The 144,179-nt window shown below is 43.8% G+C and overlaps 1 protein-coding gene across 1 annotated transcript; it reads right to left on the minus strand.

Moving 5' to 3' along the window:
• Nucleotides 1-19,969: 19,969 nt before the first annotated feature.
• Nucleotides 19,970-93,113, minus strand: SLC7A13 (solute carrier family 7 member 13). Its single transcript, XM_077270747.1, has 4 exons — nt 92,240-93,113; nt 52,104-52,235; nt 21,744-22,108; nt 19,970-20,818 (listed from the first exon to the last, which is right to left on the minus strand). Exons 1-4 carry the CDS (start codon nt 92,985-92,987, stop codon nt 20,573-20,575), a joined length of 1,491 nt encoding a protein of 496 aa, XP_077126862.1. The 5' UTR covers nt 92,988-93,113; the 3' UTR covers nt 19,970-20,572.
• Between the last annotated feature and the right edge of the window lie 51,066 nt (nt 93,114-144,179).

Below are 144,179 nucleotides of genomic sequence, written 5' to 3' on the forward strand. Positions count from 1 at the left end.
GCCTTGTATAGATTATCGCCTTCTGAATAAGATTACAGTCAAATATCAGTATCCACTGCCATTATTGACTGATTTGTTTGCTCGCATTAAGGGGGCTAGGTGGTTCACTAAGATAGATCTTCGCGGTGCGTATAATCTGGTGCGGATAAAACAGGGTGACAAGTGGAAAACCGCATTTAATACGCCTGAGGGCCATTTTGAGTATTTGGTAATGCCTTTTGGACTCTCCAATGCTCCGTCAGTCTTTCAGTCCTTTATGCACAATATTTTCCGTGAATATCTGGATAAGTTTATGATTGTGTATTTGGATGATATTTTGGTGTTTTCTGATGACTGGGAGTCTCATGTTTTACAGGTCAGGAAGGTGTTTCAGGTTCTGCAGGCCAATTCTCTGTTTGTGAAGGGCTCAAACTGTCTCTTCGGAGTCCAGAAGATTTCTTTTTTGGGGTACATTTTTTCTCCTTCTACTATTGAGATGGATCCCGTCAAGGTTCAGGCGATTTGTGACTGGACACAACCTACATCTGTTAAGAGCCTTCAGAAGTTCTTGGGGTTTGCTAATTTTTATCGTCGGTTCATTGCTAATTTTTCCAGTATTGTTAAACCTTTGACTGATTTGACTAAAAAGGGTGCTGATGTTGCTGATTGGTCTCCTGCGGCCGTGGAGGCCTTTCGGGAACTTAAGCGCCGGTTTTCTTCTGCTCCTGTGTTGTGTCAACCAGATGTTTCACTTCCTTTTCAGGTTGAGGTTGATGCTTCCGAGATTGGAGCGGGGGCGGTTTTGTCACAGAGAAGTTCTAATGGCTCGGTGATGAAGCCATGTGCATTCTTCTCTAGAAAATTCTCGCCCGCCGAGCGCAATTATGATGTGGGTAATCGGGAGCTTTTGGCCATGAAGTGGGCATTTGAGGAGTGGCGTCATTGGCTTGAGGGTGCTAAACATCGTGTGGTGGTCTTGACTGATCACAAGAATCTAATTTACCTTGAGTCTGCCAGGCGTTTGAATCCTAGACAGGCTCGTTGGTCGTTGTTTTTTTCTCGTTTCAATTTCGTGGTTTCATACCTGCCAGGTTCTAAGAATGTGAAGGCAGATGCTCTTTCCAGGAGTTTTGTGCCTGACTCTCCTGGAGACTCTGGGCCTACTGGTATCCTTAGGGATGGGGTAATATTGTCCGCCGTATCCCCAGACTTGCGACGTGCATTGCAGGAGTTTCAGGTGGATAAACCGGATCGTTGTCCGCCAGAAAGACTGTTTGTTCCGGATGATTGGACCAGTAGAGTCATCTCCGAGGTCCATTCTTCTGTGTTGGCTGGTCATCCTGGAATATTTGGTACTAGAGACTTGGTGGCCAGGTCTTTTTGGTGGCCTTCCTTGTCTAGGGATGTGCGTACCTTTGTGCAGTCTTGTGAAGTGTGTGCTCGAGCTAAGCCTTGCTGTTCTCGGGCCAGTGGGTTGTTGTTATCCTTGCCCATCCCGAAGAGGCCTTGGACGCACATTTCCATGGATTTTATTTCTGATCTCCCGGTTTCACAGAAAATGTCCGTTATCTGGGTTGTGTGTGACCGCTTTTCTAAGATGGTTCATTTGGTGCCCTTGCCTAAGTTGCCTTCCTCCTCTGAGTTGGTCCCTTTATTTTTTCAGAACGTGGTTCGTTTGCATGGGATTCCGGAGAATATCGTTTCTGACAGGGGATCCCAGTTTGTGTCTAGATTTTGGCGGACGTTTTGTGCCAAGATGGGCATTGATTTGTCTTTCTCGTCTGCATTCCATCCTCAGACGAATGGCCAGACGGAGCGAACTAATCAGACCTTGGAAACTTATTTGAGGTGTTTTGTTTCTGCTGATCAAGATGACTGGGTTGCTTTTTTGCCACTGGCCGAATTTGCTCTTAATAATCGGGCTAGTTCTGCCACGTTGGTCTCTCCTTTTTTTTGTAATTCGGGGTTTCATCCTCGTTTTTCCTCTGGTCGGGTGGAGTCTTCGGATTGTCCTGGAGTGGACGTGGTGGTGGACAGGCTACATCAGATTTGGAATCAGGTGGTGGACAATTTGAAGTTATCTCAGGAGAAGACTCAGCAGTTTGCTAATCGCCGTCGCCGCGTGGGTCCCCGACTTCTTGTTGGGGATTTGGTGTGGTTGTCTTCTCGTTTTGTCCCTATGAAGGTCTCTTCTCCTAAGTTCAAGCCTCGGTTCATCGGTCCTTATAGGATCTCGGAGATTCTTAACCCTGTATCTTTTCGTTTGGATCTCCCAGCATCGGTTGCTATTCATAATGTGTTCCATCGGTCGTTGTTGCGGAGGTATGAGGTGCCCGTTGTTCCTTCGGTTGAGCCTCCTGCTCCGGTGCTGGTGGAGGGAGAATTGGAGTATGTTGTTGAGAAGATCTTGGATTCTCGTGTTTCCAGACGCAAACTCCAGTATTTGGTTAAGTGGAAGGGTTATGGTCAGGAGGATAATTCCTGGGTGGTCGCCTCCGATGTTCATGCGACTGATTTGGTCCGCGCCTTCCATAGAGCTCACCCTGATCGCCCTGGGGGTTCTCGTGAGGGTTCGGTGACCCCTCCTCAAGGGGGGGGTACTGTTGTGGATTCTGTTTGTGGGCTCCCTCTGGTGGTTACTGCTGGTACTGGGTGACTTTGGTGGGTTGCGGCCTTTGGTTTCCACCTGTCCATCAGAGGCTGGGTGGTTCCTATTTTACCTGGCCTTTCTGTCATTCCCTTGCCGGCTATCAATGTATTCAGATGTGCTCTGTTTGGTTCCTGCCTACCTGCTCCCAGATCTTTCAGGATAAGCTAAGTGCTGATTTTCAGTTGTTGGTTTTTTTGTCCAGCTTGCTTATTATGTCTCTATGCTAGCTGGTAGCTCTAGTGGACTGAGGTTCTCCCCATGTGCCATGAGTTGGCACATGGGTTCTTGTAATCTCAGGATGGTTTTTTTGATTAGGGTTTTTTGCTGACCGCTCAGACCCCTTTTGTATCGTTCTGCTTTCTAGTTTACAGCGGGCCTCAATTTGCTGAACCTATATATATCATCTCTATGTGTGTGCCTTCCTCTCATTTCACTGTCAATACATGTGGGGGGCAACTATACCTTTTGGGGTTCATTTCTCTGGAGGCAAGTGAGGTCTTTATTTTCTCTGCAGTACTAGTTAGCTCTTAGGCTGGTGCGTGGCGTCTAGAACCAACGTAGGCACGCTCCCTGGCTATCTCTAGTTGCGTTTGTCAGGCGTAGGGCAGCGGTCAGCCCAGGTTCCATCACCCTAGAGCTCGTCCGATATTTTGTATTACTTTGCTTGTCCCTTGCTATCCCTAGCCATTGGGATTCATGACAGTGTTCTATAGAAAAGCCGGTAATTCAATTGCCGGCTTTTTCTTTCTCCTTCACAAACCCGACAGGATATGAGACATGGTTTACATACATTAAACCATCTCATATCCCTTTTTTTTTGCATATTCCACACTACTAATGTTAGTAGTATGTATGTGCAAAATTTGGGCGCTGTAGCTTGTAAAAAAAAGGGTTAAATCACGGAAAAAATTGGCGTGGGCTCCCGCGCAATTTTCTCCGCCAGAGTGGTAAAGCCAGTGACTGAGGGCAGATATTAATAGCCTAGAGAGGGTCCATGGTTATTGGCCCCCCCCCTGGCTAAAACATCTGCCCCCAGCCTCCCCAGAAAAGGCACATCTGGAAGATGCGCCTATTCTGGCACTTGGCCACTCTCTTCCCACTCCCGTGTAGCTGTGGGATATGGGATAATGAAGGGTTAATGTCACCTTGCTATTGTAAGGTGACATTAAGCCAGATAAATAATGGAGCGGCGTCAATTATGACACATATCCATTATTAATACAATAGTACGAAATGGTTAAGAAAACACACGCACATTATTACAAAGTCCTTTAATGAAATAAAGACACAGCGTGTTTTAATATTTTATTAGACTCTTAATCCACCTGAAGACCCTCGTTCTGTAAAAAAGGAAAAATAAAAAATCAACAATATCTCATACCTTCCGTCGCTCAGCTCAAGTCCCACGAAGTAAATCCATCTGAAGGGGTTAAATCATTTTACACCCAGGAGCTTTGCTAATGCAATTGTGTTCCTGTGTGTAAAACCCCGGGGAATGAATGAAATGCAGGGGAATGTCCTGTAGTTACCTTGAGTTGCGGTGAGGCGCCATCTGCTGGATGTCCTCATATGAACTCGAGCGTGGGAACTTTTCCCAGGCTCCAGTTCATGAGGACATCCAGCAGAGGGCGCATCACCGCAACTCAAGGTAACTACAGGTCACCCTGCTTTCCATTCATTCCCCGGGGTTTTACAGGCAGGGGCGGCTGCATTAACAGGCTTCTGCTTGTAAAATTAGTTAATCCTTTCAGATGGATTTACAACGTGGGACAGAACGACCGAAGGTATGGAATATTGTTGTTTGGTTTTTTTAACTTTGTTACAGGTGACAAGGGTCTTCAGGTGGATTAAGAGTCTAATAAAATATTACAACAACATGTGTCTTTATTTCATTAAAGGACTTTGTAATAATGTGTGTGTGTTTTCTTAACCATTTTGTACTATTGTATTAATAATGGATAGGTGTCATAATTGACGCCTCTCCATTATTAATCTGGCTTAATATCACCTTACAATAGCAAGGTGACATTAACCCTTCATTACCCCATATCCCACCGCTACACGGGAGTGGGAAGAGAGTGGCCAAGTTCCAGAATAGGCGCATCTTCCAGATGTGCCTTTTCTGGGGTGGCTGGGGGCAGATGTTTTTAGCCAAGGGGGGCCAATAACCATGGACCCTCTCTAGGCTATTAATATCTGCCCTCAGTCACTGGCTTTACCACTCTGGCGGAGAAAATTGCACGGGAGCCCACGCCAATTTTTTCCGCGATTTAATCCTTTAATTTAATAGCTAGAGGGCCCAAGTTTTGCACATACACACTACTAACATTAGTAGTGTGGAATATGCAAAAAAAAGGCATATGAGATGGTTTACTGTATGTAAACCATGTCTCATATCCTGTCGGGTTTGTGAAGGAGAAATGAAAAGCTGGCAATTGAATTACCGGCTTTTCTGCTATATCGCGCTGAATTAAATATATATATATATATGTGTCTCAATGACATATATATATATATATATATATACTGTATATATGTTTTACTGAACATTTGAGCCCATAAATCCATTAGAGAAAATATCGCAGTACGGATGCCATACGGATTACATATGGAGGATGCCATGCACAAAATACGCTGCCACACCCTGGCTACGGATGACATACGGATCACTATTTTGGGAACATTTCTGCGTATTACGGCCGTACTACGGCCGTAAAAAACGGACCGTATTGTCTTACGCCTAGTGTGACGCCGGCCTAAATTTTCTGTGGCATTTTATTTTTGTTCTGTTGTAATTACTAGAGAGTCGTAATTTTTTTTCCAGTGAAATCCAAATTGTGGAGAAATTCTTCTTTGTCTAATGTTCCTTATCTGTCCAGTCACTGCGGCTTTTCTATCCAGACCCCAGAGCATAATAGATGTTATATGTTAAAAAACTACTAAGGGTACGTGTCCATGTTCAGGATGGCCGTCGCTTTGGATGGAGCGGAAAACTCGCTCCGCCCAAAGCTCCGCCCCTTCTGTAGACGCGATGATGCCGGATGTGTTCATTGCACACATCCGGAATTATCGCACCTCACACATAGGACCCTGTGTTTTACCTTGCGGCGGCGCAGCGTCGCCGCAAGGTAAACGGACATGCTGCGATCTAAAAAGATGCGCCGCATGTCCGGATCCGCAGGGCCGCCAGATGCGTGTTACCACGCATAGTGGAGACGGAATTTCATAAAATCCCCTCCACTATGCTGTAACATCTGGACTCTGCGGATTGAACGCTGCGGCTCCATGCAGCGTTCAATCCGCAGCTATTCCGGATGTAATACGGCACGTGGAAACATACCCTAATACTCACTCTACCACCCACCTCTCCAGCCTTTCTGCTCTTTACCACCATCCATCCGGTCCTCGTCACATCTTAGGATAGCTGTCAGTCGAGTTGACACCCTCAATCCTCTCTATCCTCGAGGCTTAGCAAACCTGGAAGCCTTGACCCAATGAGCGATGCACAGGGATTTCAGCAAGGCCGATGTAACACCCCAGGTTCCTGGTTGTTACAGTGGCATTGCTTTCCTCACGGGGAGAGTGATGTCATGTTTGGAAGTGAGGAAGGATTCCCTTTAGCAGGTAATCACAAACATGTAACATATTCTTACTCCAGGCCAGAAGGGGGATCTCTGATCCAGTTTGTGGGTGGCTCCCCTATATATATTCTGGCTGGAGGAAAAGTAGTCAGTCAGTGACAGGAAAATGGCCGTTAGCAGCCTCTATTTTACTGAATCTGCGTGGAAGCAAATGACAAAAAAATCCACATTTGGGCAACTGCAGTATTTTGTAAAATTTGATTATAATTCAATTCCACTAGAACATATTCGCTCATCTATAGTAATTATCTACAAAAAATGACCTAAGCAGCAGAGTTACATGATTAAATATGTGCTAGAAATGTAGTCATCAAAACTGAATATATAAACCTATGAAAATGATTACCACAAACAACATGTAAAACAAATAATCTTTATTGTAGCATTAGTTACATGATTAAAACCAATTAAAACTTTGGAGAATCATCACGTTAACAAAAATCAAAGAGTACATATGATTATTGTTCATACACATTAATAAAGATCATATGTCAAATACTCCAGTGGTGATAAATATGAGATAGAATTATAGAATGTTAGATTTTGAAGTGATCTCCAGGGTAATTGTTTCCAATCCCCTGCTCAATGTAGGATTCACTAACCCATATTAGACAGATGTCTGTCCAGCCTCTGGTTGAAGACTTCCATTGAAGGAGAACTCACCACCTCTTGTGACAGTCTGTTACACTCATTGATCACCCTCAGTGTCAAAAGTTTTTTCTCATATGTAATCTGTGTCTTCTCCCTTTCAGTTTCATCCTATTGCTTTTCGTTTTTCCATGTACAAAAGAGAATAATGATGATCCCTCTATACCGTGACACCCCTTCAGATATTTGTAGACAGCTATTAAGTCTCCTCTTAGCCTTCTTTTTTGCAAGCTAAACATTCCCAGATCCTTTAACTGTTCCTCGTAGGACATAGTTTGCAGTCCACTCACCATCCTGGTAGCTCTTCTCTGAACTTGCTCCAGTTTTTCAATGATTGTGCTCATTGAGGAAGCAACAGCAGAACGTGATCCAGGTGCACACATGGGGGAGTATGATCCTTATGTAGCCCATGTAACTATTATATACTCTGTCCACCTTACCCTTGAGTCTTCTGTGCCTGTCTTGATGTTGAACATGATCTATCTTATCAAGATACTGTTGTGACACATATATCCCTGTACATCTTCCATTTTTTTTCCATGGGGCTCTATAAATGTAAACACTTAGCGCCTATGGTTTGTTGTATGTTTCCTCAGGCACTATATGTTAGGACTGGCGGAACGCACCAAATAATGATATTAGAGAATATGAGGTGCATTTGCAGTCCAGGGTCCACCGTGTAGAGATGACACCTGCAGCTGAGTAATGGCAGATGTACTCAGTGTGAAAGGAAGCGAACTCTGTTGCTTCACAGAGTCTCCGTAAATAAGCTGCGCCCTGTTAGCAGTCACAGGATGCAGCTGAAAGACACTAGTGGGATCCCTATGAATCACCCACACTAAACTGGTGATTGGACTCATTCTGACCCTCGGTAGCTTTTGGGCCTGCGCCTGAGGATGCCCTGAGTCAGATGCAGAGTCCAAGGGGGAGTTCCCACCCTACACTGACCGGCTGTCAGGAAAGCGCACTGATTGTGCACAGTGCCGTACAGGCGGGCAATGCGAATAGACGCAGAAACGTGTGCTAAGTGTGCAGGTAGCACTGTCGGGCGCTAGATAGCTTCCACCATTCGCGAGCAGTCATCATCACTAGGAATGGGAATGATTAAGGAGCTTTCATCCATCGACAGACATTCATCTACACACACACGTTATCAAGTTTATACTAGCGCATGGCCGTGCGGCAATGTGAACCTTTTATAGCTGTTGCTCTCAAGGTGAAGCGCCCCAGGGTCCTGGTCGTCGCAGTGGTATTGCTTTCCTCTCGGGGAGAGTGATGCTATGTTTGGAGGCAAAGAAGGATAACTGCATCCAGGTATCAAACATGCAACACATTTCACACTCCAGGCCACCAGGGGGAGCTTCTGCTCCTATTTATTAGGACACTCCCCATAGATATATATAACTGCTAGTCTGTAGGGAAAGTTAGTCGGTTCCAGACAGGAGTTAGTTCCTGCCAGAATCATAGATGTACCCTACCTAAAAACACTGTTTATTATTAAAACCAAGGCAAACCAAAAAGTGACAAAAAACTCAAAAAACCGGTGCTCAAAAAACATAACCATAACCTAATGGGGAATACTAGAAAGCCCTAGCTCCGATACCTACAATTGCCCCTTCCTGTCTGCGGAGGTTGGCACCCTAGGGGGGAGCGTTGTGGCGCCCCCGCTCCACGATGGCTGACCCTAGGGACCCTGAAACCCCCTACCGCCACTAGTGAAAACCTCTACCCACCAGCTAAAGGGTCCTCTATCACTAGACAGGGAAACAACTGTGCTAGGGAAGAACTAGATCCCCATAACATATAAAAGCAATGTGTGAGCACATGGCAAATAATTGGTGATAGGGAAGGGTGTTACCGCTCTTGTGGTGGTCCGGATTGCTATGATACATTCATTAATTCCTGACCATCATATGGCAAACATACCCATATCATCTATCCAAACCACAAATGTGCATGTGTAATTTCCTAGGGGATTGCTCTTTCCTTCAGTCTTGATACACAGAAGCCCTCATGCAAATCCCCAATAGGTAAATCTGATACTGATAACACAGACACCATATACGTCAGATCACAGTGTGTGGTATATATGGATACTCATCTCTAGATGTAACAGCGGTACTGCAACAATCGCCATTGCTACTTAGCGCCTCAACGCGTTTCGCCCATGTAGGCTCATCAGGAGGCCCGATAACAAGATGTCAAATGTCACATTTAGTGATAGATAGCTCAGGAGTTAGTTCCTGACAGAGCTCCAGACAGGAGTTTTGTAGGAGTTCAGTTCCAGACAGTAGTCTGAGGAGGACAGAAGGTTAAAGGAGCTGTGCATGCCCTCAGAGCTGCAGCTCCCAGAAAGAGACATTGAAAGGCAGAATTGTATTGCAGCAAGCGTGGAGGAAGTCGAAGCAAAGGAGAGAATACCAGAAGGGGACCAGGTTGCCTCCTTCTGAGGCGCAAAATGCCGGTAGCCGGAACACCGAGGGAGCAAGGACCTCTACGCCTTATTTCAGAGATCGGCAGGACAGCTAATTGCAGGTTACCTGTCCGCACCTACACCCAGGAGGCACGGTAGGTGACACCTACAGAGCCGGGTTATCTAAGAGACCCCATAAACAGGCTCAAGTCACCAGTCATACGGTTTTGTCCTATCCTATACGAGGGACAGAGAGAGCGAAACATCGCATCTGTGAGACCCTTATGTGAAGCCATAGGCAGTAAGGGACTACACCACTGCAGCGCAAGGGAAGGCTACTGATTTCCACCAGGACAAGGGAACTCTGGACTTGCCTCCAAACAGGTTGGACTCTGCCTGCCCTGTGATCTGGTGCTCTGGACTGTGGATGCTGAAGTCTTCAGTAAAGGTAAAGAGACTGCAACCTTGTGTCCTCGTTCTTCACTGCGCCATTCACCATACCACCATCTACATACCACCACCCCAGCGGACCCCTTAAAGCAGTGTCGGTCACCATGACCGAATACCACAGGTGGCGTCATGAACAAAAACTTTATCCCTTCAAAGACCTTTCCCTTTTATATGGACGTCCCAGGGCCACGGACCGGGTCAGCCACCATGACATCTCCCTGTGAACCGAAGGACCCGGTACCGAGTACCCCACGGCCATTGGGGGGTGATCCAAAGGACATTCCTAATGGTCCAATAGGAGCTGCTACAGGACTTGAGCTTGTGACCCCCCGACCTCCAATGGGAGGTCGTCCCGTGGGCATGCTCAGTATGGGAAAAGCAGGACTAAGTCCCTGAAATGCCTGCTCACTGCTGATCAGCACTGGCTACAAAGGCAGAGCCTGGAAAGGCAGCAGTAACCAAGCGCACAGTATCAGCTTGAGCCAGACGCTGGGACCAATGTCTCCGCTAAGCAGGCTCCACTGCAGCTGGATGAGAATGAGAGACTGCAGCGGACATGGCTCGAGAATCCCCCTGTGCAGCGGCGGGAACTCAACTCCTAACACTATATTATTTATTAATAATTTGCATCTATACTTTGTTTAAAAATACTTATGGACCATTGAGGAAGCTCTGAACTATATAATCATCTTCAGCATATGAGCTTTTTTATCATGTGCAAACAATAATTATGTATACCTAGGGGCATTACGAACGAGGTTGCAAAGGTCACGACCTGGCCTGTGGGGATCCATGCAGGGGCGGGCCCATGTGGGTGAATGGCCTGCCAACGACAGCAGAAACTTTCATTGGATATGCGTCCTTGGATGTACATACAGTTAAAGTGTATTGCCATGCACAGACCCATTGGGTCCGTGTGCGGAAATACATGCTACAGGAAAATCAGTGGACAGCAGCTGTCATCAGTGTGGACGTATTAAATTGGCGCGTGCACAGCGACAAAAGGGTGCTCAGGTAGGTTCCCAAACTGTAATCAAGTATAAAACAGAACCCGGCACTCAACTTTGCGATAAGGTGAAGATGATTTTATTCAATCCAAATATGTATTAAACGTTTCGGTCCCAACAGGAGACCTTCATCAGTTACATACAAAGGGAAATGGAAAGTTATATCGAGGATGTAGGGTTAAGTGGCAGAAAATGCCAATAGTCTGAATAGCAGTCAGATAGATGCCATCTGTGTGGGGTGGATGCTGGTGTCCACCGTTGTACTCTGAACCGCTGTTCTCTGAACCGCTTCAGCAGCAACTCTACAGGCTGCATCCACCCCACACAGATGGCATCTATCTGACTGCTATACAGACTATTGGCATTTTCCACCACTTAACCCTACATCCTCGATATAAATCTCCATTTCCCTTTGTACGTAACTGATGAAGGTCTCCTGTTGGGACCGAAACATTTAATACATATTGGGATTGAATAAAATCATCTTCACTTTATCGCAAAGTTGAGTGCCGGGTTCTGTTTTATCAGTGTGCACGTGACTGGGGGGCATGGCAGTGATGTCATGCATTCCCGTGCTCGCACGTTGAAGTCAGCTGCCAACTTCAGACAAGGACGCTGTGCGGCGGCGGAGCAAAGGAAAGGTGAGTATAATGGTTTATTTTTTTCTATGCAATAAAGAACAGCAGCAGAAAGGGGAGCAGATACCAGGATGGAGGATATATACCAGCATGGGGCCCAGAATAAATGACAGATACTAGGATAAGGGATATAATAATTGAATATCTACTTAGGATCACTTACCGCTAGTTGCTTATGAGACTACTATTTTTTTTGCAAGTTGTATGTATAGGTTATTATGGTCATAATATGTCTGACTATCTAAATACAATTACTGTAGTCTTTTGATAATATAATTATTACATTCCCACTCAACATATTGTATCGTCCCTAGTCTACTTTGCACCTTTTTCTGAACTTATAACTGTTTTGTTTTTGTTTTAATAAATGAATAAAACATTTATTTTATTCTTATGATTGATACATTCACTTCTTGTGATCCAAGACTAGGTTGATATAATTGAATTTTTGTAATGTCTCAATGTGTACAGTATTTATTTGGTTATCTCTGATATTTAATATTATGAGTGTGCCCATGGATGACAGTCCCTCACACATGATTGGTTTCAGGATGCTTGACTGTTGGCATGACACAGGAGTCATGGTAGTGCTCACCTTTTCTTCTCTGGACAATCATTTTTCCAAAAGTCCCAAACAGTCTGAAGGAGGCTTCCTGAGAGAAAATAACTTTGCCCCAATTATCTGGAGTACAATCACTGCACATCCTTAAAAGTGATTTAATTACACAGGTCTGCGACTAAAAAGCTGTTTGATTATTTTCATATAATTTCCATGTATTTTGGTGTTTTGATAACAAAAAATATATTGAAAAAAACTCCTAAACATCAGGACTTGCCACAAATCTATAGGTTCTTCTATAAACTCTGGTGTGAATCATCGGCAGGCAGCTTAGTTTCTTTCCCCACTAACATCAATAGGAACTGTTTGATTCGCTGGCGGCAGTCAGGTGGTTAGTGACATAATGAGAGGTCCTACTCCTTATGCTTTCAAGAAATTTGCATTGGAATTTCATTCATCCACCGTGTTTCCCCAAGTTAGCTTTATGGCTTTGTGGAAGTGTATTAATTCACCTGACCGTTTCTGTTTCATTTGTGGTGAATATACAGTGTTGAATCAACAGCTGAATATTATAGACTTTGTGAAAAAAGTATACTTTGCATACTTCAGACTAAAACTTGGAGATCAAGATAAAGTTTGGGAGCCTCGTAAAGTGTGCAAATGGTGTGTTGAGGACCTCCGAAATTGGATTAAGATTAAGAAAAAAGATTTCCGTTATGGGATTTCTATGGTATGGTGAGAGCAAAAGAACCATAGTGATGACTGTTACTTTTGTTCATGCAATGTGAATGGGTATAATTCCTAATAGAAGCATTCCATTTCATACCCCAATCTTCACTCAGCAGTTCGTCCCATCCTCCATGGCACAGATATACCAGTACCTAAGGCCCCTGCTACCTTGGAAGAGATACGTAGCTCCGATGAAGGTGAAATCATACCTGAACCAGATGACGAATCAAGTTCTGACTTTGAAGATGATACAAGACCAAAATTTTGTTCCTAGGAGGAGATTGAGGATTTAGTAAGAGACTTGAATCTTCCCAAAGATGCCACTAAGTTACTCTGATCAAGGCTGAAAAGCAGGAATTTAATGTTACCAGGATTGTCTTTTTCATGGTTCAGACATCGTGAAAAGGAGTTCATTCCTTACTTTGCCCAGGAAGGCAAGTTGATTTATTGCATCAATGTCGAAGGTTTGATGGGTCAATTCAAAATCCAATATGATTCAACGCAATGGCGTCTTTTTATAGATTCTTCAAAATGAAGTTCTAAAGCAGTCTTACTCCACAATGGCGGTTTTTACGATTCCTTCCCTGTATGTCATTCTTTATACTTGAAGAAAACCTGCGAGAACTTGGAATTGGTTCTACGTAAACTTAAATATGAAGACCACGATTGGCAAGTGTGTGGGGATTTGAATGTCTTGTGCATGCTGCTCAGGCAACAAGCTGGGTATACCAAATACCCTTGTTTTCTGTATTTGTGGGACAATTGAAGCCAACAAAATAACTGGACCAAGAAGAGTTGGCAGATGAGGGTGCTCACAGTCAGTAAAAAAAAGTCCTCCGAGAAACTTTGGTACCTCCCTATAAAGTTCTTCTACCACCTCTCCACATAAAATTTGGCTTGATGAAGCAATTTGTAAAATTGCTTCTAAGACATGGGGAAGGCTTCATAGAGAAATTTTTAGGCAATAAAAAAGACCCTGACTACAAAAAGATTGCTGGACGAATGCTGAAAGCATTTCAAGCTTTAGGTTGCCTGATGAGTTTGAAAGTGCATTTCCTCTATTCCCACCTTGACTGCTTTCCTGAAAATTTGGGAGCTGTAAGTAAAGAGCAAGAGCAAGGTGAATGATTCCACCAGGATATTAAAGAGATGCCAGGGAAAATGGAGCATTACAATGATGGCAGACTACTGATGGATGCTTCAGAGAGACATTCCAGATGCTACTCACAAAAGTAAATGTACCAAGAGGAGCCTCATAGGAAAAAAAAATTGATTTTGGTGAGCGTTAGTGAGGTAACTTCAGTTAAAAAATGATATTCATGAAAAATAAAAAATTAATTTTATAAGTCTATTTTTATTTATTTTGCTGTATTGCCTTATTTAACATAGTTACCTAAACTGTCAGGAAACGTGATGTCCTATGACAAAACAGAGGTCATTTTTGGATTTAGCGCACCAAAAAAAATATAAAGGTCATGTGAAAAAATCAAAGCAGTTCTTGACATTTTATTTTTTGCAGACCTGTGTTATTAAATGTTTGTAATTGTTCTTCAGTAACCATAGAAACCTTTTTATTAAAGATCTAAAAACACTAAAGCAGAAAAATGTGTGAAAACCAAACCAGCCCTTAGTCATCATTTTGACGTCTGTTTGTATACAAATAATTTTTTGCAATATTTCTACACAGTCAACATGAGCGGACATAAAGTAGATCTCTTGGTGAATCATTTGACAGATCTACTTTACTCAGCTTCCACAGGAGAAATGTTTATTTTATGAATATTGTTGCTCTGAGATGTAAGTCAAGGCAATATTGTATATCAATCATACAGAAGATGAAGGTCTATACGAGAATCCAATTTAACTTGAACAAATGCCAACACATATATCGTAACCGCTTTCAATGTAATTGCTGCTGGCTGAAAGATATTGTGCCACTTAAAAATGCCTTTTATGTGGCCCTGTGTTCTAAAAAGTTGAACCATATAGAAAATCACCCAATCTCACTTTCTTTCAATTCTATTTTGGACTGTTCATTTAGAATCCCATTATGTTGGAGATCAAAATTATATTTTTCTTTTATAAGAGTAGTCGACATTGTTGAACCTCTTTCCTCTGCACATATCCTGAGGAGACTGGTACAAAAGAAAAAAAACTATATTCTATTTTTAGAGGGTATTAAAACCTGTGTTCTGCCAATACTTGCCTACTGAACAGATATACAGGTGCTTCTCACAAAATTAGAATATCATCAAAAAGTTAATTTATTTCAGTTCTTCAATACAAAAAGTGAAAATCATATATTATATAGAGTCATTACAAGCAGAGTGATCTATTTCAAATGTTTATTTCTGTTAATGTTGATGATTATGGCTTAAAGCCAATGAAACCCAAAAGTCATTATCTCAGTAAATTAGAATAATTAACAAGAAACACCTGCAAAGGCTTTTTAAGCTTTTTAAAGGTCCCTTAGTCTGTTTCAATAGGCTCCACAATCATGGGGAAGACTGCTGACTTGACAGATGTCCAGAAGGCAGTCATTGAAACACTCCACAAGGAGAGTAAGCCACAAATGGTCATTGCTAAAGAAGCTGGCTGCTCACAGAGTGCTGTATCCAAGTATATTAATGGAAAGTGGAGTGGAAGTAAAAAAGTGTGGTAGAAAAAGCTAAACAAGCAACCGGGATAACTGCAGACTTGAAAGGATTGTTAAGAAAAGGCCATTCAAAATTTTGGGTGAGATACACAAGGAGTGGACTGCTGCTGGAGTTATTGCTTCAAGAGCCACCGTGCACACATATCCAGGACATGGGCTACAGGTGTTGCATTCCTTGTGTCAAGCCACTCATGACCAATAAAAACAAATCACAAACATTGAGCTTGGTTTAAGTTGGTATGCTTATGACGAATAGACAATGCCAGAAGCGTCTTACCTGGGTCAAGGAGAAAAAGAACTGGACTGTTGGTCAGTGGTCCAAGGTTTTTTTCAGATGAAAGTTAATTTTGCATATCATTTGGAAATCAAAGTCCCAAAGTCTGGAGTAAGAGTGAAGAGGCCACAATCCATGCTGCTTGAGGTCCAGTGTGAAGTTTCCACAATAAGCGATGGTTTGGGGAGCCATATCATCTGCTGGTGTAGGTCCACTGTGTTTTATCAAGACCAAAGTCAGCGCAGCCGTCTACTAGGAAATTTTAGAACACTTCATGCTTCCCTCTGCTGACAAGCTTTTTGGAGATGGAAATGTCATTCTCCAGCAGGACTTGGCACCTGTCCACACTGCCAAAAGTACAAATGCCTAGTTTAAAAACAACAGTATCACTGTGCTTGATTGCCCAGCAAACTCTCCTGACCTTAACTCCATAGAGAATCTATGGGGTATTGTCAAGAGGAAGATGAGAGACACCAGACCCAACAATGCAGATGAGCTGAAAGCTGCTATCAAAGCAACCAGGGCTTCCATAACACCTCAGCCGTGCCACAGGCTGATGGCCTCCTTGCCATGCCATATTGATGCAGTAATTGATGCAAAAGGTGCCCCAACCAAATATTGAGTGGATTTACTGAATATACATTTCGGTAGGTCGACACTTTGGATTTTAAAATCATTTTTCAAGTTGGTGTTAAAGTATTCTAATTTACTGAGATAATTACTTTCAGGTTTTCATTGGCTGTAAGCCATAATCATCAACATTAGCACAAATAAACACTTGAAGTAGATCACTCTGTAATGACTATAAAATATATGAGTTTCATTTTTTGTATTGAAGAAATGAAATTAACCTTTTGATGATATTCTAATTTTGTGAGAAGCACCTGTATGTGTATATATATATATATATATATATATATATATATATATATATATATATACACACACACAGTATATCTTTATATATAAATGTCTACACCTCTGACAAAAAAAAGTGAATACACTTCTAAGTGAAATGGCAAAATTGTGCCCAAAGTGTGAACATTTTGTATGATTTCCATTATTTTCAAGCACTGCCTTAAAGAGACACTGTCACCTGAATTTGGAGGAAACAATTTTCAGCCATAGAGGCGGGGTTTTCGGGTGTTTGATTCACCCTTTCCTTACCCGCTGGCTGCATGCTGGCTGCAATATTGGATTGAAGTTCATTCTCTGTCCTCCGTAGTACACGCCTGCGCAAGGCAATCTTGGCTTGCGCAGGCGTGTACTATGGAGGACAGAGAATGAACTTCAATTCAATATGGCAGCCAGCATACAGCCAGCGGGTAAGGAAAGGGTGAATCAAACACCTGAAAACCCCGCCTCTATGGCTGAAAATTGTTCCCTCCAAATTCAGGTGACAGTGTCTCTTTAACTTTATTGGGTATGGAGTACACTAATGTTTCATGGGTTGCCACTGGAATCCTGTTCCATCCTCTATGATGACATCACAGATCTGGTGCAGGTTGGAGACCTTTGCTCCTCCACTTCCATTTGAGGATGTCCCTCAGATACTCAATAGAGTTTAGAGACATAGAGACATGCTTGGCCAGTCCAGCACCTTTATCTTTAGTTTCTTTTGCAAGGTAGAGATAATCTTGGAGGTGTGTTTCGGGCCATTATCCTGTTTGATTCCTGCCTTGCAGCCCAGTTTCTGAAGGGAGGGAATCATGCTCTGCTTCAGCATGTCACAATACATGTTGGTATTCATGGTTCCCTCAATGGGCAACCAACAGCCGGCAACACTCATGCAGCCTCAAACATGACACTCCCACCACCATACCTGACTGTAGGCAAGATACACTTGTCATTGTACTCTTCACCTAGTTGCTGCCACACACGCTTGACACCACCTGAACCAAATAAGTTTTTCTTGGTTTCATCAGACCAAGGGATATGGTTACAGTAAGCCATGTCCTTAGCCTGTTTGTCTTCAGCAAACTGTTTGCAGGCTGTCTTGTGCATCATCTTTAGAAGAGGCTTCTTTCTAGGATTACAGCAGTGCAGACCAATTAGATGCAGTATATGACGTATTGTCTGAGCACTGGCAGGCTGACCCACCACCCCTTTAACCTCAGTAGCAATGATGGCAGCATTCATATGTCTATTTTGAAAAGCCAACCTCTGGATATGAGTGGCTGAGCAAACGGTCTGAATACTTATGACCATGTGATATTTCAGTGTCTCTTTTTTAAAAAATGTGCAAAAATTTCTACATTTCTGTTTTTTTTTCAAGATGGGGTGCAGAGTGTACATTAATGAAAAAAAATAAACTTTTTTAAATTTACCAAATGGCTGCAATGAAACAAAGAGTGAAAAATGTAAAGGGGTCTGAATACTTTCCGTACCCACTGTACTCCTGGCCAGTGGGTGTGGCCTCACTTTACTATACATTTGTATTCAGGGCCAGGACAAAGTATTTTTGTGCCCTAGGCAGATGAAAACAATGATCCACCCCCACCACAGAGCAAAAAAATGGCTGAGAGACTAAGGACCCCTAATGCACATCTCCCTTCCCCTCCGATGGGTTAGATAGCAAACTCTGATGAACACTTCCACTAGAATTGTTACCTTTTTCACAAAAAAAGTCATCAAAAGTAAAAAAACAAGTGGTGTACTTTGGGGATGTGACTTAATGGGGAGTGCAATATCAAAGCTAGATGCAGATTTATCATTTTTTGCTGACCATTTGCACAAAACATTGGAAAAAATAACGAGAGTCATCCCTGATGTCCTATATTTTAAATGTCAAACCCAAGGATAATTATGGAAACTAATATGGCGCAATAATAATCGGAGCCATTTGGTTTCAATTAAGATGTCCAGCATAGGACAAATACCCTAATGAAAACTAGACAGACCCTCATTATAAATTACTGGACACATCTGATGGTTTTTGCATCTGTCATGAGACAAATATAGCTTGCACAAAACTGATGGTGACTCTGCTGATATATTCCGGGTTCTGGTGACATTCATGTAGTGATGGTTATTCTGGTGCTGTATTCACTTAGCGATGATGATTTTGGTGATTTATTCATCACCAGAATCATCATCAGTGCATGAATATGAAGCCAAAATCATCATCAGTACATAATTAGAGCAACAGAGCCATCAATAGTACATGAAAATGGCACATAAGCATCATTAGTAAATAAATACGTCACTAGAACAATCATCAGTACATGCATATGTCACTAGAATCACCATCAGTACTTGACAACGTCACCAGAATCACCATATTAATCACCAAGTTAATATGTCAGCAGAACCTACATAAGTACATGAATACATGACCAGAACCAAGAGTACTTGAATACAAGAACCAAGCTTAGTATAATGATCTATTGGAATATCAAGTCTGCCCCATAAACAATTGTATCGCATGAACCTACAACCCTATAACTCCCAGTATGTCCTTAACAATGGTAAGGAGATACTGGGAGTTGTTAACAGCCATCATCAGAATGGGGACCATACAGGAACCACAGTATGGGGAGAATTAGTCAGAATCACAAATAAACATTTACATCCAGGCACCTTATAGGTTACATCTTCTCTGCAGTTGTCTCTTTCTTTTCATCTCCATCTTGTCTAGATGACTTTTTCACATCCACAGCTGTTCTCCGAAGACCTCCCTCTTCTCCTGTCTTTTGCACAAGTAGGATAACCAAATCCGTCAGCTGCAATGTACAAATACTCGCATAGGTGTATTCAAGGACTTATTTATTGAGTAAAGAATTTCCAGAAATAAATGAGACGTTTCGGTCAATACCTGACCTTCATCAGTCATCTGGATAGAGGAGATCTGTGTGGCAGCGCGCTGTGTGGGAGCCTGCAGTGCCCAATGTCTTAGCAGAAGCAGCCGCCGTGGAGCAGGGGCGCCAATTATCAGGTCTAGGGTACCAACCTCCGCTGGTAGGCAGGGATGTTTTAGTGGACACGTAGGGCGTCCTAGGCCATGTGTGGTGGCACCTGGGACTTCTTCAATACAGCTTATCCAGCCCACCTGTCACTCTCTGCCTCTTTACCATTTCACCTTTATCTTGGTACGTGCAAGGGGAGACAAGGATAGTGGCGCTCTGTTGGAGCACTTGTGACTGTACTTTTACTGAACTTATCAAAATAGTCATTTATGAAATATAGTTTGATATTATCTGTATGTGCATCACTATTTGTGCACTAAGGATTCTTTTTGTGTGATTTTAGAGTTTTCAATTAAATGTATATTTTAAGGGTTATATGTTTGCACCTTTTCCAGACACTTATAGCATTTTCAGAGTATAAACCAAAAATGTCTGTTACCAGAAGAAAGTCTTCTGAATGCAAGAAGATAAAGAATGCAGAGTTGGCTGCACACCCCTCTTGATTTATTGATAATGAAGGTCACCTTATTAAGTGATAAGGAAAATATCTGCAATGGGAGTACCTCATTACAATGGATGACTTGATGCAGCTTCTGGAGCTCACTTCCAGCTTTGCCGATGGCGGTGCGCTCCTGAAGATTGACATCTCGAGCCATTGTATGTAAATATCATTAAATTTATTATCAAATTCAGTAGAACATACGTAATATTTAATACTTAACTTTTGAAACTTATTTCTAAAAATTGCTGACCACAATATACTTTGCTATTAGATTTTTCTTTTTAGTTGCATTTTTTTTCCTGTACAATAGAACTGTGTCTCCAGATAAGACATATGCTATAAAGCAGAGCAAAACGACTTCTAACCTGTAGGTCACAAGATAGATTTATTTCATTTTTTCACTGGATATTACTTGACATTGAGTCCTGGCCTTTATCTACAGAAAGCACTTTAAAAGCTTTTATTTTTCTGCAAGTGTCCTTGATACAAATGGCTGATTTCATAGGATGGAAAATACAGGGCTACTCGGTTTTATAATCCTCAAAAATATCAGTTGGCGAAACGTTCAGCAGAAGTTGCAGAAAACAGGTGACTTTATCAAAGTATGGAATCTTTAACTTGAAATATACAAAGGGGATATAGATAATCACACTGCTGAACATGAACAGCAAAGCATAAAAATACTGGACTTTAGGGGACTGGATAATGGGTGCAAGAACCAGGAAGATTGAAACCGCAATAACTCCAAAGGCGATGGGAAGAAAGACCTAAAATATAAAAAAAATGAAGCTGATTATCATGCAAATACAATGCAGACATATTCTGTGTATGTATAAGTATATCCAGTCTAATGATACAATAATAAAACTTCATAAAACAATAGTCTGCTGTTGTCTGCTAATTTGCTGCTGCAGAGTGTCTGTAAGTCCTTCCTCTAGCTTTTGAAAAAACGTTACTAGTCTGTCAGAACTACTCATTCTGACAGCTCCCTCTGCTCATCATCTTCCTTCTCGGTGTTAGAGATAGCAGCAGGGAGGTGGAGATACTCACACTGTGGTCAGAGGAGAGAGCATGTGCAGATTCATGGAGGGGAGAAAAAAATAGGCTATAGAAAAGGAGGAAAACACATGAAATGATAAAAAAGGTTAGGACAGAAGCTGTGTTGATGTATGAACTAATAAAGACAGCAGCCTTCTGTATATACATAGGATGCACAACCAGCCTATATTACTGGGAGGGACACTCCAAGAGAAAAATCTGAAAATGGGATCAGGCCGTAAACTGCATATCATGAGATTTGAAGATGAATTAAAGTTAGAATTACACAGTACCCACTTTCTAAGTCTCAACTCTGGCCGAGAGATGAGGATTAATTACAAGAAACAGCTCTGATAATTGTACTATAACTGTGACAAGCCATGCACCTGTGCGTCTGTCATACAATCAGGATGAGACACACTTTTATCTATTGAAAATAAAGAATTTTTACAAATAGCAGTTTGTAATATTATATAACCTTTCTGAAGATTTCGTAATAATAGCCATGAACCGGAAAGCATGGTGCCATTGGACTTCCAAATAGAGGTAGAAGAACGAAAAATATTAAACAAATAATCATCTATAGTTGTTGTGCTTTTGTCCTCCCTGCAATAGCACTAATTATTACAATTGTGGTTTTGATGTTCACCTCACCTTGTAAGGACGTTCAAGATTGGGTTCTCGATAACGCAGTACAACCAGGCTAACACAAGTTAGTCCAACCAGAAGCCACGAGGAAAAACTAAAATAGTTTGTTAATGAAATAAGGTCAGAAGGAATAACAAAAATTGATGCAATTATTGTGGAAATGATCATAGCTGGAGCTGGAGTCAAGTAATGAACATGGAGCATTGATATGATCGATGGCAAATGTCCCTCCTTACTTCCAGCGTAGTTTAGTCGACCCAGCATAAACATCCCGCCATTTAGGGAACCAAATATTGAGACAGCCACTGAAACGGGGATGATCCAAGCAACAGATGGAATTGTTCTATCGGCCCACGTCACCGACACTGCAGCTGGAATAATAGAGAAATAGCATTCAACCTAAAGTGTAAAACAGATCTAGATAATTTATCAACAAAAATGTACATTTCATTATGTACCTTGTTCTTACAGAAGTACTCCAGCAAATGTTCTGCATATTTTATGCTTAAAAGGGTTGTCCAGGCATGAGGCTTAAGTGTGCAGTCACTTTATATGATTGGTATACTTCCGGGTACATCCTGAAAAGACATGTAAGGCCTTGTTCAATTCACTTGAATGAGGCATCGCATGTCTAGTTGGCACGTGACTGCATGCATGCAAATAGCCAGCGGACAATGCTGACAGCATACACACTGCACACTGTGAGGATTCACCAGTCTGCACCTAGAGAGTCTGCAGACTTGAGACCCAAGCCTTAACAACCCCTTTAAGAATCAATATTCTCAGTTTATATAATCCCACCTCTGTTACATTTATACATTTCCCCCCTTTGTAAAAGGAAATTGGGTCATGAAATCTCGATTCTGACTTCCTGTGAACTACACGATGACATTATCACTTATAAAACCCCTCCTGTCAGCTTTCAGACTCCTCCACCTCCTACCCAGCTCCACCCTATCCTTCTGTAAGTCCTCCCATGCAGCTATGGATGAAAACTTGTGAAACTATCTAGAACAACTGTCGATGTTGTCCAATGCAACAAATCAGCGCCCATACATCACATAGCATGTACTGAGACTGCAGAATACATTACATAGGACCCATTAAAACTGCTGTATACATCACATAGGATACATGGAGACTACAGTATACATCACATAAGTTACACTGAGACTCTGCTGTATATACATCACCTTGCATACACTGAAACTGCTATATACATCACATAGGATACACTGAGATTTCTGTACACATCACATAGCATACACTAAGACTGATGTATACATCACAAAGGGTACATTGAGAATGCTGTATACATGACGTAGGATACACTGATATTGCTGTGTACATCACACAAGATTCATGGACACTGTGCTGTATACAGAGTACAACTATATATGAAAAGTGACTGAGTAAATGCAAAATACATTTTTAATAAGACTATTTCATTTATTGAAAGGATAAAGTAATTTGTGTAACCATCCTGTGCAAAAATTTAATTTTGCAACTGCTGCAACCAAACTCTTCTGAAAACTGGAGATTTATTTAGCTTCTCTGTGAAATATTTTTGGCCAACTCTTCTTAACAGCATTAAATATATCTCATTTATTGTCAGTTTTCCTTAGATCATTAATACAAGCAAAGATAAGAAACTTATGATATTTCATCCGATTACCAAAAAATTCCATACTAATGAAACTACGCTCTTCCTCCCCTCTGTCTCCAACACTGATCACAGCAGGCAGTGTGCAGGAGCGCGGGATTCACTCCTCTTCACAAGGCAACACCCACTACTTCTCTCCATCAGGGGCCTAAAAGACATACTACCTCTAAGGACAAAACTTCAAAGAGCGATTGTACGAATAAGACCCGGGATTGGGTCAACACTCAACACGTAACTTTTGTTGCCTTAATATCCTGCCCAGAATAATTGTCTCTGTAAACATATCTGCCTGATTACACGTTTGAAATCCCGTTTGAAGTAGCTTCCTCTGTGTCTTCTGGACATTGCACACAGAAAGAAGAGGAGCTCCTGCTCCCCTATCACTATTTGTGCATAGAAACAGCAGCATGAAGGACAGATAAAGAAAAGAGACTGTAGACTTAACAAAGGTATCATTCTTTACAGTTACAGTAGTCAAGCCATAGAATAGAATATTCTAATTCTAGAAATAGTAATGGCTGACAATGAGTCAGAATTAAAGATGAGTGAATCTTTTGAAATTTGAATTTGCTAACCTAGCCGAATTTTCCCCCGCAAAAATACATTTGCAGCAAATATTCACAAACTTTGACAAATTTCCACCAAAACATGTGTGTGACTCTTTGTACTGGAAAGCTTGTAATTACATATGTGGGGGAGGAAGAGAGACAGAGGGTGACCCTGCTGACCATAAGAGCTTACACTCTACAAGAGGCAGTGAGAGAGAGGACCTCACTCACTATGAGAGCTTACACTCTACAAGAGAGAAAGAGAGAACACTGCTGATCTTAGCAGCTAACACTCTACAGGAGAGAGAGAGAGGACCCCACTGACCATAAGAGCTTACACTCTACAGGAAAGAGAGAGAACACCGCTGAACATAGCAGCTTACACTCTACACGAGAAAGAGAGAGGACCCCACTGACCATAAGAGCTTATGGTGCACCCACTAGTGCCGTGGGGTACCCGGGCCGGGTCTGGTGGTCATTAAAGAGATAGTCATGGTGGCAGTGACCTGGTTCAAGGGGTTGTTTTGGAAGAGAATAAAGAATGTTCGTGACACCACCTGTGGTATTCGGTCAGGGGTGACCGACGCTGCTTAAAGGGGTCCACTTGGTAAGGTGGTATTGCAGCAGGGATTGTATGATTTCCCACAGGTGAAGCTTAGTCCACAGGGCTCCCGGTGTAGTGGGCAAAGATGATAGATGGTATAGTGCCAGAAAGTGTCAAGACTCTGAACATTTTTATTACCTTTTGTGCATTACTGCCCTTTTCCAAGATGGCATCTTTGGTCTCATGTGCACTGTGTCTTCCTGCTATAAAACTCCACCCCAGCCTTCAGTCTGTGCTAGAGTATTCTGCCTTGCATCCAGCTCCTGACCCTGTTGACTCCCTGGCTGTATACCTGCTCCTGTGAACCTGTGTGGTGATCCTGCTACTCTGCTCTGAGTTCCTGCTGCATACACCAGTTTCCAGTAATCCTCCTTCATCTGCTGCTTGTGTTTACTTCCATCTGCATTTGCTGGACATGTAAGCTGTTGCTGCTCTGCTTAAGCCTGAGATTATCAGCCAGGCCTTCCTGGTTGTGCTAAGATATTATTTGAACTGCCTTATAAGCATAGCTATCTGTGTTTGGACTAAAACAAGGACTTATTCGTGTCAAGTATCCTCAAGAATAATTGTGCTTCATAGACTTTCTGCGTGATTGCATTTTCCTCTGAAGTTCCCTATAGACTGTTTAAGCTGCTTTTAATATTTACACCAAGTGTTGTGGACTTGAGTTTCTCTCTGCACCTGTTTGAATCACCGTGTGATAATATAGACTTTACCACTTATAAAACTGTGTCCTGTAGTTGTCTTGTTCCATGCAAAGAGTCTCCTGAGTTATCCCCTATAATTATTACAGGATACTCTAGCCAGAAAAGAGGAGACTGCTTGAACAATGACTGCAGAGAGCAGATTAGAGCAGGTTTTTTCCATAATTAGATCACTGCAGAAAGATGTGAAAGGTCTGCAAAAGAAGTTTGGAAGCTTTGAACACAATCAACAAGTGTTTGGACAAACTTTGCAAGACTTAAGCACCCGCATGGCAGCCCAGGAAAACAAACTTGCTGGCATAGAGTCCCAGTATGGATGGGCTTTTCAGGACATAAGCACGCAAATAGCTGCACAAGCGACTTTACCCTCTGGGCAACCGCCACCAGCTAACCCACATAAGTTGACCCCATTCAGATTTAATGGTGATCGCGACAAATTTCGTGGCTTTGTGAATCAATGTATGCTATATTTTGATGTGCATGCTGACCGTTTTCCTACTGATAGATCCAAAGTATTGTGTGTAATAATGCTGCTGACCTCACGAGCGCTCGCCTGGGCAAATCCAATGATTGAGTCTCGTGACCCACGGTTAAATAACTTGGATGATTTTTTGGCCGCTATGGCATTAATGTTTGATGATCCTAATCGCCGTGCAACCGCTAAATCTGCTTTATTGCCTTTACGCCAGGCTAAACGTTCTGTTATTGAGTATGCTACTGAATTCAGGAGATTAGTGGTAGACACCAATTGAGACAGTTATGCACAATTGCCTATTTTTAAAAGGGGTCTGTCTAGTATTGTAAAAGATGAATTAGCTCGCTCTGAGTCACCACAAGAGCTAGAAACATTTATGCAGCATTGTGTGCGCATAGACATTCGCCTTACTGAGCATAAGCAGGATAAGTTTGCTGCATATAACCGTATTTCTAACTTTTCCCTTCCTTCCAAAGAGCCTGCAGGTAAAACCTCTCGGGAGGTGGAGGAGGTGCCCATGCAAATTGATTCCGTTCAGAGGCGTGAGATTAATGAGCGCCGGGAGCATTGCCTTCTTGACTTGAAAGTCTATGTTTCTACTGCGGTCAGTCTGACCACTTTTTAATCAACTGTCCCAAGTGTCCCAAGCGGCCTAACAAGGTGCTAGCAGCGGTAGGAGAATATGACAACTGTGATGATGAATCTGACATCTCTGAATGTAGCCTGCCTTTAAACGCTGTATTCCATTCACTTTCTATGACTTCACCCCCCAAGGAGCTTAAGGAAAAGAACTCTCACTGTTCTCTGCCTATTAAGATCCTGTGTTCAGGACAGTGGATTTCCAGTGCAGCTATGATTGACTCTGGTGCAGGTGGCAATTTCATGGATATCGCATTTGCCAAGGAACATGGTATTGAAATTCAGCAAAGAGCCTCTCCAATTACCATGGAAACAGTGGATGGGTCACCTTTAATCTCTGGGCCCGTGGATCAGGAGACCATACCCCTTGAAATTTTGTTGGAGCCTAATCATCAGGAGCAACTTTCTTTCTTGCTAATTTCTTCTCCTCATTTTCCTGTGATTTTAGGCATTCCTTGGTTGCGTTCTCAGAACCCAATTATCAACTGGGAGACCAAGGAGATTATCTTTCCAACAAGGAGCAACTCAGCATTAACTGAAGCTGTCCCCGAGTCCACAGCTACGGAACCAACTGTACAGGTATTTACTTTACCTTCAGCATATAAAGAGTTCTCTGACATCTGTGACAAGAAGAATGCAGATCAGCTTCCTCCACACAGGCATTATGACTGTCCTATTGAGATGCTTCCTGGGGCAGCTATTCCTTTTGGTAACGTATACCCTTTGGCGGCACCTGAGCTCCAAGCCTTAAAGGAGTATATTGATGAAAATCTGGCCAAGGGCTACATACATCCTTCTTCCTCACCAGCAGGGGCACCTATATTTTTTGTAAAAAAGAAGGATGGGACCTTGAGACCCTGTGTTGACTATCGGGAACTCAATAAGGTAACCATACAAAACCGTTACCCTTTGCCTCTGATTCCCCAATTACTGGAAAGAGTCTGCCATGCTAAGGTGTTCTCTAAACTGGATCTTCGTGGGGCTTATAATTTGGTGCGTATTCGTCCAGGGGATGAGTGGAAGACAGCATTCAGATGCCGGTATGGACACTTTGAATATCTTGTGATGCCCTTCGGGCTTTGTAACGCCCCTGCAACGTTTCAACACCTTGCTAATGACATTTTCAGAGATTTGTTGGACCAGTTTGTGGTGATCTATTTTGACGATATTCTAATCTTTTCTGACTCTCTACAGGAACATGAAGAACATGTCAAAGCTGTTTTAAGATGTCTGAAAGAGAACCATCTGTATATCAAGCCGGAGAAATGCGAGTTCCATCGTTCTGAGATACAGTTCTTAGGTTATATCATCTCTCCCCAGGGGCTGAACATGAAATCTGGTAAGATTCAGGCTATCCTTGACTGACCGGTACCCAAGAACGTTAAGGAGGTGCAACGTTTTATTGGTTTTGCAAATTTCTACAGATGTTTTATTTGAAATTTTTCTGATATTGTCCGTCCCATTACTTCCTTGACAAAGAAGGAAAAGCCCTTTAAGTGGTCATCACAGGCTCAAGAAGCTTTTGATCGGCTTAAGATCTGTTTCACCTCAGCACCGCTGTTGATACACCCAGATCCAACACTTTCTTTCATTGTGGAGGTGGATGCTTCTGATAATGCTTTGGGGGTTATTCTCTCCCAAAGAACTGGAGAGAAGGGTCTGCTACATCCTTGTGCTTTCTTTTCCCACAGACTAACCTCAGCAGAGAAGAATTACGACGTGGGAGACAAGGAATTGCTGGCTATTATTTCAGCTTTCAAAGAATGGAGGCATCATCTGCAAGGAGCTGCACAACAGATTATAGTGCTAACTGACCATCGCAATTTACAGTTCCTTAGATCCGCTAGATGTCTTTCTCCACGTCATGCTCGTTGGAACTTTTTTTTAAATCAATTTTACTTTGTTATCTCGTACCGTGCAGGTTCTCGTAATGGGAAGGCTGGTGCTTTATCCCGAATCCATGCTGCGGATTCCGTACCTGGAGCCCCGTCCAAGACCATTCTATCTGATGCCAATTTCATTGGAGTTATCCACGATCAGGACTTGTGGAAGGCGTGCAGGGAGACTTATGATGGTGATGTATTTCTGGAAACAAAAAACAACACGGTAATTATATAAATTCCTGTTGTTCACACTTATCTGTATACACATCACCTCAACGCGTTTCCCTCCCACGATACAGTTCCTCAGGAGGCCTGTGGGAATATCAGTGTCCTACCGACATCAGATCAAAAAATAGCGCCTGGTTGCAGGTGATGTATTTCTGGCCAACCCACCTGTGAATATTAATCTTGTCTTTTAGGGTGGCATGTGGTTCAGAGATCGACGTATCTATGTCCCTGAGGTCATCCGTCTGCAGATCCTCAAGTTGGTACATGACTCCAAGTTGGTTGGTCACAGGGGGGTACAGAAGACACAAGAGTTCCTGAGCCGATTCTTCTGGTGGCTAACTTCCCTCAAGGATACCAAGGACTATGTTCTCTCTTGCGAGGTATGTGCTTGCTACAAGACTCCCCATGTGGCACCTACGGGTCTTCTGCAAACATTAACTGTTCCATCCCGCCCTTGGGGGTCTATATCAATGGACTTTATTGTGGAGTTGCCTACATCAGGGGGCATGAATACAATCATGGTGGTAGTTGATCGCCTGACTAAAGCTGCTCATTTTGTTCCGTGCAGCGGCCTCCCTTCAGCTAAAGATACAGTGAACTTGGTTATACAGAATGTCTTTCGGTTGCATGGGGTCCCGGATGAGATCATCTCTGACCATGGAGTACAGTTCACTTAAAGATTCTGGAAGGGGTTTTGCTCTGCACTCAATATTAATGTCTGTCTCTCTTCCACTTACCATCCCCAGACAAATGGTCAGATTGAGCGGACCAACCAGACGCTGGAACAATATCTAAGATGTTATGTCAGCCATCTCCAGGATGATTGGTTGGAGTTGCTGCCGTTAGCCGAATTTTCATATAACAATTTTCAGAGCGCCTCCACTAAATTTACACCTTTCTTTGCCAATCTGGGTTATCATCCGTGTATCCAATTAATTCTCCGGTTCCGGCAGTGGAGGAAAGGCTGACTGCGATGAGGCAAAATCTGGAGGTTCTGACGGAATCCCTGACCACAGCTCAAGAACGTTATAAGAGATCGGCTGATAGATTCCGTAAACCTGCACCCATGTTCAAGGTAGGTGATTCCGTGTGGTTAGCAACTAAGAATCTGAAGTTAAACGTTCCTTCACAAAAACGTGAACAGAAATTCATTGGCCCTTTCAAGATCAACGGTATTGTGAGCTCTGTGGCCTGCCGGCTGAAGCTGCCTAGGACTATAAAGGTACACCCAGTTTTTCATGTATCTTTACTAAAGCCTGTATCTCCTAATACCTTCCAGGGACGTGTTGTGCCACCTCCGCAGCCTGTAGTGATTGATGGGCAAGAACAATTTGTGGTGGAGGAAATTATTGATTCCAGGATTCGCAGGAATCGGCTCCAATATCTGATAAGATGGCACGGATATCCCCCTGAGGAAGACTCTTGGGAACCTGTGGAAAACATCAATGCCCAACAGAAGATTTCTCGTTTTCATCAGAGATTCCCTGAGAAACCAGGTCCAGGATCATCCTGAGGCCGCTTCTAAGGAGGGAGTAATGTCAGGACTCTGAACATTTTTATTACCTTTTGTGCATTACTGCCCTTTTCCAAGATGGCGTCTTTGGTCTCATGTGCACTGTGTCTTCCTGCTATAAAACTCCACCCCAGCCTTCAGTCTGTGCTAGAGTATTCTGCCTTGCATCTAGCTCCTGACCCTGTTGACTCCCTGGCTGTATACCTGCTCCCGTGAACCTGTGTGGTGATCCTGCTACTCTGCTCTGAGTTCCTGCTGCATACACCAGTTTCCAGTAATCCTCCTTCATCTGCTGCTCGTGTTTACTTCCATCTGCATTTGCTGGACATGTAAGCTGTTGCTGCTCTGCAAAGACCTGAGACTATTACCCAGGCCTCCCTGGTTGTGCTAAGATATTATTTGAACTGCCTTATAAGCATAGCTATCTGTGTTTGGACTAAAACAAGGACTTATTCGTGTCAAGTATCCTCAAGAATAATTGTGCTTCATAGACTTTCTGCGTGATTGCATTTTCCTCTGAAGTTCCCTATAGACTGTTTAAGCTGCATTTAATATTTACACCAGGTATTGTGGACTTGAGTTTCTCTCTGCACCTGTTTGAATCACCGTGTGATAATATAGACTTTACCACTTATAAAACTGTGTCCTGTAGTTGTCTTGTTCCATGCATAGAGTCTCCTGAGTTATGCCCTATAATTATTACAGAAAGAATTGTAGGACATGATTCTATGGACAAGATTGCAGTCTCTTTACCTTTTACTGATGAATTTCCAGTACACAGGTTACAGGCGGTCTTTGGAATTCAGGCAGCCTGGAAGCGACTTGAAATCCCTTTAGCCAGATGGGGTTGGAAGCCTTCCTTACTGCACTGTAATGTGCATCCCTTGCTGCCTGAGGCTTCTCACAAGGTCCTCTCTCTCTCTGTCCTAGGACAGTACCCGCATTGCAGGCAACACGAGCCCTTTTTACAAGTGTCCTACTTGCGGCGACTCCGGGCTCTATATGCTGCTGTGCCTTCAGGTGCAGTTGTGGACAGGTGACTTGAAATCTCCTGCCCTCCAGTTTCTGCTGTGGGTCATACATTCCCACACAGCCTCGGACTCCTGGTGTCCGGTTCTTGCGCTTCAGCATGGAGGGAGCTTAGTTGAAGCTCCCCTCCAGCTCCTCACTTCTCCTGTGCTCCTCCCCTCACACTCTCCTACAGACTGCACTGTCGGGAGATGCAGAACCACGTGTCTGCCCAGCTCAAGCTCTCTTCTTGACTGACTGCTAACTCCTCCTCCAGCCAGAATATATAGGGAAGCTCCCCTGAAACCAGGTCTAGAGCTCCTCCTACTGGCCTGGAGTCAGAACAGTGTTGTATGTACAGTACAGACCAAAAGTTTGGACACACCTTCTCATTTAAAGATTTTTCTGTATTTTCATGACTATGAAAATTGTAACTTCACACTGAAGGCATCAAAACTATGAATTAACACATGTGGAATTATATACTTAACAAAAAAGTGTGAAACAACTGAAAATATGTCTTATATTCTAGGTTCTTCAAAGTAGCCACCTTTTGCTTTGATGACTGCTTTGCACACTCTTAGCATTCTCTTGATGAGCTTCAAGAGGTAGTCACCGGAAATGGTTTTCACTTCACAGGTGTGCCCTGTCAGGTTTAATAAGTGGGATTTCTTGCCTTATAAATGGTGTTGGGAGCATCAGTTGTGTTGTGCAGAAGTCTGGTGGATACACAGCTGATAGTCCTACTGAATAGACTGTTAGCTGTTTTTTTCTTGCCATAATACAAATTCTAAGTAAAGAAAAATGAGTGGCCATCATTACTTTAAGAAATGGAGGTCAGTCAGTCCGAAAAATTGGGAAAACTTTGAAAGTGTTCCCAAGTGCAGTAGCAAAAACCATCAAGCACTACAAAGAAACTGGCTCACATGAGGACCGCCCCAGGAAAGGAAGACCAAGAGTCACCTCTGCTTCTGAGGATAAGTTTATCCAAGTCACCAGCCTCAGAAATCGCAGGTTAACAGCAGCTCAGATTAGAAACCAGGTCAATGCCACACAGAGTTCTAGCAGCAGATACATCTCTACAACAACTGTTAAGAGGAGACTTTGTGCAGCAGGCCTTCATGGTAAAATAGCTGCTAGGAAACCACTGCTAAGGACAGGCAACAAGCAGAAGAGACTTGTTTGGGCTAAAGAACACAAGGAATGGACATTAGACCAGTGGAAATCTGTGCTTTGGTCTGATGAGTCCAAATTTGAGATCTTTGGTTCCAACCACTGTGTCTTTGTGCGACGCGGAAAAGGTGAACAGATGGACTCTACATGCCTGGTTTCCACCGTGAAGCATGGAGGAGGAGGTGTGATGGTGTGGGGGTGCTTTGCTGGTGACACTGTTGGGGATTTATTCAAAATTGAAGGCATACTGAACCAGCATGGCTACCACAGCATCTTGCAGCGGCATGCTATTCCATTTGGTTTGCGTTTAGTTGGACAATCATTTATTTTTCAACAGGACAGTGACCCCAAACACACCTCCAGGCTGTGTAAGGGCTATTTGACCAAGAAGGAGAGTGATGGGGTGCTACGCCAGATGACCTGGCCTCCACAGTCACCAGACCTGAACCCAATCGAGATGGTTTGGGGTGAGCTGGACCGCAGAGTGAAGGCAAAAGAGCCAACAAGTGCTAAGCATCTCTGGGAACTCCTTCAAGATTGTTGTAAGACTATTTTTGGTGACTACCTCTTGAAGCTCATCAAGAGAATGCCAAGAGTGTGCAAAGCAGTCATCAAAGCAAAAGGTGGCTACTTTGAAGAACCTAGAATATAAGACATGTTTTCAGTTGCTTCACACTTTCTTGTTAAGTATATAATTCCACATGTGTTAATTTATAGTTTTGATGCCTTCAGTGTGAATATACAATTTTCAAAGTTATGAAAATACAGAAAATATTTAAATGAGAAGGTGTGTCCAAACTTTTGGTCTGTACTGTATGTGTGGTGCCCCAGGGTCCTGGTCATCACAGTAGCATTGCTTCCCTCACGGGGGAGGTGATGTTACGCTTGGAGGCAAGAAAGGATAACTGTCACCAGGTAAACACAAACATGCAACATGTTCACTCTCCAGGCCAATAGGGGGAGCTTTTGATCCTATTTACTAGGTGAATTCCCGTATATATAGGGTAGTTTGGATGGAAAGTTAGACAGTTGTTGCCAGGGAACGGACTGGAGCAGTCTGTGGCAGAAGAAGGTGTACGGAGCTGTGTAGCCACAGTGCTGCAGCTCCTGGGAAGAGATTATACAAAAGCTGAATATATTGCGAGCATGTAGGAGAGAGAAGCACAGGAGAGGATACCAGTGGGAGACCAGCCACGAACAGGCTGCCTCCTTCTGAGGCGCAGACACCGGTAGCTGGACCACCGAGGTTGTAAGGGACTCCACGACTTTACATCAGAGACCGGCAGGACAGCTGAACTGCAAGTTACCTGTCCGCCCTAATACCCAGGAGGCACGGTGACACCTATAGAGCCCGTTTCTGCTAGAGTCCCTGTAAAAATGCTCAAGTCACCAGTCATACGGGTTATGTCCTATCCTATAAGGGAAACTTAGCAATCAACTTAGGATGCTGGAACAGAAGAATTTATTTTGCAGTATACTCAAAATGTTTCGTTTCAACATGAACCTTCTTCAGTTACGTATACGGAATTCATGTGATGAATGGGGCCGGAAGTCAGTGGGCCACAAAATTCTATGCTGAGGAACGAGAGCCGAGGTATGCAGAGAGAAGTGCGGTGGACTCCGCATCTGGCGGCATGCACGCCTACACCTCGCTCTCCTAAAGTATACATAACTGAAGAAGGTTCATGTTGAACCGAAACGTTTTGAGTATACTGCAAAATAAATTCTTCTGTTCCAGCATTCTAAGTTGAGTGCTAAGTTTTATGTTGATTAAGTATATGTCGTTGGAGCCTAACTATAGCACCACTTCAAAGCTGTGCTCACGGTGTTGTTTCACACTATCCTATAAGGGAGACAGAGAGAACATCTGTGAGGACCTTATATGAAGCCATAGGCAGTAAAGAACAGCACCACCACACTAGAGGAAGGCTTTGATTTCCACCTGGATAAGGAGACTCCCAACTTGCCTCTACACCGGCCAGACCCTGCCTGCCCTGTGATCTGGTGCCCTGGACTGTGCCTGCCTGAAGTCATCAGAAAACAAGGTAAAGAGACTGCAAACCTGTGTCCTCGGTCTTTACTGCGCCATTTACCATCTTCCATCTACACCCCGGGAGCCCTGGGGATACACTTCACCTGTGGGAAGTTATACCATCTAGCTGCCATAACATCACCCCAGAGGACCCCTTAAAGCAGCGTCATTCCCACTGACCGAATACCACAGGTGGCGTCATGAACATAAACTGTATTCCCTTTAAAGACCTTCCCCTTTTACATGGGCGCCCAGGGCCACGGACCGGGTCACCACCGTGACACCCCCCTGTGAACACCAGACCCGGTACCGGGTACCCCACGGCCCTGGTGGGCGACTCATCTGTGTTACCTGTTAAAGGGATCCTTGTTGCTTCCAGGTACGGCCTCACCCTCCCCCGAGAGGAAGGCAATACCTCTGTGGTACCCGAACTCCTGGGATGTCACACTTACACTGTACAAGACAGAGAGAGAGAACACCACTGATCATAGCAGCTTACACTCTACAGGTGAGAGGACCCTGCTAACCATAAGAGCTTACACTCTACAGGAGAGAGAGAGGACTCTGCTGACCATAAGAGCTTACACTCTACAGGAGAGAGCGGACCCTGCTGACCATAAGAGCTTACACTCAAGGAGAGAGAGAGAGAACCCTGCTGACCATAAGAGCTTACACTCTACAGGAGAAAATGGATGAGCTTACACTCTACAGGAGAGAGAGGGGACCCTGCTGATCATAAGAGCTTACACTCTACAGGAAAGAGAGAGGACCCTGCTGACTATAAGACCTTACATTCTATTACATTCTACAAAAAAGAGAGGCTTATCCAGTGACTCTGGAGCTGGAAAACAACTCTTTTGTACAAATTGTGTTCCACTAGGAACCGGTGATCTCTGATGACTCATGTACTCATCACCACTGTACAAGGTATAATAATCTAATATATAATTGCCTAGAATACTACTTCCTGCAATTTGTGCCAACTTCCGTGGCTTTGTCCGGAGCTAATGTCCGGAGATAATGTTCGGAGCTAATGTCTGGAGCTAATGTCCGGAGCTAATGTCCGGAGATTAATTGCCTAGAATACTACTTCCTGCAATTTATGACAACTTCCGTGGCTTTGTCCGGAGCTAATGTCCCGAGATAATGTCCGGAGCTAATGTCCGGAGCTAATGTCCGGAGATAAGTGACGTCACCAGTGTCCTACACCCAGGCTGAGCACAGGGGCCCCAGGCAGCATATGGGGCCCCAGGCAGAGCACAGTGGCCCCAGGCAGAGCACAGGGGCCCCAGGCAGCATATGGGGCCCCAGGCAGAGCACAGTGGTCCCAGGTAGAGCACAGGGGCCCCAGGCAGCCTATGGGGCCCCAGGCAGAGCACAGGGGCCCCAGGCAGCATATGGGGCCCCAGGCAGAGCACAGGGGCCCCAGGCAGCATATGGGGCCCCAGGCAGAGCACAGTGGCCCCAGGCAGAGCACAGGGGCCCCAGGCAGAACATGGGGCCCCAGGCAGAGCACAGGGGCCCCAGGCAGAGCACAGGGGCCCCAGGCAGCATATGGGGCCCCAGGCAGAGCACAGGGGCCCCAGGCAGCATATGGGGCCCCAGGCAGAGCACAGTGGCCCCAGGCAGAGCACAGGGGCCCCAGGCAGCATATGGGGCCCCAGGCAGAGCACAGTGGTCCCAGGCAGAGCACAGGGGCCCCAGGCAGCATATGGGGCCCCAGGCAGAGCACAGGGGCCCCAGGCAGCATATGGGGCCCCAGGCAGAGCACAGTGGCCCCAGGCAGAGCACAGGGGCCCCAGGCAGCATATGGGGCCCCAGGCAGAGCACAGTGGTTCCAGGCAGAGCACAGGGGCCCCAGGCAGCCTATGGGGCCCCAGGCAGAGCACAGTGGCCCCAGGCAGAACATGGGGCCCCAGGCAGAGCACAGGGGCCCCAGGCAGAGCACAGGGGCCCCAGGCAGCATATCGGGCCCCAGGCAGAGAACAGGGGCCCCAGGCAGCATATGGGGCCCCAGGCAGAGCACAGGGGCCCCAGGCAGAACATGGGGCCCCAGGCAGAGCACAGGGGCCCCAGGCAGAGCACAGGGGCCCCAGGCAGCATATGGGGCCCCAGGCAGAGCACAGGGGCCCCAGGCAGCATATGGGGCCCCAGGCAGAGCACAGTGGCCACAGGCAGAGCACAGGGGCCCCAGGCAGCATATGGGGCCCCAGGCAGAGCACAGTGGTCCCAGGCAGAGCACAGGGGCCCCAGGCAGCATATGGGGCCCCAGGCAGAGCACAGGGGCCCCAGGCAGCATATGGGGCCCCAGGCAGAGCACAGTGGCCCCAGGCAGAGCACAGGGGTCCCAGGCAGAATATGGGGCCCCAGGCAGAGCACAGTGGTCCCAGGCAGAGCACAGGGGCCCCAGGCAGCCTATGGGGCCCCAGGCAGAGCACAGTGACCCCAGGCAGAACATGGGGCCCTAGTCAGAGCACAGGGGCCCCAGGCAGAGCACAGGGGCCCCAGGCAGCATATGGGGTCCCAGGCAGAGCACAGGGGCCCCAGGCAGCATATGGGGCCCCAGGCAGAGCACAGTGGCCCCAGGCAGAGCACAGGGGCCCCAGGCAGAACATGGGGCCCCAGGCAGAGCACAGGGGCCCCAGGCAGAGCACAGGGGCTCCAGGCAGCACATGGGGCCCCAGGCACAGCACAGGGGCCCCAGGCAGCATATGGGGCCCCAGGCAGAGCACAGTGGCCCCAGGCAGAGCACAGGGGCCCCAGGCAGCTTATGGGGCCCCAGGCAGAGCACAGTGGCCCCAGGCAGAACATGGGGCCCCAGGCAGAGCACAGGGGCCCCAGGCAGAGCACAGGGGCCCCAGGCAGAGCACAGGGGCCCCAGGCAGCATATGGGGCCCCAGGCAGAGCACAGTGGCCCCAGGCAGAGCACAGGGGTGCCAGGCAGAACATGGGGCCCCAGGCAGAGCACAGGGGCCCCAGGCAGAGCACAGGGGCCCCAGGCAGCATATGGGGCCCCAGGCAGAGCACAGTGGCCCCAGGCAGAGCACAGGGGCCCCAGGCAGCATATGGGGCCCCAGGCAGAGCACAGTGGTCCCAGGCAGAGCACAGGGGCCCCAGGCAGCCTATGGGGCCCCAGGCAGAGCACAGTGGCCCCAGGCAGAACATGGGGCCCCAGGCAGAGCACAGGGGCCCCAGGCAGAGCACAGGGGCCCCAGGCAGCATATGGGGCCCCAGGCAGAGCACAGTGGTCCCAGGTAGAGCACAGGGGCCCCAGGCAGCCTATGGGGCCCCAGGCAGAGCACAGGGGCCCCAGGCAGCATATGGGGCCCCAGGCAGAGCACAGGGGCCCCAGGCAGCATATGGGGCCCCAGTCAGAGCACAGTGGCCCCAGGCAGAGCACAGGGGCCCCAGGCAGAACATGGGGCCCCAGGCAGAGCACAGGGGCCCCAGGCAGAGCACAGGGGCCCCAGGCAGCATATGGGGCCCCAGGCAGAGCACAGGGGCCCCAGGCAGCATATGGGGCCCCAGGCAGAGCACAGCGATATTTTGGACCACTGTGCGGTGTTTCAGACCCCCTGTGTGATGTCTGGGGCCCTGTTCTTAAGTATATTAAAGATTAAAGTAACGTATATTAAAGTATATTATAGATCAAATTTGACACGTTTATGAGCACCATTGAGTGATATACTCAAGAATGACATAATTTTTCAACATTTTATGGTTTCAAACTGTAAATACTCAGAGTTTTTTTTACTTCAACCAGAAAACCTTAACGGTTCATAAAAAACTTGACTGTTCAGGATATGATAAAAGTCATAGTATTCTGAATCTTTAACTTATAAAGATACCTTTACATGGGGTGATTATTGGTTCCAGAGAGGCTTTCGGCCGATAATCGTACACATGGCTGGTGATCTAATATATAATTGCCTAGAATACTACTTCCGGCAATTTGTGCCAACTTCCGTGGCTTTGTCCGGAGATAAGTGACGTCACCAGCGTCCTACGCCCGCTCAGGGTGGACAAAGATATATGCCTTCGTGGTGCGCGGCACTTTTCTGATTGGTTGCCGCCTGCCGCGAGCGACCAATCAGAAATATGCCGTACTGTGACACACTCCGCCCGCCATTTTGGTGTGATTTTTGAATTTTTACCTCACAGCAAGTTTCTACTGCATGGAGGCGGTCCCAGTGACGTCGCTCTTCAAGCTCCTGCCGAATTTCGTCAAAAAAATGATAATACCATTTACCAAAACTATATATATTTAGTTGTGAAGTGGTTCAGTGACATTTTCACACCAATTTTGAACTTTTGTTTGGTGTTTTCTCCATATACTGCCTATTATTCACTGACTGTTATACTGAGAGACTGCCGTTTATTAACCTCTTCTTTGCCACACTGGGTATATTGCTCTATTATTTGCCACATAAGGACATTGTCCATTATTGCCCAGCAATTTCTCTGCAATATAAACTGCCTATTTATTAATATCTGTATTCCTGCAAAGAACTATTGCCTATTATTAACTGGCTATTTTCCTACTACCTGACACTGCCTCTTATTAACCTGTTGTTTGCCACCACCACGCTTAAAGCTGTTTAGCTTAGCCAACATGAGCTCTAATAGTAAGGATACTAATAACACAGAGCCCGAAGCTGCTGATGGCGCACGTAAGATTAGGTCTGATATAAAGTATACTAATAATGCAGAGCAAAAAGACGCCGATGCCGCACGTAAGCGTAAACAGCGTGCTAACAAGAGTACAGAGGATAGATGCAAGCGCCTGGACACTGTTAAGTATAGTAATGACACAGAGTCCAAAGCTGCTGATGGCGCACGTAAGATCAGGTCTGATATAAAGTATGGTAATGATGCAGAGCGAAAAGCCGCCGATGCCGCACGTAAGCGCAAACAGCGTGTTAACAAGAGTACAGAGGATAGATGCAAGCGCCTGGACACTGTTAAGTATACTAATGACACAGAGTCCAAAGCTGCTGATGGCGCACGTAAGATCAGGTCTGATATAAAGTATGGTAATGATGCAGAGCGAAAAGCCGCCGATGCTGCACGTAAGCGCAAACAGCGTGCTAACAAGAGTACAGAGGAGAGATGCAAGCGCCTGGACACTGTTAAGTATACTAATGACACAGAGCCCAAAGCTGCTGATGGCGCACGTAACATCAGGTCTGATAATAAGTATACCAATGACGCACAGCGAAAAGACACCGATGCTGCACGTAAGCGCAAACAGCGTGCTAACAAGAGTACAGAGGATAGATGCAAGCGCCTGGACACTGTTAAGTATACTAATGACACAGAGCCCAAAGCTGCTGATGGCGCACGTAACATCAGGTCTGATAATAAGTATACCAATGACGCAGAGCGAAAAGCCGCCGATGCCGCACGTAAGCGCAAACAGCGTGCTAACGAGACTACAGAGGACAGACAGAAGCGCCTGGACACTGTTAATGCTGCTTGCAATAAACGCATTACTAATGAGTCTTTTGAGGACAAAACTAATCGATTAAGTAATAAAGCTGCTGCTGCACGCTCTCAACGTTGCAAACATAATATTTCCACGTCCTCAGTCATAGATTCTGCCCACAATACAGCTTCTTTGTCTCCATTCATAGAATGTGTGCAGCCTCAAGCTCCTTTAACCGTTGGTAAATCTGCACGTAAGCGCAAACACTGTCCTACTTACACTCCAAATGATAAACGCCGTCGCCTGTACACCGTTAAGTCTGCTTATAAGACATGCTTCACACCTGACTCTTCTAAGGCAACAAACAAACCATTACCAAATGCAGCTGGTGCACGCCGTGAACGGCGCAAAAAAAACGCTTGCACCTCCATATTAATAAACCCTGACCACGATACACCTTCCAACTCCTCAGTGATTGAATCTGTGGACAGTGAAGATCCTCTACCAGGTCCACGCTTTATATATGTTGGCTTAAAGAAACATTCCAATGCTCCGTTACCACAACCTGTACCTCAACATCCTACAGGTTTTACTAATGATGACAGTACCATAGTAGAACACTCCTGTGGTCCTATGAACTATTTATGTGAACATTGTCAAGCATTACATTTTAATGCTGAGATACCAGCAGATAAAAATTTTACTCTGTGTTGTCACAAGAGTAAAGTGCATATACCTATACCCCAATATCCCGAGGTCTTTAAACGATTGCTGACAGGGGAGAGTGAGTTCAGTAAGAATCTCATGGAAAATATTCATAGTATTAACAGCTCATTTGCTTTCGCCTCCATGGGTGCCAATATATCCCCTCCACCTGGACATGGCCCTTACTGTTTCCGTATACATGGACAAATATATCATCGTACTGGAACCCTACATCCCAGTGATGATCAAGTTCCAGCTTATGCCCAACTGTATATTTTGGATACCGCTACCGCGAATGAACAACGTTTAAACTGTGAACAAAATCAAAAATGTCATCCCACTTTGATGAGTATAATTGCTCTTCAGTTAGACAATGTGAATCCCTTTGTTGCTGCCTACAAAATGTTACGAGATGTGGAACATGAAGAACATCTTAAAGCTGAAGCTAATGGCACTCTCATGCCAAATATCATCATGGCCCTTAAACAAGATCGGAATCAAGACCCTCGCCGATATAATAATCCAACTGTCAATGAAGTTGCTATCGTATTTGAAAATGACAATGGAGAGCCACCATTTAATCGTGATATTTTAATACATTTACAACCGGACCCAAAAAATCCTTTGGCGCCAAGAACACAACAGGTCAGCATTCTACACAGTAATTTAGATGCTTTACTCTATCCTTTATTTTTCCCTTACGGAGACCAGGGCTGGCATGATGGCCTCAAGCAACAAGGGCAAAGTCCACGCAGAGTTACACAACTGCAATATTACTGCTATGTGCTGTCTGTCCGTAATCAGTTTAATCCACTCCTGAATGGTGGCAAACTCACTCAGCAGTACTTAGTGGATGCTTATGTGAAAATCGAGGCAAATCGCCTAAATTATATCCGTCAACACCAAAAGGATTTGAAAGTAGAGGATTATTGTGTACTCCAGGAACATCTCCAGAAAAAATCCATTGAGAAGGGCATCCCCATTGGAAAAACGGTCATTTTACCATCTTCGTTTGAAGGCAGTCCCAGGAATATGCAGCAGCGGTACCAGGATGCCATGGCTATTGTGACTAAATATGGTCGTCCTGATCTATTCATCACCATGACCTGTAATCCGAAATGGAATGAGATTACTGAGAATTTGGAACCTTGGCAGCGTGTGGAACATAGACCTGATTTGGTGGCACGTGTTTTCAAAATAAAACTGGAAGCACTCTTAAAAGACATTAACAACGGATTATTTGGGAAAGTTTGCGCTATGGTTCATGTAATTGAATTTCAAAAACGTGGCCTTCCACACGCTCACATTTTGATTATTCTGGACAGCAACTCCAAATTAAGGACTGAGGAGGACATAGACAATACAGTGTGGGCTGAAATTCCCAATCCTACCCACTACCCTCAGCTCCATAAAATTGTTCTCCAACATATGATTCATGGTCCGTGTGGAGAACACAACCCAAATTCTCCCTGTATGGATCTGGGGAAGTGTACAAAAGGTTTCCCTAAAGATTTGCAACCAAGAACCATCATAGCTAAGGACGCCTATCCTACTTATCGCAGACACTTTGGCCCATCTTTTCAACACCATTCTAACATGATTGACAATTCGTGGGTGGTTCCATATAATCCGTTCCTGCTATTAAAATACAAGTGCCATATAAATGTCGAAGTTTGTGGTTCCATTCAGGCTGTGAAATATTTATTTAAATACGTCTACAAAGGACATGATAAAGCCAATCTTGAAATCTGCCAGACTAACATCCAACATGATGAAACACACCAATTCATGGATTCAAGATATGTCAGTGCACCAGAGGCAGCTTGGCGAATATTCTCATATCCAATGCATAAACAATCTCATAGCATCATTCGCCTTGCTGTACATCTACCGCATTCTCAGCCACTCTATTTTCATGAGGATGACTCTATTGGAAACATCAAACAAAAGCTCCATCAAAATTCTACACTTATGGCCTACTTCAAGCTTAATCAGAACGACCATCATGCTCATATTTATTTATACCGTGAAATTCCCGAAAACTATGTTTGGAAAGAAGGTTCTTGGGAAGTTAGAAAGCGAGCAGGTGGTTCTGTGATTGGACGAATGTATACTGTCAGTGTGAAAGACCAAGAACGCTACTATTTAAGATTGTTATTGTTACATGTCAAAGGTGCAACCAGTTTTGACAGCATAAAAACTGTACACGGAGTCACACATGAAACCTTCAAAGATGCGGCATTAGCTCTTGGCTTACTATTTGATGATAGTCTGTGGAGAAATACATTACTTGATGCCAGTATTCTCAACATGCCAGCACAGCTACGTGACATGTTTGCCTACATTTGTATTTTTGGTCCTCCAGCTAAACCTCGGGACTTATGGGATGAATTTAAGGAACACTTTGTAGAAGACTACTGCTATGCATACCACTCCGACACTCTGGAGTGTGTCAATTGTGAAGGCTATGCTATGACAGATGTCCAACATGTTCTTAAAGCTCATGGCAAAACTTATACTGATTTTAATTTGCCACGTCCAGTCAAGAAACAACACCTCCTCCCACAGTATGATAAAGATTATGAGTTATCAGCAGCTGCTGAAATGAAAGCTACTCTAAATGAGGACCAACTTTTTGCTTTTGATGCTATCACTCAAGCTTTAGAAGACACTAATTCTACAGCAAAGTGTTTTTTCCTTGATGGTCCTGGTGGCAGCGGAAAAACGTACCTATATCATCTACTCCTACATCAGCTAAGAGGACAAGGAGACATTGTGTCACCTGCTGCCACTACTGGAATTGCCGCCAACTTGCTACAAGGTAGACGAACCATTCATTCTCTTTATGGGATTCCAATTCCTGTGAATGAAACATCTGTTTCCAGGATTAAGAATGATACCGATGCAGCAAAAGATTTGCACAGCACTAAACTTTTTATTATTGATGAGTGCACAATGCTATCCAAATATGCATTGCATGTCATTGATAGAGTTTTACGTGATGTCATGACAACAAATGTAGCTCACAAAGAAAAAACACCGTTTGGAGGTAAAGTGATTGTTTTTGGAGGCGACTTTAGACAATGTCTTCCTGTCATCCCTCATGGGACAAGAACTGACGTTGTAGAGAGCTGTATAAAATATTCACAACACTGGCAACATTTTACTCGCCTGCCACTTATTAACAACATGCGCTCCATTGATCCTCACTACAGCAGTTGGTTGCTTCAACTGGGAAATGGTGAACTATCTAATGAACATAACCTTGGAGATGATGTAATTGAAATTCCTCCAGACATGGTATGCACTGGCTCTTTAATAATTGAAATTTTTGGAGATAATCTTTGTATTGATGTGAATGACACCGAAAGCATAAATACAGCTGCATCTCATGCAATTTTATGTCCAAAAAATGAGGACGTTGAGAAAGTCAATTCCCAAGTCATGGATTTATTGATAGGTGACTATACTGAATATATCAGTGATGATTCCATCGATCCTGATGAAGCTGATGACCTCGATCAATACCCACTTGAGTTTTTGAATTCACTAACACCAACTGGAATGCCTTCACATCGGCTGAAACTTAAAATTGGCACCATTGTCATGTTATTACGTAATCTGAACACGAACAAAGGTCTCTGCAATGGTACGCGGCTCATTGTCACTGCCTTACATGCCAATATCATACTGGCTAAAGTAATTAGTGGGTCAGCAGCAGGAAATGTGGTATTCATTCCACGAATTGATTTGTGTCCATCAGAGACTGGATTACCTTTTAAATTAAGACGGAGACAATTTCCCATCAAGCCCGCATTTGCAATGACCATAAATAAATCTCAAGGCCAGACCCTCCATCGAGTTGGCATTTATCTACCAGAACCTGCTTTTGCCCATGGTCAATTGTATGTTGCTTTTTCCAGGGTGAAGCAATGTTGCAATGTGAGGGTTAAAGTGGTTAATACACCACTTCAAGGACAATTATTGGCTGATAGTACTAAAGTCTTCACACGTAATATTATCTACAAAAATATTTTAGTTTAAAGTTACTTTTCTTTTTTTTCATTATTCAGTTTTTCTAATAACATAGACAGCAATAGGCAAATTCTATGTATAGAGATAAGGAAAAAAAACAAAAACAAAAAAAAATTAGTGTAGCCATAGACATATAGATTTTAAGTACTTATGTAGGAAATACGTATATAACATACGTACTCATTAGCATATAGGGTTAATAACTCTATATCATATCTACATAAATTTAGAAATATGATATATCAATACATATTTTTATAGGTAAGTAGAACACACATTAAGTACAAGATGTAAGATGTGTATCATCCAAATGCCTGTATTTGGTGATAGGAACCTGTATTTGAAGCTCCAGCAGTATAGCTGCTGAGAGATTTCATTTTGTTTTTAAAAAGGGTGAGGTTTTTGTGAAGAGGTAAGAGACGGGTGGGATGGCTGTTCACACACATCTCTATCTCCAGGTGTGTTCTGTACATAGAAATAGATATATAGATAGGTACATATTTAGATAGATAGGGAAAGAATAGAGATTTTGCTTTCACATCAACATTTTTCTGCTATTTGGAGAATTTATGGTGGAAAAAAGGCTATTTCTGCACTTCCTGCCTAAGGGCTGACCCACGCCACTCTTGCTGTAAGTTGCATGCAATGTATACGGAATTTGTACTTCACTTGCGGCAGGTGCGGCACATGTGGTTTCTGCAGTTTTCGCCACAAAATCTCCACTTACCAGTGTTTTTGTTGTGGCTGCATTTAATGCAATTGTCGAAGCCGCGTTTGCCGCATTTACTGCAAGTTAACTCCAAGCTTCATCTACATTGCATGGCACTTGCTGAAAGTGTGTTGTAGGTCAGTTCTTTGGTGCCAAGTGTGGAAGTTGTATTGTTTTTAACATTACTTCTGCAAATATCAGAAACATGCAGATGTGAAAGAGGTTTGAGTATTAAGAAATAGGAATCAGTTAGTTAGGACCCATCAGTTCAAAGGCTACCGTGACGTGGTTGATGGGCATGCTTATATTAGCCCATCGGTGTACTATGAACGTTGATTTCTTAAATTTTACACTTCTGTAAAAATAAACACAAAAAATTTGGATACACAAAAAGGCTTTTATATCTGTTGTACTTATTAAAATTATTTAAAATGAAGGCTTAGCTAAGCCCAAGAAATGATTAAAAACGTTTCATACCAACCCATCAGATGTAAAATTACTGTGAAAATACCTGATGGGCACACAAGTATGCGCCAGTATGGGTACTAAGAGCTTTTCCACATAATAATGAAATATTTTAAAATGTCATAGAACATACCAATATACATAGTTATTGATACATATTATTTATTATTTACATTATTGTTCTTAAGCAAAGAACCGTTGTTGTGGCATTTGCCACAACATGCAAAGTTGTTGTCTGATGTCTTTCATTCCTCCCCTCATAAGCATGTTCATGGATCCTGTGTAACTGTACCTTAAATAACAAGAATTGTCAAGAGCTGGTGAGTGCAGCCATTTTTTGTTCTTTCTTACTATTATTTATTAATTGTATTATTCTTACATTTGAATAAATAAAGTATATATGGATTCTAGACTCCCGATTCTTTAGAATCGGGCTGCCATCTAGTGTATAATAATCCATAAGATGTCATAAATGCAGGGCATTACAGGGAGGCCCGAGCAGCAACGCAAAATAATGTTAGTCCACTCTCTGATACTTCAGCAGCATGGGAAATGGTGGCAGGAAAGTTTTTTTTGCGAATCAAAGTTCAAAATATTTGAAATCGCATGAAACCACAAACTTTAGGGAATTTGACTAAAACAAAATTTTCCACGGATCCATCCACTCATCTCTAGCCAGAATTTTACAAAAAAGGGTAAATGTTTATCTAAAGCCAAATGGTATTGTGGGTTATATCGAGGAATGAATGGATTATAACTGAGGAAAGCTGAACTTGATGGATTGACTTTATTATGTCTTTTTTGAACCCTTGTAAATAATGCTCAGACCACATTGACTTTAACATCACTTTTTATGAAAAAATTCCACAGCAGTTATTAGCGCCTATGAATTTGGAGTGCTGCTTTTCATTATATTTGGCTGTTTATATATTTAGGAGGAGAACTGCAGTGTGTTTTTGTCCAATGGAGCGTTCTGGAACTCCTGCGGATTTCCTCCTATCACTATGCCACGTTGGCAGGAGGCGACAGTATGAAGAGTTATCAACATGATAAAATGTTACTAATCTAATCTCCCCAAATAAAGCAGAAAACCCGTTGTTATGTCTTTCTCAGGGGGCGGTTTATTTTTTTCTATATGATGATGTCAATTGGTCAATGTCATACAGGGGAAAAAGTAAATGCCCCATAGAAGAATCTCTGCGACTCCCTTGAGTTAAGGGAAAAAGTGGCATCGAAACTTCAGTAGCCCATAACTCTGCAATGCTGTAGAGAAAAAAAAACACAAAATCTGTCCACAAGCAAACTTGTGATATTGATAAGCACTGATGTCTTGCTGTAGTCATAAACGTGTTCACAACCTTTAAACTGATAGGATATAAATAAGGTTTCGCTTTAATTTGGACAGAGACTTTGATTCCTATTTAATTTATTTGATGTGAATCGAATGTTCCTTATTATGCTTTTAGGTCTCTCCAGATCCCAGAAAGTAATAAATGTTTGGTTTGAAAATGAAAATTAAATCTCGCCCCTCACCAGTTTCACTGCTACAGCCTCTTGCCTGGTCCTCCCTCCAGCTTCCTCCTTCTCATCCTTTCTTTTGTATTGCATGTTATGATCTATTCCTGTACTTTTACTCTGTGCTTCTGGTGCGGAGTGTGCCCTGATATCGTAAGGGGGTATTTATTTTCACCCTTTTCCCAGAACACTACAAATCAGCAAAATGGAGGTGGGCCGGCCATGATTTTGCTGAGTTGAAAATTCCCATTAAGTGAATCACTAAAATATTGAATTAAGGAGCATCTAAAGTTTTAGAAATATTCAAAGCAAATTCAACTTGCCTCAAAGTAATTAGCTCAGCTCTAATTCACTGTGTTGTAGTAATTTATTATATTTATTAATTTGCTACACACTACTTCGATTTGGATGCTTTACGTAAAAAGTGATGGTTGAATCCCAAAAGGACAAGTTGTTGTTTTTTCAGTCTAATATATATATATATATATATATATATATATACATACATATATATATATATATATATATATATATATATATATATATATACATACATACATACATATATATATATATATATATACATGTGAAGTCCAAGAAAGTGAAGTTATTCCAACCAGCACTGTGTCTGGGCTCTCCATGCTGATCTTCAATCAACATATAAGACATTAGTATTAACATAATTCTCCAGGTATTGTAAGATTCTGCAAAGTTAAAAAGAAGCAAGATGCTGCATCAGATCACAGCGGCACAGTCTCACCAGGGAATCTAAAATCATTCAGCTCTCAAATAACTCTACAACAAAATCGTACATACATTTATATCTAACAGTGGACATCATCTCATTTTAGGTCCATATATTCTAGAATATATCTCTGTAAGAGTTACAACTCTGGTTCTCAGATTGTAATTTTAGAATACAATGCTTGATTTCACTCAGCAAGAGTAAAAAGATGAAAATAAATCTGTGTGCTGCCACTATTAGGTGGAACTCAGTCACTACATCTGAATGCTTACAGCTCTCATTTATATCACTAAGTCTGCCTGCAGGAGTGTCCTTGGTATTAATCGGTATACACATTAGATAGCTGTCAAACAAGCATTGGCCAGTGGCATAACTAGAGTCTGATGAGCCCCAGTGCAAGATTTGAACGGCCCCCAATCCTGATTATATACCGTATATATATATATATACACTCACCGGCCACTTTATTAGGTACACCTGTCCAACTTCTTGTTAACACTTAATTTCTAATCAGCCAATCACATGGCGGCAACTCAGTGCATTTAGGCATGTAGACATGGTCAAGACAATCTCCTGCAGTTCAAACCGAGCATCAGTATGGGGAAGAAAGGTGATTTGAGTGCCTTTGAACGTGGCATGGTTGTTGGTGCCAGAAGGGCTGGTCTGAGTATTTCAGAAACTGCTGATCTACTGGGACTTTCACGCACAACCATCTCTAGGGTTTACAGAGAATGGTCCGAAAAAGAAAAAAAATCCAGTGAGCGGCAGTTCTGTGGGCGGAAATGCCTTGTTGATGCCAGAGGTCAGAGGAGAATGGGCAGACTGGTTCGAGCTGATAGAAAGGCAACAGTGACTCAAATCGCCACCCGTTACAACCAAGGTAGGCCTAAGAGCATCTCTGAACGCACAGTGCGTCGAACTTTGAGGCAGATGGGCTACAGCAGCAGAAGACCACACCGGGTACCACTCCTTTCAGCTAAGAACAGGAAACTGAGGCTACAATTTGTACAAGCTCATCGAAATTGGACAGTAGAAGATTGGAAAAACGTTGCTTGGTCTGATGAGTCTCGATTTCTGCTGCGACATTCGGATGGTAGGGTCAGAATTTGGCGTAAACAACATGAAAGCATGGATCCATCCTGCCTTGTATGGAGCATCTTTGGGATGTGCAGCCGACAAATCTGCGGCAACTGTGTGATGCCATCATGTCAATATGGACCAAAATTTCTGAGGAATGCTTCCAGCACCTTGTTGAATCTATGCCACGAAGAATTGAGGCAGTTCTGAAGGCAAAAGGGGGTCCAACCCGTTACTAGCATGGTGTACCTAATAAAGTGGCCGGTGAGTGTATATATATATATATATATATATATATATATATATATATATATATATATATATCCCATCCTGGCATATGCCCCCATCCTGCTGCTGTTCTTTAACGTATAGAAAAAAATAAACCGTTGTACTCACCAGGGGCATACACTGAAGTCATGGAGCCCAATACCAGAAGTATAATGCACTCCCCATAGTCCTCAATATAGTATAATGCACCCCCATAGGCCTCCATACAGTATAATGCACCTTCATAGTCCTTCATATAGTATAATACGCTCCCATATTCCTCCAGATATAATTCACCCCCCATTTTCCTCCGTATAATGCACCACCATATATAATGCACAGCCTATAGTCCTCCATATTAGTATAATACACAGCTCGTATCCTTGATATAATATAATACACAGCCCATAGTCATCCATGTAGTATAATGCATAGCCCATAGTAATTCATGTAGTATAATGCACATGTTCTGTATGAGAGAGCCACTGCCAGCTGAGCATTCTAGTGTTTTGTATGAGAAAGCCATCGCCAGCTGAGCATTCTAGTGTTCTGTATAAGAAAGCCACTTCCAGCTGAGCATTCTAGTTATCTAAATGAGAGAGCCTCTACAGGTTGAGCATTCTAGTGTTCTGTATGAGAGCCACTGCCAGCTCAACAATCAGCCTTGTGTTCCATATGAGAGTGTCAATGCTGGCTGAGCATTCTAGTGTTTTGTATGAGAAAGCCACATCTGACTAAGCATTCTAGTGTTCTATGTGAGAGAACCACTGCTGGCTGAGGATTGTAGGGTTCTGTATGAGAAAGCCACTGCCAGCTCAGAGAGCCATCTTGTGTTCTATATCAAAAGAGTGCCAATGCCGGCTGAGCATTCTAGTGTTTTGTACAAGAGAGCCACTGCTGGCTAAGCATTCTAGTGCTCTGTATGAGAGAGCCCATGAGGGCCAGGCAATGTCGAATCCGCTATGAGAGACCCTGTATCAGACTCTTCTAGCAGAGGCTTATCACCAAGAACAAACATGTATCAGCCATTGAAATTCTAAGGCCATGTGCACACGTTCAGTATTTTTCGCGTTTTTTTCGTGTTTTTTCGCTATAAAAACGTGATAAAAACGCAAAAAAAACGCTTACATATGCCTCCCATTATTTTCAGTGTATTCCGCATTTTTTGTGCAAATGTAGCCTTTTTTTCTGCGAAAAAATCGCATCGCGGAAAAAAAAGCAACATGTTCATTAAAATGTGGAATTGCAGGGGATTCCGCACACCTAGGAGTGCATTGATCTGCTTACTTCCCGCACGGGGCTGTGCACACCATGCGGGAAGTAAGCAGATTATGTGCGGTTGGTACCCAGGGTGGAGGAGAGGAGACTCTCCTCCACGGACTGGGCACCGTATAATTGGTCAAAAAAAAAGAATTAAAATAAAAAATAGTCATATACTCACCTTCGATGTCTTCCCGCCTCTCTGCTGCATGCTGCTGCTTCGGTTTCTATAGCTGGTGTGCGGTGAAGGACCTGCGATGACGTCGCGGTCTTGTGATTGGTCGAGACCGGTCATGTGACCACTCACGTGACCACTCACGTGACCGCGACGTCATGGAAGGTCCTGAACCACACCGGCATCTATAGGAACGGACGCCTGCAGGTGAGTATAACCATTTTTTTTTTATTATTATTATTTTTAAACATTCTATCTTTTACTATAGATGCTGCATAGACTGCATCTATAGTAAAAAGATGGTCACACTTGTCAAACGCTATGTTTGACAAGTGTGACCAACCTGTCAGTCAGTTTTCCAAGGGATGCTACAGATCGCTTGGAAAACTTTAGCATTTTGCAAGCTAATTACGCTTGCAGAATGCTAAAAAAACGCGAAAAAAATGGAAAAAAAACGCAAAAAAAAAATGCGGATTTCTTGCAGAAAATTTCCGGTTTTCTTCAGGAAATTTCTGCAAGAAATCCGGACGTGTGCACATACCCTAACAGTCAAATCATTCTCTCCCCTGACATCATCTGAAAGGGGAGAGTTGGGAGGCCCCAATACATATTAGAACTCTAGGCTGAAAGACGTTGATCATTTAACACTATGGCTGTCTGAACGTTCAAGGGAAGATATTTTATTAAATGAATGAGCAGAGAATTTTGAACCCAAAAACAATGTGCTTTTCCAGCTGGACAGAAAAACCTAAAAGTGATACTTAATGAGGTTCCCAGCAAAGAGGATCGCCTTGACGTTGGATGCTGGGCAGTCATGAATTGGCCAATTTATGTGCCAAGTATCCTCATTTTAATCTATTTTCTAGTGCAGTAATGCATTTCTAATTTTAAATATTTCATGTTTGCATGTTATAGCATTACGGAGTGCAGCTTTATATGTTGGTTATACATGGAGGTGGCTACTCTTAGCTTGCACCTCTTCACACCAGTTTTCTGTTGGGAAGTGATGGTCAGTCCTTACTATTTTAATGAATTCAAAATACAGCATTTTTGCTTTTAATTCATTTTGCTGGATTGAAAAATCTCTTTTCATCCCTAGGATGGGGGACATGTACAGTGGCATGTAAAAGTGTGCGCATCCCTGGTGAAATTTACTGTTATTGTAAACAGTTAAGCAAGTTGAAGATGAAATGATCTAAAAAAAACGGTCTAAAATTAAAGAGCAAACAGATCGAACCAACTTGCAGGAAGGGGGAGGGCCCAGGTCCAACTTTTGCACTACGGCCCATCGGACTCTAGTTACCCCACTATATATGGATCCTCATTGTATCCACAAATTCTCACCTGAATAAAGTGTAAGAAGTTGGAAATCTGAAATTATAAAAACTTTGAGATGATAGAGTGGGTTTCAGATCTCATTTTGTAAGTTCTTCAGTCTTCTCTCATATGTGACAAATCACATCAACTGTTGATGTTCTGTAGCTTCTGGCTTCATTAACAAAATGGAAATCACCTTACCTGAAGATACAATCTCCTTGGGTGTCAGAACAGTGAGGTATGAGATGTTCACCAGCAGATAGAAGACAATCACTGCACACATGGCTGTTAATATACTGCGAGGGATGTTTTTACTTGGGTTCTTTATCTCCTCTGAAGAATAAAAAAGAAAATTAATCACTAAATGTAGCGAAAATCTTGGTATAGAAAACTTTTCAAGAAATGACTTTTTTTCAGAACTAAAATGAGAATCATCATTCATCATTGTTGTGGAAGAAATTGTTAAAGGCAGATAGAATAACAATGCCAACTCGAATATCATACATAGCCCTTTATTTTGTCTCAGCCATTCCTAGAGAAAGTTCTGTGTAGGAGTAATACAATTTAATCAGCAGAATTGGTTTCAGTATTTTGCAAACAATTTTTGGAATGATAAAACCTTTAGTTGACCAGTGTTAGTTATCAATGAATAAGCCATGTGCACATACCCTCTCCATTCTATAGACCTGGATACTTTCTGTGAGACACTATATCTTTCCCTAAAATTAATAAAATATATCTAAATTATAATTAGGTCAGCAATATTGGATGAGATTTTACTATATAGGTCTTTATCAGGCAAAGGGTGTCCCATTATGGATCTGTACACCATGAATCCAAAAATGCCATGTGCACAAGCAGTAACATACACAGTATGGAGGTGGTCTGAGGATTGTCCTTGACTGATCTCACCATTCTTCTTCTCTGCCTTTCTGATGTTTTTCTTGGCCTGCCACTTCTGGCCTTAACAAGAACTGTACCTGTGTTCTTCTATTTCCTTACTATGTTCCTCACAGTGGAAATTGACAGGTTAAATCTCTGAGACAGCTTTTTGTATCCTTCCCCTGAACAACTATGTTGAATAACCTTTGTTTTCAGATCATTTGACAGTTGTTTTGAGGAGCCCATGATGCCACTCTTCAGAGGAGATTCAAACAGTAGAACAATTTGCAAGTGGCCACTTTAAGTAGCTTTTCTCATGATTGCATACACCTGGCTATGAAGTTCAAAGCTCAATGAGGTTACAAAACCAAAAAAAGTGCTTTAGTAAGTCAGTACAAAGTAGGTAGGAGTATTTAAAACAAGAAAATGATAAGGGTGCCCATACTTATGCACTTGTCAAATTTTGTTTGAATGCAGATTGCACATTTTCTGTTAGTACAATAAACCTCATTTCAAGGCAGAAACGTTACTGTGTTCAACAGTTATTAGATATATGAAACTGAAATAGCTGTTGCAAAAAAAACAATTTTTATAAAACATTAAGCTTAAGATTAATAGGGTTGCCCAAACTTTTTCATATAACTGTATCGAGAAGCATAGTGAGCACTTTAAACCCCCAGGTGCTTCACAAATTGATCCGTAAAAATGAAAAAGTACTTTTTTTCACAAAAAAATTATTTTAGCCTCAATTTTTTCATTTTCACATGGGCAACAGGATAAAATGGATCCTACAATTTGTTGGGCAATTTCCCCTGAGTACAGCGATACCTCACATGTGGGGGTAAACCACTGTTTGGGCACATGGTAAGGCTCGGAAGGGAAGGAGCGCCATTTGACTTTTTGAATGAAAAATTATCTCCATTGTTAGCGGACACCATGTTGCGTTTGGAAAGCCCCTGTGTGCCTAAACATTGAAGCTTCCCCACAAGTGACCCCATTTTGGAAACTAGACCCCCCAATGAACCTATCTAGATGCATAGTGAGCACTTTAAACCCTCAGGTGCTTCACAAATTGATCCATAAAAATGAAAAAGTACTTTTTTTCACACAAAATGTATTTTAGCCTCAATTTTTTTCATTTTCACATGGGCAACAGGATAAAATGGATGCTAAAATTTGTTGGGCAATTTCTCCTGAGTACGCCGATACCTCATATGTGGGGGTAAACCACTGTTTGGGTGCACGGCAAGGCTCGGAAGGGAAGGCGCGCCATTTGACTTTTTGAATGGAAAATTAGCTCCAATCGTTAGCGGACACCATGTCGCGTTTGGAGAGCCCCTGTGTGCCTAAACATTGGAGCTCCCCTACAAGTGACCCCATTTTGGAAACTAGACCCCCCCAAGGAACTTATCTAGATACATAGTGAGCACTTTAACCCCCCAGGTGCTTCACAGAAGTTTATAACGCAGAGCAGTGAAAATAAAAAATAATTTTTCTGTCTTCAAAAATGAATTTTAGCCAGGAATTTTTTATTTTCCCAAGGGGAATAGGAAAAATTGGACCCCAAATGTTGTTGTCCAGTTTGTCCTGAGTATGATGATACCCCATATGTGGGGGTAAACCACTGTTTGGGCGCACGGCAGGCCTCGGAAGGGAAGGCACGCCATTTGGCTTTTTGAATGGAAAATTAGCTCCAATCATTAGCGGACACCATGTCGCGTTTGGAGAGCCCCTGTGTGCCTAAACATTGGAGCTCCCACACAAGTGACCCCATTTTGGAAACTAGACCTCCCAAGGAACTAATCTAGATGTGTGGTGAGCACTTTGAACCCCCAAGTGCTTCACAGAAGTTTATAACGCAGAGCCATGAAAATAAAAAATAATTTTTCTTTTCTCAAAAATATTTTAGCCCACAATTTTTTATTTTCCTAAGGGTAACAGGAGAAATTGGACCCCAAAAGTTGTTGTCCAGTTTCTCCTGAGTATGCTGATACCCCATATGTGGGGGTAAACCACTGTTTGGGCACACGTCGGGGTTCGGAAGGGAAGTAGTGACATTTTGAAATGCAGACTTTGATGGAATACTCTGCGGGCGTCATGTTGAGTTTGCAGAACCCCTGATGGATGAGCCTAAACAGTAGAAACTCCCCACAAGTGACCCCATTTTGGAAACTAGACCCCCAAGGGAACTTATCTAGATGTGTGGTGAGCACTTTGAACCCCCAAGTGCTTCACAGAAGTTTATAACGCAGAGCTGTGAAAATAATAAATGTGTTTTCTTTCCTCAAAAATGTTTTTTTAGCCCAGAATTTTTTCATTTTCCCAAGGGTAACAGGAGAAATTTGACCTCAAGAGTTGTTGATCAGTTTCTCCTGAGTACGCTGATACCCCATATGTGGGGGTAAACCACTGTTTGAGCACATGCCAGGGCTCGGAAGGGAAGTAGTGACGTTTTGGAATGCAGACTTTGATGGAATGGTCTGCGGGCATCATGTTACGTTTGCAGAGCCCCTGATGTGCCTAAAGAGTAGAACCCTCCCAAGTGACCCCATTTTGGAAACTAGACCCCCCAAGGAACTTATCTAGATATGTGGTGAGCACTTTGAACCCCCAAGTGCTTCACAGAAGTTTACAACGCAGAGCCGTGAAAATAAAAAATCATTTTTCTTTCCTCAAAAATAATGTTTTAGCAAGCAATTTTTTATTTTCACAAGGGTAACAGGAGAAATTGGACCCCAAAAGTTGTTGTTCAGTTTGTCCTGAGTACGCTGGTACCCCAAATGTGGGGGTAAGCCACTGTTTGGGCACACGTCGGGGCTCAGAAGGGAAGCAGTGACTTTTTGAAATGCAGATTTTGATGGAATGGTCTGCGGGTATCACGTTGCATTTGCAGAGCCCCTGATGTGCCTAAAGAGTAGAAACCCCCCATAAGTGACCCTATTTTGGAAACTAGACCCCCCCAAGGAACTTAGCTAGATGTGTGGTGAGCACTTTGAACCCCCAAGTGCTTCACAGAAGTTTATAACGCAGAGCCGTGAAAATAAAAAATAATTTTTCATTCCTCTAAAATTATGTTTTAGCAAGCAATTTTTTATTTTCGCAAGTGTAACAGGAGAAATTGGACCCCAATAATTGTTGCCCAGTTTGTCCTGAGTATGCTGATACCCCATATGTGGGGGTAAACCACTGTTTGGGCGCACGTCGGGGCTCGGAAGGGAGGGAGCACCATTTGACTTTTTGAACGCAAGATTGGCTGGAATCAATGGAGGCGCCATGTTGCGTTTGGAGACCCCTGATGTGCCTAAACAGTGGAAACCCCTCAATACTAACTCCAGCACTAACCCCAACACACCCCAAACCCTAATCCCAACTCTAGATATAACCCTAACCCCAACACACCCCTAACCCAACACACCCCTAATCCCAACCCTAACCACAACCCTAACCCCAACACACCCCTAACCCTAACCGTAACCCTAACCACAAGCCTAATCTTAACCCATTTTCCAACCCTAGCCCTAATTCCAACCCTAACTCTAATTCCAACCCTAACCCTAAGGCTATGTGCCCACATTGCGGATTCGTGTGAGATTTTTCCGCACCATTTTTGAAAAATCCGCAGGTAAAAGGCACTGTGTTTTACCTGCGCATTTACCGCAGATTTCCAGTGTTTTTTGTGCGGATTTCACCTGCGGATTCCTATTGAGCAGCAGGTGTAAAACAGAATCCGCACAAAGAATTGACATGCTACGGAAAATACAACACAGCGTTTCCGCGCTGTATTTTCCGCACCATGGGCACAGCGGATTTGGTTTTCAATAGGTTTGCATGGTACTGTAAACCTGATGGAAAACTGCTACGAATCTGCAGCGGCCAATCCGCTGCGGATCCGCATCCAAATCCGCACCATGTGTGCACATAGCCTAATCTAACCCTAACTCTAGTTCTAACCCTAATTCTAACCCTAGCCCTAACCCTAACCCTAGCCCTAACCCTAACCCTAACCCTAGTGGGGGAAGAAAAAATATATATATATTTTCTTTATTTGTATTATTGTCCCTACCTATGGGGGTGATAAAGGGGGGTTCATTTACTATTTTTTTATTTTGATCACTGGTTAGGTTTTATCACAGTGATCAAAATGTACCTGGAACGAATCTGCCGGCCGGCAGATTCAGCGGGCGCACTGTGCGTGCGCCCGCCATTTTGGAAGATGGCGGCACCCATGAAGAAGACAGACGGACACCGCGAGGCTCGGTAAGTTTGGGGGGAGATCGGAGCACGGGGGGATCGGAGCACGGGGGTGGATCGAAGCACGGGGGAGCGGACAGGAGAACGGGGGAGCGGACAGGAGGACGGAGGGGAGCGGACCACACTACGGGGCAGAAAGGAGGACTGGGGAGGCGATCGATGGTGGTGGGGGGGGCAGATTAGGTTTTCCAGCCATGGCCGATGATATTGCAGCATCGGCCATGGCTGGATTGTAATATTTCACCATTTTCATAGGTGAAATATTACAAATCGCTCTGATTGGCTGTTTCACTTTCAACAGCCAATCAGAGCGATCGTAGCCACGGGGGTTGAAGCCACCCCCCCTGGGCTGAAGTACCACTCCCCCTGTCCCTGCAGATCGGGTGAAATTGGAGTTAACCCTTTCACCCGATCTGCAGGGATGCGATCCCTCCATGACGCCACATAGGCGTCACAGGTTGGATTGGCACCGACTTTCATGATGCCTACATGGCGTCACAGGTCGGGAAGGGGTTAAGGACCAAGCCACTTTGTAGGTTAATGCCTGGGCCTTAATTTTGAAATCTGACAACAGTCAATTCACGTGGTTATAACTCTGGAACACTTCAATTAATCCCAGTGATTCTGAGAATGTTTTTTCGTGACATATTGTACTTTATGATAGTTGTAAAATTTCTTCAATATGACTTGCGCTTATTTGTGAATAAAATGTAAATTTTGCAAAAATTTCACAATTTTCAAACTTTTAATTTTTTTGCCCCTAAATCAAAGCGTTATGTTACACAAAATAGTTAATAAATAACATTTCCCATATGTCTGCTTTATCTCAGTACAATTTTTGAATCATCATTTTTTTGTTAGGAAGTTGTAAGGGTTAAAAGTTGACCAGTGATTTCTCATTTTTCCAACAAAATTTACAAAACCATTTTTTTGGGACCACCACACATTTGAAGTGACTTTAGGAGCCTATATGACAGAAAATACCCCAAAGTGACACCATTCTAAAAACTGCACCCCTCAAGGTGTTCAAAACCACATTCAAGAAGTTTATTAACCCCTCAGGTGCTTCACAAGAACAGAAGCAACAAGATGGAAAACATAAACATTTAACATTTTTTCACAAAAATATTACTTTGGACACAATCTTTTTATTATCTCAAATGTATCAGGAGAAAATGAGCTACAATATTTGTTATGCAATTTCTCCTGAGTACGCCGATATCCCATGTGTGGAATAAGACCACTCTTTAGGCACACAGCAGGGCTCGGAAGGGAAGGTGCGCCATTTGAGGTTTTGAACACAAAATTGGCTAGAATTGAGAGAGGACACATTTGGAGTGCCCCTGATGTGCCTAAACAGTGGAAACCCCCCATAAGTGACCCCATTTTGGAAACTAGACCCCCTCAAGGGACTTATCTAGATGTTTGGTGAGTACCTTGAACCCCAGATGCTTAATATAAGTTTATAATGTAGAGACGTGAAAATTTAAAATCAAATTTTTTCCACAAAAATAATCTTTTAGCACCAAATTTTTTTATTTTAACAAAGGTAGCAGGTTAAAATGGACCCCAAAAATTGTTGTGCAATTTATCTTGAGTGTTCCAATACCCCATGTGTTGGTGAAAACTACTTTTGAGGCACAGTGCAAAGCTCAAAAGGGAAGGAGCACCATATTATAGTGCAGATTTTACTATTATGGTTTGAGGGAGCCATGACCCACTGTAAGAGCCCCTGAGGTGCCAGAACAGCAGGACTCCTCATACGTGACCCCATTTTACAAAACACAGCTCTTGATAAATTAATCTAGGGGTGCAGTGATCATTTTCACACCATCGTTGAGTCACAGAATTTTACACCATTGGGCAGTGAAGAAAAAATAATTACATTTTGAACACAAAAATTTAGTTTTAGCCACAGATTTTATATTTTCACACAAGTAGTGGGTAAAATTGGCACCAGAATTTAACCCACAATTTTTGCTGAATGTAGAAATACCCCTTATGTGGCTGTACAGTACTGCTTAGCCATACGGAGAGTCTCGGTAGGGCTGCAGTGCTATTTGCCTCCTGGAGAGCAGATTTTCCTAGAATAGCTTGCAGATTCCACATACAAAGCTCAAGTGCTAGAGAGCAGAATCTCCCCTCAAGTGATCCCATTTTGGAAATGATACCCCTGCCAAATCTGAACGCTAAAAGTGGTTTATGCACACTGGGGCTCAGAAGGAAGGGGGGTATTTAGATTTGGGAGCTCAGAATTCACTGAATTTATTTTTGTGGGCAATGAGCCATTTTGCTTTTCCAGAGCCTTTGTGCTACCAGTAACGTGGAAGCCCCCCATATTTCTGTTAACGAATGATGGACCTAAGAGGGAACTTGCTTTTTTTGTGGATTGAGTTGAAGCTTTTATTGGATACATTTTTCATAACATTTGGTATAACATTTATCTGGTGCTCATCGCTGACCACTTTCTTTGTGGTTTCCATCTAAATCTCCGAGTGACGTGACAGATGAAACCCCCCAGGGAATCCAATCACTATAGTGAGGCAGCAGAGATACTCTGGATTCCGTCTGGCCTCTGTTCAGTGGTGCCCTTCCTTTCAGAGGTGCACAAAAGTATGGTGGACCACTGTTAGCAGCGGGTTAATCAGCGTGATATCCACAACGAGCAACAGAGAATGTTCATTTATTAAGAACTAAGAACATTCAGCATACAACATGAGAACAGGATCAATCTGGTTTCTGAGAGAGAGATATGCTGTTACTTTCAGTTTCAATTCCACACAAGAAAATGTGTTCACAGGGAAGGAGGAGGAGGAACATCCTGTCTGTAAATGAGGACTCTTTTTTTTTTTTTTTAACTTTGTTGACATGTGAACAATATGCATGCAAATATATATAAATCACATCATATTAAACAAACAATAGTTGTTGCAATACATACAGATCAATATGCATTAGGCCAACAACCACGTTTTATGCACGCTTAAAAAGACAGACACTGCCGGATCATAGGTCTTTGGATGTTCAAAGTGCCTCCATCTGCCTCATTATAGGAGGACCTTCCACCGACAGTTCTGTTTGAATCATGTATTTCAGATGTACATGGAAACCCCAAGTTAAATGTGCGCCGAGCCTTACTGTTATCTTTGGGAGGCAGAATGAACAAATCCACAGCAGGTGAAGAATTGGTTTTATTTATTTTTTTATGCAGTTCCTTGTGTGGTATAAGTGATTAGATGACTTTATTCATTAGGTCAGAGCGATTACAGTGATATTATGTTTGGCTGCTGTCACACACTAAAAGATGCCTTTTTTTAAAGAAGATTTGCAATGCCATATTTTGAGAGCTATAATTTTTCCATATTTCGGCCCACAGAGTCATGTGAGGGCTTGTTTTTTGCAAGACAAGTTGAAATTTTTTATTGGTACCATTTTCGGGCACATGACTTTTTTGATTGCTTTCTATTCCGATTTTTGTGGAGTCATAATGAACAAAAACCAGCAATTCTGGAAATGCTTTTTTTTGTTTTTCTTTTTTCTCCATTCTGCATGCGGTAAAATTGATATTATTCGGGTCAGTACGATTACAGCGATGCCACATTTATATAGTTTATGTTTTGGAGATTTTACACAATAAAAACTTTTATAGAAAAAATAGTTATTTTTGCATCACTTTATTCTGAGAGCTACAACTTTTTTATTTTTCTGCTGATGGAGCTGTTTGGTAACTTGTTTTTTGCTGGACAAGATGGTATTTTCAGTGATACTATTTTTATTTAGATTCATCTTTTTGATCACATTTTATACAACTTTTTCCCAGCAATATGATGATAAAGCATTGTTTGCTATTTTTTGTGTTTTTTATGGCATCCACTGAAGGGGTTAACTAGCATAACACTTTAACAGATCAGATTGTTCCGGACACGGCGACACCAAACGTGTACTTTTTTTGCTTGTTTAATTTTTTTTACATAAAAATGTATTTATTAGTATTTATTGTTTATTGCTATTATTATTGTTTTGTAGTAATTTTTTTTCATATTTTTTTTTCCTTTCACTTTTTTTTAAATTTGAAGGTATAATGCATTGCAATGCACTAGCATTGCACTGCATTATACCTTTACTGAAAGACACCATGCTGTGAGCTGACGTCGCTCCTGGCTGTTAGTGCAGGTGCTCCGCCACTGGCAGCGCTGAGATGCTGCACTGATTGGGCAGGAAGTTATGATATTTCAGCATTTCCTGCACAATCATGCTGTTATCGGTCAGGCAGAGTGACTGACTGATCACAGCGATCTGGCTGCGGGGACCGACAGCATGGGTCCCTGCACCTCTTCCTGTGCCTCTCAGCTGTCACAGACAGCTGTTGGCACTGAACTGTCACTGCGTGATAGTTTAAGTGCATGATGGGCATAGCCCGTCCTGGTGCGGGAACTGACACCCGGCCTTGATTGGCTATGCCCGTCACTGGACGTTAAGGGGTTGAGCCAGAGTCATCGAGCAGTTACAGGGGAAACAGCAGCCTCCTGTGGCCATTGATTAATACTGCAGGCAAGAATATTCTCAATGTCCATGTCCATAACTAATAAAATAGAACAGCAGATGCAAATTACATGCAAACGGTTAATAGTAGGTGACGGTCAGTGGCATATTCCCCATCACCTTACAAGACTCTAAACCTTAAAGGAGTTGTCTGGCACTTTAATATTGATGGCCTATCCTTAGGATAGATCATCGATTTCTAATCGGTGGGGGTGCGACACCCGGAAACCCACGCCAATCAGCTGTTCCTGTTGCCGGCTGGAACTGCTCAGCTGTGGAGATGCACAGCACAGCTCTGTCGGTGAAATAGTGGGCACGGTCAGGTACCAAGGACTGCATATCCATCCTCAACCGCAGATGGAGCTGGGCAACTCTGCAACTGAGCAGTTCCAGCTGCCAACACCGTGTCACACCGCAACCAATCTGACATCGATGACCTATCCTAAGAATAGGTCATCAATGTTAAAGTCCCAGACAACTCTTTTTATTCTTCTAAGAACCTGACTGGCACTTTCTGATACATAAGTGTCAAATAATCAATAGTTGTCCTTTTCATAAAGCAAAGAATTCACATATTTCATGGGAGTAAATTAGGCTTTCTAGTTATTTACATATTTCTAAAACTAATGCTAGCAAAAACTGGCAAAATAGAAATCTTAGTGCTAACCCAGACTTACCCTCCATAACCCACCATGTAATCAGCAACAAAACAAAAACAAACTTCGTAGTCCACCTTCATTAGCCTCTCATCGAAGGGTTAAAACAATCCATTATGGCTAAGCCCTTATTTACCAGGCTAATCACTGCAAAAACATTGCAATACAGGAACGTTTTAGTGGCTATGATTGCATCTAATTATAGATTTACAAAAATCCGCAACACAATAGCAGTCGAATATCGGCACGTACACAGTGTTAACAACGAGCATATGTACATTTAGTAAGAAACTGCTCAGTTGGAAAACTAATCCTTTTTCCTCCTAGGGGGTAAACAGTCTGCATTTCAGTTGTGCAATTAAAGTACAGCTTGTATTTCTTCACTATAAAACTCGCCTGAAAGCAAAAAGTCTCATTTACTATATCATTAGGGAACTTCCGATCTGAGAATAAATGCCTTAAATAGTTTACTATTTAAACACATCGAACCTCATAGTGGAACATACTGTCTCAATAAATTAAACGCTGGGGAAATAAAAGATTGGAAAAGTTTGAGAAAAAGACTTGCGGAAAAACCAAGCGCAATGAACTGTAGGAGGATAGTGTCACTGAGCTGCAGACAATTGTCAGGATCCTGGTGTTTATCAACATGATGTGTTGTAGCCACCATCCCGAAATAATGTGACCTGTGGGAGTGCTGGTTATTGGATGGCATAGTTGTGTGGACATGTGAGATGAAAGCAGTCAGATCTGCAGATGGGAACATGTCACATAGTAATATTGGCTCCATAAAGCTTTTTTTAAATCAATGCCTTTTACTTACAGTACCATAGCTTTAATGTGGGATCTGTCTCCAATAATTAACTGACCCTAACACAGGATTTAGCAATGAGCTATTGAGCCTCTGAGCCATGATAGGATGAGCCTTGACAGTATTAAGATGCTTTTTCATGAAACACAAGCAAAAACCCTCTGGCAGTCTAATCCAGTGATCTCCAAGCTGTGACAATTCAATGCTTGCAAAACCTCAACTCCCAAGGAAGGAACAACTTCAAGATCAGTGTCTATGTTCTCAATTTTTTATCAAGAATGATAAATAGAAATCTGTAACCACATTGAACCTCATTAATCAAGACCAGTGATGTCCACGCCGGTCTTGATGATGCGGGCGTGATGGTGTAAGACGGCCAGGGTGGTAGTCGTGGCAACGGACTGTAGTTTTCCCACACCCTGGCACCCCACAGATGAAACACATTGTCCCTTCCGCTGCATGTGCAGCATGCGCAGCAGTACACTCACGTTTACTGTCAGAGTCCCCTCAGTTTCTGTCACTACGACTCCCGATCCACGAGCTCCACAAACTACTTCAGAGGCAATGTCCTTTTTCACCAAGATAACTTTACTGAGCAGTAGGGCCTCCATCACACATGCAGCACAATATACACCAAGTAACATTTCCTCAGCTTTCCCTGTTTCTCCTGCAGTTTGCCATCTTCAGCTCCACCTGCCCCGGTTGTAGACCCCGGATCCATTTTGGGTTGGTCTCTGGACTAGCTGGTGACTGCCCGCATGTTCCTCAGCCTGGGGCCCCTTCCTGCAATAGCAGCTTTATCCCCATGGCTGGCAGACTGTCCTTTCCCACTGTTCACCTTTCTCCATCCTGACTGCACTGAGCCCTAACCAGGAAGTCCCCTCCTATATCTCACTGCTCTGTGCTGCACTGCTCCGTAACTCCTCCAAACAGGAGCTAACACTCCTAATCCCTATCTCTAATATGCCCCTCTCTATTCTAACCCCACTATAGTCCTATACTACTGCTAGTTCCTATTCTATCCCTAATCTGTACATGACACGCATCAAAGACATTCACATTACAGCAACATTACATTGATAAACATTAGAGAACCACACAATTAATAGACTAAGGATGGGGAAAGCATAAAAGGGTCCCCATCACCTCCTAACAATGGTGTCAAATGCTCAGATGAACAGGTCTCCTAATTAATTATGAGCTTTTGATGAATGGCTTGCACCTCTGTGCATCCTGTCACAAATATAGTCTTGGCGGAAAGTGTTAGCACCCTGAATTTGTTCCAGAAAATGAAGTATTTCTCCCCCAAAAATGCTGCAATTATGTTTTGTTATACATGTTTGTTTCCTTTGCATGTATTGGAACAATGCAAAAAATAAAAAATAAATAAAAAAAAGGTAATTAAACATAATTTCACATAAAACCCCAAACTTGGGCAGGACAAAATTGTTGGCGCCTTTCCAAAATTGTGGGTAAACAACTTTGCGTTGAGCATGTAATGCTTGTTCAAACTCACCTGTGGCAAGTAATAGGTGTGGGAAATATGAAAATCACACTAGAAACCAGATAAAAAGGGGAGAAGTTGACTCAATCTTTGAATTGTGTGTCTGTGTGGGCCACTCTAAGCATGGAAAACAGAAAGAGGAAAAGAGAACCGCTGGAGGAATTAAGAACCAAAATTGTTGATAAATATTGTTATGTCCCATGAATGAGACATTTTACAGACTGTCCTGTACATTTTACATGCTGTATTGCAGTCTCTCATATTGTTTATTGTTGCTATGTGTTCCTGTATTTTGCATAGCTGATATCCTCCCTTTCCATGAAGTTTGTCCCTTCTGTCTCCCTGTCTCCCTCTGCTGGGTGTCATGTCACTTCCTTCTTCTTCTCCCTGTGTCTCAGTCTCCATCTTGGCTTCATTAGAGGCACATGTGCTTTCAGCTTGTCTCAATAAAGTCTTTTTTTACCTGCTGCTGTTTGTATGCATTCAACAAGAATTCTTAAAGAAATCAAAGTCTCTTCTTTTTCATAACATGTGTGCCTGCAGCCGAGTTAAGCTATCTGCGAATGTCACCAATTGTAAGTAGGGTAAAGAAATTCAGCATCTCACAGAGCCATATTTGCAGCCACAAGCCCCGGGGACAGAATAGTAAAAAAGACTTACCAGATTCATCTGTAAAACCACCAACAGCTTCAATAAAGCTACAGAAATTCCTGCAGGGCATCTGCTCTCAGCATATAAGAGACTATAGAGCTCCCCTTCTCCCTGTGAATCAGGATGGCTGAAGGAATGACTACACGGTCTCTGCCAGACCCATTGTTAGAGGAAGAGTGCATAGAACTTGATCCACCATCTAGTGAGAAGGCTAGGTGTCCCACAAAGCCCACATGGAAAGTAAAGGCCCCGTCTCACTAAGCGATTTACCAACGATCACGACCAGCGATACGACCTGGCCGTGATCGTTGGTAAGTCGCTGTGTGGTCGCTGGGGAGCTGTCACACAGACAGCTCTCCCCAGCGACCAACGATCAGGGGAACGACTTCGGCATCGTTGAAACTGTCTTCAACGATGCCGAAGTCCCCCTGCAGCACCCGGGTAACCAGGGTAAACATCGGGTTACTAAGCGCAGGGCCGCGCTTAGTAACCCGATGTTTACCCTGGTTACCAAAAAAAACAAACAGTACATACTCGCCTTTCGGTGTCCAGGTCCCTTGCCGTCTGCTTCCTGCTCTGACTGAGATCCGGCCGTACAGTGAGAGCAGAGCGCAGCGGTGACGTCACTGCTGTGCTCTCACTTCTCACTGTACGGCCGGCAGTCAGTGAGAGCAGGAAGCAGACGGCAAGGGACCTGACGGACATCAGAAGGCGAGTATGTACTGTTTGTTTTTTTTTACATTTACGCTGGTAACCAGGGTAAACATCGGGTTACTAAGCGCGGCCCTGCGCTTAGTAACCCGATGTTTACCCTGGTTACCAGTGAAGACATCGCTGGATCGGTGTCACACACACCGATTCAGCAATGTCAGCGGGGCCTCAACGACCAAAAAAAGGTCCAGGCCATTCCGACACGACCAGCGATCTCGCAGCAGGGGCCTGATCGCTGGTACGTGTCACACATAGCGAGATCGCTACTGAGGTCGCTGTTGCGTCACAAAACTTGTGACTCAGCAGCGATCTCGCTAGCGATCTCGCTATGTGAGACGGGGCCTTGAGGAAGAATCTAGAATCCAGTAAACACGATCTTCTCCGTGCCATAGCAGAGCAATGGCAAAAACTGCTGAGTCACATAGACAGCCTGTCTCAGCCTGCTTCTCTCGAACGACCACCAGAGGGAACCCTTGCACAACTGTGTTCAGATTATCAACTGTATGCAGAAATTGCAGATCAGTGCACCTCCGTGTTACAGAGACCAAACCCGTCAGTTCCCTGCAAAGAGCTGCAAGCTTTCCAACAACTTAACTGAGAAAGAAAGCATGGTGAGCGATATAAAAGCCAAGACAGAGGCAAGAATCGCGCTAATAGCCGAGATGTCATCTTGTATTTCCAGCTCAGCCAGACAGTCAAAGCGATCATCTAAATCATGCTTTTCAAAATCCTCAACCCTCAGCAAACAGCTCGTAAGAGCTCATGTAGAAGCTGAGGCCACTAAAATACAAGCTGCCTTCTCTCAAAAGAACATTGAGATGGAAATAGAGGCAGCCGAAACAGAGGCCCTAGAGATGAAAAGAAAGGCAGAAACAGAGGCCCTAGAGAAGTAAAGAAAGGCAGAAACAGAGGCCCTAGAGAAGAAAAGAAAGGCAGAAACAGAGGCCCTAGATATGAAAAGAAAGGCAGAAACAGAGGCCCTAGAGAAGAAGAAAAAGGCAGAAATAGAGGCCCTAGAGAAGGAATGCGAACACGCCGCAGCCATGGCAAGGTTAAAGGTCCTGGAACAAGCCATCAGTGGGAGCCAAAGAGACAGTGTCAGTTTAGGTGATTTTGATACTGGAGACCCTCTTAAGCATAATAGAGACTATGTACAAAGCCAATACAGTGCTCCCCCTGCTCCTGCAATTCTTCCTGACCGCACAGATGCTCCCCTGAGACAACAGGACACAGAGTGTTTACCCACATCCTGCACCCAAGGTCAGTACAATACGCTGCCAACTCTGCATCCTGATCCTCCTCTGTGCACCGAAATATACTGGAAACCTGCACCGCACCAAACCTTATACACAGAAACATATGTGCAGGCCAATACGCAGGCAAGTCACCACACTCCGGTCAGTCATACAATTCCAGTCTCGTGTGGCAGAAACTAAGCTCATTAAGCCAGGTAATGGACTGAACGCCTACGCTGCCCCATATGTTCCTGCATTCCCAGGTCAAAGCACAGACTGTATGAACAATGATACCCAGCCAGCAACGGTCCTTCCAAAATCGGAGAATATTGATATGACTGGCTATGCAAGGTACATGATTCGGCGTGATCTAACTAAGACTGGTCTTACAAGGTTTGATGATAAATCTGTGAACTACAGGGGTTGGAAGTGTACCTTTAAAACCACAATCAGTGACCTCGGCATTACCAACACTGAAGAGCTAGACCTGCTAATCAGGTGGCTTGGGCCACAATCCACAGATCGGGTCAAGAGACTTAAATCCGTCTACATCAGTAATCCTATCGCGGGTCTCACCGCTGCATGGAAAAGGCTAGAAAGAAGCTATGCCAGTCCTGAGTAAATAGAAAAGGCCCTGTTGAAGCGACTAGAGGAATTTCCAAAGGTATCTAGTAAGGACAGTACAAGGTTCCAAGAGCTCAGCGACCTTCTGTTACATCTTCAGCTGGCCAAAGCAGACCCGTACCTGCCTGGTCTCAGCTACCTGGACACTGCTCATGGGGTAACCCCAATAGTTTCCAAGCTGCCATCCAATATCCAAAATAAGTGGGCCATGCTTGGTTAAAATACAAAAGGGAAAACCAAGTCTCCTTCCCTCCATTTTCCTACTTCTGCGAGTTCATAAAAAATATTGCAGAGTGTAAGACTGATCCAAGTTTTTCCTATGAAGAACACAGAGACCCTGTTTCATCTCCTAAACACGAGAGTCCACGTCTTAACTACAGGAACTGCCAAGCTCCAATGTCCGTCAAGAAGACTGATGTTCTTCCCACACCTACAGTGTTACAAGATAAGAGCAACAAAGGTGAGAAGATTGAGAATCCTAATCGTATGTGTCCCATTCACAAGAAACCTCTCCCTTTAAAGAAGTGCATCAGCTTCAGAATGAAACCACTCCAGGAATAGAGGCAGACCACCGAGTAGTGAGCAGCTGAAGCAGGGAGTTCACCAGAACACAGCAGAAGCTCAGGAGCCAGCAGCACAAAATACTCAGGCATAGAACACCACATGACTCGGACTTAAATAATCAGGACAGACAGGAAGTTCCATGACAGGGTGAGATCCAAGACTCCATCTTGGATCAGGGCGAACAGGAACAAGGGAAGTCCGGAATCCTTACAAGAGGTAATGGAAGCATTTCCATCTGAGGATCACGCTGCTGGTGTAAGGAATCTTGTTCTGGGTTCTGACGTTCCTCCCACGCAACGCAGCCTCGGTTTGCTTTGGGATAGCAGGGCACGTTCACTTTCCAGGTGTCAGCTTGTGATAAACCTTCCACTAAACGAGGAGTCCTATCTGTTGTGAACAGCATCTCTGATCCTCTCGGGTTTATCGCACCCATCATCATTCAAGGCAAGATACTGTTGAGACAGTTGACCGCCGAGAGTACGGATTGGGACACTCCGCTACCATCCCAGAAACAACAAAGGTGGGAGGCGTGGAAGAAGTCTCTGAAGGTCTTAGAGCATTTCCAAGTCCCACGATGTTATTCCCCAGGCACCCTTTCAGCCACCATCAGAAGAGAAGTCAACATTTTCTCCAACACTTTTACAGAGGCTATAGCTGCCATAGCCTACCTGAAGACCTTGGAAGAAGATAACAAGGTGCATTGTGGATTCATCCTCGGTAAGGCACAATTAACCCTGAATCCTGCTCACTCTGTTCCAAGACTCGAACTTTGTGCCATCGTTCTGGCAGTGGAGTTAGCTGAAGCTATAAAGGACGAAATTTACATTGCTATTGATTCATTTACCTTCTACACATACAGTAAAGTGGTACCAGTAACATCGGACCAGCGATTTCTAACTTTTACTACAAAATTTGCAAAACAAGAGACCACCTCTCATTTGAAGTCACTTTGAGGGGCCTATATGACAGAAAATACCCAAAAGTGACACCATTCTAAAAACGGTACCCCTCAAGATACTCAAAACCACATTCAAGAAGTTTATTACCCCTTTAGGTGCTTCACATTAATTTTTGAAATGTGAAAGGAAAAAATAAACCTTTTTCTTTCACAAACATTTTCATTTAGACCTATTTTTTTTTACTTTTGCAAGGATAACAGGAGAAAATGGACAATACAATTTATTATGCAATTCCTCCTGAGTGCGTAGATACCCAATATGTGGAGGAAAACAACTGTTTGGGCACACAGTATGGCATGGAAGGGAAGGAGCGCCATTTGACTTTTTGAATGTAAAATTTGCTGGAATAATTAGCGGATGCCATGTTGCATCTGTAGAGCCCCTGATGTGCCTAAACAGTGGAAACTCCACACAAGTAACACCATTTTGGAAACTAGACCCCTTAGGGAACTTATTAAGATGTGTATTGAGCATCCTGAACTCACAGGTACTTCACAGAAGTTTATAACGCTAAGCTGTGAAAATAAAATAAAAAAAATCTTTTTTAGCTCCAAATTTTGTATTTTCATAAGGGTAACAGGAGAAAATGGACTCCAAATTGTTTTGTGCAATTTCTCCTGAGTTCACTGATAGTCTATATGTCATTGAAAACTACTTTTGAGGCACAGTGCAAAGCTCAGAAGGGAAGTAGCGCCATATTACAGTGCAGATTTTGCTGCACTTGTTTGAGGGTGCCATGTTACATTAGCAGAGCTCCTGAGGTGCCAACACTGTAGAACCCCCCATAAGTGATCCAATTTTACAAACTAAACCTCTCAGTGAATTCATCTATGGATGCAGTGATTATATTGACACCACAGGTGTGACACAGACTTTTACACCATTCAGCAGTGAAGATAAAACAATTTACATTTTTACCACCAAGATTGTGTGATAGCCCCAAGTTTTACATTTTCTTAATGGGAAATGGGTAAAAATGGCACCAAAATTTGTCCCACAATTTGTACTGAACGTGGTAATACCCCATATGTGGCTGTACAGTGCTACTTAGTAGTGATGAGCGAATATACTCGTTACTTGAGATTTCTCGAGCACGCTCGGGTGTCCTCCGAGCATTTTTTTAGTGCTTGGAGATTTAGTTTTTCTTGCCGCAGCTGAATGATTTACATCTGTTAGCCAGCATAAGTACATGTGGGGGTTGCCTGGTTGCTAAGGAATCCCCATACATATGTATATTCGCTCCTCACTACTACTTAGGCTACTTTCACACTAGCGTTAACTGCATTACGTCGCAAATGCGTCGTTTTGCCGAAAAAACGCATCCTGCAAAAGTGCTTGCAGGATGCGTTTTTTCTGCATTGACTAACATTAGCGACGCATTTGCGAAGCAATGACACATGTCGCAACCGTCCTGCGACGGTTGCGCCGTGCTGTGGCGGACCGTCGGGAGCAAAAAACGTTACATGTAACGTTTTTTGCTCCCGACGGTCCGCTTTATCTGACCGCGCATGCGCGGCCGGAACTCTGCCGGAACTCCGCCCCCACCTCCCCGCACTTCCCCGCACCTCACAATGGGGCAGCGGATGCACTGGAAAAATGCATCCGCTGCCCCCGTTGTGCGGCGGGGACAACGCTAGCGTCGGGGACCTCGGCCCGACGCACGGCGACGGGCCGAGCCCGACGCTAGTGTGAAAGTAGCCTTAGCCATAAGGAGAGACAGGGAAGGGACGGAGCACTATTTGCCTCCTGGAGTGCAGATTTTCCGAGAATAGATTGCGGATTCTATATAAAGAGCCCCTAAGTGCTAGAAAAGCAGAATCCCCCCTCAAGTGACCCCATTTTGAAAATTATAACCCTTTGAGAATTTATCCACAGATGTAGTGACGATTTTGACTCCATGGGCGTTTTCTAGAAACAAGCAGCAGTGGATGTTGCTGAGTGAAAATTGCAAACTGCCATTGTAGTGACCAGTACATTATGCCGAGCTCATACTTCTGGAGACACGCACCTGTAAATTATATTCGCTGTCATCACTACAGAAATGCCAAACAAGTGGGCACCAAATGTGGTTTAGGCACACTGGGGCTCAGGAGGGAGGGAGGCATTTGGATTCAGGAGTGAAGAATTTACTGAATTTCTTTTGGGGAGCGAGGAGCCATTTAGCTTTTCCAGAGCCTTTCTGCTACCAGTAACGTTGAAGCCCCTATATTTCTGTTAACAGATGACAGATCTGAGTGAGGGCTTGCTTTTTTTATGGATTGAGTTGAAGCTTGAAGCTTTTTGTGGATTGAGTGGAAACATTTTACATAGCATTTATGATCACATTTATGCGGCTCTCTACGCTGAGCTTTTACAACAGGGTTTCCATCTAAATCTCTAAATGAGATGACAGATGAAACCCCCGATGGATCCATTCACTATTATGAGGCAGCAGAGTTACTCTGGACTCTGTCTGGCCTCTGTTCAGCGGTGTCCTTTTCAAAAGTGCACAAAACTGTGGTCGACAGTTTATGCAATCCTAAAAAGATGGACACCACAGGATCGCAGGTCCTTTGGTGCCACAGTGCCCCCATCTGCCTCATTATAGGGAATCTTCCACCGAGGGTTCTGTCTGAATCACATATTTCAGAGATTTACACAGAAACCCCGGTGTAAGTGCTCAGCGCAGAGCGCAAAATAAATGTGAATCAAGCCTCACTGCGATCTTTGGGAGGCAGAATTAAAAAATCAACAGCATGTGAAGAAATGGTTTATTTATTTTTTATGCCATTCCTCATGCTGTATAAGTGATTCAGCGACTTTATTCTTTGAGTCGGGTTTTTTATGTTTGGCTACTGTCACACACTAAAAATTGCTGTTTATTGCGAAAAATAGTTTTTGCATCACCATATTTTGAGAGCTATAGTTTTTCCATTTTTCAGCAGACAGAATCGTGTTACGGCTTGTTTTTTGTGGGACGAGCTGACGTTTTTATTGGTACCATATTCAGGTACATGACATTTTTTTGACCGCTTTCTATTATGACAGAATGAACAAACACCAGCAATTCAGGAATTGCTTTTTGGGTTTTTATCTTTATACCGTTCCGCGTGTGGTAAAATTGGTAAGGTAGCTTTATTCTTCAGGTCAGTACAATTACAGCAATACCCAATTTATATTTTTTTATGTTTTGGTGCTTTTACGCAAAAACTATTGTATAGAAAAAATTATTTTTGCATTGTTTTATTCTGAAAGCTATAACTTTTTTTATTTTTCTGCTGATGGAGCTGTATGATGGCTTGTTTTTGCGGGACAAGATGATGTTTTTAGCTGTACCATTTTTATTTATATTCGTCTTTTTGATCGCGTTTTATTGCATTTTTTTTGGCGGTATGATGATAAAGCATTGTTTTTTGCCTAATTTTTTATTTTTTTTATAGTGTTCATTGAAGCGGTTAACTAGTGGGATCGTTTTATAGAATGGTTCGTGAAGAACACGGCTATACCTAATATGTGTACTTTTATTGCTTTTTTTTATTTACATAAATAAATGTATTTATTGAAAAAATATTTGTTTCTTTTTTTTTTCTTTATTTTGAGATTTAAAAAAATATATTTTTACACTTTTATAACTTTATTACATTGTCCCGTTAGGCTACTTTCACACTAGCGTCGGACGACGCACAATGAATTGCGTCGTTGCGACGTACCGACGCTAGCAGTGAATGCGCCGCACAACGGGGGCAGTGGATGTTGTTTTTCAACGCATCCGCTGCCCCATTGTGAGGTGCGGGGAGGCGGGGGTGGAGTTCCGGCCGCGCATGCGTGGTCGGAAAAGACGGGAACGACGCACCAAAAAACGTTACAAGCAACGTTTTTTGGTGGCGACGGTCCAACGCAACATGGCGATGGTTGCGACGTGTGGCAATGCGTCGCACTGCGTCGCTAATGCAAGTCAATGGAGAAAAAACGCATCCTGCAAGCACTTTTCCAGGATGCGTTTTTTCTACAAAACGACGCATAGCGACGCAGTGCACGACGCTAGTGTGAAAGTAGCCTTATGGGACATTACTGTATAACATCAGATCGCTGGTCTGATTTTCTGCAATGCATCTACACTGCAGGGCATTAGACCAGGATCTGACAGGCAGGGAGGAGGCGTCTCAGGTCTTGCTCTGAGCAGTCACTGACATGTCACCGTCCCTGAAGGACCCCGTGGCCATCTTGGATCGCATCGCGTTGTCCTGATAGAAGCATACAGGGAGCCCTCTCCCTGCGCTATGCCCTTCTATGTCGGTGTCACTCCTGACAGCAGCATCAGCGGGGTTAAATGCCCACGATCGGTGCTAGTGCAGCGCCCCAGAGACCTGGTCGTTGCAGTAACGTCGCTCTGCCACTAAGGGGAGTGATGTTAGGTCTGATTGCACTAAAAGAGTTCACCTGACCAGGTATCACAGACACACACTACACTCCACACTCCGGCCACCAGGGGGGGTGGTTCTATCTATTAGGCCACTCCTCACACTGTGGTAAAACTGGGGGGTGGACAGGAAGTTAGGGAGAAAGTAGCTGGGAAGAGCTAGAGAGAGGTCCTGTCAGGGGTGGGATCCTGGCAGAGTCCTAAAAGGGGACAGATCGTTACGGGGTTGTGCCTATGCCTTACAGCGGCAGACTCCTAAGAAAGGACAAGAAGCGAGGTTTATTGTGGAGAAGTGAGAAACGGGAATACAGCAAAAAGGAGATAATACCAGAAAGAGTCGTGCCTCAAGATCAGCAACATCCTTCTGAGGCGCGTAGCCAGCGGCCGGAACGCCGAGAAAGTAAGAGACTCCACGCATTACTTTAAACTACGGCAGGGCAGTTAACCATAGGTTGGCTGTCTCACCATTACACCTAACGAAGACAACGGAGGCAAACTGTGGGAGAGGGGAGTCCCTAGGGTCCCTATAAAATAGCTCCAGGCCTACCCCGTCATACGGGTGCATCCTAGCCATATCATCTGGGGGACGGAGAGAGAAAGAGAAAGAACAGAAATATACACGACAGTTGTGATGACTATCCCGTGGTGCTCAGCAGGGAAGTACTACAACACACAGGCGCTAGAAGGTAGACACTGATTTCCACCTGCAAAGGGAACTCTGGATGTGCCTTCGGACCGGCCGGTCTCAGCCAGCCCTGTTAGCAGTGCTCTGGATTGCGGATCCCAAAGCCTTCAGTAAAGAGGTAAAGAGACTGCAACCCTGTGTCCTCGTTATTTCATCGCACCACGCACCACCACCTTTAATTGGTCGCCCCTTAGCAGGGTCAAGGACCGGGTCAGGCCACCGTGACGACTCCAGGACAGAGACAGAGAGGCCCGGTACTGAGTACCCCACGGCCCTGCATCTGGGGGCGCTCCACTAGCACCGATCATGGTTGTTGCTGCAGGGTGTCAGCTGTCACAGTTGATGCCCGCACCCGATCGCCGCGGCGCTCAGCATGAGGCCGTGCGATCGGTGCGCTGTACCTGTACTGCTGTTTGCGGGAATGCAGTTCCCGCAGAATAGTACTAGTACGGTGCATGTCGGGAAGGGGTTAATGACACAATACCATAAAAGCATATATCAGTAGGTACGTCAAAACGATATCAAAACTCTTCATCAGATCTAAATAGTTAGGGTCTGATGAAGAAGCTTGATACTTTGAATTGCATTGCCCTTGCAAAAATGAAGTACCTTGACTACTGCTGTACACTTGGATACCTGTGAATTGGGGACAGCACAGAATACTGGGAATCTTTTCATGGTAATCCGCACTATTTTATACCTATCTTCACCTGATCTGGATTTTTCCACAGCGGTACATTCCAGTGGCTGCAAATTCTCGACTTACCAGTATGTAAATGCTTTTAGGCTATTGTGTTATTAAACAGACCAAAATGATGAGCACCTTTCTATTTGAGAATCTAAAGATGAAATATCTTAAACTATACGACACAAAGAATGTAGGAGAAGCACGGCACTCATACAAAAAATAGTCAAAGGTGCTCAAGTAAGGTATCCAGCCCAGAAATATCCAATATAGATAGGATATCCCCATTGGATTATAGAATCACCTTGTCATCTTCTACTGAACCAGTTATGATGAAGGTCCTAGTTAGGAACCAAAACGTTAAACAACATATTCAGTGGATGCATAATAAATGGAACCTCTCCCTTCACGTTAAAACCACTGTTTGAGTTCCATATTGGATATTCGACACAAAGAAGCGCTCTGTCTCTAACTATTCTACAGCTATTTATTTCAGGAGCTCGAAAAAGTGAACAAGTTTATTTCTCTCTCAAAGATTCACAACTTCCAAATATGATTAACTGAAATCTACTGCGAGAACGAAAGCACTTTCTTAATAGAGAACTTGATGTCCTACTACTGAAGCTGCACTCAGAGAACATAGATCTACATGACGGAAACGGTTATTGCACTGCCTGACCTAAATACTTGACCTACCGGCGGAGTCATAGGTCAGTCTGCTAGAAACATAAAAAGATTAGTTATAAACCCGTGTGACACAATCTGCAATTGCTTCCTCCCAAACAGATGAAACTCCATTAACTTGAGCAGTTGCTTTCCATTAAATTAAAAGCATAGGTCCATACCACATAGATAGATCATTTTAATTGGGCTGTCGGCTAGATATAAATGGTCACAGGAACCCATCTACGATTTCCATGATAGTTTCTCCAAGATTAATGTAAAGTATTGATGGAGACCACGGCTGGCTTGTATTTCCATTACACTTGTGTCTTACATGGCTGTAGTTATAGAGACAACATCTCATTCATATTTATACGGCATATTGTGGGCAACATTTTATATCTCAAGCGAATATCTCAAGTGGAGTGAACCACTGCTCCTGAAAATGTAAAATATAGTCTAATTATCTGTTAGGAAGTAATTATATGGTAGAAATATTCTTTGCCTTATGACTCAATGATATTACTGGTTCCCAGTGGAAGTCCAATCTACATATGTCATAAGAATTACACTATAAATCTGGACAGTATTTAAAGCTGAAATATTTCTTCGAGAGATTGCAAAAGGTCAGAAAAGAAAACTTTGCTCTGCAGAAACAGTGTCACACTTAAAGGAGCTGTCCAGTCTTAGGCTATAAGGCTATGTGCACACGTTGCGGATTTACTGCGGATCCGCAGCGTTTTTTCCCCGCAGAAACGCTGCAGATCCACAAGTGATTTACAGAGATGTAAATCAATGGGAAAAAAATGCTGTGCTAATGGTGCGGAAAATTTGCTGCCGATTAAAAGAAGGAGCATGTCATTTATTTGTGCGGATCTGCAGAGTTGAAATCCGCATAAAATGCGCAGTAAATCCACACAAAATCCGCATACAAACCGCATCAAATCTGCACCTGTGTTTTCTGCCAAGAGATGCAGAATCCGCACAAAAAATTCCAGAAGCAAATCCGCAACGTGTGCACATAGCCTAAATCTTCAGTCACTCTATGTGAATGCAGACTTGTGAATCCTCATAATGCGTGCAATGCAAACTGTCAGGATTCTTCATTGCTGGCGCCGGGAGCGGGGGGCTCATGACAGTGAGATTGTGATTTGGATACATAGTCACATGCTGACTAGACATTTTATGCACCACTGGAGGATCCCCACAGCGTGCAGTGCACGCTAACATGATCACCCCACTCCTGGCACCAGAGAGTCCTCACAGCGCGTCGTGCACACAATGTGAAGAGTCACAAGTCTGCTGTCATGTAGAGTGACTGCAGATTTGTACACCAAAGCTGCCCAACCCCTTTAATCATGGGCAGCTCAAAATCTTATTTTTTCAAATGCCAGATTATCACTTTAAGATCTATATTCAGTCCAAGGCTAGAAAATCAGTTATCAAATATTTTGTATTTTTGAGTCCATACAAGATGCACTATTAACTGTAAGTGAAATTTAACTAGGTGTAAACGCACGTAAATGATGACCTGTGACACACGTTTCTATTATGATTTATATATTGATATTACCTTTGTCTCTTGCCAGTATAACAATAATTGGTAAATGCCATCTTGTGGTAACACTCTGTGATTTGCAAATATTTAAAGCAGTAAAGTTACATAGCATATGCTGCAGGCAGCATTGGTTAAAATACTTAGTATTGAAGCTGGTAGGAATGGCAAACATAACATAATATCTGTCTTTGTTAGCAATTTATAAAGAATGAATTGTATTAAAGGGAATCTGTCACCAGAAAACACACTACTAACCTGCAGATATGGGGTTAATCTGCAAGTTAAAAGTGTTATTAGCCTACTGTCACGCACAGTGTAGGAAAGACTAAGTGCAACATGAAGGGATAAGGGAAAGGGAACCCAATTCTAGGGAAGGGGGAGTGGAGACCCTTATGCAGATCTAACGTCACCCTGTCTGCCCAGCGTGTCCCTATATAGGTTCCGCACCTATCGCCAAGCAGGATACCTAACCCCTGCCTGACCCTGACAGCAAGCCCTGCGTAGTGAAGGACAGGGTAGGCACTAGTCAATCCCAACTACCACTAAAGACAGATGCGACACACAAACAAGGGGAACACTTAGCTTGACTAGACTAAAAGAGAAACACAAACGTCCTCCAAACACCACAGAAGAAGATAGCTGACTGCTATAGCTCCAAGCCTCACCAGGGAAATGGAAATATCACCCGCAACTCCCAGCAGCAAGCTGGGAGTTATAAACACCCTGGTCCAGCTGTGTCAACTAGAGTCGGGGGAGGTTGCCACTGGGTCCTAAAGTCAGAAGGACTAGGAAGGAGTCTGCAAAGCCAACCACTGAGACCTTCTGCAGCTAGATGCAGTGCGACTGTCTGCAGCCTCTGACACACCTGTGACACCTACCCAGCGCCCACACTTAGCTGAATGCTGCAAGGAGAAAATTGACTTCACTCTTCGGCAACCAGTCACAGAAGGTGGATGGGATGGCACCAGCATTGTTTAGTTATCACTCTGGCTGCAGTAATGGCACCCCTAACCTAAATTGACAGTGCAAAGCCAGTGTCAGTCAAAGCCATGGGGAATAAAGTTGGTTTTTCTCCCGGCATATTGTCTCATGGTTATTTGTAACAGAATTTCCCTACCTAAAGATCTAAATAGTATTTTTGTAATACAATGTAAATATCTAATTGTATTTCTAATTGTATTCTACTTGTACATAGAGGTACATAAAGATACCATGACATTATGACTAAAAAATGCTGAAAAGATATTTCTTTCAAGAATATTAATAAAATATAATGGAGCAAAAACAATTATAATGATCAAATTTTTATATCTTTTTTAAAATACAGATCACAAACCAGTAAATCACATGGTATATTTGTTCTGATTACAGGAATATTTGGTATTCCTATAATCAGAACAAACCACATAAAACAAATAAAACATTATGCATGTCTATTGAAAAATGGCATAAAAATGGCTTAATTGTTTTTTTCTCCAATAAACTTGTAAGAAAAATTATTCTACTTGTAATTAGTGATGGGCGAGCATGCTCTGCGCTACGCGAGGCTTGTTGGTGCATTTGCCTGTTCGATGAGTTTGGCACTTGTTCGAGTATCCATGTACTCGCTCTCCATGCTTGACTCCCCACTCTGCATGTTTGGTGCCTGAATTTGAGCCACTAAACATGCGGGGATTGCCTGCCAATAATGTCAGTAATGTCGTAGCCATTTTGGCTACTGGCATTGCTGTGATTGGCCAGCTGAATAGCGTCATCGGGTCTAATCTCGGAGAAATGGCTTTCTTCTTGCCACTCTTCCATAAAGGCCAGATTTGTGCAGTGTACGACTGATTGTTGTCCTATGGACAGACTGTCCCACCTCAGTTGTAGATCTCTGCAGTTCATCCAGAGTGATCATGGGCCTCTTGGCTGCATCTCTGATCAGTCTTCTCCTTGTTTGAGATGAAAGTTTAGAGGGACGGCCGGGTCTTGTTAGATTTGCAGTGGTATGATACTCCTTCCATTTCAATATGATCTCTTGCACAGTGCTCCTTGGGATGTTTAAAGTTTTGGAAATCATTTTGTATCCAAATCCGGCTTTAAAATTCTCCACAACAGTATCACGGACCTGCCTGTTGTGTTCCTTGGTCTTCATGATGCTCTCTGTGCTTCAAACAGGAGACTCATTTACACACAGGTGGATTATATTTATCATCATTAGGCATTTAGGACAACAATGGATCATTCAGAGATCCACAATGAACTTCTGGAGTGAGTTTGCTGCACTGAAAGTAAAGAGGCCGAATAATATTGCACGCCCCACTTTTCAGTTTTTGAATTTCCACAAAAATTTAAAATAACCAATAAATTTCGATCAACTTCACAATTGTTTTCCACTTGTTGTTGATTCTTCTTCAAAAATTTACATTTGGTATCTTTATGTTTGAAGCATGATATGTGGAAAAAGGTTGAAAAGTTCCAGGGGGCCGAATACTTTCGCAGGGCACTGTATATCAGACAGATAACAGTCCTTCGTGTTGCTAAGTGAAACTAACAGCTCTTTTCAGAGGTAACTCAAATATCGTATTAGAAACATTCTGGCAGGTTTGATTGCATCAAGGAGTTTGTTACTGCCGCGTATAATAATTAGGGATGAGTGAACCCGAACGGGAAAGTTCTGTGTCCGTGCCGAACACCTAGTGTTCATTGCCGAATCCCAAACATGGACTTTTTACTGTATCTTACGTTTTCTGTTCTGGTTCGCCAGTCTAATAAAGCTTGTTGACAGGCTATAGAACAGCAAATAAACATGCTTTTAGACTGTGGGTACTTCTGTTGTCATCATAGTCATGCCAATACTTGTTCGGCACAGCATGTGATATGATTGGCAGACACAGCATGAGACCTAGCCTGTAAAAAGGCCAGATCATGAGTGCCACCGTCATTATGCTCTCATTAGTGTAGGGATAGAATGCAGTTGGAGTGAGGGACAGATGGTGATTGCTCATTCTACAAAAAAAAAATGCTGCGTTAAGTCTGCAACCCATATCTGTACGGTAGTTTTGTGCTAGTACTTTGCTACATGCCACTGTGTGTACTCTGCACCCCCTTGCCTGTGGGAGTACTGTCCTTTAAGCCACTGAGTGTACTCTGCAAACCTGTCTAAGATTACTGTGCTAAAATCCACTGTGTTTACTCTGCATCCCCTTCCTGTGGGAGTCCTGTCCTTTAAGCCACTGAGTGTACTCTGCACCTGTCAGGATTTGAATCCAGCAGCTCCTGTGCACCAGGCGGCAGCACTTCCCTCTGAGCTATTAAGCTCACTGGATAGCTCCTTGTTAAATCAGATACTAGTACCTGTGCTGTTCCTGATGTCTCCAACCTGAATTCCTGATGTCTCTACCCCAAGTTCTTGACTTTCTCACCCTGTGGTCTCCTAATTAAAACCTGGCACTGCACTTCCTTCATTGCAAGATTATTGAGTTCCCAATCTTTAAGGTACCGTCACACTCAGCGACGCTGCAGCGATATAGAGAATGAGCCGATCGCTGCAGCGTCGCTGTTTAGGTCGCTGTAGAGACGTCAAACGCAGCAGCTCCAGAACGATGCAGGAGCGATCCTGTGATGTAACGGTGACTCACTTATCGTTCTCACAGGTCGTTAGCTCCATGTAAAACATTGCTGGCATCGTTGCTTTTGCTGTCAAACATGACGATACACGCCGACCTGATGACCAAATAAAGTTCTGGACTTCTAGCTCCGACCAGCGATATCACAGCGGGATCCAGATCGCTGCTGCGTGTCAAACACAACGAGATCGCTAACCAGGACGCTGCAACGTCACGGATCGTTGTCGTTCTCGTTGTAAAGTTGCTGAGTGTGAAGGTACCTTTAGTCTAGAGTCTTCCCACCTGCTGCTTATCCTCAATGGCCTACTGCTGCTTCCTATACCGACCTCTGGCTATATCCTAACTACGATACCTGCTTATCCTCCCAATTACACTGCTGCTCCATGTACGAACCTCTGGCTATATCCCGACAACGCTACCTGATGGTGCTGCCCCTAGTGGTTGCAATATCACTACTCCAACTCAGGTCAGTCCTTGATAGCACCCTTGACCTGTGGGAGTACTGCCCTTTAATCTGCTGTGTGTATTCTGCATCCCTCACCTGTGGGAGTACTGTTTTAAACCCTTAACACCCAATGACATGCAGTATCCATCATTCTGTGCCTCCCCCTTTTCCAGCACATGACAGCTGATCTGTTGAGCTGTGCCCCTAACAGCCGTGGGTGAAATCACGATCCACCCACGGCTGTTAACATGTTAAATTAATTATAGAGGGTTGCCTAAGGGCCCTTCAAAATTAATAGTAGAGGGCCCTCCGGAATTAATGGTTGAGTCCTCAAAATTTTAGAAGTGTATTTATGAGTTCTCCTCGGCGCATGGGTCAAGAAGGTTGAACAACCAGTTTTCACTGTTGTCCAAACAGCATATAACTCGTGGGTCACATGAAACACAGTTAACCATGTTTGCCAGAGTCTCAACAGTCAAGACTTCCCTGTCCCCACAAGGAGGAGGATTCTCCATCTCGTCCTCCTCCCTTTCCTCATCCTGAAATGTCAGTATTGTTGCTGGCTGAAAATGTTTACAAATTGAGCAAAAAAACCTGTGAGGCATATTGTTTATACTGATGGCCACACTGTGAACTACTGATCTGCCATAAAATGATTCCTGCTGGATTTACAGCTTTGTAATAAAAAGGCTCTCCAAAATGTATGGTAGTGCACTGCCTGAGGGCCCTCCAAAAATGTATGGGCCAGACGACATTTAGTGTGGGCAACATTGCGTAATTTTAAAGTGCCAACCTTAACGATCAGGCAGGGACAAATCAGACTCAGGTTTAGGCTACTCTTAGCCTGTTTAGGGTCCTTTGGTTATATCTCCCCTGCTTTGTCCATTCTTGTGTGTATAAGAATGCAGTTGTAAAAGAAACATAGCGTCCCTGTCCACAAGCACTTGTCCAAATGTCTGTCATTAGGTGGATATTCACAATAACTACGTTGGTCAGGGCACGCGTGATGTTATGAGACACTTGCTGGTGTAAGGCGGGGATGGAACACGTCAAAAAATTGTGTCGGATGGGGACCGAGGGAGGTATGCCACCATGAAGCTATGGAAATTCAGTGTCCACAAGCCTGACCAGCAAGATTTCCAGGGCATGGGATAGAGACAGCTGAATGCTGTGCTGAGACAAGGAAGTGGACATGGTTGCTGATGGTGCTTGCGAATTTGCACTACAGTTGCAGAGCTATACACATCCGTGCCAGTTTCCTGGACAGGGGATTGACAAGCATGTAGCAGCCTGTGTACTTTCTTTCTCCATTTCTGCGTGGTCCACATGCAAACCTTCCTCTTTAACCCCTTAACGACCGCCGATACGCCTTTTAACGGCGGCCGCTAAGGGTACTTAAACCACAGCGCCGTTAATTAACGTCGCTGTGGAAAAAGTGAATAGCGCCCCCCAGAGTCGGACTTTCTCTGGGGTCTCGGTTGCTGAGGGTAGCCGAGACCCCAGAGAACATGATTCGGGGGGTTTTTCCGACCCCCGAGTTGCGATCGCCGGTAATTAACCGTTTACCGGCGGTCGCAGCAAAAAAAAAAAAAAACGCGATTTGCCTTTTAATTTCTCTGTCCTCCGATGTGATCGCACATCGGAGGACAGAGAAATAGGGTCCCCGATGGCCCCCGATAGCCCCCCAATACTCACCTATCTCCCCCGGTGCTCCTCGTGGCTCCCGATGGGCGCCGCCATCTTTTTTCTGGGAAAAAATGGCGGGCGCACGCGCAGTGCGCCCGCCGCCCGGCACCCGGAAGATCTTTGGGGTCTCGGCTGCCGGGGGTAGCCGAGACCCCAAAGAACATGATCGGGGTCGGTTTGCACCGACCCCTGTTTTGCGATCGCCGGTAATTAACAGTTTACCGGCGACCGCAAAAAAAAAGCGATCTGTAATTCTCTGTCCTCTGATGTGATCGCACATCAGAGGACAGAGAAATAGGGGGATTCGGGGACCCTATAATACTCACCCGGTGTCCCTGGGTCCTCCTGTGTCTCCTCTTGCCGGCCGGCTTCTTCGTCTGGAAAGAAAATGGCGGGCGCATGCGCAGTGCGCGCGCCATCTGCTGCCATCTGCCGGCCGGCAAGAGAGACGAGTTGGGGCTAAAATTAGGGTTAGGGTTAGGGTTAGAGTTAGGGCTAGGGTTAGGGTTAGGGTTAGGGTTAGAGTTAGGGCTAGGGTTAGGGTTAGGGTTAGAGTTAGGGTTAGGGTTAGGGTTAGAGTTAGGGTTAGGGTTAGAGTTAGGGTTAGGGTTAGAGTTAGGATTAGGGTTAGGGTTGGGGCTAAATTTAGGGTTAGGGTTAGGGCTAGGGTTAGGGTTAGGCTACTTTCACATTAGCGTTTTTTGGCTTCCGTCGCAATGCGTCGTTGGAGAAAAAATGCATCCTGCAAAAGTGCTTGCAGGATGCGTTTTTTCTCCATTGGCTTGCATTAGCGACGCATTGCGACGGATTGCCACATGTCGCATCCGTCGTGCGACGGATGCGTGTCGTGCTTTGGCGGACCGTCGGCACAAAAAAAGCTACATGTAACTTTTTTGTGCGACGTGTCCGCCAATTCCGACCGCGCATGCGCGGCCGGAACTCCGCCCCCCCTCCCCGCACCTCACAATGGGGCAGCGGATGCGTTGAAAAAACAGCATCCGCTGCACCCGTTGTGCGGCGCTTACAACGCTAGCGTCGGTACGTCGGCCTGACACTGCGATGGGCCGAGTACGACGCTAGTGTGAAAGTAGCCTTAGGCTTCTTTCACACTTGCGTCGGTATGGGGCGGTCGCAATGCGTCGGCCCGACGTACCGACGCACGTTGTGAAAATTGTGCACAACGTGGGCAGCGGATGCAGTTTTTCAACGCATCCGCTGCCCAGTCTATGTCCTGGGGAGGAGGGGGCAGAGTTACGGCCACGCATGCGCGGAAATGGCGGACGCGACGTACAAAAAAAAGGTTACATTGAACTTTTTTTGTGACGACGGGGCTAAAGTTATGGTTAGGGTTGGGGCTAAAGTTAGGGTTAGGGTTGGGGCTAAAGTTACGGTTAGAGTTGGGATTAGGGTTAGGGTTTGGATTAGGGTTGGGATTAGGGTTACGTTTGGGATTAGGGTTGGGATTAGGGTTACGTTTGGGATTAGGGTTGGGATTAGGGTTAGGGTTGGGATTAGGGTTAGGGGTGTGTTGGATTTAGGGTTTTGATTAGGGTTATGGTTAGGGTTGAGATTAGGGCTGTTTTGGGGTTAGGGTTGTGATTATCGTTAGGGCTGTGATTAGGATTATGGATCGGGTTGAGATTAGGGTTAGGGGTGTGTTGGAGTTAGGGTTGGAGTTATAATTTGGGGGTTTCCACTGTTTAGGTACATCAGGGGGTCTCCAAACACGACAGCCAATTTTGCGCTAAAAAAGTCAAATGGTGCTCCCTCCCTTCTGAGCTCTGCCGTGCGCCCAAACAGTGGTTTACCCCCACATATGGGGCATCAGCGTATTCGGGATAAATTGGACAACAACTTTTGGGGTCCAATTTCTCCTGTTACCCTTGTGAAAATAAAAACTTGGGGGCTAAAAATCTTTTTTGTTGGAAAAAAAATATTTTTTTATTTTCACTACTCTGCATTATAAACTTCTGTGAAGCACTTGAGCATTCAAAGTTCTCACCACATATCTAGATAAGTTCCTTAGGGGGTCTAGTTTCCAAAATTTGGTCACTTGTGGGGGGTTTCTACTGTTTAGGTACATCAGGGGCTCTGCAAACGCAACATAACACCCACAGACAATTCTATCAAAGTCTGAATTCCAAAATGGCGCTCCTTCTCTTCCGAGCTCTGCCGTGTGCCAAAACAGTAGTTTACCCCCACATATGGGGTACCAGCATACTCAGAACAAATTGGAGAACAAATATTGGCATCCAATTTCTCTTGTTACCCTTGTGAAAATAAAAACTTGGGGGCTAAAAAATCTTTTTTGTGGAAAAAAAAAATATTTTCTATTTTCACTACTCTGCATTATAAACTTCTGTGAAGCACTTGGGCATTCAAAGTTCTCACCACATATCTAGATAAGTTCCTTGGGGGGTCTAGTTTTCAAAATGTGGTCACTTGTGGGGGGTTTCTACTGTTTAGGTACATCAGTGGCTCTGCAAACGCAACATAACGCCCGCAGACCATTCTATCAAAGCCTGCATTTCAAAATGGCGCTCCTTCCCTTCCGAGCTTTGCCGTGCGCCCAAACAGTGGTTTACCCCCACATATTTGGTACCAGCGTACTCAGGACAAATTGGACAACAACTTTTGGGGTCCAATTTCTCTTGTTAGCCTTGTGAAAAAAAAAATTGGGGGGCTAAAAAAATCTTTTTTGTGGGAAGAAAAAATATTTTTTATTTTCACTACTCTGCATTATAAACTTCTGTGAAGCACTTGGGCATTCAAAGTTCTCACAACATATCTAGATAAGTTCCTTGGGGGGTCTATTTTCCAAAATGGGGTCACTTGTTGGGGGTTTCTACTGTTTAGGTACATTAGGGGTCTGCAAACGCAACATAACGCCCGCAGACAATTCTATCAAAGTCTGCATTCCAAAATGGCGCTCCTTCCCTTCCGAGCTCTGCTGTGCGCCCAAACAGTGGTTTACCCCCACATATGGGGTATCAGCATACTCAGGACAAATTGGACAACAACTTTTGGGGTCCAATTTCTCTTGTTACCCTTGTGAAAATAAAAATTTGGGGGCTAAAAAATCTTTATTGTTAAAAAAAATATATTTTTTATTTTCACGACTCTGCATTATAAACTTCTGTGATGCACTTGGGCATTCAAAGTTCTCACTACACATCTAGATAAGTTCCATGGGGGGTCTAGTTTCCAAAATGGGGTCACTTTTGGGGGGTTTCTACTGTTTAGGCACATCAGGGGCTCTCCAAACGCGACATGGCGTCCGATCTCAATTCCAGTCAATTTTGCATTGAAAAGTCAAATGGCGCTCCTCTGCTTCCGAGCTCAGCCATGCGCCCAAACAGTGGTTTACCTCCACATATGGGGTGTCGGCGTACTCAAGACAAATTGTACAACAACTTCTGGTGTCCATTTTCTCCTGTTACCCTTGGTAAAATAAAAATTTGGAGGCAAAAAGATCATTTTTGTAGAAAAAATGCGATTTTTTTATTTTCACGGCTCTACGTTATAAACTTCTGTGAAGCACCTGGGGGTTTAAAATGCTCACCACACATCTAGATAAGTTCCTTAAGGGGTCTAGTTTCCAAAATGGTGTCATTTGTGGGGGGTCTCCACTGTTTAGGCACATTAGCGGCTCTCCAAACGTGACATGGCGTCCGATCTCAATTCCAGCCAATTCTGCATTGAAACAGTCAAACGGTGCTCCTTCACTTCCAAGCTCTGCGGTGCGCCCAAACAGTGGTTTACCTCCACATATGGGGTATCGACGTACTCAGGAGAAATTGCACAACAACTTTTGTGGTCTAATTTCTCCTGTTACCCTTGTGAAAATAAGAATTTGTGGGCGAAAAAATCATTTTTGTGAAAACAAATGCGATTTTTTATTTTCACGGCTCTACGTTATAAACTTCTGTGAAGCACTTGGGGGTTCAAAGTGCTCACCACACATCTAGATAAGTTCCTTAAGGGGTCTAGTTTCCAAAATGGTGCCACTTGTGGGGGGTTTCCACTGTTTAGGCACATTAGGGGCTCTCCAAACGCGACATGGCATCCGATCTCAATTCCAGCCAATTCTGCATTGAAACAGTCAAACGGTGCTCCTTCACTTCCAAGCTCTGCGGTGCGCCCAAACAGTGGTTTACCTCCACATATGGGGTATCGGCGTACTCAGGAAAAATTGCACAACAAAATTTGTGGTTAAATTTCTGTTTTTACACTTGTGAAAATGTAAAAAAATGGTTCTGAAGTAAAATGTTTGAAAAAAAAAGTTAAATGTTCATTTTTTTCTTCCACATTGTTTCAGTTCCTGTGAAGTACGTAAAGGGTTAATAAACTTCTTGAATGTGGTTTTGAGCAGCTTGAGGGGTGCAGTTTTTAGAATGGTGTCACACTTGGTTATTTTCTATCATATAGACCCCTCAAAATGACTTCAAAGGTGATGTGGTCCCTAAAAAAAACATGGTGTTGTAAAAATGAGAAATTGCTGGTCAACTTTTAACCCTTATAACTCCCTAACAAAAAAAAAAATTGTTTCCAAAATTGTGCTGATGTAAAGTAGACATGTGGGAAATGTTATTTATTAACTATTTTTTGTGACATATCTCTCTGATTTAAGGGCATAAAAATAAAAATTTTGAAAATTGCAAAATTTTAAAAATTTTCGCCATATTTCCATTTTTTTCATAAATAATCGCAAGTAATATCGAAGAAATGTTACCACTAACTTGAAGTACAATATGTCACGAAAAAACAATCTCAGAATCAGCGGGATCCGATAAAGCGTTCCAGAGGTATAACCTCTTAAAGTGACACTGGTCTGAATTGTAAAAATTGGCTCGGTCATTAAGTACCAAATTGGCTCTGTCACTAAGGGGTTAATTTTGAGCTGGAGGCATTTGAGTAGACACAGAAGTGGGTTGTTTACACCGATTGTGGTGACATCGCCCTTCACAATCTTGGTTTATTCCTCACAGATGTCATTCATCCAAGGCAACTTATCACTTTTTCTGTGCGGCTCTGGGCAGAATACTGATTGCCATGTTGGAGCTGGTATTCCACTACTGCCCACTGCTGCTCACAAAGCCTTGCCATGTACAAGCACTGCTGCAGCAGCAGCACTGCCAGACAAGCGGCAGCTCAAGCTGACTTGCGGAAATGGGTGCAACGGCTGGCCACCTTCTCCCTCTGGACATCCCACTCCCACTGATGGGCCTCTATAAATTGAGTGAGGGCTGCAAGATGACTCTGTGGATACGGTGGTAGAGGACAAAAAAAAGAACATTAACCATAAACCATTTTTTAGGTCAGAAGGGGGGCATGGCAATAAGAATAACCAAAAAAATGAAACACTTAAAGCATGAAGAGGAAAATTGACGATTGTGGTTGCTTTGGGGAACCGATACCCACGTTCCCCCTTTAGCCACCCCACTGCCTCTTATGGATGTATAAAAATGATTAACCATAGAAAGGATGACACCACAGCTACAGATGCACCGTCTGATAGCCCAGCTCGCCTACCCTTCTCTACTGAAGACTCTTTCAGCTTTTTGAGAGTTGGGTGAAGAATAACTTCTCTGAAAATAGGAACCCATAATTGCACTCCAACAGTTCAAGAACACAACGGGGCGCATAGCCCTTCACTTTGTCACTGTGGATGATTCTATTCTCTAGGAATTACTCCGGATTGGTTCTTGTCTCTGTGGTGGAATGTAGGTCAGGACAGCTGTTGTAATCCTAGCAGATAGATAAGAATTAATGTATGTGTGCATACTTTACTAGAGATGGTGTTATTCGCACAAGTTAATGTACTCGGTAGTGACTCGCAGTGGACCAGCAAATGCGCAGTCACAGACGCATTTAGCACAAGCCACCACAGATAGGCAAGTCCAATGGGTGGGACTTTACTGTCGCAGAGTAGCATGCGTCCGGTGATGCGAAAAATGTTAGTCAGGATACCAGAGTAATTTCTAAGCTAGTAGCATTAAACCAAAACAAAAGGCACTCACCCCACCACTACACAAGGGAACTTAATAAACAACACTGTATTGGAAAGGAGCAGGCTGTAAATAGCGAGCCCAATGCTAAAGATTAAAATTAAGTGATATATTCCTCTCAGTCATGTACAGGGATCAACATCCTGCTCACCTATACAGCAGGGTGCACACATTTCCACCATTGACTAACACCAGATAAGGCAGGACTTGCAATGCCTGGCAACTGGCATACACAGGGTCCCATGTCTCTCAGGCCACAAAAAAAGTGGGAAGTGGGGTGTCCCGCATTCCCACATCACTCATACTTCCAAGCACGAGAAATCGCCATGTGTAGTTGCACCATCCAAGTGCGCAATAGCTCCAGCACTGGCAGATAAGTCTGGAAATCGGAGGAGGACGATTGTGTCCAAAGCAGATATTCCTAACAGATGGAGTGAATGCTTAGCCTAATGGGTGAAGGAGGGTTTTTTTCTGTCTTTTTTTTATTTGGCCTTATATACAAGTCATCATACATGATAGAATGTTTCCTAACATTTTTTTCCTGTAAAATCCAAATTTGCTTGAGGTTCTTCTGTTTCATTGCCAGTTCGTAAAAGTGTCAAAATACTCTGACAACGTTGTTCCCAGAAGCCACCTAGGAGTCAAAGATGTGTCTTCACCATGCTGTTATTCAATTTGAGCACTGTTTCCATCCATTTCTGCAGTTGTAATGCCGTCCCCAGACCTCCTATGGAAGGTCTACTGGAAAAATGCTCGAGTTTCCCATTGACTTCCATTATACTGGTTACTCAAGATGAACACTCGATCATTACAGGAAGCTCGTTAAGAGCAACAAGCACCTGAGCATTTTAGTGCCCGCTCATCACTACTTCTAATGTTTACATGTGTATTTTAAAATGCCGTCTAAAAAGATGCCAATCATCTCACAAAAAAGCCATCAGAGTGAAATTTCTTTTTAATTAATAGAAATCTTTATGAATGTTACAGCTTTTATGTGGGAAGGTGAAGACATTGATATTGTTATGGTCGTCTGAACAAACTTCAAAATTTCCATCAGTGAAAAGGTTGAATTATAAACTTTGCATCTTAAAGACACCACTCTCCTTTTCAGATCATGTTCACACATGATAATTTTTGGCATTCTATACAGTTAATACAGAAAAATGTGCCATGTGTGTATATTTGTAAATTGTACCTTTTATGTTTAATGTGTTTACCGGGCATATGTGTGTCATGTGTATATGTGCCTATCTTATATGTGCATGCATGTACTATGTGTATGCGTACTATGTGTTAGCATGTGTATATTTTATAAACGTGTGTGTATATGTGTTCCCAGTGAGAGTGTTCACGTTAATAAGTGAGTGTATACATGGGTGGGGCATTATGGGTCGGTCTTGACACACTTTCCACACAGGGGCTATTGCTGTCAGTGTCCGCTGCTGCTTTGAATATTTATCCTATTATTACAGGGAATCTGTCACCCCCCCCCCTTGAATTTATGTAACCTATTAATTTGGGTATACAGGTTATACGGTTACAGAATGGCTAGTCATACCTGTATGCCTCATATCTGTGGTCTTGTTGGGGGGAAATGAATTTATTAATTTATGGTAAAGAGTTATTCCAGACTCTGGGGCATGTGGTGTCTGAAATAAAACTCTGCCTCCAGTCTTTATTAGCGTACCAGCACCCTCCCATCAGCGTCACAGTGATGTCCTCGAAATCCCGTGCCTGTGCCCTGAATTAGCACCATTACATTTGACGTTTCCATCCTTCTATGTGGGAATTGACTTCTTCTTTCTTCTGTGCATGACCTCCGAGTCACTGCTACTTCTGCAACAGTGGCCTCTGATGTGATAAGGTGCTCTCCCCATTCCCCACTTAGGGTACCGTCACACAGTGCAATTTTGACCGCTACGACGGCACGATTCGTGACGTTGCAGCGTCGTATGATTATCGCTCCAGCGTCGTAGACTGCGGTCACACTGTGCAATCACGGCGCTGGAGCGATGCCGAAGTCCCCGGGTAACCAGGGTAAACATCGGGTTACTAAGCGCAGGGCCGCGCTTAGTAACCCGATGTTTACCGTGGTTACCAGCGTAAAAGTAAAAAAAAACAAACCGTACATACTCACCATCTGATGTCCGTCAGGTCCCTCGCCGTCTGCTTCCTGCTCTGACTGAGTGCCGCCGTATAGTGAGAGCACAGCACAGCAGTGACGTCACCGCTGTGATCTGCTCTCACTTTCCGGCCGGCAGACAGTCAGAGCGGGAAGCGGACGGCAAGGGACCTGACGGACATCAGATGGTGAGTATGTACGTTTTTTTTTTTTTTACTTTTACGCTGGTAACCACGGTAAACAACGGGTTACTAAGCGCGGCCCTGCGCTTAGTAACCCGATGTTTACCCTGGTTACCAGCGAGCTGTCACACACAACGATCCAGCGATGACAGCGGGAGATCCAGCGACGAAAGAAAGTTTCAAACGATCTGCTACGACGTACGATTCTCAGCAGGGTCCCTGATCGCAGTAGCGTGTCAGACACTGCGAGATCGTAACGATATCGCTAGAATGTCACGAATCGTGCCGTCGTAGCGATCAAAATTGCACTGTGTGACGGTACCCTTACAGTGACTCACTTGTGCCTGCACAGAAAAAAGAAGAAGCCAATGCCCAGAGAAGGGCAGAAATGTCAAGTGTAATTGCGCTATTGCAGGGCACAGGGGCAGGATTCCAGGACAACCACTACACGTCACAAGGCACTGTGACGCTTATGGGAGGGGGCTAGTACTCTAATAAGGATCGGAGGCAAAGTTTTCTTCCAGATACCGCATACCCCAGAGCCTGGAAGGACTCATTACCATAAACAAATAAAAGAGAATTTCTCCACAACAACACCACAGATATGAGGCATACAGGTATGACAATTTTAACCATTCTATAACCTGTATGCCCATATTAATAGGTTACATATGTCCAAGGGGGGTGACAGAGTCCCTTTAAACTCTCAAATATAAATGACAGGATCAGTCAGTTAGTACAACAGGTAGCTTCTGCCTTGCTCCAAATGGATGGTATGATTGTTGAGGTTCTTGATTAGTACAACATTTTGTCCATTTTTCCTCTGGGGGTAAAAGCATGCAAATGACTGATGCAAACTAATTCTATTTTCCAATATTTCTTGACCCAGTAGGAAAACATACATACCGGCCATGTAGTTGAGGTAATTCCATCCTCCATATGCATATAGACCTTGGTAGAAAGACTCTGCTGTCTGAGCTGCATTTGGGACTTCTGAATTGAATGCATCTGTAAATACTTCCGAAGCCTTAGTGTTATTTCCAAGCTCAATCATTCCATATACAATGATGAGAGTCAAAGACATCATTTTAAGCACTGTGAATATATTCTGCACCCAGGTAGCCATCTTGATACTTTTTGAATTTATGACGCATAAAATCCACAGAATTCCAATAGCTAGCATTTTTTTGAGTACGTCAGGTGGTGGGCAACCAGTGTAGAATGGCCGGCTGACATATTCTGCGAAGGTAAGGGCCCGTGCTGCATTGGATGCCGGTCTGATAAACAATATTAATGTCCAGATAGCAATGAAGGCTGGCAGAGATCCGATTCCTCTTTTCACATGGTAGTATTCACCTCCAGAAAATGGCAAGGCTGAGCCCAACTCTGCATAACAGAGGGAGCACATTACACATATCACACCACAGGCAGCCCATATGCATAATGCCACCCCAACGTTAAGCTGGGCGTACTGCAAGACGCCTTTAGGAGAGACGAATATTCCAGCACCTATTATGCTACCAACAAGAAAGCAAACATTGTCGAAAAAGCCCAAATGCCTCTTTAGACAAACTTTTCCATCGTCTTCTTTTACCTTCTTTTTCTTGGAAGAAGTCTCCATTTTCAGCATCTTGGCTCTAGTCTTTGCCAGCATTTCTAGTATCGACAGTGAAGTATCCACCTCTGAAGTGATGCTGCTTGTTCACTAAATGACGCTCATAAAATCTTTTCACCTGTTAAACATATTGCATTGAATTCAGCAACATCTTTGTTAGGTGTTCATAGGTTACCAGGTCACTCTTAGTGGTGACCAAAGTCAACTAATTACCAGTAAATGTGTAAAGAAATGCTCTTCAGTCTGTCAAAATGTAACATGCTCTAATAGCTACAAAAGTCAAGTACACGCTTCATAATACAGCACAATTTATCCTAATTTTATTTATGAATGCTCTCAGATGTTCTCAGTAAATTGTCAGATACTCCTGGCTGTAAACTAGTTGGGTAATGAGTTTTATTCACTTTCGAAATCAGAGGACAGAACACTTTTCATAAATTGTAATTTTTTTTTACTTTCTGTATATGCCGCTGTTCACCTAAATCTGGAATTTTATACTTTTTGGTCCTGCTCCTCTCCGTTACTGAGATATGATCAACTCTTACTTGAATATAAACCTAGTATTTTGGGCCAGCTGGGTGTGGTCCTCATGTAGACACTCACAGAGAATAGGTGAGGGTCACAACCCCCTTTGGCTTACAAAACTACATTGACATACAAGGAAAAGGAGGTCATATCTTAGGAATGGAGACACGCAGAAATAAGAAAAAATAAGATTAAGAAGAACATCAGTAGTTACACCAACCACCAAGACTCTAATATGAGTTCCAGCCAAATGATTGTCAGGGGTGAGGTTAATAAGGCATATCCAATTTTGAACTATTAATCACTTTGTTCTCCCAGAAATGAGCTACCATCTTACTGATAGGGAACACAGGAGCACTTAGCTGAACGCGTGTTCCTGTGTATGGAAAAGACGGTCAAGATGATTGTCAAATGAACAAACAACCAAAGCATCTTCCAGCCATTAGTCATCTGATGTGTATGGAACTTTAGCTTCATATTTGCATCATCAAAGCTCTACCTTTCTGACCTTGAAAGCAACATCCAGCTCTCACCCCTCTCACTGTAGTGATTCCCAAAGTCCCCATTACTGGTATAATGACAGCCAAAGCTTTTCCACAGAAATCACAATGAGGCAGTATACCAAGATCCAGGAGTCCTTCCAATACCTCCATTCAGTATTCTCACATCAAGCACTTCCACCGCATCCAGCTTCGAGCACCTCTTCTGACAGGTAGTATCATTCAATTCCTTTTTCTTCTGCAACTTTGATTTTACCCAATCCTCCACTCCCCAGTGTTTACCCCTGTCTGTGGGAGTATATTTGTATGATTGGTATTTTCCTTTATCGCTGTTTGTAATAACTTGTTAGTCTTCAGGTCAGGTCCCTCCCATGTAGTTCTGGGATGATTCCTAACCTTTCTCAGAGTCATCCTTACCCCATGAGGTGATATCTTGCATGAATCCCCAAACCGAGGAAGATTGACAGTCATCTTTTGTTTCTTCCATTTTCTAATAATTGTGCCAGCAGTTGTTGCCTTCTCACCAAACTGCTTGCCTATTGTCCTGTGGCCCATCAAAGCCTTGTGCATGTCTACAATGTTGTCCCTGGTATCCTTAGACAGCTGTTTGGTCTTGGCCATGGTGGAAGGGTTGGAGTGTGATTAATTGCATGTGTCTCCTTTATACAGGTAACGAGTTCAAATAGTTGCAATTAATACAGGTAATGAGTTCAGAGTACAAGGCTTCTTAAAGAAAAACTAACAAGTCTGTAAGAGACAGAATTGATTGGTAGGTGATCAACTACTTATTTCACGCAATAAAATGCAATTTAATTATTAAAAAATCATGCAATGTGATTTTTCTGGTTTTTATTTTTAGATATTGTCTCTCACAGTTGAAGTGTACCTGCGATAAAAATTAGAGACCTCTCCATTCTTTGTAGGTGGGAAAACTTGCAAAATCAGCAGTGTATCAAATACTTATTTTCCCCACAGTAAGGGTACCGTTACACTAAACTATTTACCAACGATCACGACCAGCGATACGACCTGGCCGTGATCGTTGGTAAGTCGTTGTGTGGTCGCTGGGGAGCTGTCACACAGTCAGCTCTCCAGTGACCAACGATGCCGAAGTCCCCGGGTAACCAGGGTAAACATCGGGTTACTAAGCGCAGGGCCGCGCTTAGTAACCCGATGTTTACCCTGGTTACCATTGTAAATGCCGGCCGTAAAGCACAGCACAGTGGTGACGTCACCGCTGTGCTCTGCTTTTACTTTACGGCCGGCGCTCACAGTCAGTGCGGGAAGCAGAAGGCAAGGGACCTGACGGACACCGGAATGTAAGTATGTAGTGTTTTTTTTTTTTACATTTACAATGGTAACCAGGGTAAACATCGGGTTACTAAGCCGATGTTTACCCTGGTTACAAGCGAACACATCGCTGGAACGGTGTCACACACACCGATCCAGCGATGACAGCGGGTGATCCAGCGACGAAAGAAAGTTTCAAACGATCTGCTACGACGTACAATTCTCATCGGGGTCCCTGATCGCAGTAGCGTGTCAGACACAGCGATATCGTATGGATATCGCTGGAACGTCACGGATCGTGCCGTCGTAGCGACCAAAGTGCCACTGTGAGACGGTACCCTTAGAGTTGTGACTAGCCCAGGGAGAGAGGGGCTATGTAGCATGATCAAGATAACTTCATGGTAGTGAGGCAGGCAGGGCCTCGCTTGCAGCTAGAGCAGACCTTTTGTCTGACTACATACTCAGCAGAACCACAAAGTGAGTGGAGACCGAGGCAGTGTATAACATGATCCTGAGCAGAGAAAGGAAAAATGACAGAAGACAGAGTGATGAACGGGTGACATGTCCTGGGGCAGGACACATAGCAGTATGGCCCTGACTTCACCAGACAGAGAGATAATGGGCCTGGACAGAACAAAGAATGTGAGATAAAGAGAGTGCCCAGGCTACTAGTAGTTCCAAGGTGTCATCAAGCAGAGAAGTTAAGTAGCTGCCATAGTGGTAAACTAGTTCCCCTAAGGGAAAAGGAGGATGCGGAACCATGGGTTGAGGACAGGACTCTCACTTATTGGACTGTTGTACTGTGCTGGGTTGTGGTGAAGGCAGAGCAACTTGAGGGCAGAAACAAGTAAGCCTGGAAGAAATAGAGACCGTGTGTGAAGATGCTCCGTGTTGTGGAGGAAACATTTGTAAAGTTATGCATCCGCTATCTGTTGTAAATATTCCCCACTAAGCTGATGTTCAGTAAAAGACAGTATACAGCTCTGGCAAAAATGAAGAGACCACCACATCAAAACCCTGTCATGGGCAGCCCATTCTGCAGACCAGAACCGCATTGAAAACTTCTGGAATCTAATCAATAGGAAAATGGATAGTAACAACAAGCCATCAAACAAAGAACTGCTTAAATTTTTGCGCCAGAAGCAGTGTGAAAGACTGGTGGAAAGCATGCCAAGACACATGAAAGCTGTGATTAAAAATCATGGTTATTCCACAAAATATTGATTTCTGAACTCTTCCTGAGTTAAAACATTAGTATTGTTGTTTCTAAATGATTATGAACTTGTTTTCTTTGCATTATTTGAGGTCTGAAAACACTGTTTTTTTTTTATTTGGACCATTTCTCCTTTTTTTTTAAAAAAAACTAAATTTATTGCTTGGAAATTCGGAGACATGCTGTCAGAAGTTTATAGAATAAAAGAGCAATTTACATTTTACTCAAAAATATACCTATAAAGAGAAAAATCAGACAAACTGAAAATTTTGCAGTGGTCTCTCAATTTTTGCCAGAGCTGTATGTTTGGCTAGTGGTCTCCCTCATTGAACTTTACACCATCTGGTCTTGGTCAGCTGAAGTCACAGGCATCATGCAGCCTGCAAAAACATAGCGTCCCCCGTAGACAAAGCCCACACACTCGGCCAGGACTTCCATCTTCATGTAGCATTATGGGGCATGAAACACAAAAGTACCTAGCCCACGGCTACTGCCCCACACCATGTTACAATGCTATCAACAAGGTAACACACACTGTCAAAATAGTCCAAATGCCTCTTCAGACAAACTGTTCCATCATCTTCTTTTACCTTCCTTGTCTGAAAATAAATGTCCATTTCAGCATGTTGAGTGCAATATTAAAGGTATTGACAGTGAAATCCAATTTTGAAGTGATGCTGTTTATTCACCTAATGTCATTTCTAAAATGTCATCACCTATTAAACTGTTTAATGTATAGCAATGAATTTAGTATCATTTATGTTAGGTGTCCATAGGTTACCGGGTCACTCTTACTGGTGACCAACGTTAATTAATTACAAGTAAAGTTTAAAATAAAACCTCAGTCTGTTAAAATGTAACATGCTATAATGCATAAGCCAGGAGCGGACACAGACAGAAGAGACCCTTATGCAAGAGCAATATATATAGCCATAAAAATGTTGGCACTCTTGAAATTGTTCCATTCTGCATCCCAAAGATCGCAGTAAGGCTCGGCGCACATTTATCCTGCACTCTGCACTGACCGCTTGCACCGGGGTTTCCATGTAAATCTCTGAAATACGTGATTCAGATAGAACCTCTGGTGGAAGATTCCCTATAATGAGGTAGATGGAGGCACTGTGGACGTCATCTGACCTATGTTCTGGCCGTGTTTGTCTTTTTAGGACTGCATAAAAGTGCTGTTGGCCACAGTTTTGTGCACTTCTGAAAAGGACACAGCTGAACAGAGGCCAGACGGAGTCCAGAGTAACTCTGCTGCCTCATTATAGTGAATAGATCCCTCAGGGGTTTCATCTGTCATGTCACTCGGAGATTTAGATGGAAATCACAAAGTAAGTGCTCAGCATAGAGCGCAGGATAAAAGTGATCCTAAACATTATGTAAAATGTTCCCAATAAAAGCTTCAACTCACCTCAACTCAGTCCACAAAAAATGCAAGCCCTCACTTAGGTCTGTCATCTGTTAACGAAAATATAGGGGGCTTCAACGTTACTGGTAGGAGAAAGGCTCTGGAAAAGCAAAATGGCTCTTCATCCACTAAAAGAAATTCAGCAAATTCTCTGCTCTCAAATCCAAATTTCCCCTCACTTCTGAGCCTCATAGTGTACGTAAAACACATACTGCGTCCATGATTGGCATTTCTGAAGCAATGAGAGCCCACCTAACTTACGGGTGCATGCCTCCAGAAGTACGGGCTGGGCATAACATACTGGTGACTACAGCATACTGGTCACTACAACGGCAGTTTCCATTTTTCATTCGACAACATTCGTTGCCGCTTGTTTCTGGAAAATACCCATGGAGTAAAAATCGTCACTACACCCGTAGATAAATTCCCCGAGGGGTATAGTTTCCAAAATGGGGTCACTTGAGAGGGGATTCTGCTCTTCTAGCAATTAGGGGCTTTGTATATGGAGTCCATAAACTGTTCTAGGAACATCTGCGCTTCAGGAGGCAAATAGTGCTCTGTTCCTCCGGAATCTCTCTGTATGGCTAAGTAGTACTGTACAGCCACATATGGGGTATGCCACATTCAGTAGATATTATGGGACAAATTATGATGCCATTTTTTTTACCCACTTCTTGTGTGAAAATGTAATATTTGGAGCTAAAACAAAATTTTGTTTGTAAAAATGTATCTTGACTGCCCAATGGTATAGAATTCTGTGACACACTTGTGGTGTCAATATGATCACTGGCACCTCATGGCCTGTCCCAGTGGGCCATGGCACCTGCAAACCATAGCAGTAAAATCTGTCACTCCTTGCTTTCTGAGCTTTGCACTGTGCCTGAAAAATATTTCCTGATTACATGTAGGGTATTGGCGCACTCAGAAAAAAAATAGACCTCAGCTTGTTGTAAAAAAAAATCCTATTATCCCTTAGAAAAGGTAAAAACTTGGGGCTAAAACAACATTTTAGTGGTAAAAATTTAATTTATTCTTTTTCACCGCTCAGTGGTATAAAATTCTGTGAGGCACATGTGGTGTCAATATGATCACTGTACCCCTTGATGAATTAATTGGGGGAGTGTAGTTTGCAAAGTGAGTTCACATATAGGGGTATTCTGTTGTTCTGGCACCTCAGGGGCTCTTCCAATGTGACATGGCACCCTCAAACCATTCCAGGAAAATCTGAACTCCAATATGGCGCCTTTTCCCATCTAAGCATAGTACTGTGCCTCAAAAGTAGTATTCTCCCATATATGGGGTATTGGCGTACTCAGGAGAAATTGCACAACAAATTGTATAGTGCAATTTCTCCTGTTACCCTTATGAAAATGCAAAATTTTGGACTAAAATAATTTTGTGAGGAAAATGTGATTTTATTATTTTCACGGCTCAACGTTATAAACTTCTGTGAAGCATCTTGTGGTTCAAGGAGCTCACCACACATCTAAATACATTCATTGAGGAGTCCAGTTTCCAAAATGGTGTCACTGGGGGTTTCCACTGTTTTAGGCACATCAGGGTCTCTCCAAATGGGACATGACGTCCACTAATGATTCCAGGAAATTTTACATTCAAATAAGTCAAATGACGCTACTTCCCTTTAGAGCCCTGCCATGCGCCCAAATAGTAGTTTTATCCTTCATATTAGATATCGGCGTGCTCAGAAGAAATTGAACAATAAATTGTATGGTGCAATTTTTCCTGATACCCTTATGAAAATGCAATATTTTGGGCTGAAAACATATTTGTTGGGAAAATATGTTTTTTTCTTTTTGATTTTAAGCCTCAACGTTATAAACTTCAGTGAAGCACCTGAAGGTTCAATGTGCTCACCACACTTCTAGATCAGTTTCCTGAGGGGTCTAGTTTCCAAAATGGTGTCACTTGTGGGGGGTTCACTGTTTAGACACACCAGAGGCTCTCTAAACATGACATTGCGTCTGACTATTGTTCCTGGAAATTTTGCATTCAAAAAGTCAAAAGACGCTCCTTCCCTTCCAAGCTATGCCATGCGCCTGTAAGGAGGAAGACCGAGCTGCAAGTACCTCTTCTGTGCTGTGTCGGGGCTGTCTTCTCTGTTGTCCCCAGGAAAGAATAAAAGACTGGACAAATCTCTTTACTCGGAAGCCGGAGGCATGGCTAAGCCACAGCGCGCACAGAAGCAGCCACTTTTGGCACAAACAGACAGCAAGCGGTAGGCAAAGGAGAGTGCTCCATCTCCTGAGCACCGGCGCTGCGAAGGGCCTTGTGCACGAGCTCCCGCTGCCACTTGCGGGATCGTTGAGAAGAAAGGTGCTGTGTGTTCCAGTACTGTGAGCACAGCAGGTGTAAAGAGTAGAGGAGGCCAGGTACCGGAGAAATATCTGCGGCCCTCCTTGTCAGTGAACCTCGGCAGGTGCACCCAGGACTTGAGAGACACTGTGGCCCTCTTTACTTCGGCCACAGCAATTCATGGATTAGGGGCACAGTGGAAGGTACTGTATGCCGACTTTTAAGGATTCATCTCTGGATATCATTTCAGCAATGGCTGATGCTGAAACTCCCTGGGGAATCATCTGTCATGGAGGAGTACCAAGGACACAATAAGTTATTTCTCAAAAGACTGTTCTCATTCTGCACTTACTGTTCTGCATATTTTCCCCTTAATCATTTGTCTCCCTGCGAGGAGTAAATCCCTTGTTCAATTAAACTGTTTAATTTGTTAATTCTTGCTCTGTCTTTTGTCTGTCACTGCATTCCTCAACCTGCTAACACGCCCAAACAGTTATTTTCTCCCTCATATGGGGTATCGGCATGCTCAGGAGAAATTACACAACAAATTTTGGGGTCCATATTTCCCTGCTACCTTTATCTAAATTTAAAAAATTGGATCTGAAGTAATTTTTTGTTGAAAAAAGTTAAATGTTCATTTTTTTTACACATTCCAAAAATTCCGGTGAAGCACCCTATGGGTAAATAAACTTCTTGAATGAGGTTTTGAGCACCTTGAGGGGTGCAGTTTTTATAATGGTGTCACTTTTGGGTATCTTCTATCATATTGACCCCTCAAAGTGACTTCAAATGTGAGGTGGCCCCTAAAAAAATGGTGTTGTAAACTTTGTTGTAAAAATGAGAAACCGCTGGTCAACTTTTAACCCTTATATCTTCCTAGCAAAAAAAAAATTTTGTTCCAAAATTGTGCTGATGTAAAGTAGACATGTGGGAAGTGTTACTTATTAATTATTTTGTGTGACATATCTCTGTGATTTTAAAGCATGAAAATTCAAAGTTGGAAAATTGCCAAATTTTCACCAAATTTACTTTTTTTTCACAAATAAACGCAAGTCATATCAAAGAAATTTTACCACTAGACTGAAGTACAATATGTCACAAAAACACATTCTCAGAATCACTGGGATCCGTTGAAGCATTCTAGACTTACAACCACATAAAGTGACAGTGGTCAGAATTGTAAAAATAGGCCTGGTCATTAACGTGCAAACCACCTTTGGGGTACAAGGGTTAAACGGAATCTATCAAAAAAATCCAACCCCAAAACTGTTTATGTGTTCATGTTCCTCTCTGTAAAATAATGTTATCCACACCTATATTTATATAATCTGTGAAAGCAACATGACCTTACAAACAGTTTGGGAGGGTAAAAAAATCTATATGCAGCCAAGTATTGTATTCTCATTCAGGGCAATACATCTATAAAAATAAATATATCACTTTAGAAAAGTATAAATTGAGGTCTCTTATGCTCTGAACAATAGTGCAAACTGGTTGTTCACAGTCACAGTATACAGTTCTAGCAAAAAGTAAGTAACCACCACATCAAAACTGTTAGAAAAAGTAACACTTCCTTACTTTTTCAAGTAACAGTACGGTGAGGATAGAAAGGAAAGCAATATTGAATTGTGTGGATAAAACAAATCTTGTTCAATGTTCAAAAAATGATTAAAAAAATGAAGACAAGTAAGTTCATAAGTTCATAGCACACAAAATTAAGTATTAGATTGTAAAAGAGAAATCAAGCATTAATTGATCTTACATATGATGTGGTCCGTGTGGAGATTCTCAAGGAATGAGGATCTCCTGAACAGGAGCCGGGTCGGCTTTATATACTATTTTGACCCATAAACTTACATTGGTTTCTATTTTTCTATCTCATAACCACATATGGTGACCTATCGCTAAGTTCATAGCTTCATCCATATTAGAAAAACGCTAGTAACTTGCAGAATATGCATATTAGTTCTGTACATTACCTCATTTTAAAATGCTTAAGCATTGTGTGACCTTTAAAAAAACCATTTATTATCTCCATATAGCCACATTTTGGCAGTTCTGACAAGTGTCCTTTAGCTATGACATACAGGTCACAGATGTATCTAGCAAAGTTCTCACAATAACTCAGTCACAAACTACCCAGAGTCTCTGCTAGTTGGATTCTGTAGTAATCTTCCATATTTTTTATTATTGATATATTAATATTTTACAAAAACCTTGTCATGGGCAGCCCAATCTCCAGACCTCAACCCCACTGAAAACCTCTGGAATGTGATCAAGAGGATGATGGATAGTCACAAGCCATCAAACAAAGAAGAACTGCTTACATTTTTGTTCCAGACGCAGTGAGAAAGACTGGTGGAAAGCATGCCAAGACGCATGAAAGCTGTGATTAAAAATCATGGTTATTCCACAAAATATTGATTTCTGAACTCTTCCTGAGTTAATACATTAGTATTGTTGTTTCTATATGATTATGAACTTGTTTTCTTTGCATTATTTGAGGTCTGAGAGCACTGTGGTTTTTTTTTTAATTTGGACCATTTCTCCTTTTCAGAAAAAAAACAAAATGTATTGCTTGGAAATTCAGAGACATGTCATCAGAAGTTTATAGAATAAATGAATAATTTACATTTTACTCAAAAATATACCTATAAAGAGAAAAATCAGACAAACTGAACATTTTGCAGTGGTCTCTTAATTTTTGCCAGAGCTGTATATCAGGAGCCTAAAGAGAGACGCAAGGCTCATTTGTAACAGAACCATAAATCACTTGCAAGTCTTAACTTGACATATGGTTTCATTTGAAGGCTAAAATATCAAAGCTCTCCTATACCTGATATAAAATACAAGGCCATACGTACAGTATATATAGCAAAGCTATGGTTATTATGATTTTAGTTCTAATTTGCACAAGCAAAGCTCTACAGTAAAGTTAGAAATTATTAACTGTATACTGCACCTAAGAACTTTAGGCTACTACCCAGCATGAATAGAGATGAGTGGCTTTGACAACATTTGAATTGGCTGCTCCCTGCCCTGCCCTGCACTCCTCCATCGCACCACATTCTCAGCCTGTTATTCACTCTAGTCCCAGGCTTCTGACTATGAGCAGGCCCCAGAATTCATTGTGAACACCAGGCTTAGAATTCCAGTCGCAGGTCCCAGGAGTCACAGTGCATGTGTGTAATGACGTAAGTTTTTCCTTTTTAAACCTTTGTTGAATCTCAACTGTTCAGCAAGGTGCCAGCCGTAGCTGGTAACAGTTTTATTGAATTTGCCAGCAGCAAATTACCAAAAATCTGTGTTCTTCAGAATACGGATTTTTGTCATATTTTATTCTACTTGAATAAATTCACCAATCTCTTAATTATGATATTTGTGGGTCCTCGGTCCGACCCAACAATCACAAACTGAAAGCATATCCTAGTGACATATCACAGACTACCCCAACTAAGAAGTAGTTAGACGTTATCATGGGGCTTTATTTTTCTCTTTTTCATATATTGCTTTAAATTTTAATGTCAGGTCTGTAAAGTTATAGCAATATTTTAGGATATAATGTTTAATCAGAATATCTAGTAGTTACAAGATGTCAGCGGCAGCCTAATTCCTTTTTTAGCTGCCTATCTGGAAGCCTCATCCTGTCCAAATTACTTTTCTAGTGTCATCAACCTTCAATGTCTGCCTTAAAATCATACTCATTGTGGCACTCAGAATGATGAGTGTGCTGAGCTTTATAAAATATTGGCAAATAATAGAACATTATCTGCTAATTAATGTGATTAGAGGCAATTAGACCCAAGAAGCACACACTAGACAGACTTCATCTGGATGTATCTCAACAAAATTTCAATTACAAATACCCATCAAAGACTAATGAATTGTGTGCGCCTATTAAAGTGCAATAACAATAATGCCTTTAAGCTTTGCTGCAGATAATTATAGAACTACATCAAATGCATTGACATTTATTTATTGAAAGTACAAGAGGACACAAACTGCTTCAGACTTCTCCTGAGACTATTGTCAGCCAAGGGTCGTCCACCCTTAGGCTAAGTTCACACCACGTGCATGTAAAAATCATCATGGTTTCATTCAGAAAACTTGGACAATTTTGTCCTCACTTGTTATGCAATACATTTTTTCAGAAGCAGTTATTGATAATTTATAAGATTATTCACAGTTTCTTGTTACAGAAGTGTAATGTATCTGAAAAAATCGGATGCTAGACTGTGGCTCCATATGGCATCCAATTTTTTTTACGCACCCATAGGTTTGGATGGGCGAGTCTCATCTGACACAAAGAAGAAACTAGTACATACTGAGATTATTCTGCACGCAGATTCAGTCAGTGAAAAAAATTGCTCATCTTCCCATCCCCGTGAATAAGATTGGCCCTAGTGTCAGTTATTTCATGGACATAGCTGTCATGTAAACTTGGCTGTTGGGACATATTTACTTCTTTTCTCAAAGGGATCATGGAACACCCACCAGGGCCGTGGGGTACTCAGTACCGGGTCCAGTACTTAAGGGGATGTGTCATGGTGACAACGACCCGGTCTGTGGCCCTGGGCGCCCATGTAAAAGGGAAAGTCTTTAAAGGGATTTGGTGAATAAAGTTTGTGTTCGTGACGCCACCTGTGGTATTTGGTCAGTGGGGACCGACGCTGCTTAAAGGGGTCCTCTGGGGTGATGTTATGGCAGCTAGGATGGTATAACTTCCCACAGGTGAAGTTGGGTCCCCAGTGCTCCGGGTGTATAGATGGAGATGGTGAGTGGTGCAATAAGAAACGGAGGACACAGGTTTGCAGTCTCTTTACCTGGTTTTCATTTTAGAGCCAGCTAGGGAGCGCACTATCAATGCGCATTTAAAGTAACCCAGCAGGAGCAGGCAAGCACTGATTATATATCTCACAGACATATTTCTATCTATGCCATGCTTCCAGGGCTTTTAACCCCTGAGCGACCAGGGGAATTTCAGTTTTTGCATTTTCGGTATTTGCTCCTCTTCTTCTCTTCTTCACAGAGCCATAACTTAGGACAATATGGCCATGTGAGGGCTTGAGTTTTGCGGGACAAGTTGTACTTATGAACAACTCCATTGGTGTTACCATGTCGTGTACTTGAAAATTGGAAAAAATTTAAAGTGCGGTGAAATTGCAAAAAAAAAGTGCAATTTCACAGTTGTTTTTTTTTACCATGTTAACTATGCGGCACTCACAGCAATCTGGCTATGAAATAAAGGTCTGCTGGAGACCCATCGGTGACCTGTGATCATGTGACGGGGTCACCAAAGGGTGGGATAAAGGATGCGCTTCCAGTAAGCATGATTTAAATGTCGCTGTCAGAGATTGACAGCGGCATTTAACTAGATAACAGCCGTGGGTGGATCGTGATTCCACCCGCGGCTGTTGCGGGCACATTTGTCATGATTCCTCTGCTTGGAGTGTCTGGTACTCTGTGATGGTCAGCTCTGTCATCCTACCCTGTGCTGGGGCGTGCTGAGCTGTCAGTGCTTTGATTGACAGCTCAGCTGACCTATCTAACTGGAAGGTGCAGAGATTTCCACAGGTTCTCCATATTCTTGGTAATTGCCCTGCTATTTAGGTGAGCTGTCTGGCCCAGATCATTGCCAGTCAAAAGCTTGTTCTAGTGTAAGCTTGTGCTCGCTGGTGTAGTTTACTGTACCCTGTGCTGTAAGTTCCGATCATGTTCTTCTTCTGCTGCTGACCTTTGGACTGTGTTCAGACTATCCATTTGTTATTGCCCCTTTGCTTATCCTCTATTTCTCTGGCATTCTGACCCTGGCATGTGACCTGACTGACGACTTTGTATTTTCCCTTGGTTTACTATGTGATCTTTTGGTATTGACCCCGGAATGTCTGACTGCGCTGATTCACGGCCTGGCCGTGGGTTGTGACTGGTGTCACACGTCAGCTGTATAGATCAGCTGACATGTGCCGGGAAAGGTGCGGGCTCCACCCCACACCAGAGAGAGTGCGACGTGGGTGTACTGTTACGCCCTATGTCAGAAAGGGCTTAATGTCCTTTTTCTAGTTTGATATACTGAAGCACTGCCACTTTTTTCTACATCTATCTATTCTATATCTTCATTCTGATGGTTGTAGCTGATTAAATGTCTTGTTTCCTTTGAGATGTGTGCAACAATCGTACCGCATACTCATGGTCCATGTACTGTGTGATTTTTTTATTTTTTTTTTAATAAATAACACCCACTGATTGGATTGACGAGTGAGAACCAATTCTCGCAGACAATCGCAGCATTCTGTGTTTCTTTTTTTTTTTTTCCCCCCTCATTTCGATTCAAGCTGAGAGAAAAATCACAGATGAGCAGTGACTCATTTACCAACAATGGTCAGAATGTGATGTTTTCTCGCATTGCACTACTCCGTATTATACGCCAGTGTCAGCGAGCCCTTAAAATGTAATCCTATAGAGTGTCAGAACGAAGCTCCATAGCCTAAACTTCCGGCTCAGTGTGTTCCAGTGAGTCGGGACTGCAGTCACGTGAGTGAGAAGAGGAGTGGAACTGGAACCCAGAAAGGATGGCGATCTATAAGTATAGTGACACAGTAACACTAGATTGCATGTACATTTATACAGGTTTAGAATAGAAAAACTTTTATGATAGTACGTCTTTAACTAAAGGGGTTGTCACAACATCAATATTATTTAAAGGGAACCTGTCATGTTTCCAAACGTTATCTATCAGCAGATATGAGGTTAATCTACAGGTTAATAGTGTTACAAAACTTACTGAAAGTGCAACTACCAGGAAAAAATGGACTTTATTCTTTCCGGAGCCGCTGGCTCTCAGTCATGGAGACGTGCCCGGAGTGTTGTGAATGATGGCTATAAGCAAACCTTGGTACTTTTACTGACTACTCGCTGTGCACAAATGAGCTACGTAGTGATCTGTCAAAGTGCGGGGGCAAACGTAAAGTCGCCACTCACTGTGTACTGAGACTGTAGTCGCTTTCGTACACCTCAATGATTAAAAGCAAGCTGCTCCCAGGAAGAATAAAGTTCATTTTCAAGGTAAATAACGTTTGTGGACATGACAAGTTCCCTTGGAATTTCAAAAAGCTTATAAAAACAAGGAACCTTGAAAATTAAGGCTAAGTTCACACTAAGCATTTTTGCTGCGTTTTTTTATGCTAATTTTCAGCTGCTTTTTACAGTACCAGCAAAGCTTATTCAGAAATCTCATGCACAAACATTGTTTTGGGGTTTTTTTTGTCATCAGGATTTTGTGCTTTGCATAGTTTTTTGGTCATAGAGCATGTCACTTCTTTCAGTGTTTTTCACCTACTGACTTGAATGGGTGGTGAAAAAATGCTCCAGAAATGCAGGTATCAGGTTTTGCTGCGTTTTTGTGCCGAACCCTGATTCTAAGGAATAGGACTTTTTCCTTCAACACTAAACTTGCGTAAGCATGCACAAGAGACAAATCTAACATGCCAAAAGAACTGCAAAAAAACACACAAAAAAACTTTTTCTGAAGCCTCTTTCCTGCCAAGAGATCAGGTTTTGCTGCCGGAAAAAAAATGCTGAAAAAAACAACTAGTGTAAACTTACACTTAATCTTATTAAAAATGGACTTAATTATGTTGCTTAATGCTTTCTGTCTAGATTTCCACCCACCGCCAATCTCGGAGTGTGGCCGAGCATGTCCACTGTTTACAAACTCTTTGCGCTTATACTAATATTCCTATAGCTGCCATCAGGATTGTTGGCGCCCACTACTGGCCCGTATTTGTTGTCCTTGTGCTCTTCCCAAACTGTTGCAGCGTCAGTGAGCGCACAGTTCTGAACTGTCAGTCTGCAGGAGCGCTCTGCCCCTGTCACACAGGAAGCCATGAGGATAGTAGCGCTGCACTTGTGAAGACAAAACTTTAGAACAACCCTTGAAATCGATAACATTCAATTTTAAAATATTTGGTATTACTGTCTCTCTGTAAGGTAAAGCCAAGAGCCACACACAGAAGATTTGTAGGGTCAAACCTTATAAGCATTGGACAACCAAGAATTCCTCCATACATTGTAATACCTTGTTTTACCATCAGGGGCACTACAGAAAAGATGTAACAAGAAGCTAGCCTGGACATTGCAGATTATCCATTATGAGATTAATCTGGATTAGAATGGAGCTGCAATATGAAAGTACATTTGGACGACCTCCGATGCTATTTTATTACAAGACTAAAGAAAAATTCACTGAACACTGACAATAACTGCGGTATTTCATGAGTGAAAAGACTTCACGCACCACTGCAAAACCAACAAAGTGGAAAATCATTTTGACAGATAGTTATTTCAGTTTGCATGATTATTTCTCCACCGCCGTGAACATCTAAAAGATATCTGCTATTCTGTATAAACTATCAATCATAGAAAGTTACAGTTTTTACTGCTGATTGAAAATATGGCGTAATATAAAGACATGTAATACTTGTCTAGTCTTGCAAAAAGTCACATGTAGACTCAGTCTCAACTGAATTATTTTTAGATTATTTAGACAGCATTGAAATCTATACACATTAATTTAACAATAAACTTTTGTTGTAACTTTTTGGGCTGGAATGTGAAGAAAAATTGTATTATGTTGCTCCTGTTATCTTGGAAAATGCAATATACCTGCAAATATAAAGTTAATCTTTAGGTAAGTAGCATTTCAGTGCTGCCTGCCCGCCTTACTGAAGGTGCAGCTACTGGGAGAAAATTAATTTATTTCCTCCCGAGAATGGGGGAGTGGTTATAGTGACCGCTCACTATACTGTCAGCGGCTGTATACACACCCCATCACTTTGATGCAGCTGTGCTTCAGACTGGGCCATCAATGAAAGTACGAAAGCAGTAATATAGTGAACTATAGTATAATACTATGAGTGGTGACTTTCGCAGCTCCATGCACTTCCCCTTGACTGAAAGCCGTTGACTCCCAGAAGTAAATAAGTTCATTTTCTTGCGGTAGCAGGACTTTTAATTAGGTGGCTAAGCAGTACTATATTGTGAAGTGTCAGGTTACATGGAAGAAGAGTAGAGCAAGAGAGAGAAACTGATCCAGCACTTTCTAGCTATCTTGTTCCAGTGCTGGATTCACAGCTTTGCAGCTCAGTACTGCAGTATAAATATCTTTATGCCTCTGCTGCTTCTGTCTGTGTAGTACCAAAGGGAAAAAAGAGCAGGAATGTCTCCTTAGTAGTGATGAGCGAGTATACTCGTTGCTCGTTTTCTCCCGAGCACGCTCGGGTGACCTCCAAGTGTATATGACTGCTCGGAGATTTAGTTTTCATCACGGCAGCTGAATGATTTACAGCTACTAACCAGGCTGAGTACATGTGGGGGTTGCCTGGTTGCTAGTGAATCCCCCATGTGTTCAAGCTAGCTAGTAGCCGCAAATCATTCAGCTGCCGCCATGAAAACTAAATCTCCGAGCAGTCATAAATACTCAGAGGTCAACCGAGCAACGAGTCCACTCACTCATCACTACTCGTTATGTGTGTTTAGTGTATGGGTGACAAGGCAGCTATTCTTCCCTCACTAGTTTAGAGATAATTAGAAATTAGATATAGGAAAAACCCTGGGACATTAAAAGGAACCCCAAATAGTAATAATAAAACTTGGCGCTCAACTTAATAGATCTTTGTTCAGAAAATTTAAGTTGAGTGCCAAGTTTTATTATTACTATTTGTGGTTTGGGTAACCTACTTGAGCACCTTCACAGTAGTGCCTCTGAATATTCTATATTAAAAGGAACCCGTCACATGAAAAAATGCTATCAATCTGCAGTTGTATGGTCAATCTGCAGAATAATAACATTGTGAACCTGCTCAGTGCCCACACTTAGTGCCCCAATGCTGAGAGAAAATCAGCAGCGTAAGTTCAGTCACCGCTCTGTGCTGTAACCACGCCCTCAGCACTGACTGACAGCTCACACAGCATTTAGGACAGCTGTCAGTCACTGCCGGAAGCACAATTACAGCTGGTCACTACACAGAGCAGTGACTGAACCCATGCTGGGCTCATAGAGCAGTCTCCGAGCAGGTTCAAAACACAGATCAACCTCATATCTGCAGACTAATCGCATTTACCACCACTAATGTCTAGAAAGAGGACATTGAGACTGCGGTCCCAGCTCTTTGACAGCTATATTATCTTAATATCCCTTTAATGCAGGTCTGCTCTGTAAAGGCATGCTCCCACGTGCATTTCCGGAACGGAAACTGCTGTGAAAGTGGAAAAGTGCAATGCAAAGGATGAAATATGCACTGACATCCGTAGGGTAGATTGACTTGCTTCAGATTTCAAATTTGCCGCATCAGTCAATTTCACGTCGTTGATATCTTTCATAGTGTATGCATCAGATCTCTTAAAAACGTTTTTTTAAAAATACTAATATCACAAAACATTGCAGATTTTCCGCTGCGTGTACTTTTTTGGTACAAAGTCAATATATCATTACTTTATCAATCACATCTTATTAGTAGCTAGGGGGAATAATAAACACAACTTTTCATGTCAAACCTTACACTGTATCCACAGCTGATGTATTACCTGAAATGACCAGACAAGACTTTGTCACGTCTCAACATGTCTGCAAACATTTACATTATAAAGCAAACACAAGTACATACCTATGACGTAATTAAGGACATTCCATCCACCAAACGCAAACATGCCCTGGTAGAACGCTTCAGCAACCTGGGACACATTCGGAGCGTTGCCTTCAAATGCTCCCTGAAAATTGGATGTGTTACCCATGGCTAGATGGACAATGCCACTTATAACAATAGCACTGAGGGAAGCCATCTTAAGGACCATAAAAACGTTCTGCACAAAAATAATCCATTTTGCACTTAAGCAGTTGATAATCCCAACAGCCAGAATAACAGCAATAGCTGTGGCTTTTTTTATTGTCTCCGGTGTTGGGCATCCTGGAAAAAATGGCTGGATAACATATTCTGCAAACATTAGAGCCTGGACTGTGGTCATAGCAGGTCTGAGGAACACTATGAAAGTCCATAAGAAGATAAATGCAGGGATGGGGCCTAGTCCTCTTTTTATGTAGAAATATTCCCCTCCAGATGATGGAAAAGTAGTTCCCAGTTCTGCGTAACAGAGAGCCCCAGCCATTGATATTATGCCGCATGCTGCCCAAATCACAAGAGCAACTCCAACGTTCAGCTGTGAACACAGAAGAACAGCGCCAGGAGAGATGAAAATGCCAGTGCCCAAGATGACAGTGATAATGAAGCTGACTCCACTGAAATACCCAATGGTCCTTTTTAGAACAACTCTGCCTTCTGCTGAAGATTCCTCTGTATCCATCGTATCTGGCAATACATGGCTCAGATGTGTCCACCTTTATATAACGGTATGTTTATTTTGCCACGGTGCCAGGAGCGACACATACACTGAGAGAGCCTTTGTACTTTGTACTTTTCCATCCTTCATAGTGCAGAATATCATACCCCTGCAATGCTGCTACTGGTTTAATATTATATCATTCTAATGTTCTTTTGTCCCTTTGGAAAAATATTTTTTTTCATTTCACAAAAAATAAACTAAGCAAAACACATTAGTCGTATGAATAAACTTAAACTAAATTAGCTGATATACAGTGAGTAGGGAAAGTATTCAGACCCCTTTAAATTTTTCACTCTTTGTTTCATTGCAGCCATTTGGTAAATTCAAAAAAGTTTTTTTTTCTCTATAATGTATACTCTGCACCCCATCTTGACAGAAAAAAAAGAAATGTAGACATTTTTGCAAATTTATTAAAAAAGAAAAACTGAAATATCACATGGTCATAAGTATTCAGACCCTTTGCTCAGACACTTACAATTAAGTCACATGCTGTCCATTTCCTTGTGATCTTCCTTGAGACGGTTCTACCTCCTTCATTGGAGTCCAGCTGTTCTTAATTAAACTGATAGGACTTGATTTGGAAATGCGCACACCTGTCTATATAAGATGTCGCAGCTCACAGTGCATGTCAGACCAAATGAGAATCATGAGGTCAAAGGACTGGCCAAGGAGCTCAGAGACAGAATTGTGGCAAGGCATAGATCTGGCCAAGGTTACAACAGAAATTCTGCAGTACTCAAGGTTCCTAAGAGCACAGTGGCCTCCATAATCCTTAAATGGAAGGAGTTTGAGACCACCAGAAGTCTTCCTAGATGTGGCCGTCCAGCCAAACTGAGCAATTGCACGAGAAGAGCATTGATGAGAGAGGTAAAGAAGAACCCCAAGATCACTGTGGCTGAGGTCCACAGATGCAGAAGGGAAATGGGAGAAAGTTCCACAAAGTCAACTATCACTGCAGCCCTCCACCAGTCGGGCCTTTATGGCAGAGTGGTCCGATGGATGCCTCTCCTCAGTGCAAGACATATAAAAGCCTGCATAGAGTTTGCTAAAAAAAACACATGAAGGATTCCCAGGCTATGAGAATTAACATTCTCTGGTCTCATGAGACGATAGACCTTTTTGGTGATAATTCTACGTGGCAAGTGGAGAAAACCAGGCACTGCTCATCACCTGCCCAAAACAAATCCAACAGTGAAACATGGTGGTGGCAGCATCATGCTATGGGGGTGTTTTTCAGCTGCAGGGACAAGACGACTGGTTGTCATTGAAGGAAACATGAATGTAGCCAAGTACAGAGATATACTGAATAAAAACCTCTCTGAGTGCTCTGGACCTCAGACTTGGCTGAAGGTTCACCTTCCAACAAGACAATGACCCTATGCACACAGCTAAAATAACAAAGGAGTGGCTTCAGAACAACTCTATGACCATTTTTGACTGGCACAGCCAGAGCCCTGACCTAAACCCAATTGCGCATCTCTGGAGAGACCTGAAAATGTATGTCCACCAACGTTCACCATCCAACCTGACGAAACTGCAGAGGATCTGCAATGAAGAATGGCAGAGGATCCCCAAATCCAGGTGTGAAAAACTTCACAAGAAGACTCATGGCTGTACTTGCTCAAAAGGGTGCTTCTACTCAATACTGAGCAAAAGGTCTGAATGCTTATGACCATTACAGTTTTTCTTTTTTAATAAATTTGCAAAAATTACTACATTTCTATTTTTTTCAGTCAAGATGTGGTACAGAATGTACATTAATGAGAAAAAAATTAACTTTTTTGATTTTACCAAATGCCTGCAATGAAACAAAGAGTGAAAAATTTATAGGGGTATGAATACTTTCCATACCCACTATATGTACAGGTGCTTCTCGCCAAATTAGAATATCATCAAAAAGTTAATTTATTTCAGTTTTTCAATACAAAAAGTGAAACTCCTATATTATATAGAGTCATTACAAACAGAGTGATCTATTTCAAGTGTTTATTTCTGTTAATGTTGATGATTATGGCTTACAGCCAATGAAAACCCAAAAGTGATTATATCAGTAAATTAGAATAATTAACAAAAAACATCTGCAAAGGCTTTTTAAGCATTTAAAAATGTCCCTTAGTCTGTTACAGTAGGCTCCACAATCATGGGAAGACTGCTGACTTGACAGATGTCCAGAAGGCAGTCATTGAAACACTCCACAAGGAGGGTAAGCCACAATGGCCATTGCTAAAGAAGCTGACTGTTCCAAGCATATTAATGGAAAGTTGAGTAGAAGGAAAAAGTGTGGTAGAAAAAGGTGCACAAGCAAATGGGAAAACCGCAGCCTTGAAAGGATTGTTGCATTTGTGGGAGATTCACAAGGAGTGGACTGCTGCTGGAGTCATTGCTTCAAGAGCCACCACACACAGACGTATCCAGGACATGGGCTACAAGTGTCGCATTCCTTGTTTCAAGCCACTCATGACCAACAGACAACGCCAGAGGTGTCTTACCTGGGCCAAGAAGAAAAAGAACTGGACTGTTGCTCAGTGGTCCAAGGTGTTGTGAATTCGCTTTTTGCTCCCTCTAGTGGTTACTAGTTTTTTGACTCTGGTTTTTCTGTCATTCCTTTTATCCGCACCTGGGTCGTTAGTTAGGGGTGTTGCTATATAAGCTCCCTGGACCTTCAGTTCTATGCCTGGCAACGTAGTTATCAGAGCTAGTCTGCTGTGCTCTTGTCTACTGATACTGGTTCCAGTTATATCAGCTAAGTCTGCCTTTTTGCTTTTTGCTATTTGTTTTGGTTTTGTATTTTTGTCCAGCTTGTTCCAAATCTATATCCTGATCTTTCCTGGAAGCTCTAGGGGGGCTGGTGTTCTCCCCCCGGACCGTTAGACGGTTCGGGGGTTCTTGAATTTCCAGTGTGGATTTTGATAGGGTTTTTGTTGACCATATAAGTTACCTTTCTTTATTCTGCTATCAGTAAGCGGGCCTCTCTGTGCTAAACCTGGTTCATTTCTGTGTTTGTCATTTCCTCTTACCTCACCGTTATTATTTGTGGGGGGCTTCTATCCAGCTTTGGGGTCCCCTTCTCTGGAGGCAAGAAAGGTCTTTGTTTTTCCTCTACTAGGGGTAGTTAGATTCTCCGGCTGGAGCGTGTCATCTAGAATCATCGTAGGAATGATCCCCGGCTACTTCTAGTGTTGGCGTTAGGAGTAGATATATGGTCAACCCAGTTACCACTGCCCTATGAGCTGGTTTTTTGTATTCTGCAGACTTCCACGTTCCTCTGAGACCCTCGCCATTGGGGTCATAACAGTTTGCCAGGACAGTATTAAGTGTTTAATGCATTGCAGAAGAGGGATTATAAGAAAGAAGATTCTGAGTTTTTTTTTTCTTCTTCCCCTTTACCTCAGAGTGGCTATGCTTGCTGCAGACATGAATGTCCAGACCTTGATTACAAGTGTGGACCAGCTGGCTACTCGTGTGCAGGGCATACAAGACTATGTTATCAGAAATCCTAGGTCAGAACCTAAAATACCGATTCCTGAATTGTTTTCCGGAGACAGGTTTAAGTTTAGGAATTTCGTGAATAATTGTAAATTGTTTTTGTCCCTGAGACCCTGTTCATCTGGAGACTCTGCTCAGCAAGTAAAAATTATTATTTCGTTCTTACGGGGCGACCCTCAGGATTGGGCTTTTTCGCTGGCGCCAGGAGATCCGGCATTGGCTGATATTGATGCGTTTTTTCTGGCGCTCGGTTTACTCTATGAGGAACCCAATCTTGAGATTCAGGCAGAAAAGGCCTTGCTGGCTATGTCTCAGGGACAGGACGAGGCTGAAGTGTATTGCCAAAAATTTCGGAAATGGTCCGTGCTGACACATTGGAACGAGTGTGCTCTGGCCGCTAATTTTAGAAATGGCCTTTCTGAAGCCATTAAGAATGTTATGGTGGGTTTTCCCATTCCCACAGGTCTGAATGATACTATGGCACTGGCTATTCACATTGACCGGCGGTTGCGGGAGCGCAAAACCGCAAATTCCCTCATGGTGTTGTCTGAACAGACACCTAATTCGGTGCAATGTGATAGAAAAACCGCAAATTCCCTCATGGTGTTGTCTGAACAGACACCTGATTTAATGCAATGTGATAGAATCCTGACTAGAAATGAGCGGAAAATTCATAGATGCCAGAATGGCTTGTGCTACTACTGTGGTGATTCTACACATGTTATCTCAGCATGCTCTAAACGTATAGCTAAGGTTGTTAGTCCTGTCACCGTTGGTAATTTGCAACCTAAATTTATTCTGTCTGTAACTTTGATTTGCTCACTGTCGTCTTATCCTGTCATGGCGTTTGTAGATTCAGGTGCTGCCCTGAGTCTTATGGATCTGTCATTTGCTAAGCGCTGTGGTTTTACTCTTGAACCATTGGAAAATCCTATTCCTCTTAGGGGTATTGATGCTACGCCATTGGCAGCAAATAAACCGCAGTATTGGACACAAGTTACCATGTGCATGACTCCTGAACACCGCGAGGTGATACGTTTCCTGGTTTTACATAAAATGCATGATTTGGTTGTTTTAGGGCTGCCATGGTTACAGACCCATAATCCAGTCCTGGACTGGAAGGCTATGTCAGTCTCAAGTTGGGGCTGTCGTGGTATTCATGGGGATTCCCTGCCTGTGTCTATTGCTTCTTCTACGCCTTCGGAAGTTCCGGAGTATTTGTCTGATTATCAGGATGTCTTCAGTGAGTCTGAGTCCAGTGCTCTGCCTCCTCATAGGGACTGTGACTGTGCTATAGATTTGATCCCTGGCAGTAAATTTCCTAAGGGAAGACTGTTTAATCTGTCGGTACCCGAACATACCGCTATGCGTTCATATATCAAGGAGTCTCTGGAGAAAGGACATATTCGTCCGTCTTCTTCCCCTCTTGGTGCGGGATTCTTTTTTGTGGCAAAAAAGGACGGATCTTTGAGGCCTTGTATTGATTATCGGCTTTTAAATAAGATCACTGTCAAATTTCAGTATCCTTTACCGCTGTTGTCTGACTTGTTTGCCCGGATTAAGGGTGCCAAGTGGTTCACCAAGATAGACCTTCGTGGTGCGTACAACCTTGTGCGCATTAAGCAAGGTGATGAATGGAAAACCGCATTCAATACGCCCGAAGGTCATTTTGAGTACTTGGTGATGCCTTTTGGGCTCTCCAATGCGCCTTCTGTTTTTCAGTCCTTTATGCATGACATCTTCCGGAAGTATCTGGATAAATTTTTGATTGTTTATCTGGATGATATTTTGGTTTTTTCTGATAATTGGGATTCACATGTGGAGCAGGTCAGGTTGGTCTTTAAAATTTTGCGTGAAAATTCTTTGTTTGTCAAGGGCTCAAAGTGTCTCTTTGGTGTACAGAAGGTTCCCTTTTTGGGGTTCATTTTTTCCCCTTCTGCTGTGGAGATGGACCCAGTCAAGGTCCGAGCTATTCTTGATTGGACTCAGCCCTCGTCAGTTAAGAGTCTTCAGAAATTCTTGGGTTTCGCTAACTTCTACCGTCGTTTTATCGCTAATTTTTCTAGCATTGTGAAACCTTTGACGGATATGACCAAGAAGGGCTCCGATGTAGCCAACTGGGCTCCTGCTGCCGTGGAGGCTTTCCAGGAGTTGAAACGCCGGTTTACTTCGGCGCCTGTTTTGTGCCAGCCCGATGTCTCACTTCCCTTTCAGGTTGAGGTGGATGCTTCAGAGATTGGAGCGGGGGCCGTTTTGTCGCAGAGAGGCCCTGGTTGCTCTGTTATGAAACCTTGTGCCTTTTTCTCTAGGAAGTTTTCGCCTGCCGAGCGAAATTATGATGTGGGCAATCGGGAGTTGTTGGCCATGAAATGGGCATTTGAGGAGTGGCGTCATTGGCTCGAGGGTGCTAAGCATCGTGTGGTGGTCTTGACTGATCACAAAAATCTGATGTATCTCGAGTCTGCTAAACGCCTTAATCCGAGACAGGCCCGCTGGTCATTGTTTTTCTCCCGCTTTGATTTTGTTGTCTCGTATTTACCAGGTGCAAAGAATGTGAAGGCCGATGCTCTTTCTAGGAGCTTTGTGCCTGATGCTCCTGAAGTCGCTGATCCTGTTGGTATTCTTAAAGATGGAGTTATCTTGTCAGCTATTTCTCCGGATCTGCGACGTGTGTTGCAGAGATTTCAGGCGGATAGGCCTGAGTCTTGTCCACCTGACAGACTGTTTGTCCCGGATAAGTGGACCAGCAGAGTCATTTCCGAGGTTCATTCCTCGGTGTTGGCAGGTCACCCGGGAATTTTTGGCACCAGAGATCTGGTGGCCAGGTCCTTTTGGTGGCCTTCTTTGTCAAGGGATGTGCGGTCATTTGTGCAGTCCTGTGGGACTTGTGCTCGAGCTAAGCCTTGCTGTTCTCGTGCCAGCGGTTTGCTCTTGCCCTTGCCTGTCCCGAAGAGACCTTGGACACATATCTCCATGGATTTCATTTCTGATCTTCCGCTATCTCAGGGCATGTCCGTTATCTGGGTGATATGTGATCGCTTCTCCAAGATGGTCCATTTGGTTCCTTTGCCTAAGCTGCCTTCCTCTTCCGATCTGGTTCCTGTGTTTTTCCAGAACGTGGTTCGTTTGCACGGCATCCCTGAGAATATTGTGTCAGACAGAGGATCCCAGTTCGTTTCCAGGTTCTGGCGATCCTTTTGTAGTAGGATGGGCATTGATTTGTCGTTTTCGTCTGCTTTCCATCCTCAGACTAATGGACAGACGGAGCGAACCAATCAGACTTTGGAGGCTTATTTGAGGTGTTTTGTCTCTGCTGATCAGGACGATTGGGTGACATTCTTGCCGTTGGCTGAGTTTGCCCTTAATAATCGGGCTAGTTCCGCCACCTTGGTTTCGCCTTTTTTCTGCAACTCTGGTTTCCATCCTCGCTTTTCTTCAGGTCATGTGGAGCCTTCTGACTGTCCTGGGGTGGATTCTGTGGTGGATAGGTTGCAGCGGATCTGGAATCATGTGGTGGACAACTTGAAGTTGTCACAGGAGAGGGCTCAGCGCTTTGCCAACCGCCGCCGCGGTGTGGGTCCCCGACTACGCGTTGGGGATTTGGTATGGCTTTCTTCCCGCTTTGTTCCTATGAAGGTCTCCTCTCCCAAATTTAAACCTCGTTTTATTGGGCCTTACAAGATATTGGAAATCCTTAATCCTGTATCTTTTCGTCTGGATCTTCCTGTGTCGTTTGCTATTCACAATGTATTTCATAGGTCCTTGTTGCGGCGGTACATTGTGCCTGTAGTTCCTTCTGCTGAGCCTCCTGCTCCTGTGTTGGTTGAGGGCGAGTTGGAGTACGTGGTGGAGAAGATCTTGGATTCTCGCCTCTCCAGGCGGAGGCTTCAGTACCTGGTCAAGTGGAAGGGCTATGGTCAGGAGGATAATTCCTGGGTGGTCGCCTCTGATGTTCATGCGGCCGATTTAGTTCGTGCCTTTCATGCCGCTCATCCTGATCTCCCTGGTGGTCGTGGTGAGGGTTCGGTGACCCCTCACTAAGGGGGGGGTACTGTTGTGAATTCGCTTTTTGCTCCCTCTAGTGGTTACTAGTTTTTTGACTCTGGTTTTTCTGTCATTCCTTTTATCCGCACCTGGGTCGTTAGTTAGGGGTGTTGCTATATAAGCTCCCTGGACCTTCAGTTCTATGCCTGGCAACGTAGTTATCAGAGCTAGTCTGCTGTGCTCTTGTCTACTGATCCTGGTTCCAGTTATATCAGCTAAGTCTGCCTTTTTGCTTTTTGCTATTTGTTTTGGTTTTGTATTTTTGTCCAGCTTGTTCCAAATCTATATCCTGATCTTTGCTGGAAGCTCTAGGGGGGCTGGTGTTCTCCCCCCGGACCGTTAGACGGTTCGGGGGTTCTTGAATTTCCAGTGTGGATTTTGATAGGGTTTTTGTTGACCATATAAGTTACCTTTCTTTATTCTGCTATCAGTAAGCGGGCCTCTCTGTGCTAAACCTGGTTCATTTCTGTGTTTGTCATTTCCTCTTACCTCACCATTATTATTTGTGGGGGGCTTCTATCCAGCTTTGGGGTCCCCTTCTCTGGAGGCAAGAAAGGTCTTTGTTTTTCCTCTACTAGGGGTAGTTAGATTCTCCGGCTGGAGCGTGTCATCTAGAATCATCGTAGGAATGATCCCCGGCTACTTCTAGTGTTGGCGTTAGGAGTAGATATATGGTCAACCCAGTTACCACTGCCCTATGAGCTGGTTTTTTGTATTCTGCAGACTTCCACGTTCCTCTGAGACCCTCGCCATTGGGGTCATAACACCAAGGTGTTGTTTCCAGATGAAAGTAAATTTTGCATTTCATTTGGAAATCAAGGTCCCAGAGTCTGGAGGAAGACTGGAGAGGCAGACAATCCAAGCTGCTTGAGGTCTAGTGTGAAGTTTCCACAATCGGTAATGGTTTGGGGAGCCATGTTATCTGCTGGTGTAGGTCCGCTGTGTTTTATCAAGACCAAGTTAGAGTACAACCTTAATAGTGAACCTGTGCATTAAATTCTGGTAGCAAAAGTACAGTGCAGGTTGTGAAGTTTAAACTATGAGCACAATATACAGTGCCTTGCGAAAGTATTTGGCTCCCTGAAACGTTTCCACCTTTTCCCACAAATCATGCTTCAAACATAAAGATACCAAATGTAAATTTTTGGTGAAGGATCAAAAACAAGTGGAACACAATTGTGAAGTTGAACGAAATTTATTGGTTATTTTAAATTTTTGTGGAAATTCAAAAACTGAAAAGTGGGGCGTGCAATATTATTCGGCCCCTTTAACTTAATACTTTGTTGCGGCACCTTTTGCTGCGATTACAGATGCAAGTCACTTGGGGTATGTCTCTATCAGTTTTATACATCAAGAGACTGAAATTCTTGCCCATTCTTCCTTGGCAAACAGCTCGAGCTCAGTGAGGTTTGATGGAGATCGTTTGTGAACAGCAGTTTTCAGCTCTTTCCTCAGATTTTCGATTGGATTGAGGTCTGGACTTTGACTTGACCATTCTAACACCTGGATATGTTTATTTGTGAACCATTACATTGCAGATTTTGCTTTATGTTTGGGATCATTGGCTTGTTGGAAGACAAATCTCCGTCCCAGTCTCAGGTCTTTTGCAGACTCCAACAGGTTTTCTTCAAGAATGGTCCTGTATTTGGCTCCATCCATCTTCCCATCAATTTTAACCATCTTCCCTGTCCCTGCTGAAGAAAAGCAGGCCCAAACCATGATGCTGCCACCACCATGTTTGACAGTGGGGATGGTGTGTTCAGGGTGATGAGCTGTGTTGCCTTTACGCCAAACATATCATTTGGCATTGTTGCCAAAAAGTTCGATTTTGGTTTCATCTGACCAGAGCACCTTCTTCCACATGTTTGGTGTGTCTCCCAGGTGGCTTGTTGCAAACTTTAAACAACACTTTTTATGGATATCTTTGAGAAATGGCTTTCTTCTTGCCACTCTTCCATAAAGGCCAGATTTGTGCAGTGTACGACTGATTGTAGTTCTATGGACAGACTGTCCCACCTCAGCTGTAGATCTCTGCTGTTCATCCAGAGTGATCATGGGCCTCTTGGCTGCATCTCTGATCAGTCTTCTCCTTGTTTGAGATGAAGGTTTAGAGGGATGGCTGGGTTTTGGTAGATTTGCAGTGGTATGATACTCCTTCCATTTCAATAATGCTCCTTGGGATGTTTAAAGTTTTGGAAATCATTTTGTATCCAAATTCGGCTTTAAACCTCTCCACAACAGTATCACAGACCTGCCTGTTGTGTTCCTTGGTCTTCATGATGCTCTCTGTGCTTCAAACAGAACCCTGAGACTATCGCAGAGCAGGTGCATTTATACGGAGACTTGATTACACACAGGTGGATTATATTTATCATCATTAAGCATTTAGGACAACATTGGATCGTTCAGAGATCCACAATGAACTTCTGGAGTGAGTTTGCTGCACTGAAAGTAAATGGGCCGAATAATATTGCACGCCCCACTTTTCAGTTTTTGAATTTCCACAACAATTTAAAATAAACCACTAAATTTCATTCAACTTCACAATTGTGTTCCACTTGTTGTTGATTCTTCACCAAAAATTTACATTTGGTATCTTTATGTTTGAAGCATGAAATGTGGGAAAAGGTTGAAAAGTTCCAGGGAGCCGAATACTTTCGCAAGGCACTGTATATGTCCTCTGTGTCATTCTAGTGAAAGGATAACAGTGTAATACATGGTTCACTGAGGACAAACCTCCTTTAAAAGGGAACAAATCTGAAGTCTTAGGGTAATCAAACTACTTACAATGCTGGGTAGCTGGTAAAAGACAAATTTAAACATACCTTTCTGGTCACAAATAGATTTTCCATTGCTGAGAAAATCATTGTTGGAGCAAGGCATTCAATAATGTAGAGGATCGAAGCACTATCTAGTAATTGATTGGAAAAAATAAAGAGAAAAAAAGGAAAAGCAATGGAAGGAAACAGTGCACATGTTACAAATGTAATAAAAAACATATAAAAAATATTATGTAATTCTTCTAGCAGACAACAATAAAAATAATAAACCATACCAAATGTCAAACTTATGAATGTTTCCCTAATTAATAACTAAATTGAAAAGACAGTATAAAATATATAGCGCTTAGTGTCTGCGCACATAACAATCATATCACAGGGGAACAAATTCACCAAATAATAGGCATAGAATTAAAGGATTATTCTCGATATGTGTCATCAGGAGTACACAGCTCTCCAGCCTTTTCACTTCCTTGTCCTGGGGGCACTTTTCCAATAGTGACTGTACTGGTTAGTATCTTTTTGCTGAGCTTATTGTGCTGCTGTGACACATTCAGATTTTGTCAGTGCCCTTGTACTGAATACTTGGGCTCCTTCTCACTTGCGAGAAATACGTCCGAGTCTCGCAGGTTAAAACCCTGCTCTGGCGCTACATGGAGCTGCACTCTCCGCTCTGGAGTGCCGGCGCCAGAGCAGGGTTTTAACCTGCGATACTCGGATGTATTTCTCGCAAGTGAGAAGGAGCCCTTACAGTGATAACTGTGCCTTTGAAACAAGCACATAGCTCCATAAAGTGAGCAGTGATAAGGAAAGATACTCAGGAATGTGAACTTGCAAGCCTAATAGCAGCAGTAAAGGATGAACTAGAAGCAGAAAGGGCAAGAAAAGTGAGTAGCTATTTACCTGCACTACAGAAATTAATTTTCTAGAGAGAGGTGACTGGGATCTCAGGAGTTAATTCGTAAACCTAGTTTGCACATACTTGGTCAGGTTCTGGTGGTCTGACAATCAGGTGTAAACAATATAACACAAAATCTCTCACTTTAGGAGAATGATAGCAGGTAAAAAAGCAAGTCAATTGCAAACTTGCTTATTTTCATACTGTCTAACTAATCATGCCAACTGTCATGACTCTGGACAGGATGGTTCCGCCTCCATCCTAGTGAGGTCAGGGTTAATTTTAGTTAGCCTCTCTTTGGTTCTGGAGTGGCTATTTAACGTTGGCAGTTCCTGGATTTAGTGTCGGTGATACTTCCGTATACTCGGTTTGTGGTTGGTGACCCAGGTTACTCATCCGTAAACGTTGTGCCGCTGTGCTTGTGTGCTTTGCTGTGTATGATCCGGTTTGTCCCCTGACTTTTGCCTCTGTATCCTGCTTTGTACTGCCCTGTCCTTTCCGGTTATCTGACCCCTTGGCTTGTCTCCGTTTACTGTTTGCCTTATCCCTCGCTCTCGTCTGGCTTTTGCTTCTCAGCTTTCCTTGACGACGTTTGCTATCTGTGACTTGCACTCCTTGCCTTCCCTGCGCTCATGCGTGGTGACTCTGCCCCCTGGTCACTGACTGCTCAGTCCAAAGTACTATATCCACAATGACATCATATAAAACATACCTTTTATTTCAATCAATTAAAAAGGTTACATACCAAATCAAAAATGGATTTTTTCTAAAAAAAACTTATTCAACCCAACGTCTCCCTGCCTTGCTGCGGAGGTTGGCACCCTTACCCAGCAACTGGGCCCCCGCTCACCTTCGATTATCCTTCCCCAGCCCTATATGGCCCCTAAATACAGCAGATAGTAAAATTTCAGAAGTATATCAGACGGTGGGGCACCATATGATACCTGAAATTAGATTGTATCATATGTCTGATATATCATATGTGTAGTGCAGCGGTAGCACCCTGTGCAGTGATGAGGCAGTGACCCAGGAATATTCAAAGCAAAAGGTCTCTTTAATGTTCAACTAAAAAAAAACACAGAACACGATACCTCGGATCGCAGCCAGGAAACAGGACAGTCCACCTCCGGATCGCAGCCGAGAACAAGACAGTCCACCTCCGGTTGACAGCTGGGCGCATGAATTACAGTCACTAAACATGCCAATCCACCTCTGACCTGTTGTCATGGGCGACTGCACCGCCGTGTTAATGTTCTTCTCACAGCATTACATAGTACACAATATCCCCCGGCTCGCAGCTGGAAACCATATCCTCCAGTTTACAGTCACTAAACAAGCCAGTCCACCTCTTGAGACTAGTTACTGGGGTGACTCCAAAGCTGTTTACGCTGTGGGTGCCAGGCTTTTCAGCTACCTTGGCCATTTGGCTCCATTGGCCTGTGTTGCCTCACACAGGTGGAGCTCTGCAGAGTCTCCTGCTCTGTACTTCTGCCAACATCAGACTGAACCTGACACACCCAAACCCTATACTGCAAGGTTTTTTAACTAGAATTGGTGGCCTTCAGCCCAATGGAAAACCTGGCCAGGAATGAAACGTACTGCACGACTACCATCCTATAGTTTGTTTCAAAATACAAAAGCCCAACAGGTTTTCCTAAATCTGCCCTGGACACATAGCATGCCCAAGACTAACACTTACTTTTATTCTGCATTGCAATCACAGTTCCGCCCATGACTGCAATGCACTCCCATGGCCTCATTACACCTCCGTGTGCATTCTGGGGGAACATACAGTGACCCCCCCAGGTAACACCAGTCACTGCCTCACATATGGTATGTGAAATATATCAGACAATATCGCCAGAGATATCTGAGTCCATGTGTGGCAACCGTGTGCCACTCATGTGCCACAACAGTATCACACGTACCAGAGTCTGGGAATCAATGTTACTGTTCACTCTGTTTCCTGGCTCCGGGTGCTGAAGACAGCTCACATCATTGTCATTTACTAGCAGGGGACAATATTGAGAGTTGTATTCAACTGTTAAAAGCGAGACCAGGCGGCGGCTGATGGGGTTATTCATCCTCCACCACCTGCGCTATAAATAAATAAATTTAAAAAATCATTTGGGATTCCCCTGTATTTTGGATAACCAGCCAGGAAAAACTGACAGCTGCGAACTGCAACCCTCAGCTGACAGCTTTAGCAAGGCTGGTTATAAAGAACAGAGGGGTACCTACACCATATTTTTTAATTATTTAACCCATTAATGACCACCAATATGTCTTTTTACTGACCTGAGATATAAGAGAATAGCATCCTAATACACATGACAATTCAGGCAGCAGTTGTCGACTGTACACTATAGCTGACAATTTGCTGTATCAGCCATGATCAGTGTTCACATCGACTATAGTTGTTTAACCACTTAGATGCTGCTATCAATAGTGATGTTTGCCATGGCAATTCATGGCCAAATAGTGGCCTTAGGGTACCGTTACACAAAACGATTTACCAACGATCACGACCAGCGATACGACCTGGCCGTGATCGTTGGTAAGTCGTTGTGTGGTCGCTGGAGAGCTGTCACACAGACAGCTCTCCAGCGACCAACGATGCCGAAGTCCCCGGGTAACCAGGGTAAACATCGGGGTTACTAAGCGCAGGGTGACGTCACCGCTGTGCTCTGCTTTTACTTTCCAGCCGGCAGTCAGTCAGTGCGGGAAGCAGACGGCTAGGGACCTGACGGACACCGGAATGTGAGTATGTACGGTTTTTTTTTTTTACATTTACGATGGTAACCAGGGTAAACATCGGGTTACTAAGCGCGGCCCTGCGCTTAGTAACCCGATGTTTACCCTGGTTACAAGCGAACACATCGCTGGATCGGTGTCACACACACCGATCCAGCGATGACAGCGGGAGATCCAGCGACGAAAGAAAGTTCCAAACGATCTGCTACGACGTACGATTCTCAGCGGGGTCCCTGATCGCTGCTGCGTGTCAGACACAGCGATATCGTATGGATATCGCTGGAACGTCACGGATCGTACCGTCGTAGCGACAAAAGTGCCACTGTGAGACGGTACCCTTAGAGTGTGCCAGCTATATTGGTCTGTTCACAAGTTAGCGACATTTAGGCAATGTGCACATGTAAGGAGAATCACCGGACCGCGGGCACTTGTACCACGCCGGGTCCGGAAATGATGAGGCTGCATCTCCTGTTGTCCAGGGCAAGCCATAATGGCCCAGACAGAACCCCTGACCCAGAAGCAGGTGGCATACACAAGTAAAAGCGCAGGCTGCAGCAGTTAGTTTTGGCACGGACAGGTAACGTGCAGTAGGCTGAGGGGTGTGCTCCGTTCCCTGAGCACCCGCGCCACATTGGTTTGTGCTCGCCAGCTCTGGCCACCAACCGAGTGACTGTCAGAGACCAAGGAGTCGGGTGCACTGCCTCTGCGCAACTGAGAGGTACCGCATGCCCTGTGTCTGGGAGTACAGTGCATGGGCCGCCTAGAAAGAGCCGGGTAGCAGATGAACCTCTGCAGCTTACCTGGCCCATTGCTGCTGATTACCTCACGTTGGACCCTACAAGTGCCGCAGCCCTTCTCATCCCGGCCACGCCAACTTATGGACTAGGGGCTCAGCGGAAGGTACCAGAGACCGACCGCTGCTGCCAGAAGACGGACCGTTGTTTGCAGGACCCCACTGGAACAACACTGCGCTGGCCTTTGTCGGCGCCGGTGCCCTCCAAGCTTCAGCAGAAGACTGGGAAGCCTTTGACACAATAAGTGATTTAAGGAACTGCCGTTATCTTATTTATTGCTCATTAACTCTACCTATTGCCTTCCTTTGAAGTGTTTAACTGTTTATCTCCCTGCGTGGAGTATCCCCTGTTAAATTAAAACTGTTAATCATTGCTCTGCCTCTCTTACGTCACTGCATCCAGCAACATGCTTACACACAGTGCATTTTTTATGCTTTTTCGCTGCGTTTTTTCCACATAGAAATGGGCCAAAAACACTATAGTATCCTTATGCAAGCTAATTCAGCAGCCTCAGTAACCTCAATGATGTCACCACTAGTCACTGATGCTGTGCTCACAACAGCTCATTCCTCAGTGGTTCTCAGCCTGGAGGGTCACATCTTGGCACTGTCCAGGTAGAAAACTGTTTATCCTCAGACATGGATTACAGCATGGCATCAAATTCCCCAGAGTAGAAATAGTATAATGGGGCTCTGACACCCATTCCACTACAGACAACCCACCAGATGGAGAAAAAAAATTGTTTGTAACATCCGCAGCAGTAGCAACAGCAGGCACAGAAGCCACGACAAACGTGACACAGACTGAAATAACACTAAAAACTGCACCATTGCCTAGTCTACCCAGCAAAAGTCATTGGCTATCCATGACTTGTCATTTTGATGAAAGCTAGGTGGTCTACACTTTCAGGTGACAGTCGGATGCGCTTATCCATCAGGACACTACTAGCAACGCTGAAGACACGTTCTGAGAGAACGCTGGCTATCGGGCATGACAAAACCTCCAAGGTGTGTCAGGCGAGCTCAGGCTACTCTTCCATTTTTGAGCACCAAAATGCAAAAGGGTCCAAATTCCCGCTGATGGCTTTGATATTGAGCTCGAGATACTCATGCACCAGCCTCTCCAGTTGTTAACAACATGTCAGACTTCTATTCTGTTCTGCCGGTGAATGGACTGGTCTAAAAACTGTGTGGAACGACAGACAGAAATTGCTTCTGTACTGCTGCTACTAATGTTTTTGCATTGGTGACTCGATGTTCCCAGGGTTGGAAGTCTCTAACTGCGATGCACACTGTGGGCCTCACTGCTGTCTTGAGGAAAACAACTCTTAAGATTGTCTACAAGCTTTTTCAATACTCCAGCAGGCGCGTGTCGCTTTCCAAGGGGAAAAGCATCTGGCAAAATTTACTCTTGTACCTTGGATCTAACAGAGTGGCAACCCAGTAGTCAGCACTATTTCTGACCCTAAGAATACGGACATCATGTTGCAGATAGTGCAGCAAGAAGGCACTCATGTGTCGGGCGCTTTCATGAGTCCAAGTCCATGGTGTGTTGGTAGCGAGGTAACACCCAAGCTTGCCTCTTCCATCCTCTCCTGCCAACCATGGACAACAGAGAGGGGATCATTATCTTCTTCATCTCCTGATTGTTGCAAGCCCATCACCTCCTCCTCCATTTGTTTCTCGACTCCTGCACCTTCACTAATAGTTTATCTGGTACCATGAGCCCCTCTCGATCACTGTAATCCACCCTTCCATGACACCCGCCTGTGCAACGACAGTCCAGAACTTAGAGATATTGTTATCCCTTTGGCATCCTCCTCTGCTTCCACCTCTTCCACTGCGACCACCACCTCCTCCTGCAGACTATTCAAAGTGTGCTCCAGCATGTAGATGACCGCAATAGTAATGCTGATGACAGCATCATCAGTGCTAACCCACTTAGTAGCAATTTCGAAACTGTGCAGAGGGGTTCAGAGGTCCTTCATCTGTTCCAACTTCGCAAGCGTGATTTGCACTACGTCCTTACTGCGTTGGCCCAGGCTATGCAAAAGGAAATACTGCATCAGGGCTCATCGCTGCTGCTACAGTCACTGCAACATGTGCAGAGTGGAATTCCACCATGTCGGCAGATCGCATATCAAACAGTTATCCAGTAGGCTGAAGACCTCTGTAGCGATGCAAGTAGAAGAACTGCTGGTGCGAACGACAGAAGTAAGCACACAACAACCATACTTTCTGCATCAATGAAACCAGGCCAGGATAGTGAAGGAGAAATTGCTGTACCACCAGGTTGAGGACATGAGCCATGCAAGGCAGGAATCTGAGGCTGCCCTCGGCGTAGGTCCACCACCAAGTTTGCACCGTTATCGCAAACAGCCTTCCCTAGATCTAGGTTCAGTGGAGACAGTCATTGCTCAAACTCAGCTTGGATAGGTGTCCACAACTCTTGAGCTGTGTGACTGCATTTTCCAAAACATAATAATTAAACGCTGCCTTTTTGCCGTGAGACCTGGCCGCACAGTATGGAGGTGGGGGGGATTCTCTCTGCACTGTTGGAACGCATGTCTCATTAAGGGAGTGGAAGCCCTAGAGAAGGTGGTGGAGGCAGAAGCAGTGGGGGAAGTGTTAGGCTGGTTTCACATTTGTGGTTGTGTACGCAGCGTTTCTTCCGCAATTATCTCCGCATGCGTCGTGTATTCCTATATTTAACATTAGGGACACAAGTGTCTGTGATCGGTTGCATTTTGCCGCGTTTGACGACATTACATGTAGTAATTTTAGAGGCGTCAATTTGCCGCCTAGAAACGTATGCGGTTGTTAGCGGAAAGAATGCGGCAAAAAAAGGAATTCGGGCCAAACATGCGTTTGCTTGCGTTTGTAAACGCATGCGTTGCATCACAGGAAAACATGTCTAGACACTGATTAGCCTCCCCCACATACAAACTGATGAAAGGAGGGAGTGGGCATTTGCAGGTCACTATACAGCAGACTGGGAAGCAGACCAGACAGAGGAAAGCACCTTGGAGGAAACAAGACTCTGAGCAATGTGAGTATATCAAAGCCAATGCTTTCTTTTCTATTTTCTGTCTCTATATGTCCTAATTTCTGCCATTTTTTCTTTCTGCATGCATCAGAATGTCATCTTCTTCTGAGGAGAAGCAACGTCCTGGGCCTGCACAAGCCGAACATGTCAGTGAAGTGAGTACTCACCTCCTCAGATTCTACATCTACACATGTGACAATTTTGTTTTCCTTTTTTTAGAGCACTTCTTCCACTGCGGCAGAGGCTGAGCAGGAGCAGCGGGTTCACGGTCGGGTGGCAAGGCGGCAGCGTGTAAGTATACCTGGCTGACTGTTTATTGTATCCTCACTGTACTATTCTTGAATGTTCATTTCTTTACTTTCCTATTTCTTTACCTTTTTCTTCTTGACTCCTTTTTTTCTTGACTTTCAATATTCATGCCAGTTTTCTGTCTCTGAATTTCTTTATTTTCCTTATGTTAATCTCTCCAACATTAATGTCTTTTTTTATTTTTTAGGTGCCAGAACAGGATGAGGACCTCATTGAAAATTACCTCCTAATCTCCCTGGTCCATGAGCGAGTCCCATTGTGGGACACTCGGGTTCCGCAGCATTCGGACGTGACGATCCGGCGGCTATGGAATGAGGTGGCCAAAGCGATGTGGGATGGCTGGGACAACGCACCGACTCAGGTCCGAAATGCATTTTGTAAGTATTGCAATGTGGTGTGCTGCAGCAGTGACCTTAGCCGGGATCACACAACTGTGTGTGATGAGAGAAACTCTCAGGAGTTTCTCTCATCACACACAGTTGTTTGATCATGGCCAAAGTCCATTGTCTAATCATTCTTTTTTGTTTTTTAAACAGTGCTCAAAGTCAAAACAGGTTGGCGTTCGATGAAGGATCGCTCCAACAAGGACCTTCGTCAAGAGAGCCGGCTTCCTAGTGGTTCGGGTGCAAGGATCCGAAAATAAAAATACCACCGCATTCTGGCATTTTTGAGAACGGTCCTTGCCCAGAAAACGTAAGTATTTTTTGGTGTATTAGGTTGTGTTGTTGTCAGGACTCTGAACATTTTTTACCTTTTGTGCATTACTGCCCTTTTTCAAGATGGCGTCTTTGGACTCATGTGCACTGTGTCTCCTGCTATAAAACTCCACCCCAGCCTTCAGTCTGTGCTAGAGTATTCTGCCTTGCATCCAGCTCCTGACCTCTGATTACTCCCTGGCAATTCACCTGCTCCTGTGAACCTGTGTGGTGATCCTGCTACTCTGCTCTGAGTTCCTGCTGCATACACAAGTTTCCAGTAATCCCCCTTCATCTGCTGTTCGTGTTTACTTCCATCTGCATTTGCTGGTCATGTAAGCTGTTGCTGCTTTGCAATAACCTGAGACTATTAACCAGGCCGTCCTGGTTGAGCTAAGACATGATTTGAACTGCCTAATAAGCATATCTATCTGTGCCTGGACTAAGACAAGGATTTATTCGTGTCAAGTATCCTCAAGAATAACTGTGCTTCATAGACTTTCTGCTTGATTGCATTTTCCCTGAAGTTTCCTATAGACTGCTAAGCTGCGTTTATTATTTGCACCAAGTGTTGTGGACTTGAGTGTCTCTCTGCACCTGTTTGAATCACCGTGTGATAATATAGACTTTACCACTTATAAAACTGTGTCCTGTAGTTGTCTTGTTCCACGCAAAGAGTCTCCTGAGTTATCCCCTATAATTATTACAGGATACTCTGGCCTAAAAAAAAAAAAAAAAAAAAAGAGACTGCTGGAACAATGACTGCAGAAAGCAAATTAGAGCAGGTGTTTTCCATAATTAGATCACTGCAGAAAGATGTGGAAGGTCTGCAAAAGAAGTTTGGAAGCTGTGAACACAATCAACAAGTGTTTGGACAAACTTTGCAGGACTTGAGCAACCGCATGGCAGCCCAGAAAAACAAACTTGCTGGCATAGAGTCCCAGTATGGACAGGCTTTTCAGGACATATGCACGCAAATAGCTGCACAAGTGACTTTACCCTCTGGGCAACCGCCACCAGCTGGCCCACCTAAGTTGCCCCCATTCAGATTTAATGGTGATCGCGACAAATTTTGTGGCTTTGTGAATCAATGTATGCTATATTTTGATGTGTATGCTGACCGTTTTCCTAATGATAGATCCAAAGTATTGTGTGTATTAATGCTGCTGACCGTACGAGCGCTCGCCTGGGCGAATCCGATGATTGAGTCTCGTGACCCACGGTTAAATGACTTGGATGATTTCTTGACCACTATGGCATTAATGTTTGATGACCCTAATCGCCGTGCAACCGCTGAATCTGCTTTGTTGTCTTTATGCCAGGCTAAACGTTCTGTTATTGAGTATGCCACTGAATTCAGGAGATTGGCGGTAGATACCAATTGGGACAGTTATGCACAATTGCCTACTTTTAATAGGGGTCTGTCTAGTATTGTAAAAGATGAACTAGCCCGCTCTGAGTCACCACAAGAGCTAGAGACATTTATACAGCATTGTGTGCGCATAGACATTCGCCTTACTGAGCGTAGGCAGGAGAAATTTGCTGCATATAACCGTGTTTCTAACTTTTCCCTTCCTTCCAAAGAGCCTGCAGGTAAAACCTCTCGGGAGGTGGAGGAGGTGCCCATGCAAATTAATTCCGTTCAGAGGCACGAGATCAATGAGCGCTGAGAGCATCGCCTGCGTGAAAGTCTATGTTTCTACTGCGGCCAGTCTGACCACTTCTTGATCAATTGTCCTAAGTGTCCTAGACGGCCTAACAAGGTGCTAGCAGCAATAGGGGAGTATGACAACTGTGATGATGTATCTGACATCTCTGAATGTAGACTGCCTTTAAACGCTGTATTCCATTCACTTTCTATGACTTCACTCCCCAAGGAGCTGAAGGAAAAGAACTCTCACTGTTCTCTCCCTATTAAGATCCTGTGTTCAGGACAGTGGATTTCCAGCTATGATTGACTCTGGTGCAGGTGGCAATTTCATGGATATCGCATTTGCCAAGGAACATGGTATTACAATTCAGCAAAGGGCCTCTCCAATTACCATGGAAACAGTGGATGGGTCACCTTTAATCTCTAGGCCTGTGGATCAGGAGACCGTACCCCTTGAAATTTTGTTGGAGCCTAAGCATCAGGAGCAACTTTCTTTCTTGCTAATTTCTTCTCCTCATTTTCCTGTGATTTTAGTCATTCCTTGGTTGCGTTCTCAGAACCCAATTATCAACTGGGAGACCAAGGAGATTATCTTCCCAACAAGGAGCAACTCAGCGTTAACAGAAGCTGTCCCTGAGTCCACAGCTACGGAACCACATGTACAGGTATTTTCTTTACCTCCAGCTTATAAAGAGTTCTCTGACATCTGTGACAAGAAGAATGCAGATCAGCTTCCTCCACACAGGCATTATGACTGTCCCATTGAGCTACTTCCCGGGGCAGCCATTCCTTTTGGTAACATATAACATTTGGCGGCACCTGAGCTTCAAGCCTTAAAAGAGTATATTGATGAAAATCTGGCCAAAGGCTTCATACGTCCTTCTTCCTCACCAGCAGGGGCACCTATCTTTTTTGTAAAGAAGAAGGATGGGACCCTGAGACCCTGTGTTGACTATCGAGAACTCAATAAGGTAACCGTACGAAACCGTTACCCTTTGCCTCTGATTCCCGAATTACTGGAAAGAGTCCGCCATGCTAAGGTGTTCTGTAAACTGGATCTTCGTGGGGCTTATAATTTGGTGCGTATTCGTCCAGGGCATGAGTGGAAGACAGCATTCAGATGACGGTATGGACACTTTGAATCTCTTGTGATGCCCTTCGGGCTTTGTAACGCCCCTGCAACATTTCAACACCTTGCTAATGACATTTTCAGAGATTTGTTGGACCAGTTTGTAGTGATCTATTTGGACGATATACTAATCTTTTCTGACTCTCTACAGGAACATGAAGAACATGTCAAAACTGTTTTAAGACGTCTGAAAGAGAACCATCTGTATATTAAGCTGGAGAAATGCGAGTTCCATCATTCTGAGATACAGTTCTTAGGTTATATCATCTCTCCCCAGGGGCTGAACATGGAATCTGGTAAGATTCAGGCTATCCTTGACTGGCCGGTACCCAAGAACGTTAATGAGGTCCAACGTTTTATTGGTTTTGCAAATTTCTACAGACGCTTCATTCGAACTTTTTCTGATATTGTCCGTCCCATTACTTCCTTGACAAAGAAGGAAAAGCCCTTTAAGTGGTCATCACAGGCTCAAGAAGCTTTTCATCGGCTTAAAGTCTGTTTCACATCAGCACCGCTGTTGATACACCCAGATCCAACACTTCCTTTCATTGTGGAGGTGGACGCTTCTGATAATGCTTTGGGGGCTATACTCTCCCAAAGAACTGGAGAGAAGGGTCTGCTACATCCTTGTGCTTTCTTTTCTCGTAGACTAACCTCAGCAGAGAAGAATTACGACGTGGGAGACAAGGAATTGCTGGCTATTATTGCGGCTTTCAAAGAATGGAGGCATCATCTGCAAGGAGCTGCACAACAGATCATAGTGCTAACTGACCATCGCAATCAAGAGGTCCTTACTAGATCCGCTAGATGTCTTTCTCCTCGTCAGGCTCGTTGGAACTTATTTTTAAATCAATTTAACTTTGTTATCTCATACCATCCAGGTTCTCGTAATGGGAAGGCTGATGCTTTATCCCGAATCCATGCTGCGGATTTCGTACCTGGAGTCCCGTCCAAGACCATTCTATCTGATGCCAATTTCATCGGAGTTATCCACGATCAGGACTTGTGGAAGGAGGCCTATGAAGGTGATGTATTTATGGCCAACCCACCTGTGGATATTAATCTTGTCTTTAAGGGTGGCATGTGGTTCCGAGATCGACATATCTACGTCCCGGATGTCATCCGTCTGCAGATCCTCACATTGGTACATGACTCTAAGTTGGCTGGTCACAGGGGGGTACAGAAGACACAAGAGTTCCTGAGCCGATTCTTCTGGTGGCCAACTTGCCTGAAGGATACCAAGGATTATGTTCTCTCTTGCGAGGTATGTGCCCGTTACAAGACTCCTCATGTGGCACCTACAGGTCCTCTACAACCATTACCTGTTCCGTCCCGCCCTTGGTGGTCTATATCAATGGACTTTATTGTGGAGCTGCCTACATCGAGAGGCATGAATACAATCATGGTGGTAGTTGATCGCCTGACTAAAGCTGCTCATTTTGTTCCGTGCACCGGCCTCCCCTCAGCTAAAGATACAGTGAACTTGGTTATACAGAATGTCTTTCGGTTGCACGGGGTTCCGGATGAGATCATCTCTGACCGTAGAGTACAGTTTACTTCAAGATTCTGGAAGGGGTTTTGCTCTGCACTCAATATTAATGTCTGTCTCTCTTCTGCTTACCATCCTTACCATCCCCAGATAAATGGTCAGACTGAGCGTATCAACCAGATGCTGGAACAATATCTAAGATGTTATGTCAGCCATCTCCAGGATGATTGGTTGGAGTTGTTGCCGTTAGCCGAATTTTCATATAATAATTCTCAGAGCGCCTCCGCTAAATTTACACCTTTCTTTGCCAATCTGGGTTATCATCCGTGTATTTTACCTAGGTCTCCAATTAATTCTCCGGTTCCGTCAGTGGAGGAGAGGCTGACTGCGATGAGACAGAATCTGGAGGATTCCGTAAACCTGCACCCATGTTCAAGGTAGGAGATTCCGTGTGGTTAGCAACTAAGAATCTGAAGTTAAACGTTCCTTCACAAAAACTTGAACAGAAATTCATTGGCCCTTTCAAGATCAACGGTATTGTGAGCTCTGTGGCCTGCCGGCTGAAGCTGCCTAGGACAATGAAGGTACACCCAGTTTTTCATGTATCTTTACTAAAGCCTGTATCTCCTAATACCTTCCAGGGATGTGTTGTGCCACATCCGCAGCCTGTGGTGATTGATGGGCAAGAACAATTCGTGGTGGAGGAAATTATTGATTCCAGGATTCGCAGGAATCGGCTCCAATATCTGATAAGATGGCAGGGATATCCCCCTGAGGAAGACTCTTGGGAACCTGTGGAAAACATCAATGCCCAACAGAAGATTTCTTATTTTCATCAGAGATTACCTGAGAAACAAGGTCCAGGATCGTCCTGAGGCCGCTTCTAAGGAGGGAGTAATGTCAGGACTCTGAACATTTTTTACCTTTTGTGCATTACTGCCCTTTTTCAAGATGGCGTCTTTGGTCTCATGTGCACTGTGTCTCCTGCTATAAAACTCCACCCCAGCCTTCAGTCTGTGCTAGAGTACTCTGCCTTGCATCCAGCTCCTGACCTCTGATTACTCCCTGGCTATACACCTGCTCCTGTGAACCTGTGTGGTGATCCTGCTACTCTGCTCTGGGTTCCTGCTGCATACACAAGTTTCCAGTAATCCTCCTTCATCTGCTGTTTGTGTTTACTTCCATCTGCATTTGCTGGTCATGTAAGCTGTTGCTGCTTTGCAATAACCTGAGACTATTAACCAGGCCTCCCTGGTTGAGCTAAGACATTATTTGAACTGCCTAATAAGCATATCTATCTGTGCCTGGACTAAGACAAGGATTTATTCGTGTCAAGTATCCTCAAGAATAACTGTGCTTCATAGACTTTCTGCTTGATTGCATTTTCCCTGAAGTTTCCTATAGACTGCTAAGCTGCGTTTATTATTTGCACCAAGTGTTGTGGACTTGAGTTTCTATCTGCACCTGTTTGAATCACCCTGTGATAATATAGACTTTACCACGTATAAAACTGTGTCCTGTAGTTGTCTGGTTCCACACAAAGAGTCTCCTGAGTTATCCCCTATAATTATTACAGTTGTATTGCCATAATCTGTATGTTTCTATTCCACAGGAGTTGGCGTTTTGTAAATGTTTGGTATTAATTTTTTTTTCTTCTTTTTTCACAGCACATGGAGCAGCACTCTTGATCCTGGTTCTGGAGCGGTCCTTCATCAGACGGCCACGGATCCGTCCCAGCCATCCAGCAGCACTGCAGCAAATGGGCCTGCCACACACAGGGGTGGATTAAGGGTAGCCAGGGCCCCGGGCTGTTCAGACACTGTGGGCCCCCTGGTCATGTGACGGGGTCATGTGACGGGGGTCATCGTATACCTGAACCAGATTATTCCAGAAAAATATTTGCTGTGTGACACTATAACCTGTCAAACATCCATTGATCTAGTCAATTTACTCTTCAGTCCAGTATATAGTATACAGTGTATAGTGTCAGTGTATAGGTCACACTTACTCACCAGTGATGTCTCTAGGTGAAGTCCTTCATCTTTCATCCAGCACAGACCGCCATCACTTCATTCAGCCAGGACTCGTCTCTGCAGGAAATAACACATTTATCTCGAGCTCCGTTTGCAGAACACATTACTTAATTTTTCCCAACTTCTACATTACACCACATGAAGAAAAAAAGGCGACATAGTGTCACTCTGCACAGTAACAGGACTGCCCCCCATTTAAAACAGTATACTCAAAAAATAAAATAAATACATCACTGCAGTAATAATATCCCTTAATTAGCCCCTATGGTAATAATAATATCCCCCATCCTGGCCCTGTGTATCCCATTCCTGGCTCCAGCCATATGTTCTCCCATCCTGCCCTCATGAGTATCCATCCTGCCCCGTATGATCTCCCCATCCTGCCCCATCAGTCTCCATCATATCCATCCTGCCCCATGATCCTGCATGATCTGTCTCCAATCCTGCCCCATGTCTTTCATTCTGCCCCGTGTCTCCAATCATGCCCCGTCTCTACATTCTGCCCATGTCTTCAGCATCTCTGCCCCAAGTGTCCAGCATCTCTGCCCCCAGTGTGTCCAGTATATTGCCCCCAGTGTGTCCAGCAAACTGCCCCAGTGTCTCCAGCATTCTGCCCCCAGTGTATCCAGCAATCAGCCCCAGTGTCTCCAGCATATTGCCCCCAGTGTGTCCAGCATTCTGCCCCAAGTGTCCAGCAATCTTCCCCAGTGTCTCCAGCATATTGCCCCCAGTGTGTCCAGCATTCTGCCCCAGTGTCTCCAGCATTCTGCCCCCAGTGTGTCCAGCATTCTGCCCAAGTGTGTCCAGCATTCTGCCCCAGTGTGTCCAGCAATCTGCCCCAATGTCTCCAGTATATTGCCCCCAGTGTGTCCAGCATTCTGCCCCAGTGCGTCAAGCATTCTGCCCCAGTGTGTCCAGCATTCTGCCCCCAGTGTGTCCAGCAATCTGCCCCCAGTGTGTCCAGCAATCTGCCCCAGTGTGTCCAGTATATTGCCCCCAGTGTGTCCAGCATTCTGCCCCAGTGTGTCCAGCAATCTGCCCCAGTGTCTCCAGCATCCTGCCCCCAGTGTCTCCAGCATCCTGCCCCCAGTGTCTCCAGCATATTGCCCCCAGTGCGTCCAGCATTCTGCCCCAGTGTGTCCAGCAATCTGCCCCAGTGTGTCCAGCAATCTGCCCCAGTGTCTCCAGCAATCTGCCCGTGTCTTCAGCAATCTGCCCCAGTTTCTCCAGCATCCTGCCCCCAGTGTGTCCAGCATTCTGCCCCAGTGTGTCCAGCATCCTGCCCCCAGTGTGTCCAGCATTCTGCCCCAGTGTCTCCAGCATCCTGCCCCAGTGTCTCCAGCATCCTGCCCCCAGTGTCTCCAGCATCCTGCCCCCAGTGTCTCCAGCATCTCTGCCCCAGTGTGTCCAGCAATCTGCCCCAGTGTCTCCAGCTTCCTGCCCCCAGTGTCTCCAGCAATCTGCCCCAGTGTCTCCAGCATCCTGCCCCCAGTGTGTCCAGCATTCTGCCCCAGTGTGTCCTGCATCCTGCCCCCAGTGTCTCCAGCAATCTGCCCCCAGTGTCTCCAGCATATTGCCCCCAGTGTGTCCAGCTTTCTGCCCCAGTGTGTCGAGCATATTGCCCCCAGCTTGTCCAGCATTTCTGCCCCTAGCTTGTCCAGTGTCCAGCATTTCTGCCCCGGGATCGCCGCTCTAAAAAAAAAACATGTGCACTCGCCGGCGGCTGACAATGACGTCAGATGCCGGCGACGTGCGCCCTGCGGCACACATCAGCTGTCAGCCTCCGATTGGCTGGCGGCTGTTAACTATTGACGTGCGGGCAGCCTTACTGCCGCAGCGACTGTAGGGGGGGGCCCGGTGAGCAGTTGAGACGGGGCCCGATGCGGGCCCCCTCTGCCCACCGGGCCCATACGCCAGTCAGGGCAGTAATGCCCTGATGGCGGTGGGCAATCTGAGCAGTAGCCCAGGGCCCCCCACACCACTGGGCCCTGGGCTACCGCCCAGATTGACCCTATTATAATCCGCCACTGGCCACACAGACTGGAGACCAGGAAGCTGGTCCATCAGGTGTTCCTCTTTCCCAGTCCTCTGCCCCTTTTTTGGGGGGGCTCTTCCCGGCAGCGACAGAGGGCCTCAGAGAGGTCACTCATGCCCGAGTTTTTGCACTTGAGCTCGGTCTTTCATGATGGATTCAAGGCGATGGGTGACCGACTGGATACTGCCATTAGCCATATGAATACACGTATCCAGGAGGTCACCAAAAGCCTTGACCAAGTGAAAGCCGACCTCCAGAGGCCAGCACATCATTTTTTTTAATCAAATTAAACAGGGCCTGTCGGAAGACCTTACTCCTGATCTCCAGCTTAGTGTCATGCAGGCCTGCAATGCTGCTTACGTGTAGGCTATGCAGCAGAGTCGGTATTTTCAGCAGACAGTGGCGGCATATCCACCTGTTCCAACACTGTCATGCTTGACCTCAATGCCGAGCTCTGCTGCATGCCACTGCACGGCCACCTCCATTCCAAGCACTGCCGGACACCACTACAGCACCACCACCATGCCGAGTGCTGTTGGACAGTCCACCGCCACCATCATGACAACTGCTGCTCCAGCTTGGACCTCCTCCACTGCCACCACCATGCAGCAGCAGGACCCTTGCATGGCCTTCCTGGTAATCTGGCAATTGTTTTGCAACAGGTTCATCCAGTTCAATGTTGGGTCGCTCCTTAGCCATTATGTAATTGTGGAGAACCACACAGGCTTTGACCACCTCATCGACTGTCTCCATTTTTAGATTAATGGCTGTCGCAAAAAAGCACCATTTTAAGACAAGAATCCCAAAGGTGCAATCCACTGTTCTTCGGGCCCTGGTCAGTCTGTAGTTATAAATCCTTTTAGTGTGGTTCAAGTCTCGACTGGAATATGGCTTCAGTAGGTTTTCACACATCTGAAAGGCCTCATCCCCAACCATAACAAATGGCATCGGTGGGCCTTGAGTGTTGGGGAGAGGTCATGGCAGTGGAAAATTAAAATTTCTTCCATACACATGTCGGCCCATATCCGAGTTCTTGAAAATCTGTGAGTCATTCCCACGGCCAAAAGCTCCAATGTCCACGGTGATGAAGTGACAGTCCACATCTGCTATTGCCATGAGCACAACTGAAAAATATTTTTTGTAGTTGAAGTACTCCGATCCAGTTCTGGTGGGTTTGATAATGCGTATGTGCTTTCCATCCACCGCTCCCAAACAGTTGAGGAAATCACACACACTCCAGAATTTTTCAGCAATTTCAATCCACATGTCCTCCTTGGGTAGGGGTATAAACTCATCCCGGAGAACATTCCACAAAGCCTGGCAGGTGTCCAAAACGATTCCAGACAGGGTGGAAATTCCAAGCCGGTACTGAAAGTGGAGGGATGATAAGCTCTCTCCGGTTGCCAGAAATCTGAAATAAGAATAAAAAAATAAATTTACAATCAATTCCATTTATGGTGGTGTTTAGCTAAAGACCTAAAGGAAAATACAAATACATGGCAGACCAACAATAATTATGACTGGCATTTGATTAGAATTATTACGTACCTTAATGTAACAAGGAGACGTTCCTCTGCTGGAATCGTTCTACGGACACGACCAAGCAATTCCCGGAAAGAGTCTTGAGACATCCTTCCTGGTATACTCGGGGAATTTGTCCGGGTTGGCATTAAGCTCGCCATATAGCGTGTGGTAGGCTCCATGGCTCTCTCTCGGTGTTCAATAATGGGGTGTCTCCAAAAACGCCTACGCCATATCCTTCTCTGTCGTTCTCTATTTCTTTGTTGCTCTCAAGCAAACGCACAGGCAAGAAACAGCTTGATGCTTAAATCCAGGTTGAAATAAAAGCTCTCCATGCAAAGGTACATCATGACACAGGATACAGTAGCACACTGTTAAGATTTCAGCAGTCCTAGGGTCTATATATAGATATCCCATAATACACACCCTCTGTAGTCCCATTGGCGGTGTCTGGTTATCTAGATTTTTTTCCTGTTAAATTTTTCACCATGCGTACAAAAAACGCAAACGCATGCAAAATGCATGGAAATGCTCGAAAACGCCGCATTTTTTAAATGCATGCTGACGAAGCTGTGCCTACAGCGATACGCGTGGGGCTTTTACCTCACTCCTTGGCGTGTCTCCTATCTTCTCTAAGCATCTCTACCCATGGTAGTTGGAGCGGCCCCCAAACGCAGGACAGCGGGGTACTCGGTACCGGATCTATCGGTTCTGAGGATGTCACGGTGGCCCGACCCGGTCCGTGGTCCTGCTAAGGGGCGCCCAATAAAAGGTGTAGGTGGTGGTGTAGGTCGCAGCAAATAACGAGGACACAGGGTTGCAGTCTCTTTACCTCTTTACTGAAGGCTTCGGCATCCGCAATCCAGAGCACTGTTAACAGGGCTGGCTGAGACCGGCCGGTCCGAAGGCACATCCAGAGTTCCCTTTGCAGGTGGAAATCAGTGCCTACCTACTAGCGCCTGGGTGTTGTAGTACTTCCCTGCTGAGCACCACGGGATAGTCCTCACAACTGTCGTGTATGTTTCTGTTCTTTCTCTTCGTCCCCCAGATGATATGGATAGGACGCACCCGTATGACGGGGTAGGCCTGGAGTTATTTTATAGGGACCCTAGAGAAGCCCCTCTCCCACAATTGCCTCCGTTGTCTTCATTAGGTGATTTAGGTGAGGCAGCCAACCCAAAATTAACTGCCCTGCCATTGGTTTGAAGTAATGCGTAGAGCCCAATACTTCCTCGGCGTTCCGGCCGCCGGCTACGCGCCTCAGTAGGATGTTGCCGATCTCGGGGCACGACTCCTACTGGTTCTATCGCCTTTGTGCTGTGATCTCGTTTCTCACTTCTCCACAATATACTTAGCTTCGTGTCCTTTCTTAGGATGCCGCCGCAATGAAGTGCAGGCGCGGCTCTGTAACGATCTGTCCTTTCGCTAGGCCTCTGTCAGGATCCCACCCCTGACAGGGACCCCCCTGGATCTTCCCAAGCAACGCTCTTCTCTCACTAGATGTTACCTGGGCAAAACCCAGTCAGCTTCTCACTAACTTCCTATCCAACCCCCAGTTTTACCAGAGTGTGAGGAGTGGCCTAATACATAGAACCCTTTGCTCCCCCTGGTGGCCGGAGTGTGAAGTGTAATGTGTGACTGTGATACCTGGTCAGGTGAACTCCTTTAGTGCAATCAGACGTACCATCACTCCCCTTAGTGGCGGAGCGACAGTACTGCAACGACCAGGACTCTGGGGCGCTGCATATCTGATTCCTTAGCACCGGTGCTTTGACTTTGGCAATTTTCTTTAGAAATTCCTTTCCCATGCTTTGCTTTGAGCTTGTGAATCTATTGCTTTTTACCTTGCAGCATATTCCACAGATTACTGTGGGCAGGCTCGGTTCACACTTGGTTGGGACTTTGGGCGTATAGCCCAAGTCAATATCATGAGAGAACTATTCGTACCATTATTGTTGGGGTATTGAGCTTGCTAAGATAATACTGCAGTTTACTATATCTATTATATGGGGTTATATCAACATATACATATGACTACAGGCTAATGTGTGTTATTATTTTGGTTCTTTTCTTATATTTGTAATATTAAGCCTCTATATCATTCTGTTATTGGGGTTATTGTAACTATGGATAGGAGACACTGTATATTGGTACATTATTGTTATTTGATCAAGCACTTTATATGTTAATTATGCTGTTCCATATACATTATATATAGGGGTGATGGTCATTTGGCCCTGTATTCAGGCCTTGTTTTAAGTGGTTTTATTATGTGTTTGTCTTTTTTGAGGTGCAATTAAAGTTTGATATATTTTTTGTAAATTCTATGGGTGTGCATACCATTATTGGTCCAGTCTTTTCTCTCTTGTGGTGCCAGCAAGTGAAACTGTCATTAACCCCTGCTGGCCTGATAGGAAAAAAGCTACATTTAAATCATAGTGGAACCAGAGCTGCCATGCATCCAAAAATGGATTGTGACATCTACACGATGAGCACAAATGATTTAGATTATGAAATGTGGCCTAGTCTGTGACCCACACTATTAGCAGAAACTATTTAGATTCTGAAATGTGGCTTGGTGTATGGCCCACACTATTAGCAGAAACGATTTAGAAGCTGGAGGGTCAATTTCACACAGGATCCTATGTATCTGAACTATCTGACTACAGATAGTTTCTGATCCCTGATTGGCTGCCAGAATCTCCACACATTAAGTTATTAAATTTTTTTTTAGAAAATATAGACCGCTACTACTCTGACCTCCCCACATTCCATCCCCTCATCAAACATGTCCTTGTGACACATCATACAGCACCACTAGCCTAGGCAAAGTCCTAACAAAAGCATTAGTGTAAACTTGATAATTTATCGAACTTTGGCCGAATTTTTCCGATTTGGGGGAAAATGCTTGGGAATCCGAGCATGAATCTGAATATGCAACGTTCGTGCGGAATTTTAAATTGGCGAACTCTGAACGAGTTAGCTCATCTCTAGTCAGTACAGCCAAATGAATCTATCACCAGCAATAAATGCCAGCAGGGGGGACATAATATAAAGCTGCACCCAAAAGGTGAAGGCAAACAAATGATAACACCTGTGTTATAAACAGAGTGATCTACAGTATGTCAAGTGTTTATTTCTGTTAATGTTGATGATTATGGCTTACAGCCAATGAAAACCCAAAAGTCATTATCTCAGTAACTTAGAATACTTTATAACACCAGCTTGAAAAATGATTTTAAAATCTGAAATGTTGGCCTACTGAAATGTATGTTCAGTAAATGTGCAGCACCCCAGAGTCCTGGTCGTTGCAGTAATGTCATTCTTCCACCAGGGGGAGTGATGTTACGTCTGAAGGCAATAAAGGAGATCTCTTTACCAGGTATCACAAACCACACAACACACTTCACACTCCAGCCCACCAGGGGGAGCTACGCTCCTATTACTAGGGCACTCCTCACAATTAGGTAAAACTGGTGGTCTGGATAGGAAGTTAGGCAGAAGCTGACTGGGCTTCACCCAGGCAGCACCCTGTCAGGCAGCCAGAGGGGAAGGAGGAACATCAAAGGGCTGCAGACAGACAGGTCCCTGACAGGGGTGGGATCCTGTCAGAGGCCTAGACAGAAGGCCACGGAGCTGCACCTGCCCCACGTGCAGCAGCATCCTAAGAAAGAGACAAGAACAGCAAATTGTATTGCAGAGGGTGAGAAACTAAGTCATAGCAAAAGGAGAGCAAACCAGAAGGAGTTCTGCCCTGCAAAAGGCTGTCTCCTTTCTGAGGCGCAGGATCCGGTAGCCTGAACACCGAGGGAGTAACTGTCTCCAAGCCTTGCTCCAGAGACCGGCAGGACAGCTAATTCCATATTGGTTGCCCGACCTATACCCAGGAGGCACGGTGGCAACTTGTGGGGGCCAGGACGTG

This window comes from Ranitomeya variabilis, chromosome 6 (genome assembly GCF_051348905.1).
Source record: "Ranitomeya variabilis isolate aRanVar5 chromosome 6, aRanVar5.hap1, whole genome shotgun sequence".
Classification (NCBI taxonomy): Eukaryota; Metazoa; Chordata; class Amphibia; order Anura; family Dendrobatidae; genus Ranitomeya; species Ranitomeya variabilis.

Bases quoted from the DNA above. Each gene is read 5' to 3' on its own strand.
- SLC7A13 (XM_077270747.1), bottom strand. From the start codon at position 92,987: ATGCTGGCAAAGACTAGAGCCAAGATGCTGAAAATGGAGACTTCTTCC. The intron at 22,109-52,103 runs GTAAGGTGATTT...CTATTATTCCAG, and splicing joins CAAGGAGATTGTATCTTCAG to CTGCAGTGTCGGTGACGTGG. The intron at 20,819-21,743 runs GTGAGGTGAACA...TTTATATTTTAG, and splicing joins ATCTTGAACGTCCTTACAAG to GTCTTTCTTCCCATCGCCTT.